Raw genomic sequence first — 144,179 nt, forward strand, 5'->3', positions numbered from 1 at the left:
CTAAAATCACACTAGTGCAATAGTCCTGTTCTGCTCATTCTAATTATATGTTTGTGCTGGTGAGGAACGTTCCGTGTTCAATTGTTGGTGTTCCAGGACGTTATTCTGACAGACAAAAGTAAAGTGTTATCAAGGCAGAGCAGGTGTTTCGTGACTAATTCCCGTCATGCCCTTCAGAAGTACTGATTTCCAGAGTCATTTTGTTCCCCTGTGGTGAAGATGGGGATATGGATGTTAGCACAGCAGCCATATCAAATATTTAATCACTCGCTCCTGTTACATAAAGCATGGTGAAACCTATTACAGTATTACTGGCCCGGTCTGAGATATATCTGTGCCCAGATTACTGATAACAATGGAGGAAAAAAAATAGCTGTAATATAATTAAAGTGATTATATAGCTACAACGTGCTTATCTGTTCAAATGAGCACGTGTAGTGGCTTGTAAACTTGTGATGTGCATAATTAGGACTATTTGTAATTCAACACACAATTGCCAAGAGCAGCCTGCCAAAATGTGTTAAAAGGGTTTATAATAATGGCAAGTTGTCTCACCTTGTTCTGGGACTGAAAAGAATACTAATGGATGTGGTGCGTTATGCTATATGGAGGAATGGGACAGCAACCAGACACTGTTCAAAATTGGAAGCTGTGAAGACGTACAATATCACAGCAACATGATGCACTGAGTTCTCTCAACAATTGTTCTCAGCTTTTTAGCTAACTTAATTGTGCTTGTGCACTAAATGTTAAAGGTCTCCTTCAGCCGTTTCTTGTTCAGCCAATTTCCAGTTAGCATTAAAGGAAACTTTTGAGGGTTTGTTATTTGTGTGAAAATCCCATTGTGCCTTGTTCGTAAATGAATCCACAGTAACATGAAGTGAACAAAGGACCAAGTTCCTACTGACACAGTCTGGAACTAATTAAAAAATTAAAAGTTCATCAAATAAAGTTTAGGTTTCTGCGTAGACCTGTGTTTGTCTCACTCATTATTTACCTACTCTATCTGTAGGGTGACCACCTGACAATAATGTCATGGGACATAGATGTGATTTTGCGGGACAATGTGGGACACGTGTGAGATTGATACATTTTCTACTGTTATGCTATGTAAAAAATAATTACATCTGTTGTCATATGCGCTGATTTATGTGTCTGAGCGTGCACATGCAAGCGAGAGAAAGCGTGTCTTTTTTATAAGAGTAAAGAGAATCCACCTGCGAGAAAAGAGATTTGTGCTTTCTCGCTCTAGACATTTGTCATTAAAAAACGCCACAGTAACCGCCTTAAATGAACTATTAAAATAACAAGAAAGTCACGTCTGAAAGCTGCATCAATTTTTTTTTTTTTAAAAGGGTTAAAATTAATAGAGAATATCATGTTTTTCCGTGTGCACTCGACCATTTTCGTTGGTGGTGCCAGATCACTTGATGGGGTCCGAAATTCCTTTGCGCGGAAACTACGGCGTAAAAAGAATACATCAAAAGCTTTCTTAAAAAGGCAAAAGAACGCATGGATGTTTTCTTACTACCTGGTCTCATGGCAAAAACGTGCCTGGCGGCCCTTTTCCATGAGACGCGAAATACATACCAATAAGTACATATCACTGCAGTTTCCAAAAGAAATGAACACTAGAGGTAGTAAAACTCCAACACCTTTTATTCCTTTTTGTTTCAGTTAACAAAGCGTAATTTTCGCACAATTACTTGACTTAATTAAAAGCCAACAGACTGAGGAAAGTGTGGAAAGTGTGGGACAAGGAGTGAAAATGCTGTGTCAGACAACACAAAGCGGGACGGGTGGTCACCCTATCTATCTGTGAACTGGTGGGCGGGGCTAAAGAGGCACTGATGTAGAAGTAGGTGTTGATCTTCCTCTGGAGAGGCAGTGTTAAGCCATACTGTTACATCGTAAAATAGCACATTCCACAACCTGTGGTTTGGCAGATTGGCTTTAAAGGGGTTCTATTATGCTCTTTTAAAATCTCTTGATTTTGTTTTGGGGGTGTACTAGAACATGCTCTCATGCTTGGTGGTTAGAAAAAACACATTACATTATTACAATACCTTTCTCCCCAGCCCCAAATGGCTTGATTAGTTTTGGGTTTGATGAAGGTCCGCCTTCTGAAAACGAAATGTGTTATGATTGGTTAGCTGTCCCAGTGCGTTGTGATTGGTGAACAGCTTAGACAGTGTTTCAATACTGCCATGCCCCTTGCCAAAGCAGTCTGCTCCGTTATAGTTAATAGTTGTAGTGGACAGCACATTCCAGGGCCCAGTTTATGGCAGACCCCTCTCTGACCACGATAGTGGACAAAAGTTTGCTACATTTTGACTGGATCTTGGTGGACTAACATAACTGTCCAGCGGCATCAGATAAAGATGCCAGGACAACAGCCAGACACCACTTAGAGGGCAAGAACAAGACCTTTGGTACAAAGCCCGGGAAGGACAGGTCTTCCTATTGGTCAAAATGCAATGTTTCTGCCCTCCACCCACCTGAAGACTGATTCCTAAGATTTTGGCCTGTGACCGACCATGAAAATTACTTAGGACCTCCAAATGCAGCAGCAGTGGGTGAAACAGACAGAGATCACAAAGATCCATCCAAATCCATTCATAACTATGTTTTCAAACCTTAAAACTAATGCACACTACAAAACACACATCTTATACTTATTCAGAGAAATAAGTATTCCTAGTGACAGCAACGTGTAGTGCAACATCTTGCACAAATGGACAAATGAATGCATGAATGACAGTTCAATCTTTTCCCATCATGTTTGGACTTAATGTGTTCGTAACATTGCCAAATGCATTCTGGTTGTGGTTTGGAAAGTAAGAAATGCACCGGTAAAACTTAAGTGACACTTTTCTAAATTTGTGTTTGGACAATGCAAATAAATTTGAAAGGAGGAATGAATTTCATTCAACAATTGAATAAAAACATTGTAAGTTAGTAATTATAATGCTTACATTTCCTTAGTTATTCAAAAAGCAGCTACAGAAAATGAGCAAAGAATATTAACATTATCAAAGAACATCATCACTGATTAGCCTAGCCTAGTCTAGTGCAAGTTTATGCATTTTAAAAAACACTTGTGTTTAAGTGAAGCTATGATAAATAAATCTCTTACCACACACTGCACATGTCTGTGGCGCCTTACAGCTCTGACGCGGCCACCGGAGCTGATTGCCCCTCTAGTCAATGCTTGTGTTTATACCAGTCGCACCTTGGCACGTGTTTTAACCCCCTACATGTCTGCAGTGCATTACAGCTCCAACATGGCCACCGGAGCTGATCGCGCACACTCTAGTCAATGCTTGTGTTTGTACCAGCCGTTGAAGCGTTACCACACACTGCACACGTCTGTGGTGTGTTACAGCTCCAACACGGCCACCGGAGCTGATCGCGGCCACTCTAGTCAATGGTTGTGTCTGTACCAGCCATTGAAGCGTCACAGAAGCTGTGTGCTCCATAGCTAAAGTTAGGCTAATCCCCCACTTTGTCCTTACTCACTCTCCAACCATTTGAATTTCTGTAGGCAGGACTTATTTTAATGATATTCTAATGGACCGTGTTGTGACATCACAATACCCAAAACAACGCTGTAGTCCAAAGGAGCTGTTCGTTTGAGTTCTTGAATAGGGATTTTTTTAACAACAAAATATCTCATTTTGGAGTGGACTTTGAGATTTGTAACTTTGTAGACCTTTTTTATGCCCAAATATGCACACCATACACTGACTAAAATTCAAAAAGTGAAAAAGCATAATAGGACCCCTTCAATATAAGCTGTTTTAGACTAACGAGAATGTTTTGAGATCTGAAACTTACAGAATGTTTTTATAGCACAATGACCTCTTATATGTCAAAAAATCAAGGGAATTTTGATTTCTCATGATCCCTTTAACAGTACAATGTGCCCTATTTTTTTCACAGACTTTTCTTAGAGTGTCTTTTTATGCCATAATTCATGCAATACCTCACAACCCAACCCACATCACAGAATTGACAATCTTACAGACATAATTATAACTGGCAATTTGCCGCCTTAAGAATAACACCCCGTTTGGGCCACGCTTCACTGGCACTCACTAGGTATAATGAGAGAGCTGGCCTTGTGTTTTAAGCTGTAGCTTGTCAAAAATAAAGTTCTTATAATCACTGTTGTTATATCCAAATTGAATTGTTGAATTATTTTCAGTGTTGATATAAATGAGAGCAAATGAGTTTTTGCAAATGGTACTAATGGTTTAGGGCACTCAGCCTTTCGATGCACAGGAGTTTGCTTCTTGGATACTTTTGCATATGGTCACATCACAGCCTACAGTCAGTCAAGTTTACATTATTTAGTAAACTGATTTCTACTTTAGACAACACAGCATATGCAATTTTCTGCCAATTACTGCAACAGATAAAAGTGTAACCCTCAAACTGTGCCATGGAAATGAAGGCAATGTCTGTAAAAAGCCTGGGAGTGTTTCCTCAAAAGAGAAGATAGTTTATTGAAAATTTAACAAACACAATAAATATAACCATTTTAAAGGGTTAGTTCACCCAAAGTTGAAAGTTCTGTTATTAATTACGTACCCTCATGTCGTTCCAAACCATAAGACCAGAGGCGTCATGCCCATTTAAACTGGGGGGCATCGCCCATTATAGATCAACTAACACCATAAAGGTGCAAAATGCATTTACTTACACATATTTGAGACATATTTTACACATATTAGATAGTGCTATCGTGGCTGCTGTGTGTCACATGACAAGTGTAAGTTTTTGTTGCAAATGTTATTCGCCGATTTTGACTCTGAAGGCGAATATTTGCCTTTTGGAAATGACGATCGGTCGTCTAATAATCACGCTTCTCTACATCTTTGCAGCGCAATGGTGCTGCCGTGCAATGCAAGAGTGTTCATGAAGCACAAACAAGCGATCATTTCGACCCTTTGCCCAACGGGGATGAGGGGTTGCAGGGGTGAACGTGGGATTGGAAGTAGCACTAGCTCTCTGGATCCAGTGACTCTGGGTCCAGCGCCCCAAAGAGGTGGGAGTGGCTGTGCTGTGCGTGGGAGAGCAGCAGGGGTGATCTGCATCATGCGTTTTACTACTATATAGTATAGTAATATAGTAATAATTTAGTACTTTCTCATGTTCAACTGTGGGTTTCCTTTTTTTCTGATCATCTGGAATGAGGATTTAAAAAAAAACATGCAAATAAGTTCAAACATCTATTCAATATCTATTATTTCCCAAATATTACTGATAAACTGATCAAAAAGTAGTCTACTGTTTACATTTGTTTTACTACTATGTAGTATAGTAATATAGTAATAATTTAGTATTTTCTCCTGTTCTATTGTTGGTTTCCGCTTTTCTGATCATTTGGAATGATGATAAATAGACAAAAAAAAAAAAAAAAACAAAACATGCAAATAAGTTCAAACATCAATTCAATATCTACTATTTTTAGAATATTGTGAAATGCAAGATGGCCGCCCCTGAACAGTTAACATGCTTTGCTCCAACTTTTGCCATGGCGTTAGATCTGGTACACCATTGTTGCTTGCGAAAACAAAATGGTTTGCAAAGAGTAAAGAGTTGAGTAAAGAATTGCAAGTGATTAATATGATATATGAGCACATGAGGGAAAAACCAATACAAATAGTCCGGTGGTGTGACAGTACTCCCCGCTCCCGGAAGACGTGACCTCGCGCCGTAAAGAAATAAAAAAAACACACAGGGATAGACGGAGGGGACTTAGGAGGTCGACAAAGGAGTGGACGTGGGATGGCAACAGGAAGTCAGTGTAGGAGGAGACTCCGGCAGAGGATGGACTCCCGGGAGGAGGACAACAAAGAAAGTCCAGGGTGGTGACAACGGAGGGAGGAGCCAAGGAGGAGACAGAATGGTCCAGAGTGGATCAGAAGGAGGGAGGAGCGAGGGTGGAGACAGTAGGAACCCAGAGCAGGAGGAGCCAAGGACCCAGGCCACAGCCATGATGGCAGCCCACGGCGGAGCAGACGGAGGGAGGAGCCATGGTGGAGGAAGGGCTGATGACTCTGGGGGGGGGCGACCGACGGCAGCGGAGCAAGTGGAGGTGGAGCCTGAGGCGGAGACAGAGAACCGACGAGTCAAGGCGACACCGAGGATCCGGAGGGCCGAGGCAGAGTCCAGGACTCGGAGGCTAGAGGTGGAAACGAGGGATCCTCCAGTCACGATGCCGATGGAAACCGGCAGACCCGCAGCGAGCCCACCGCACAGATGGTGGGCTGAGGGTGAGCAAAGGGGCTGTAAGGAGACAGACGTGGCGTGGCTGAGGCAGGGATGAGTGGATGAGGCAAGAGAGGGAGGGTGGGTGGGAAATCCAGGCAGACAGAGGGTTCAGGGTAAACTGATAGTTTGGACCATGGTGGGATTAAAGGGGGCATGTCTTTTACTGGGTTGTCTTTTTTCACATTTTTTGGCTTGGCAGATGCACTGGGGACCTGATTTTAGCACTTGAACATGGAAAAAATCTGATTTTCATGATATGTCACCATTAATGTTGGTGGTTATCAGTTTATTATACAGGTACAAAATAGATTCTATTACTTTAGATATAATATTAACATAGTATAACATTTACATTGTATCTTTTTTAACACCATAAGTTTAAGTTCAGTCCCGTAAAACACCAAATGTTGCTACCATATTTTCAACCTTGAAGTGCTGGCGGTGTTTTTCACTGGTTTATTTATTTTTTTTACTCTGAACGAGCAAGTATGTGTGTAACTAACTCAAAAATGTTAAAAAAACAACAATTATTTGTATTCCTCACACTGTAGCCTGTGGTGAGAGCAGCAGAAGAGAGTCTGATTTTTGCTGGAGAAACGAACATGATCCCGTCTAGCAGTCTAGAACAGATTTTCTTGAGCCTGTGGAGGAGAGATTAGCCATCTTCCTTTAGCCGTGAAACAGCTCATAATCCCGACACCTTAATCTCATACACCACACAGGACAGACCTTTATATATGCACCCCGTCAGGCAAAGCTCTCAGCGGCTGAGGATTCAAAACACGTCCTGCAAGGCGATGGATGCCGCACATATTAAAGCATAAGATTCAATTGCATGATATTAAATTTGCTACAGTCACAAATTAAGTCATAAATGTTTGATATAATGGCATATCTGCGAACGCACTGTTACGTTCAGAAGACGTACATCTGTAACCATGGTTACTTGTGATTGCTTTTGTATCCTTGGAATGAAAGCACAAAGAAAGGGTCGTTATCTGAAGAATGCTTAACATGCAGACATCTTCCTTAGAGAAGACATGCACACACACACTTAGTTAAATATTGCATTTGATGAACAGACTTTCAGGAAGATCTCAAGCTAAAATGCAAGATAAAAATGAACACACAAGCCACTGTGTACAGAAAGAGCCCATTTGGCCCTATATGTGGCCAATTTCATGGAATGAAAAAAAAAATGTTCTTCTCCTCTGGTGAGCGCTGGCCCTACACCAGGGAGGAGCTCGATAAGGGAAACCATAATTGCTATTTCTTTTTTCTTTGAGGGGGGGTAAGAAAACTACAGCCACAGCATATGCAATTTTCTGCCAATTACTGCAACAGATAAAAGTGTAACCCTCAAACTGTGCCATGGAAATGAAGGCAATGTCTGTAAAAAGCCTGGGAGTGTTTCCTCAAAAGAGAAGATAGTTTATTGAAAACATTTCAATGGCTTTGATTTTAATGATGTAGTCATAAAAAAAAGTAATTTCAATATACAGTGGGGGCACAGAAAGTCTGAGACCTCTAAAAATTCTTCTGTTCTTTAATAAAAAAATTTAAATCACAAATATATTATCAGCAGAGCCATTTGAGTGAAAAGCTGATGAGAAATAAAACATTTCTTATTTTGTTTTAGTGAAAGCAGCAGCTGAAATGAAAATCTATTTGTCTATACAAATTAATTCACATGTCACTACATGTATATTTTCTTTATTTATGGCCCCTCAGTTTTAAACAAGTGCTGTTGTAAACTTTTTTTCTTTTGGGGGAAATGAAATAAAGCATATATAAAACAAAATACAACAGAAATAAACTTAGAAAATAAAGTGAAAATAAGTACTAAAATTACTGAAACTGAAATAAAATTAGTTATACAGAAATATTAAATAAAAAAATATATATATATTATATTATACAGGCTTTCTGATAAACAACTCTCATCTTAAATTTTCAGATCTGAAGGTCCAATCTACACTGAACGGTTAAGGATAGACTAACTCAGCAAGATGTTCTCTGAGAACCGTTCAAATCTGTCCACTTGAGTCTTGTTGGAGAAGATGAACTGTCATCATCCACCCTATATATCAACCATATAATCTTATAAATAAGCTTTGAGGGATGACCAACTAGTGACAATAATCTTTTCATTTGTTCTCCCTTCAGTCATGTTGGCTGAGTTTGTTGAATTCTTAGTGAAAGCAATGAATCATCTGCTAATAATGAACTTTTGCTAGAGAGGCAAAATTAGAGATGGGTGAGTGAGCGAGAGAGTGACAAATTTAAAGAGATAGTTCACTCTAAAGTAAAAGTGCGTAAATTTATCATAAAAAGTGCTCCACATGGATGATGATTTTCTGAAGCTAATCGATAGGTTTTTGTTAGAAAAATATCCATATTTACCACTTTATAAACCTTAATCTTTAGTTTCCTCTAACTGTTATACATGCTTTCACGGGAGAGTTCCAGCGGATGACATAAGACACAGGTGTAGCATAAGTTCTGGTGAGAAGTGACGAACAAGAAAACACTGGTCATGACTTAGATGTACAAAAAAGGATTTGTAAAGAAAAATGTCAATGGATTTTAGGGATGCACAATATTGGATTTTTGCAGATATCCGATATGCCAATATTTTTCAACTCTTTTTGGCCGATAGCCGATGCCGATACCAGTATACTTCCTTTTGGTTTTAAACAATGTCTAAAACAAGTCTCTTCTGTGGAGAAATTATAAGCAAATTATTTTTAATTTTGGTTAATTATTTGTTAGAATTAAAATAAACAATAATGAAATTCTTTGATAATATAAGTACATTAAAGCTTTGAAAATAATTTAAAATAAACTATACATCAATCACTGCATTTTTTTTTTTCAGAAAAATGCAGTGGTAACCTTTACAATTTATTTTAACATTTAACGATGGCCTAAAACAAAAGAGTTGTGAAAATTCTGAAAATCTTTTAAAGCTCATAATTTGTTTAAAGGGGTCATCAGATGGCCATTTTCCACAAGCTGATATAGGGTCTTAATGCATCTATAACATACTTTGGTTAAAATTTCTCAGTGGTAGTGTAAAAAAACCTTTTTACCTTGTCAAAATCAGCTTTTTTTCAGAGCGAGCCGTTTTGTTGCATTTGCCTTTAAATTCTAATAAGCTCTGCTCATCCCACCCCTCTTTTCTGTGGGCTGACGAGCCATAATGTTTACTCTAGCCGTGAAACTTGCTAACTAGCACAGTATTAAGAAAGATGATCCTTGCAATGCATAAAACCCCCTTATACTTACTTCTGCTGTAGGTGAAGCTGGAACACGAATGATTTGCACAAACACAGATGCATTTATGTAGATCACCGGGCGCATTTCCTTCAAAAACAAAAGTAATGTTAATCCTCTGCATCTTCAGTGGCTCAGATGTCAGGAGTAAATGATGACTACTATGTTCATTATTACATCCAACAACGGAACAACTCAATTGCTTAATCAGAGACATTCTTGTCTTCCCCTGCACCAGAATCGACACAATGGCGGTTGGACTGTTTTTAGCTAACTCAGGGCTAAAGATTTAAAAAATACCACTTGGTGGATTTTTATCATTATGGGGTGGTTGTGCACACACACACTGCCAACACACATTCATGTTCAAACAACATGTAATAGTGAGACCCCTTTAAAAAAATAACATATTATGTAAGCTATAGCTTCTGACCCCTAAATTAAAACATAATCATGATTTTATGACATCAATTATTGCTTCATTTAATCAGAAGCACAGTCTACAGATTACAGTTTATAAAGTGTTAAATATGAATATTATTCTTACAAAAACACATCAGTTCATTTCAGAAGGCCTTTATTAACCCCCCAGAGCCATGTGGTGTACTTTTTATTGGACTTCATCCATCCAACTTTATCTTAAACCCCATTCACCGCTATTATAAAGCTTGGAAGAGCTAGGGCATTTTTTAATATAACTCTGATTGTATTCATCCGAAAGAAGAAAGTCATATACACCTAGGATGGCTTAAGGGGTGAACTATTCCTTTAAAGGCACTGAAAGCCATTTTTTTGCTGACTTCCAACAATCTCTCTTCATTATTGGGTACAGCAATTAGTCTGTTTTCCTCTCTTTTGTCCTTTCCAATGGCAATACGTTATATACAGTATCTTCTTATCGGTTACTCCACAAAACAAACACAGAGACTCACAAATACTGCCAAGCAACAGAAGAGAAAAAGACAGTCTTACTGTTACTCTCAAGCATGAATTTTTTCAGCTCTTCTCCTACTAACAGGGAACGTTCTCACAACTTTCACTAACGTTTTTTTTTAAACTTATATAAACGTTAGGACATTTTCTTAAAATAATGTTTATGGAACATTCTGATCTGATACACATTCTCATAATGTTGAGAGAAAACATTCAACAACATTATCTGAATGTGCTAATGATGTTATTTTAATATGTAACGTTGAATAGAACAACATTCTTAAAATGTCCTTATATTTGTACTTTATAATATTAAAAAATAAATGTAAATATAAATATTAGGTTTTATATGAAAATATTGTTGTGATAAACATTTTAGTAACCTTTATTTAATGTTCTAATTACATTAGAAAACTGGACATGTTTTTTGAGCGTTTTTTTTTTTAATATCATCATAAATATTTTGTTAAAGTTAGCAGAATGTTTTAAGAAACATTTTAGTAACCTTTAAATAATGTTCAAATTACTGGACAGTTTAATGTCTCAGTAACATTTTAAAACAATTTTCCCAACGTTTTTGTCACCTGGGTTTACTGAAAAGCTGTAAATACCATATACAGTATATGTACAGAATATGCATTTGGTAATCAATCAGTTTAATATGGTGTCCCTGTATTGCAGGGATTTCACACATAATGACGTTAACTCAGTATTTTGGACTTCATCACTTCTCGCTATTTGTCACCAAACACAAACATGTGTGGGTTTAAAAGAGGATGTGATTAATGCAGGTGAGACTCTTGTTTTTTTGTCTTTGATGCTTTGCTGTTTGCTTGTGTGGTTCAGCGGGATGAGTGTGCTCGTCTCAGGAGAGAGAAACACTACTCACCGTCAGATTATGCCAACACGCTCTGCATCCTGAGCAGCCCATGTGACACTAATACTTTGCAGGATTTCAACGTGTCGTCCAGGCGCTAGAGAACACGAGTGCATCCGCATCTGAGCATCCTGTGGGAAAGACAAAATGAAATGCACTGCCATGTAAAGGGATCTTTGAGAGTTTCTACAACTGAATGCTTAAGATTCAGAGAGTTTGAGCAAGAACTCCTCTATATAAGAGTTTAGAAAACGAAGAGCTCTGTTGACTTTAATAAGCTTTTTAAAGTGTGGGTCGTAGTGTTTTTGTCAAAATGAATTGCGGTTAGGGTTTCTGGGTTGATTGGAGGCAGTGTTTGGAATAATTTCTGCTTGAATATGTAGCTAATTAACTTCTTAGATCGTTGAACTTTTATATGAACCCTAGCGCATAAAACTGATTAATTTGATACTAATCAGTGTCTATCAGTTTGGCTGAGCCCACATTATTCTAGTCTTAGTTAAAGACATTCATCTACATACTAACGCTGAAAAGTTTGGGTTCAGTAAGATTTGTTTTGGAAGAAATTGATGCTTCTATTCAGCAAGGATGCATTAAACTGATCAAAAGTGACAGTAAAGACATTTATAATGTTATAAAAGATTTCTATTTCAAATAAATACTGCTCCTTTGAACTTTTGTATTCGTCAAAGAATCATAAAAAAGTATCAACTGTTTTGAACATTAATAAAATCAACATATTAGCGTGTCTACTGTGTGTTGCGATATTCAGTTTTATGTACGTTACCATCTTTGATATTACTTTGTTCACTGTTGCTATGGTTAATAGTATGGAATGGAAAGGCTCGATTCTCGTTGCACGTTCACACAGACAGTTTTCAACTGTAAGCTGCTGTGTGAACGGGACATTTCGAGACTCACCTGTAAGTAAATGTGGTTGTCAGTCCCAAAAATTGACAGTGTGAACGTGACCTTAGAATGATTTCTGAAGGATCATGTGACACTGAAAACTGGAGTAATAATGCTGAAAATTCAGCTATGCACCAAAGAAATAAATTACATTTGAAAATACATTCAAACAGAAAACACTTTAAATTATAATAATATTTTACAGAATTACCGTAAATGTAGCCATAGTACGCATAAGAATCTTCTTTCAAAAACACCTAAATTACTTTGAATGTATACTAGTGTACTCCTGAATGTTGACAAAATTAATTTTAAACAGGGAATTACATTTAAAATTAATAGACTTTATCAGGAAATAGAACAGAAATATTTATGACTCATCCTGCACTACACAGATTTTTCTCCAGTCAAATGCTCTCTAGAATAAGAATGCCCTGCCCCCTAACACCTGCTACCAACTAGCAAGTAGCAAAATTATGCTTTTGAAAATGTTTTGTTTCAAATTTGCTGTTTTAATAGGACATATGTCAATACATGATGAATCTGTAAAATTTTTGGCAACATAATTGATCTGTCTGGTAATATGAAAAACTTAAAGGTCCACTGAAATGCGTTAAAGGGATAGTTCACCCAAAAATGAAAATTTGATGTTTATCTGCTTACCCCCAGGGCACAAGATGTAGGTGACTTTGTTTCTTCAGTAGAACACAAACAAACATTTTTAACTCAAACCATTGCAGTCTGTCATATAATGGCAGTCAACGCAATCCACAGCTTTGAGAGTCAAAAAAAAAAAAACAAAAAAACTAAACAACAAATTAAACCCTGCGGCTGTTGACGATACATTGAGGTGTTAAGACACAAAACAGTCGGTCTGTCCAAGAAACTGAACAGTAATTATATAATTTTTTACCTCTGATCCACCATAATGTCCAACAGACAGCGAGTGACGCATCAACGTGCTCTGGCATATACAAGAGCAAGCAACCATACCTTCAGTCGATCAGGCTCAAAAGTTGGGAGTCGGTGAAAAGTCAACACTCCCAGATGAGTTGCACAAGCAAACATAATCTTTTAATTTTTAATCGGTTGCAACAATCAGGATAAGCACAAGTAATTACCATTTTTAGCAGCCGTCGTACCCATTGTGTATGCAATGAGTGACATACACGGGTGACAGATCGCTTCCGCGCATGCGTCTACTATGCCAGAGAATGTTGACGTGTCCCGCGCTGGCTGTTGTGAATGCGCTCAGGACAGTTGGACATTGCGGTGGATCAGAGGTAAACAATTATATAAATACTGTTCAGTTTTTTGCACAGACCGATTGTTTAGTGTCTTAACACTTCAATGTATCATCACAAGCCACAGGGTTTAATTTGGTTTTGTTTGTGTATGTATTATTTGGACTGGGAGCTGTGGATCCCTTTGACTGCCATTATATCAGACCGACAGCGGTTTGAGTTAAAAAAATTTCGTTTGTGTTCCACTGAAGATCAAATTCACCTACATCTTGGATGCCGTGGGGGTAAACAAATAAACATCAAATTTTCATTTTTAGGTGAACTATTTCTTTAAAAGACGCAACGTTATTCAATGTGTTGATGTAATCCAACTGAAACAGGAAGACAGGGTGGGACATATCAAATAGTCATGCCCTCTTTTTTAAATAGCCAATAGCATTTTGTTTATATCACAGCTTGGGACAGAGACATTGAGTTCGGTAAAGCCACATTTGACATTGTATGATAACCACAATCTCATCCATATCGCTATAAAATATTGCATTCTGTGTAGAATTCAAATGGGTCCGAGCATTTCATTGGATTGGACAGTGATGTCATCAAAATCGTTAAACCATACTGGTGGAAGTGAAAGACTGTAAGTTTTGAATGCTTATATCTTCTAAATGCTAATTTTGTCATTATTTTGTTAATGCTAACTTAATGCTAACATATTCATCCTAAAAGACAAAAAACTTACATTTTGATGGGGACTTGCAGTGCAGTGCATCATTACTGTGACTATCAATGGTGGTTAATACACTTTACCTCATCTTGTGATGGAGAAGTTACTGTGAGTGATTTTACTGTTCTAAATAATGCATAACCCACAGGGACATAATGACTGAAAATGATGCATGGAAAACAAATGAGTTTGATTAATGCACTGATAATCAATCATCTTGTTCCTGATAAATTATCTACTGGCTGCTGTAATATCTATACAAATGCCTTGCAGAAAATGCATATTTAATCGCTAGAGGTGCTGTACGTGTGATCGAGGCATTAGTCACATGGCATTGGCGTTGTCTCATTTGTTTGTTGTCTCTAAGTATTGACACAATGTAGATCAATAAATCATTTGAGCCCCAATTGCCCAAAAAATGATTAAAATTCTTCATGCTTACTTTATTTAAGAGATCATTAACCAATTACTGTGAGAGACTTCAAACTCCCAGGCGTCAGAAACAACAGATCTATACTGACTCTTTGCCCTTCAGCAAGACTTTTCCTTCAAAGCTTTGGTGCTTTAGCATAGCTAAACAGAGATTCTCTCTTCAAAACGCAGCGTGCCGTAAGCTATAAGACTAAGCTCCAGTTAATAACGGCAGTCAATGATGCTCATGACTAATGGAGTCCGTGTTTTGGCTAAACCCAAGAGCTCCACTAGAAACGTTCTGCGTCAGAAGTTGTAATCCAGAGTACATGAAACGGTTGCATGCCAAACCTAGAAACAATGTGGTCACCCAAATTTAGCTTATAAAGTAAGCCAGCCAGTTTCACTTACCTGTTACTGCTATGACAGCTGACAGGCACTGCTTCCAAACTCTCCAGTGTGAATAAAGTGTTTTCATAATGCATAATCAGTTTTGACAGCACTGAACCGAACGAAACTTGCATATTTTGCTGATTATTACTACTGAAAATTGTCATGTTATTGTCATGTTTTGGGCTGTACTAATCGGTCGGTCCAGGAAAAACAACTGGAATACTACAGACTGCCAAAAGTTATTACAAATCAAGGAGAAGAGTGCAAAAAACTGAGGAAACTTGTCTGAGGAACAAAAGGCATTTGTGGTTGGCCTGAACCTGAACTTCATTCATGTTTGTTCTTATCATTTCCTGTCAGGTAGGAGAAATATTAGGCTAGTATCTTAATTAATACTGCTCGTATGTATCTTTACCACCTATTAACTTTAGTTTGTCAAAATACTGTGCCCTTTCTGGCACAGAAGTCCTTCTCTATATGATTTAGCAACTTCTACACGTCTTTTCCCATGGTTTAGACAGCACAAATTAGCAGAACAACGTATTCAGTAGTACATTTACTGTACAATCCATGCTATTGTTTACATCTGAGTATCGCCAATATGGCCGTGCATCTGGGTAACTGACCAAACTGTGACGTAAGTGCAAACACTCTATTTGTGTGAACGTCTATGAAGAACATCAATAGTTTCTATGTACAGTGTGTTTAACAGCGATGAGCATAGTAGCCAATCACACACATGTCTGTTGAACACACTAGCCAATCAGAGGTGTTTAAGCTTGTCAGTGGAACATCCACTCAGTACCACCTAAAATGCTTACGTTTTTGTTTTCTACACACTCACAGATTTTTTTTACTGTAGCTAACAGCTTTTTGTAGGTAAACTGTACTTTGTGTATATTTTTTGTATATATATATTTATATTTCATGTTTTTAAATAGATAACTTTAAGTAGGCTAGATAATTTTACATTTTGTGTTCATTTAGTAAAAAGCAATAAGTGGTCAATAGATAATTTTTTATTATATATATATATATTATATATTTAGTGATGTGCAGTGGTGTTCTAAAATGAGGAGGAAAAAAATTAGGAAAAAAGTTTTTTTAATCAAATGTAAATTTATGTCCCAGTTGCATTTTCTTTGTTAAATAAACATTACTTACACTATCAGAAAAAGATAGAAAAAATAAAAAACAATTCAATTTTATATTTTTACATTAACAGTGTTACACTGTTATGAATGTAGTGTTTTTAAGCATTTTACATTTATTCCAAAATAATCATTTAAAGCAGTAACAATTTAAACAACACATTTTATTTGTGAACTATTATTTTTAATAGTTAAGTTTTAACTATTTTTGAATTTTTCGGATGACCATCAAAACTCTGTAAATATTGGTCACACACAGAGATTTACTTTAAATTTTACCAAGCTGATTACTCACTAAAACTTCCCACAGATCATGTTTTCATGCATTTCAAGTCTAATTTTGTCATAACAATGTGGTTATATCTAAGTGTGCGAGTTGTTTACTCACTTTTTTAAAATTAGTCTTCCTATTAAAGCCATTATATTGTTTATTCAGATTGATTTGTGAATGCAGAACATGCACAAACACAAGAGGTGGGATTTATCGCATGATCCAATCGCAGCCGACCCAATCACAGCCGTCATGTGCAATCATATCTTGATGGAGGCATTGCCTCTTCTAACCTGACTTTCTCCCATTCATTCTCAATTACCCCCCCACCAAACTTACTGCTTTAGGGAGTCTGTTAAAACTCAATGGGCTCAGGGGAGGTGAGAGAGACGTGGACTCCCTCTGTAACTTTACTTGCTGGTGTCGCTGTTGGACAGTGTTTTTTTTTTTTTTTTGTAGAAATACGAGTGATTTATACACTTCTTAATGTTATATTTTATAATATTTATAAAGATATTCATTTTTAGCTGTATCACTCAGCTCTAGTCTTCGTATAGCTTATGATGCATTATAAGCACTTGTAGCACAAGCTAAACACAATCAGACTCTTGAACAAGTTGGCAAAAGTATTAAAAATTCCCGGTTTCAAACTAAAAAGGTTTTTTTTTCTTAAAATGTTCTAGTGTGAGCCAGATCAAATCACTAATCACTAATCCAATGATTCTCCCTGGGAAACATTTAAAACTAAAAAGGTAAGCAGCTTATTTTGTGAAAAGGGAAACAACATGTGGTTTCATTCAATGTTCTGTAGCATTCATTCAAAAAAAGCTTCGGTCTCTCACCTGAGCCGCTTAGGGAATGTAATTTAAGTTGTTAGTCATATTTATGATTCAGCTCATGCGATCACAGAAGACAGGACGCCGGTGTCTAGAATTCCAGCAAACAAACAGAGATTTAAATATATACTATGATATTAAACAATATCACATGTTGCACTGAATATATATGGCTGTGGTTTAAGAAAAGGCACACTTGAATGTCTATATACAGTGTATTTACAATCGTTTGTCAGTTGGTCCAAAACAGATTTATGAGTTATTCACATAGGACTTGTTCTTGCTTTTTTTCTATCCGGGCTATTTTTATAATAGTTCGCCTATGTGCACACACACCAGATGGACTTCTTTGGTTGTTGCGTCACGCTTGGCTGTTTATTCAGCGTCTCGCATCATAAACGGCGTGTTTGTAAGATGCCATGTCAAGCTATAAGTTGTTCAACTTTGAAAAATGTACCTTGCATTCGGTTCCAGTCTGTTGCACTCTGTCCAGATTTTTTTTTTAATGCATGAACGCATCATGTGTGAACAGCTCCGTCTGCTCTGATCGATTTGATGAAACATGTTGCCATTAGCAGTAGGGGCTGGATTGACAGTAGAATTTACAAAACACACTCTGCATTTATGTGGTACCTTTTATATAAGCAAAATGCATTCTAAAAGATAATATATAATACAAATATATATTTTTAAATAATAAGAATAATAAGAAATGTTTCTTGAGCAGTGAATCAACATATTAGAATGATTTCTGAAGGATCATGTGACACTGAAGACTGGAGTAATGATGCTGAAAATTTGGCGTTGCATGAATAAATAACATTTTAAAATGTATTCAAATAAAAAATAATTATTTTGAAGTGTAATAATATTTTGCATATTACTGCAATATTAGAGACATTTGCATATACAGTTAAAGTTAAAAGTTTACATACCCCTTGCAGAAAAATTATTTTACCAAAATAAGAGGGATCATACAAAATTCATGCAATTTTTTATTTAGTACTGACCTGAATAAGATATTTTACATAACAGATGTTTACTTATAGTCCAGAGAAAATAATAGTTGAATTTATAAAAAAAAGACCATGTCCAAAAGTTTACATACACTTGATTCTTAATACTGTGTTGTTACCTGAATGATCCACAGCTGTGTTTTTTGTTTAGTGGTAGTTGTTCATGAGTCTCTTGTTGGTCCTTAACAGCCTGCTGTTCTTCAGAACAATCCTTCAGGTTTTTCAGCATTTTTGTGAATTTGAACCCTTTCCAACAATGACTGTATGATTTTGAGATCCATCTTTTCACACTGGGGACAACTGAGGGACTCATATGCAACTATTACAGAAGGTTCAGACGCTCACTGATGCTACAGGGGGAGAAACAATGCATTAAGAGCTGGGGGTAAAAACTTTTTGAATTTGAAGATCAGGGTAAATTTAGCTTATTTTGTCTTCTGGGAAACATAAGTGTCTTCTGCAGCTTCTGAAGGGTAGTACTAACTGAAATAAATATGATATTTAGTCAAAAAACAAAAAACAAAAACAAAAAAACATCTTCATTCTGTTCAAAAGTTTTTACCCCCCTGCTCTTAATGCATCATTTTTCCTTCTGGAGCATCAGTGAGCGTTTGAACCTTCTGTAATAGTCGCATATGAGTCCCTCAGTTGTCCCCAGTGTGAAAAGATGGATCTCAAAAAGATACAGTCATTGTTGGAAATGGTTCAAATGCACAAAAATGCTGAAAAGACAAAGAATTTGTGGGACCTGAAGGATTTTTCTGTAGAAAAGCAGGCAGATTAACTGTTCAGGACAAACAAGGGACTCATGAACAACTATCACTAAAAAAAAAAAAAAAAAAAAAAAAACACAGCTGTGAATCATTCACATAACAACACAGTATTAAGAATCAAGCATATGTAAACTTTTAAACAGGGTCAAATTCAACTATTATTTTCTATTGTGGACTATATGTAAACATCTTTTATGTGAAATATCTTATTCAGGTCAGTACTAAATAAAAAATAACATGCCTTTTTTATGATCACTTTTATTTTGGTAAAATACTTAACATTTTGCAGATTCTGCAAGGTGTATGTAAACTTTTGACTTCAACGGTATGTATCTACAAAGGGTGGGCTTATAAAAACTTGTTAATACAAATCAGTTGAAGACTGTAAAGGAAGGACTCACACACCTGTTTGTGTGCTTAGGTATGTTTCTGTATCTCTTCTGCAGGAGCGGGGAATGCGGTTTGAGGGTATACGTCGCTCTGTTAGACAACGATAGCAGTACAGTCATTACTCAAGACGCCACAGGCTCACACTGAGAAGAGAAGCCGAACGCTATAGCAGATGTTTGACTCTCGCTGTGTCTCTGGATGCCGTTCCACATGGTGGATGTCCCGCAGTTTGCAGGCGAGGGATTTTCTCAAGGCACAAGGCGTAAAGAAATAATGTAGACTGATACAAAACAGAGGAAGTGAAATGAGGAGGGAATATGAAGCTGTGTGTGGGGGTTTGTGTGCGCGTGTGCTTGAGGCAATAAGCGAAATGCATCTATCATGTCAAGCTGTTTTCAAACCTCTGCAGTGAATGGCCTGAAAATACTCTTGTCTCATGATTTATGATCTCTTCTATTAGTATCTTTGTCATGTTGTTTACCTGCAGTACTGATGGGCCTAATATCTTGTCATCTTTCTTCACTGAAGTAGTATTACATGCACGGTGTCATGGGTAATGCTGACGTGATATACCCAGTATGTTTATGCCCAAAATAAATACCAGCTTCACACAGATTATTTCCAAAAAACCAACAACAACAAAAAAAACCTTGATATTTTAAAGGAAAAGATAACTCATCCAATATTTGTCCAATAATATATCCAATATATGTATTACGGTAACGTGTTTCCACCCTGGAATAAAACAATTTACATTAAGGTTCACTTTATAAAGGGTTTCTAATGGTGTTTATATGTGATTAATAACTCATTTACAAATGCATTATAAAGCATTGATAAGCAGTTATAAATGAATATATACAAAAGGATGATTTTAGCACAATACCTGCCAATTTATGAACCATTTTAACTCACATGTTATAAATGCTTAATAAATACATTTATTCATACTTATTTCATGCAAAATGAGAATACTGAGTTATTTCACGATGCAGCAAAAATAGACTATTATACTGAGACTGAAGGGTGATGTGTTTATGGTTTTCTCATTTATATCTCATGACCCATGTTCACTTTACATTAAGGTTCACTTTCAGAAGTTATTAACATTTATAACTCATTAATAAATGGTTCACAGGTATTCACTGTACATTACAGTTCACTTTTACAGGTTATTAACATTTAAAACTCAGTAATAAATGGTTCACAGCTGTTCACTTTACATTAAGGTCCAGTTTCACAGGTTATTAACATTTATAACTCATAAAAAAATAGTTCACAGCTGTTCACTTTTTTTTTTAATTAAAGTTTACTTCGACAGGTTACTAATGTTTATAACTCATGAATAAATGGTTACAGCTGTTTACATTAAGGTTCACTTTCACAGGTTATTAACGTTTATAACTCATTAACCCTTAAAGACCTAGAACATTTTCGGGGCACCTGGCATGCCTGCATTTTCTTTGTTTTTTCAGACCTATTCTAGCAGTCAGCATCAAGTGCTATATATCATTGTAAACAGGAAAACTTGTTTCAGTCTAGCTAATTTAAAGTCCCAATTTTCCTTTTGTCTTTTCTAAGAATGAAAGAATTTCCAAAATTTTAAGAAAATCGCAAGCAACAGTTGGAGGTTTTTAACTGTGTACTCAAACAGAAACTCATGAAGTTTGGATTGTTTTCTTTAGAAAGATGTATTTGGGTGTTTTACACTTCATTTTTTATCTACATATAACATTCCCCAAGCAAGTTATAACCATTTATTACAATATTGTTTGGCACTTTTCACTGAAAAATAGGTCTATTTAGTTTATTGACAATATAGATGTTCAAAAATGTTTAAATGGAAATGGAAATGGTATTATGTAATAACAAAACACAGTAAAAAAAAGGTGAGTTTTCTTTTTCAGAGAAATATATTTTCAGAGTATGAACAACAAATGCAAACAGTGCAGAAAGTAGTGAAAACAACAGATATACAAACAGTGCAAATGATTCACAAACCACACAAAATGAGAGAAAAATATACAGAGTGCAACAGAAAAAAAATAGTGCAAATGATCTTTATAAACTATATAAAAAAGAATTACCATAATATAACAGCCAAAAGGATCGATCCGATGGCTGTATTCCGCGTTTTACCCGGACAGCGCATAGCCACATGACAACATAAATTCCAGTGCGTTATCCAATATGTACTGCTGTTTCATCCTTGTTTTTGTTTTGTTTTGTGTCAAGTGCAAATGTGTTATTTTGTGTTTGTTTTCATGCACGCACAATGTACTTTACATTCACTTTGAGTTGAGAGGAAATAAGCATAGAATCTCAGCTTTGTGGTACTTTTTAAAGCATTCAGATTGGATGAGCGGTTCAAAAGCTATTAAATATTTAAGAACAATAGTTATTTATAGCGGCTGTCTCTGTCTTTGAGGGTTAATAAATGGTTAACAGGCGTTCACTTTACATTTAGGTTCACTTTCACAGGTTACTAATGTTTATAACTCATTAATAAATGGTTCACAGCTGTTCACATTACAGTAAGGTGCACTTTGAGAGGTTATTAACATTTATAACTCATTAATAAATAGTTAACAGGCGTTTACTTTAATTTTCACTTTCAAAGGTTATTAACATTTATAACTCATTAATGCTGGTTAACAACACACTCACTTTACATTAAGGTTGACTTTGACAGGTTATTAATGTTTATAAGTAATCTTTAATGTGTATTTTACAGGTTAATAACAATTATAACTTATTAATAAATTGTTCACAGCTCTTCACTTTACATTAAAGTTAATTTTCACAGGTTATTAACATGTATAACTCATTAATAAATACAGTATTACAGAGTAGCTTCTGGTAAAAACATTGTAAGAAAAGTGACATTAGTGTCATGAGATAATAAATAAGAAAACCATAAATACATCACCCTTCAGTCTCACTATCTATCTTTGCTGCATAATAAAATAAATCAAGATTCTGGTTTTGAGTAGAATAAGTATGAATAAATATATTTATTAAGCATTCATAACATGTGAGTTAAAAATGGCTCACTATTTGCTAGGTATTGCATTAAAATCACCCTTTTTATTGATGCATTTACACTTGTATAAACCCTTTACAAAGAAAAACTTTAATTGTGACTTTTTTCTCATGCAGTTCTGACCTTTTACTTTGCAATTATTAATTTTTTCTCAGGATTGCAAGAAAATTGTGAGTTTATATATTACAATATGCAATTCTGAGATGTCCAAACTGTGAGATATAAATGCCCAATTCTCAGAAGAAAAGTAATAAGAAAAGAATAAGAAATAAATCAGAATTGCAAAAAGAGGTCTGAATTATGAGATTAAAGGTTGCAATTATCTGACTTTCAATTACCAAGTATTTTTATACGTTTCTGATTTATAAAAAAAAAATGATACATTTATTCAGCCAGGATGCATTAATTTGTTTAAAAAAGACAGTTAAAGATTTTAATAATGTTGTAAAAAAAACAAAAAAACAATTCAAATAAATGCTGTTCATTTCTATGTCAGAGTTTCCACGAAAAACTAAACAACACAACTGTTTTCAACATGAATAATAATCAGAAATGCTTCTTGAGCAGCAAATCAGCATATTAGAATGATTTCTGAAGAATCATGTGACACTGAAGACTGGAGTAATGATGCTGAAAATTCAGCCTTGGTGTCACAAGAAAAAATTACATGTTAAGACTGAAACAGGAAGTTTTAACATGAGGTCTGAAGCTGTGACGCTCATGGCCCTGCAGACGCAGTACATGTGAAACAGGCCCAACGAACCTCTCTGTCTTTTTCCGGCGGCAGAATGAATGCACATCAGTGTGGGAACACTGTGATAACCAAATGTTCACATTTGTAGGGGCGTATTTTCACACATCAGTTCAATGGTTGCAAAATGACACAATGACTCTTTTCACACCAACCCCACCATCAGCAGCACTAATCAAGTGAAGAGGATGCTGCAGTCCAGGTGTGGGCGCATCGCACATCTCTGCAACCATAACGCTCATGTTTCTGCTTCAAAAAGATGTAAATAGAAATTCATCGTGATATTACAGCCCATGATTTTATGAATATCAGGATGATTGCCCTTTAACAGGTCCTTCCTTGCGCAGGAGCGTGGTGAAATAATGGACTGTGGCTTTGAAGCAGCGTAGTGAATCTAATCAGCTGTCTCTTCATTTTCCCTAAACAATCAGCTGAAAGAAAAGGCCTTCCAGGGGAGCGACATCCAGGCAATAATTAGTTATGTAAGCATGATTACTGACTGGTTGAGTAAATGCTCCCGCTAAATATTGGCAAACACTTCAGCGCTCTGGGTACTGAGCTGATGATGGTTTCCAGCAGTGGACTTCATTTGCAATGTGTGATGTCATAATCGTCTGCCATGGAGGTTAGGCGTCTTGCAGAGTGCAAGAAACATTTGTGCAGTTTTTCTCCCTCCATCTCCCACTGGTTCTCTCTTTCACAAACAAACTGAAGCACTAACTAAATCACAGTTGCTTCACTAATGAAAAAGCCTTATGTACATATACCACTGAATGCTGAAAGCATATTGAAATTTAAATCAATTCACCCATTCACTGCAGAGGATCCACTGGTGAGTAAATGATTTAATGCTCAATTTCTCCAAATCTGTTCTTGTAGCTGCATAAAATGATGGTTGAACCACTGATGTCACATGGACTATTTTAACAATGTCCATACTACCTTTCTGGGCCTTGAAAGTTGCTGTCTATGCAGAGTCAGAAAGCTTTCAGATTTGATCAAAAATATCTTAATTTGTGTTCAGAAGATGAACGAAGGATTTGCGGGTTTGGAACAATATAAGTGAGTAATTAATGTTTTTTTAATTTTGGGTTAACTATCCCTTTAAATTTCACTCTTTATTTCACACAAGACTTGAAATATAGTGCACACTTCATCTAAACTACTTTTACACTCTTAAAAATAAAGGTGGTTTAAAAGGTTCTTCACAGTGATGCCATAGAACAGTGGTTTTCAAACTGGGGTACGCGTACCCCTGCGTACGTGAGGTGACCGAGGGGGTACGCAAACAAAATGCTGAGCTTTGCCATTCATTTAATTCTACCTCAATTTAAAGTAACATTAAAACAAAGCATGTCTTTCTGACAAGCAAAATAGTGTAAAACAGGAAAACTGGAGTGCCATAAACAGTCAAATGATATCAAATTACCTCATCTTTTGTGGTCAAAACTGACTGCATCCACACCAGCAGTGTGCGTATGATAAGCTTTCCATCGATGTATAGTTTGTTAGTATAGGACAATATTTGGCCGAGATACAACTATTTGAATATATGAAATCTGATGGTGCAAAAAAAACCTAAATATTGAGAAAATCACCTTTAAAGTTGTCCAAGTTCTTAATAATGCATATTACTAATCAAAAATTAAGTTTTGATATATTTACAGTAGGAATTTTACAAAATATCTTTATGAAACATGATCTTTACTTAATATCCTAATGATTTTTTGCATAAAAGACAAATCTATAATTTTGACCCATACAATGTATTTTTGGCTATTGCTACAAATATACCCCAGCAACTTAAGACTGGTTTTGTGTTCCAGGGTCACAAATACTGACACAGACTGTAAATAGAGATTGATTTAAGAAGCTCTCTTCGATACAGAAACATGCCATGTGTGAGTTATTGTTTTTCATGTTTAAAATACGAGCAAGAATGCAATTTTCTATGAATATCCAAAGGATTGCAAATGTTGATTATATATAACAGTTCAACAAAAAGGTATGATTAAGTAAACATTTTACATTTTAAATGTAGCCTACATTTTAAACACAACATTGTCAATATTGTTTGTTATATTTTACAACAAAACAATGAAATCCACAACAGAACTGGTGCACTGTAAAAAGTTTGAGAACCACTGCCATACACTGTAAAAAACAATTTGCTGAGTCAACTTAAAAAAATTTGTAACCTGGCTGCCTTAAAATTTTAGGTTCAGTCAACTCAAAAAAAGTTTATTCAACTTGAAATGTTAAATTATACTAAGTTACAACTTAGATATTTGATTTGAATCAACTTAAAATTTTAAGGCAGCTGGGTTACTTACCCATCTGTTAAGTTTAGCAAACACAAATATCTAAGTTGTTACTTAGTACAACTTAACATTTCAAGTTGACTAAACTTATTTTAGTTGACTGAACTTAAAATTTTAAGGCAGCAGGGTAACAAATTATTTTAAGCTGACTCAACAAATTGTGTTTTTTATTTTTTACAGTGTAGACGAACCATTTTTGGTTCCACAAAGAACCATTCAGTCAAAGGATTATTAAAGAACCATGTCTTTTTTTTTCTGAAGAACTTTCTTTCGCCACAAACAACCTTTTATGAAACAGAAAGGTTCTTCAGATGTTAAAGGTTCTTTATAGAACCATTTAGACAAAAAAGTTCTTCTATGGCATCATGAAGCACCTTTATTTTTAAGTGTATGATACTCTGTGTCCTTTTTTAAGCTTATTCAAATTTCAAAGTCATGCAGATACAGAACAGCATGAGGATGAGTAAATGATGAATGTTTAGGTGAACTATTTCCTTAAAAGTATGGCACACAGACAAGCAAGCTTCTCAGTTTGTCCCTCAGAGCTCAATTAAATATCCACACCAATTGCTGCAGAACTTTTGTATCCACATTCACAGCTGAACTTTGGGCTCTCTGCGTTGAACTCCTTCATATGTAGTAACTGTCTTTTTTCAGCAATGCAGTAGTATGGCCCCATTTACACCTGGTATTAACATCTGTCTCTAGTCATCGAACCACAAGTGGTCAGCTATAAATACTGTTAGAAATGGGGTCCTATGCTTCCTATCTTGTGATCCAATCACTCAAACCACTTTTGGAGCTGTTCAGGGACGCACATGGCCACTTCGCATTTGTAAGTGCTAATGTATCCTAGTGAGTCACAAGGCCGTCTATTCAGCTAACACTTATTCATTGCACCAAAACAAGAGGTTTAAGTTTTACCCACTATTGCTGCCTTCAAGTCCTCCTGGGAAGGTTGTACTTATGGGTTCAGAATTACAATGAGTTTTCAAGTGCTTTTTTGTTAAAATGGACTGATCTTTTTTTTCCTACTTCCTGACAAATACAAAAACAAAATGTTCAACAAAGGTCTTTTTTTCTGGAAGAGAAAGACTGTAAATCATACCAAAAAAGTTTGGAATGAGATTTTTAATGCTTTTGAAAGACATTTATTCACGGCTGCATTTACTTGATAAAAACAAAACAAAAAAAGACAGTAAAAACAGTAATACTATGAATTATTATTATAATTTAAAATACTGTTTTGTATATTAATATATTTCAAATATAATTGTGCCTTCAATGGGAAAGCTGACTTAACATTTCTTATTATTATCATTGTTAAATGCAATACACTACCATTCAAATGTTGTATGTATAATTAAATAATAATATTAATAATAATGATAATCAAATTGTAAAGATGTATAATGCTACAAAAGATTTCGGTCATACTTTATTTTAAGGTCCAATTCTTGCTATTAACAAACCATTAACTACATTTTGCCTTAATAAACTCCTAATTTACTGCTTATTAATAGTTGGTTAGTTGTTAGTAGGCAGAGTAAGACAAGACAAGCGTTTGGCATTAAACAGTATATAAACTGTATTATTTTTATGGAAATAACCGATCGTTACGCTAGGTAAGACCCTTCTTTCTCGGCTGGGATTATTTACAACCGCATTTGGGATCGTTTGAAGCCGCATTTAAACTGCATTTTGGAAGTTCAAACTCGGGGCACCATAGCAGTCCATTATATGGAGAAAAATCCTGAAATGTTTTCCTCAAAAAACATAACTTCTTTACGCCTGAAGAAAGAAAGACATGAACATCTTGGATGACAAGGGGGTGAGTACATTATATGTGAATCTTTGTTTTGGAAGTGGACGTCTCCTTTAAGTTTAGGTATTGGGTAGGATTAGGGACGTAGAATATGGTCATGCAGAATATGAGCTTTATACGCACTAATAAACAGTCAATATGTGCTAATAAACAACTAATTAATAGTGAGAATTGTTCCCTAACAAATGCTGTTCTTTTTTACTTTATGTTTATTAAAGAATCCTGGACAGTGTTGCCAGATTGAATGAATGATTTTAGCCCAAAAGCTCACCAAAACTCAAAAACTTTAACTGTCAAAATAATGTGATACAATGTTATTGCCACGTCAATCAAGGATAATAAGGACCATTTTAAGTCCTTGAAATGAAACAATGATGACAAAATATTATAAAAACCAGGAAAATTGATCAAATCAGGGCAAAAACATTATAGAGAGTTAACAAATATTACCAAATACTAAAATATGCAGGCAGACACTATGTCAGAACAGCAATCAAGAAATTAACTGATAAAAACACATGCATCAATTTTAGTGTCAAAAGGAAAAATCCAATTTAAATGCAAAAAGTGCCCAACATAAGTGATCAGAATATGCAAGGTAATTATGATATTAGAGTCTTCGTGTCATCTCCCTCCACAGCATTTTGAGAGTTGAGTCACTCTCCCACTCTTTATCCTGTAAGATATATTTAGGCCACTGTGGCATACATTCAAAATCAGATCCCTTATCGTGCTAAAAACCCATCAGTTATGAATCATCACGTCTGTCTGCCGATCCCTAGTGATTGGCTAAAAGTGCGGCAGGCGTCGTCAACATTTGTGCACTTGCACTCTTTCGGACTTTTTAAAAATATAATGTGTAAAAAATAATTACTGCAGCCTATTTAAAATTAATTAGAATGAATCATTAAACATTTTAATATATAATATATGTATTTAAAATATATTTAATACACCGATTTTTAATATTAAAATGATGAAAAAGTGGTTTGAACAAATGATTCATTGACTCACTCGTAAATACTTCACTTGTTTCATTACTGGATGAATCAGCATTTTTGAACGAATCTCTTGAAAGAATGATTCAATGACAAATACATTTTTTAACAGTCACTTGTTGCCACCTAGTGGTGAAACAATGCAGTCGTCACAAATGTTATTTGAAGCTCCAGTTACTTTCAAAAAATGACTTTCTCTGTTTTTATCGCTACGATAGACATCAATGTTTATATCGGAATTATAAACATTCATCCCAGTATTTTTGTGAAATACCCAAACATGGTAAGGCTGCCTGTTCACAAAAGCGTTTTAGAAAACGCCAAGCTGTGAGCACTTGAAAGTGCAACGTTTTTACCATTGAGATGCTGTGGTTGCTATGATATGAAATACGCTTTAGTAATATGACAGTTGTGTCAGGAATAAAATGTTTCTCCAAGCATTATTTTTCATAAAAATAATATAATATATTAGTCTGGCATTTCCATCTTGAAAAGACATAAATACTCGGAGACAAGCAATATTAACATCTCCAATGTTGTTCAGTCATAGTACAAGCATGGTGGTTGGTTTTAGTCACACCCCTCCTCCACTCTGATTGGTTAGCTGACTAGAAAGTGACAGTGATGAGTGCAGCATTTAACTCAAAGTTGAACATTCTTCAACTCTCAGCATGAAAAAGACTTCCTCTCCGGGCAACACCCCCTCTCGCAGCGCACCGAACCAGGGACAGAGAAACCGGATTTATTCGACAGCCTCAACCAATCACAGGGTAAGTGGTAATACATGAAACATCACTTACCCCTATGGCAGCTGGGAGGCCGTCACCGTTGTTTCTCCGTCCCGGTCCCGGCTTTCACCAACTTCTTTTGCTAGTGAGAGGGGATGACGTCATCAGGTGATGCCCCTGCCTTGCTCAACATTGCCCACATTCTCCACCAGTGTGACGGGAGGAGCAAATGGTTCAGACCAGGCAATCGAACCAAGTGTGAAAGCATCCTATAATTCAGATGTTTAAAACCAACCAAACTGACCCCGAACCAGTAGGGATGGGGTATCAATATAAATGATAATGATATCAATGACAATAATTCAGGGGATCCTGTTTCTTTAGAATTATCTTTCCTTTTTTTACCCAAAATAGAGCACAACTGAGTACACACAAACAAGGTTTTGTCTGTTTACTTCACTGAAAGCTGGAGGGCAACCTTGTGCAGAAACTCCACATTTGCTTCATAGCAGAAGTAATAGTACTGACGACACTCCAGGAAACTCTAATCCAGTTATCGCTGTAGCTGAATAGAACGCAGATAGAGGAAACTTGACAATAAACATACCATTGCTACAATATATGGTTTGTCTGTGTTCTTCAAGCAATCTTGGGTATTTTTATAAGGATAAAGTATATTTAAGATGCAATGCTAATCGACATAGCTTTTATAATACTATAAAAAAGTATGATTTCTGCCTCATTCTGTGATAATAAGGCATGTCTGATCACAAAAGGTTATTTCAAACACTCGACTTTGTCATGAAGTTAATTTAGAGAAAAAGCGTGTGTCACACGCACCGAGTCACATGAGGTCACGAGGACCCGGAAGTAACCTCACGCAGGTATTTAAGCAGGAAGTAGGTGTCTGTCCAGCACCAGACATTGAGTTTCGATGCAAGGCTCAACTTCAGGTCCCGACTCATCTTCTACTCACGTGAGTAATCTCTCTGCTCTTCGGAGCGTTTATCTACCTGTCTGTGTGCGTGTGAGAACGCGGATTTCTTGGTGGAAATCCCTACTCCGTGTTGGAGCGTTCTCAGATCAAGTTGCGTGGTTTACCTACTCACTCGTGTGTATCCGCGTTTGAGTTTTCCGCTACGCTACACGGGGACATATTTCGATCATTCATTTCTGGTCTCGCCTCCGTGACAGAGTGTCAATAAATGATATCTTAGTTGGACAACAGGTTTGTAAACATGCTCATTCACATGCAAAACTGTATCACACACATGCTACTGTAGACTGTATCATTATTATTGAGGGAAGACTAATTCTTATCGTAGAAATTTTTTTTTTAACGGTATATCGCAAACGATGAGCTAATTTTGTCCTCCTGCCCAAACAAATTTTTAAATGCACAATCAAATTGAAACAGCTCAGATGGGCAGGAATTCACTCAATCTGGCAACACTGACCTTGAAAAAAGTTTCATGGTTTACAAAAAAATATTAAGCTGCGAAACTGTTTTCAAGATTGATAATAAACTTTCCTGAGAAGCAAATCAGCATATTAGAAGGATTTCTAACGAATCAAAGCTGAAAATTCAGCTTTGCCATCACAGGAGTAAATTATGTTTAAAAATATATTAAAATTTAAATTGTAATAATATTTCAAAACATTACTGTTTTTAATGTATTTTTGATCAAATAAATGTAGCTTTGGTGAGCATAAGAAACTTATTTCAAAAACATTAAAAAAAAAAAAAAATCTTAATGATTTCGAACTTTTGACTGGTAGAATAAATGCAAGTACTTGTCTTCAAAGATATAAATATTGTGTCAACTTTTAGGAGTACACTGGAATATAAATGACCTCAAAGAGACAAGCCACAAATCTCTCATTTGGATTTCCATATAAACAGGCCCTATGAAACAAACATCATTCCAGAATAACAGCGCTGACTCTTGCACCTAAAAGCTCTTGATTAAAGTTTCGTTGAGCAGGAGGGTATCAATTCAGCACGACGCGTGTTTTTTTCCTCCCCGGCTTTTATTGCTTACTGATGCAGAATACTTAAAACTGCTGAGGTTGTTTTACTTCAAAACTCCCCCCTTACAAGATTTACAGTCTGTTAGAGGACACATTTACAGTGTTTTCACCTCCAGATCAAGTGATTCACAACTCGCAAGTTGCTCGGCTTTTTATAAATTCCAAAGTAAACACCCAACTGGAATAAACAGGCTGGAGTTTTCGTATTATTTAATCTTATATTCTGTCAGAACAGCAGCGGCTACAAACCGTTCTAAGCAATCCGGGATATTAGGCTGTAGGAGTACCGTTTTATCAGAGGCTAAATCGCTAAGAACGGGGACTTTAGATCTGAGATATCGTCATTCCCTCGAGAGCGAGTGTTTAAGCACGGTTATTCAGGATGGAGTGCTGCAAAATGGCATAAATTGTATTTCAACCGGCTTGACTAATAAAAAGGTGTGTTTGGTGAAGGATCTAGCAGTCAGAAGTGCAAAGCATATATGCTTCATTTGCACACATTACCATATGCAAATGTGGGAGAGAAATGCACCAATCAGCAAGTCCAATTGAAGGATTTACCTCCAGCAGGTGAGCACGTGTGCTTTTGAAGTGTTCGGCCGCAGCTGCAATCAAAGAAAGCCTTAAATCCCGCATTTACTTTGAGGGCAGATGTGTCTTCCCGTGGTCGCATCTCCGCACCGTTCCTAGAGAGAACGGCAGCCAGTCAGACGGCAAGGAAGCTATTGATGATTTTTCAGGATCTCTATTGTCATTCCAATCATAGCTCTATCAGTAACATCCCTTGCACCGAACGCAGCTGACAATCGCCGGCAAGCTATTGCCGTCCCATGCGACGAAGGCCCAAGACTGAGATGAATCCCAGACTGTGTGCGAGCGTGCTGCAAGCCTAAAATCTGCCAATTAATTTCTTGATTGAAAAGCTCTCATTAGAGCGCCGTATTCCCAGACTCCATGTTAAACAGCAGAAGAGTGACATCTCTGTCCTTGAGCATAATAAATACCGCAATTAAAAAACACGGCGCAGAACAATCATTTCTCACGGGGACACACACACAAACACTTGTCTTCATGATGTTTCTGTACATTGTTCAAACGTGGCAGGCGCTCAAGGTGGTTTGAATGATCCTTGACAAAATAGATAAAATATTCATGCAAATGAGAGATCGGTGTCTAGAAGAGAGATTGGTGTCGAGAAGAGAGTTCCTGAAAAGCATTCATTGACTTTTTCTATATAGAATACAGATGGGTCATGATGTTCGACCAGGTTTTTTTTTTTTTTTTCACAGTTTTGATATTTTTAGCAATGGTGTTTTAATTGGTAGGCTGACAGCAAGCTGTGCTTTAGCTGTTTTGCAGTAAATCCTCCTAGAAAAAAACTTGAGTGTTTAAATTCATCCCCAGTTAAAGCACCACAGCTACAGACAAACATCTTCGGCTGCAGCGATTTTAGAGCTTCCTGCCACAGCTGTTGTAGTCTGCTGTGTCAAGTTCAATAGCTACATAGTCAATAAATAGTCCAGAGTTTGAAAAAAGGTGTTGGAAAATTCTCTTTCTAATCTGTTGTGCTCTGTTTTTAAACACTAGAAAGAATTTCAAGAGCCTCTAAGTCCAGTTTTCCTAACACTGGTTGCACCAATAACTGTTATGAATTTCATTACAGCTCAAATGTTGTTTTATGCCATTCCTTGTTGACCTAAAATCAGTTTAAACATGCTAGAAAATGAACATTTCAGGGAAAGAAGGGTTTATAAGTTGCACCAGGGCAAGCATCATATCAAAGATTGCAAAATTCTGGGTTATTAGATTAAACATATACATTAAAATAATACACTGTTTTTTAAACATAAAAATAAAATACACATTATTAATAATAACATTATTAATCAAATATTGGTAATGCTTTACAATAAGGTTCATTAGTTTACATTAGTTAACTACTTTAGTTACCATGAACTAAGAATGAACAATACTTCTACAGCGTTTTAATCCTAGTTGTATAATATGTATAATATAATAATATAATATGCAACGCATAATCTCATACGTTACTTTTTAATATAAAATAGTTTATATTATCATGATTGTTTTAATCATTTAATACAGTACAATATATAATCATGTAAGAAATAATTGATAATACAATATAATACTATGCAACACTTGATCTCTGACATGTTGCTTTCTAATATAAACAAATTTATATTATCATGATTTTAATAATACAATAATATCCCGGATTGCTTAGAACAGTTTGTAGCCGCTGCTGTTCTGACAGAATATAAGATTAAATAATTTTAATAATAATTAATTATACAATACAATATAATAATAATTATACAATACAATATATAATCATGCAAAAAATTTTGTGCGGTATAATATAATATGCAACACTTGATTTCAGACATGTTACTTTTAAAAGTAAATAATTTATATTACCATGATTATTTTAATAATTTAACACAATATATAATCACGTAAGAATTGATAATAATATATAATATAATATAATATAATATAATATGCAACACTTGATCTCAGACATGTTGCTTTCTAATATAAAAAATAAAGTATATTTTCATGATTTTAATTATTTTATACAATATATAATCATGTAAAAAATTAAGTGATATATAATATGTAACATGATTATTACACCATGATTATTTTAATAATTTAACATAATATATAATCATGCAAGAATTGATATAAAATATAATATAATATAATATGCAACACTTGATCTCAGACATGTTGCTTTCTAATATTAAAATATTTAGATTTTCATCATTATTTGAATAATTTATTACAATACAATATATAATCATGTAAAAATAATTGCTAATAATATAATATAATATAATATAATATAATATAATATAATATAATATAATATAATATAATATAATATAATAATATGCAACACTTATTCATATAATTTAAACATAATTTACATTATCATGATTTTAATAATTTTATACAATATGTATGTATTTGGGCCTAATCCTGTAAAAATTACGTGACGTATAATAAGATATGATTTCAAACATGTTACTTTTTAATATAAAAATATATTAGCATAATTATTTTAACTATATAACCTTTATGTAAAAATTAGGCTGTGACATTTTACAACAAGGATCTTGCTAACACTCAGCCAGAGATTTTCTTACTATAGGGGGATGAGAGGGTCTGTATTACTTACTTTTGGAAAAAGCGTAAGGGCGTCATTGAATTTCAGTCAGAGTTATGCGACACTCAATCGGTGTTTATGGATACCATAGGAATAAATGGAAAGTGCCACCAGCTGAATTAAAAAAAAAAAAAAAAACTCTAAAAATAGTTCAATCCAAAAGTGTTCACTGTAAAACACGTTGAAGATTATCATTTAATGAGTGTCTATTCATTAAATGATAAGCCGTTTCCTCTAAAAAGCTGTTTATTCAGTGTAGTAAAGCCTCTCCTCCATTGATATCCATTAAAATAAATGGCCTCTGGTCTCCTTTCCCACGTACTACCAGACAGGAAGCGTTAGCTTTAGCCGTTATGCTTTTTCGGCTAATGGTTGCAGGCTTGCCTTCTAGTGGCTTTGGCTCATCCACAGTAGCTAAAGAAACTGACCATGTGAGCTCCATCGCTTCACTCTTTATCTGCATAAAGTTTAACTTTTCTCAACTTCTTCATGTCACTGGATACGGCCGCATGTCAAGTTGCCAGCTGTCACTGAAAATAAATCCAGATGCTATTTTAAAATATATACTTTTGCACATCCTTACTATAGAATTACATGTAATTCGCATAATGAATGCCACTTTTCATACATTATTACAGCATCAAGTGCAGCAGTCACGAGAGGTTGTTTCACAGGTAGTGAGCAGCGTAAAAGGCCATGTGACATTTTTCATGTGGAAATTTAGCAGGTTTTTTTTTCCGTTACGTGCTGTGATGGATTTCTGAGTGCCTCGTAATTGCGATTGTCATTTTCTCTCTATACCGTAGCCATGCGTGACAGGCATTAGCGCTGATACGAGCATTTTAACGTGAGACGTAATGTATGCATCCCCCTGAGATCGCTCGGACAACGGCTTTCTAAAACAGGTGAGGGAAGCCACTTACTCCCAAGTTGCCATGGAGATCTCTGAGGAGAAAATGGCGCTAATTCTTCATCTTTTGTTTTCCATTCAAATATATTTAAATCTTCCATGCTTTCAATGACGTGTCGTGCATTTGGAAATGTAAGTGCTTTCCTTTTGTGAGGAAAGAGGACGAGAGAGAGGGCTTAGCAGGCAAACTGTTACTTCTCCAGCCGTTTTTGTAGAACATATCACCATATTTGATCTGAGAGAGCTGAACGGCAGCATTTTAAACGCGTGTGTTTGCATTTAGATTGGTGTTGGTGCGCTCGTATACGCTGATATTGATGAAATGGAAAATACTGATGTGTGTCACGGCTTTAATTCACATACCGAGCATTTTATTCATTCTGTCAGTGGCTCGTACTTAATGGAAGCAGAAGTGCTCAGCCTTTCCAAGAATTGTTTCTCCATCCTTCACTTTAAAATGCCAGACACAATAATACTTCTCCGTCTTTTATATTTCCTTCTGAAACAACATTTAGATAAGACCTCTATCTCCATTAACACACTAATGTCAGACGGTTTTAGTTCTTCGAAAGCCGGTAATCAGTTTGTTGGTTTAATTTCTAAAGATTTAGAGATGTAGCCTATTTTTTCGAGGTTGTTTTAGTTAGAAATGGCTACTTTTGTATGGATGTCGGTGGAGAAAAGCGGGGCTAACCAGGTCAAGCTAGCCTGTACAAACCTTCACATGAACCATCTACAGATGAAATGGCAAAATAGCATATTTTTGTAGCTTTTTTTTTAAACTGGAACTGCAGAAACACTTCCAGGAACGAACTTCATGGACTGACAAGGACGATGACTCACTATAAATCACTGATTACGTACTGTATCCCAAATATAAGACAGACGTCATTTTGACAGGTATGAATAAACTACGTGAGATCTGCCTGACTGATTACATGACTAAAACTATCAGCGCCTTTATGACAAGCATCATTTCAGATGTCTGAAACGATTTGATGTAGCTGAGAAGAAAAGCCTCGGATGACAAAGTTAAGACTTGACAAAAATGAAGTCTCCACTCATATGAATAATAAAACTGGCTGCTTCTTCTCAGAATAATTATGCTCTTGAGGACTTACCAGCTATCTCATACAGCTGAAATGCCATGAAGTTTTTGTTGAAGAATCCCCACTGAAAAATACAGACAAAACCAGCCTCCAAGGTGTTTTGGAAGTTGGCAGCTGGTTTCTAGTTGGTCCAGACCACTTATTCTGTTCAGCATGTTTAGAGGTATTCTGAAATACAATATTTTGTTTACTTTAAGATATACTTGAGAAAACATCAACAACTATTTGATTACACTTTGGGCGACAAAGCTGACATACAGTTTGACAGAAAATATAAGCAAGCATGAATATTTAAAATTATTAAAAACAAAAAACAACAAAAGTCTAGAACTCACCAGAAGATGTGTGGCCTTGTTGGAGGTTAAATATGAAAAGAGGACCTTTGGGATCACGACTGCCCTTGATATTGCCTGATTTTATAAATGTTTTTAATAATATCTGACTATATTGAAATGTGAGGGCACAGCTTAAAACTTACAAAAGAGATGCAATTTAACACAGCATTGCCAAGAAAATGTCAAAATAAGTTACTTTCCTCATCTAAATATGTGAAAATATGTTTTTTAAAGAAGTCTCTTATGCTCATCAAAGTTCCATTTGTTTGACCAAAAATAGAGAAAATAACAGTTTTCTATTTTAGTGTACTTTAATATATGATTTATTTCTGTGATGCAAAGTTGAATTTACTCAAGTCTTCAGTGTCACATGTTCTGCTGATTTATTATCAATGTTGAAACCAGTTGTGCTGCTTAATATATTTTTTAAAACTTATACTTTGATAAATAGTTTATTCAAAATAGAAATCTTTTCTGACATTATAAGCCTTTACTATCATTTTTTATTAATTTAACACATCCTTGCTGAATAAAATGAATTTCTTTCAAAGACCCCAAACTTTGAACGGTAGTGTATATTCTTACAGAAGATTCTATTTTAAATAAATGCTGTTCTTTTTAACGTTTAATTCAGCAAAGTATCCTGAAAAAAGTATCACAGGTTCCAAAAAAATATATTCATGTGACACTGCAGACTGGAGAAATGATGCTGAAAATTCAGCTTTGCATCACAGGAATAAATTCTATTTTAAAGTATATTAAAATAGAAAACCACTATTTTAAATTGCAATAATATTTCACAATATTACTGTTTTTTCCTGTATTTTTAATCAAATAAAAGCAGTCTTGATGAGCGGAAAAGACTTCTTATTATAATACTGATCCCAAACTTTTAAACGGCAGTGTGTATATATATTTACAAAAAGAAATAAAATGTTAAATATACAAATCATTGACAACTGGCTATCTAAATCAATAAATAAATCCCTCTTAGGAATGTAAAAAGTATGCATTTATGCACCATTCAAGTGGGGATGCTCTGGAAAAGGCAGAAACATGGGATGAAATGAGAAACAAACTGTACATTATGTAGAAGGTGGAGGTTTGACATCTGCCAAGTGCTAGCAAGTTAAAATGTGTGACTATTCTGAAATAAAGGCCATTAAATACAACTGGTTTAATGAAAAACAACTCCAAAGTGACTTTTAAGAGGACATGGCAACACTGTTCTGTCAGGATGAATAGCAGGTACATGCTTTGTAGTCTCAAAAAACAAACAAAAAACAGATTTTTAATGTTTATATGCCTGAAAAGGGCTGTTATTGACCTTTTCTTGAGCGAAAAAAGAATAAAAGTGCTAGAAGGTGAATATTAATATTAAATGAAATAAGGAAAACTCACATTAAATCGCCCATCATAACATGACACTTTTATTACAGGACACTGAGGCAAATTAACAGATATAACAACTAATGTCTTCACAAATTTTGGAGCATTTCAGGTTTCACAGTAGACTAACACTAAGTCCTGATTTAAACCCATTGAGCATTATAATTCTAGGATAACAGAGTCAACTGTGCCTTGTGCTTTTCCAACCTGTGTCCTGGATTGAGACCATATCATGTCTCAAACCGGCATTTACAGAATTTTGTGCTTTAAACGTGCGCAGAACACCGTACACATCTAGAGGGCAATCATCTAATATCTCTCAAATACAAGTCTTTATGGAGATGGAAATGCACCGTGAATGCTCACTGACATTTGATACGCAGCCTACGGCAGATGGAAAGATCATTCCCCGAGTCTGGAATGACTCTCCACCATAAACAATATCTTGGAACCATTTTCAGCACGTGGATTAAGCTACTGGCTCAACGCCATGGCTATTTTTATTTAAAAATAAATCCCGCTAGGCTCAAACTTAGATGAATATATGTCAAGAGGATCAATTGAATAGATGATTTCACATTATTGTTTTAAAAAACGGTAAGGGAACCAACCGAGCAGGTCAGCTTCTGGTCTGCTCCATAATTCAGCACCGGAACCAACAATAGGCTTAATATAAATCATTTGTAGCAACACACTTCTTGTTTTTCTTCTTTTTTGTCATTCAAACATAAGACAGAAGCACACGCAAACAAACAAACACAAACATTTAGAAAACGAATGGCATAAACCTCATAGCAGGGCATCAGTCAGAGAAACCTCACATAGAGAAGAACCAGTGCGGAGATGATGTTCATAGTAATCCCTCGTATAAACCAATTTGGAGTAGACGTCACAGTTATGTCACCTGCAGCTGTGCGTGCATTGTGATAGCAGAAAAACATTGGTAACGAGTGGAGGGAAATGGGTAAAATTAATGGAATAAGAGAAACAATACATTGTTGTGCCTTTGCACGTCAGAATCAGAATGCAAATCATTTTAATAGAACACTGTCAACAAAGACGCCATTTAAAACTAAACGCAGATGTTTAAACGGACAGATTATGGATAAAACCTGCTGTGATTACTGAATTCTGAGCATTTTTCTCACGAATGCAAGTTTATATCTCCTAGTTTGGACTTTATAACTCGATTTAACTCAACAATTGCAAGTTTGTTAATTCTGAGGAAAAAAGCCAGAAGTAATATAAACTCATGATTATGAGGGTAAAAGAGAGAATACTTAGTTGAATTTTCTTATAAGAACTGTGAAATATAATCTCAGAATTGTGAGAATAAAGTCAGAATTTTAAAAAATAAACTCAATTTTACCTTTTTTTATTCTTTTATTCCATGGCTTCCATAGACTGCTACTTGAAAACTGTCATTTTCTGCCACCAGATAGGATCCGCTCAAAAAAACATCATCACTGTTCGGTGCAAACACCGAAATTGGTCTGTAAATGCAACAATTAGGTCAATTAAAGGGATGGAATGAGAAGATAATGAATCCATTATATTATATTTCTGTGCACATTATACATTGCTAATATAAAATTCCAATAACCTCTTAAAATCAATTTAGTATTTAAGATTGTGTATATTCTAGCTTGATGATTCTCTGCAAATATACAGCTATATTTTTATATTTGAATATATTTATATTGTATAGAATTATATTAATTTAAAGGGATAGTTCACGTAAAAAAGAAAAATCTGTCATTAATTACTCACCCTTATGTCGTTCCAAACCCGTAAGACCTTTGTTCATCTTTGCAACACAAATGGAGATATTTTTGATGAAATCCGAGAGCTTTCTGACCCTGGACGAGAATACTTTTTTTAAAGAAAACAAAATAACGACTTTATTATTTATTATTATCTATTATATTAAACTAGGTTTAAGTGAGTAGCGCTGTGTTGTATTTGTTAGAATGGTCACTGAACAGCGATCTCCACGTAAGACTGATCATGCAGACCAAACTGTAAGACGTAGAGATTTGAAACTTCGAGGGATGGTAGTGCTCACACCGCCTACAACGTGACCAAGGCTTGCCCCAATCGGCCTGACAGGGGAGCTACAGCGAACAAAAGTATGAAATCGCTCATAGCTCCTAAACCATCAGTCACAGGCTCAACTGTCTTATGTCGTTGGAATCATTGGCTAATGGCGGACAAAACACATGCATCAGATTCGATGGTAAGCCTTTCAAAATTTGGGGGGATTTCGCAGTTTTCGAAAAAACTACTTCTGTGAACTAGTCCTAGGTTTTTTCCCCGATTGGAACCAACCCAGTGCAGAAAGATTCTCTGGAGAGTGAATATCAATAATTATCAAAAAAAGTTTAACTTTAACTGTCGCAAAGGGATGCCAAAACATCTGAAAGGGGTGGGGCCGCTTTTAGTAAAATGCCTATAACTCCTGAATGGAATATCTCCGCCAAACTCAGAACACTTATGTAAGAGCTCAATCTAAGGTCACAGGGAAAAAAATAGCAGAGCTTGGCCACTTGGTGGCGCTATTAGAGGGGAAAGTCGATGCACACAGTCTTGGTCCAAAGTATCGAAAGTGTCTATAAGGACATTTGCGTATCTCAAAAAACATGGTCGCCACTGGCCAATGAATTTTAAGCACCTGTCAGACAAGGTTAACGGAGGCCAATTGGAACAAAACTCGGTGGGAAGAAATTGGCCACTGGGGGGCGGTATAAAATTTTTCAAGAGCGTAAACAATTGTACGTTGTGCAATATTCCTATCATATGATAGAATTCCTCATTCCAGACAACTTTGCCTCTAGAACCACTGCTGTCAATCAGATTGTTTGTTAAATGATTTAGATGTCAAAAACCTACTTTTCCGAACTAGTCCTAGATTTTTTGCTCAATCTGAAAAAAAAAAAACACTGCAGTGCAATTCTCTGGACTCTCTAGGTCAATAATCATAAAAAAGTGTTGAAGTTTACCCTTTGGAAGGCTATAACGGAGTCGTTTAGAAAAGGGACCTGTCCAAATTTACCACAAATCCTAAAGCCTAAAGGAAAACTTAACACTTCACAAACCTGGTGAGCACATGTGACAGGTGATTCTAAACATGCATGCAATGTTTTACGGAGACTGGACCACAGCTGGTGCTATAACAGTTAAAAAGGACTCAAAAACACTGTATTTCTATGGTAAATGACCTAGATTTGCCAAAATGATACACATTTTAATTGATTTAACTGATTTAGTTGGGTACAGCTATATTTATTTGTTTTCTTTAAAAAAAAGTATTCTCGTTCAGGGTCAGAAAGCTCAAGGATATCATCAAAAATATCTTCATGTGTGTTCTGAAGATGAACGAAAGTCTTACGTGTTTAGAACGACATGAGGGTGAGTAATTAATGACAGAATTTTCATATTTTTGGATAAACTATTCCCCAATTAACATAAAAAAGAACACATTTAATCACCACACTCACCCAAGAGCAAGCAGCATAGAACGACTAAAGAGTCTCTCACACAGGATGATTTTTTTGTGTTCAAGACAGAGTGCAACTGAATGAAAGTGCCTCAAGACACATAAAACAGTTCTGAATGTGACACATGATAAAAAAACAGATATGAGACAATAAGAAATGATGCAACATCCAATGACACCCGTCTGAAACTTGTGTGGATAAACCAAAAAATTAATAAATGGCACACGTGAAAGCCAAGTGTCCAATGTGAACAGCCTGATAGACTTGACTGCAAAATGGTGGCTTTTTTAACAAATGCTGATATATATGTGATTAATTGCAATTTGATGAATTAATCAGCATATGGTAACTGATTAACATTTTAAATAGTTTGGTAGCCCTAATATATGTATACAAAAGACAGACCATTTCATCTACAACTAAATTCATCTCCGAAACAAAGGTAGGTGGAGACTGCTTCATTCTTATAGAACCAAACTGAACAACTAGTTAATGCACAGTGACACCTCTCTTTTGGACACAACAAGGATTTACTACTTCTCCAGCTTTGGCTACATCACCAAAGATGCCCTCTGTCAGTTCAATAGTTTATATTGATATAACACGAGCCCTGTTTGCAGACCTTCTGGACAATGGAAAGGTTTATTTAGATGGAATGGCTTTTCATCGAAATGTGCTCCATCACCATTTTTGGTAGGTTTTAAAGTCTAGTTCAAAGATATGAGATGGTGCTGTCGATCTGAACAAAGATGGAGCAAAGTGGAACACATTTCGTTGCCTCAATTTCCATCTTTCTCATTTCCGATACTCAGTTGTTTGGTTTCTCAGTGTGAATCAAGGCCTTTGGAGGCCAATCTAGTCCATCTATTGAAGTCAATCTACTGTGCGAGATTGTGAATTGGTTGGATAGTTCAAACCAGTCGCCTATCCTGAGTTTCCTTTAAAGGCCGTATTTCTGAAGCAGTTCTGACTGCCACTGCCGTTTGCGCTCTGGGAATGCCGGAGGGATCTTGATCTTTCGGAAATCTCGGATACACTGTTTCATTTCCTCCTCCGCGCTGGGTCTCTCCAGAGTCTTCCTCCGGGTCAGACCGCTTCCCCCACCTTCCCGTGGACCAACCCCGCTGGTGAGGGACTGAAACAGCTCGCTGTTCCGCCTCTTATCCGGCAGCTCCATCCACTGCACCGAGGAACCTTTTTTGGGTGGTCGGCCCAGAGTAAGAGTGCTTGGAGGTCGAGAAACAGAGTGCAGGGCGCCGCATGGGGCCAGTGAGCCCCCCACAACCTCACCACGTGACACCAGGATGGGACCCCCGTCCTGGGGGGTCGTGGCCTCTGAGTGGGTCTCGGAGCTGGATGTGGAGAGCTCGTTCAATGAGGCTCCGCTCTCGCTGGCCTTATCCAGCAGTTTCTCAGACTTGGGCTCCTCACGCTCCAGTTTCGGGGATGCTGACTTGCAGGCAGGTCCTGGTGGATAGATAAAGAAAAATTAGCTGATAAAACAATAGAAACCCCTAGAGGCCAATGTCAAAGTCCCACAGACTAAATTGATGAAATGCTTAGCTCTTTTGTGTTAGCGTTCGCAATAAATCACCAAATATCCATTGCTTCTTCTCTTTTCATTAGTTTTGTTAAGCATACACTGCAAAAATATCCAAACATCCTTGAAAAAAAGATATGTTTACTCAATAAGCAAAAAACTGCATCAGGACTTGCTTTATTAAATCAAACAAAGCTTACAACAGGAAAAAAAAAAATGCCAACAGCATAAAACAAACTTGTATTTTTATTTATCTATCACTACTTTCCTTATGCAATTTTGCTTATTGAGTTAATGTTTTAAGAATTTTTACACTTTTGACCAACAAATCAATGAAAATGCGAATAATAATTTTATTATTCGCTTAGTCACAGAAAAAAAAAATCCACAGGAAGTGGCAAAGTCACGCACTCTGTGACGGACAGAACATTAACGGCTGGTCTATACTGTAATATAATACATCGGGCAGGACATCGACCTCAGATATGGCTTTTCTTATCTGAAATATGTATGTTAACCTAGAAAATGTGCAATATTGAGGTGTTTGTGCTGAGTGTGAACAGTGAACAGCTGAACAGTAGCATGCTCAATGCATGACAGATGGAGGCGTCAGTGCTTAAAATACTCATTTAGTCATTAGTCATATTTAGTCAAATAGTCATTTTTGGTCATACAGATAAAAGTAATACATCTTTTGAATCTGTAAAGTCTAATATTTATTTGTGTGCACTCGGAATAACAACGAAACATTGCGCTTTTATAAAATAATGTGAGTGTCGCCGACTTCATCTCTGAAACTGAAAACAAAGAAAGCACTATTAAAATGTTAATGCAGTCTCCTTGCTCTTATGAATCATTCATAATTTTTATATCTGCCGGTGCGCTGTGGCAAGCTTTCTTTGTGTGCGTTTAAGCACTTATTAGGCTATGTAGTCAATTAAAGTCTCATTATTATGATTTATATAGTTTATTAATAAACATGCGACTAATGGTCGACTAATGCTTAAAATGAACAACTACTAGTCGACCAGAAAAATCTTTAGTCAAGAGCAGCCCTAGCATTTGGTGACCAAAATTTTTCAAAATTACCTCTTTTGTGCTCAACAGAAGAAAGAAACTCAAGTTTTGGAACAACTTGACAAAAATATGTAGTAGAAAACCCATATTTACGTTATTTAAAAATCCACATTGTTTTATACATATTTTGGACTATGGGGGGCGCCATTATTTCGATGACATCAAATGGTTGCACTTGGTGACCTACTGGTGCTACTTGTTGCTATTTTTACTGCAACACAACTCAAAAAATAAAATACTGATACAATGCCACATTGTGCTTTTGGTTGTAATTTTTTAGTCAATGTGCAACAAGAGAAGCGATGTAAGTCTTCACTGCTTTCCTAGTGATAAGAAGAGGAGAAAAGAATGGGAAGATGTCTGTGAACAAATGAGACTTCCTAAAGACCCACGTCTTTGTTCTCTCCATTTCAGCCCTGATGCCTTTGAGGTGTTTGGTAGACCACAGCTACTGAAAGAGCTTACAAATGGCAGAGACAAGAAACGCAAGATAACGTCCTGGCAGGATGTAAACATGCCGACACTTGTCACGCCGCAGCTAGGAGTTTCTTAGCACAGATTTCACTCACTCCAGACTCCTTGTGGAATTTTTTTTTTGATGGTACGACATTTGGTTTAAGCCTATGCTTATATCAAACACCACCTGTAAGCTCTGTAATCAGTATTTTATTTTCTGAGTGTTTTGATAAAAATAGCTCACCGAAAGCAACCATTTTTATGTCATTGAATAATGGCGCCTAACGTTGTCCAAAGTTTGTATAAAATGATGTGGATTTTTTAAATAGCGTAAATCTTTCGTAGGTTTTCTACTACATATATCAGTAAGAGACATAATTTATGTTACATTAAGCCATACAAGTTTTAATACATCAACCCACAGTCATTCAGTACAGATATCTGTGTTTTAATTCACAACACAACCCTTACTGAATTCCCTCTTAACCACAGATTTAAGGATCTTGTGAGAGGATGTCATGCATGTATTTTGAGATAGACAGGTTCTCAAGTTATGCAATTCAGCCTCAAGTGAAACACCAAAGCGTTTGGGTCCGAGTCAAACATGAAAATGTGGTCCATAAATGCACTGACTGCATTTCAGTGCAATATCAAGGCCTCAGTGGTGATTATAGACATAAGAGATATATTTTGAGGAAATGAAAGCGGTTTACATTGTACAGATTAAGACAAGTCCTGAAGTGAATGTCTTAATTCCGCCATAAGACGTTCTTTGCTGTCTAGGCTTTAGAATTCTTTGAGACAGCTTTTATTTTCTCGGTCTTTAGCTTATTTTGAAATCAAAAATGAAGCTTTACTAACGGCCAACACAACTAACTCGAAAAGCTACATCTAATCTCTTGTCTATTATCTGTGTATTAGCTCATAATGATGAAATAATACATTTTTGCAGAGAATCAAGAGCCAGCTGTAACTGCACGCTTCAGCAAGTCTCTTAATGTGATGCAGAAGAGCTGCTAATTGGTGATTAAATGTGGATATGCAGGCGTAGCTGAAAACAGAGACTCCATCAGTTGCTTTTCTGGACAGATCAGTGAAGGAGGCTCTCTGGGAATAGGACACCTGACCACTGGCTGGACACAGATCCCACTAACTGTGACACTGAAATGTTTACACTATGTATTTCACACTAACAAAACTAAAAATAGTTCAAAATAGCTCTTCACCTCGTGAACGCACAGCGAAGACTGTCACTGAAGAGTAGGAATGGTTGAAAATAGTCATTATTTTTGTTTCCTTTGCACATAAAAAGTATTCTCATAGCTTCATAACATTATGGTTGAACCACTGATCTCACATATACACATATATGATGTTCTTACTACTGTACCTTTCTAGGCCATGAAATGTTTCAGTTGTGTTGCTGTCTCTGCAGGGTCAGAAAGCTCTCTGATTTCATAAAAAATATCTTGAAGACAAATAAAGGTCTTACGGGTTTGGAACGACATGAGGATGAGTAATTCATGACAGAAGTTTCATTTTTGGGTGAACTGTCCCTTTCAAGGAATATTCTGGGTTCAGTATAAGATAAGCTCAACCAGCAGCATTTGAGGCATAAAGTTTATTACCATAAAAATTAATTTTAACTTGTGGCTTCTTTCCTTAAAAAAAGTAAAAAAAAAAATCTGAGTTACAGTCAGATACTTCCAATGGACGAAAATCAGTCCATAACTGTTGCAATACACACTATTTCAATATTATAGCCACAAGACATTAACAATGTTATTAACCTTTCTTGCATAAAATTATATCCAATTTTAAAACATTGTTGCCATGCTAACTTAACACTTAAAAAACTCAAAAAATGATTATTTAGACAGATTTAAATTACAACTCAAATATTATAAACTTTTAACCAGAAGAGGGAGAGTAACTGGTTTTAAAAATTATTTAAAATTTATATCCTCAAAAAATTTGGCCCAATTTATTTATTTATTTATTTTGGAGTACCGTGTTATCTTTAAAAGTGTGTAAATTTTGTGACACTCATGCAACAGAATAGGAAAAAGAACTGAAATTTTGTTTATATTTCTCAAAATCAACATACAAATTGATTACTTATAGATGTCTCTACATATTCAGGTGAGGTGGGAAAAATATAATTGTAAAAATCTCAAACTTTTAAAAGTGCACTTGCGTTGCCAGATCTTACAAGAAAAGTAGTGAACTGGGGGAAAAAAAGAACACCCAAAATGAGTGACTCGGGCCATCAAAAGAAGGTAAGGATAGAAATGAGGGCAGAACGAGGGGAATGCCCATGTATATAAGCAATTTTATAAAAAAAAAAAAAGAATCATGGTCTCATTACATAAGCTTACATGATAATGTCAATGTGCTTTAAAGAGGACAGAAGGTTGGTATGATTCTTTAGGGTGTTCATGAAATATCTGCAACATACTTTGTTTAAAATTCTTCAATGGTCGTGTAAAACAACATCTTCTGACCTTGTCAAAAACAGCTCTGTTCAAAGCGACCCGTTTCAGTGCACGTCTCTTTAAATGATAATGAGCTACTACCCACCCCGCCCCTCTTCCATTTTTTGTGTATTTGATGGCACGGTACCATCAAAAACAAAACTAATCTACTGCGTCTTCAGGGAATTTGATGTCGGGAGAAAATGAAGACTCTTATGTTTACTTTTACATCCAATACAAAACACCTGCATTGCTTATGAGACATTATTGTTGCTACAGCTGCTCGAGTGTGGAGAAAATGGCGGACAACGTACAACTTGCTGAGGGATGAAATATGTTAATACGGGAGAGTCTGTCAGCAGTCGTGGGCGGGGCCTGAACAATATGACATCATACTGCTTAGAAAATCTAAACGGCTTGATAATTAAGACTGTCTAGATTTTTGGGGGATTAAAAAAAAGAGGTGATATAAAATATTTGTACACCAAAGTGTACTTTACTACACCACAGTAAGTAGAAAAACATCAATCTGATGACAAAATCCTTTAAAGGGACCCGAAACCTAAAGACTTTTGTCTTCAGACTATAAACAACCACCTAACAATCACTCAAAACTACCTAGCAACTAGGGATGTGCAACAGCGATCGAGTACTCATTAAAGTGATTCTTACGTTTTAAATATGGATATTTTTCTTACAAAAATGCATTGATTTGCTACAGGAGGCTTTTATTAACCCCCCTGAGGAATTTTAATATACATTTTAATATAACTCCGATTGCATTCGTCTGAAAGAAGGAAGTCATATACACCTACGATGCATGGAGGGTGAGTAAATAATACGCTACAGTAGTGTTGGGTCCTATCGTCAACCTGCGAGATCACCAATACATGATATTATCATGCTAATGTATTTAATTATTTACATACTTAGTATCATTGCCCGAAACCAGCTCCAGCATGGAGTGGACTTTGAGACTTGTAACTTTGTAGATCTTTTTTATGCCCAAAGATACACACCACACACTGACTAAAGTTCAAAAAGTGAAAAATCATAATAGCACCCCTTTAAAGTTCATTGGTATTTGCATTCTTTTGTGCAGATACAAGTTGTAATGTTACCAAGATATCTGATTAATATCATAGGATGTGTCATAGAATGGGCTTCAGTTTATTGGCATATAGTCACTCTTCACCTCAGAAGAGCCCCACCCCCAAATACTTGATTAATTGTTTTTGAAACCTATCGATGACAATGAAATGATAGTTAGGTTAAAAACATATGTTAAAAACCTGAGCTTGTTAAAGCTAAAGCAAAACCCCAATTACACCATAATCAACCGTCAGAGGACCACATGCAACCTTCATGCTGCAAATTGCATAGCTGCGTATCTGAAGCAGCGGCATATCCATTTGCTGAGGTCAAGGGGCCTCAGATGCAGCTGTAGAAAGCACAGCGTGACCTTATTAAACTCAACAGATGTTCCCTCCACACTCCCCTGCCATTCCGAATTAGCATGAGCGCTGTCTACAGGCCCGGAACGTTCCAGAACGTCCTCCGTTTTTGGCCATTTTAGGTTGAGCGGCCCATTGTGAAATCATTCTGTGTGATTGGGTGTTTTAAAACGAATATCCTGCTATTGAATAACATATGGTGAGCTGATCATTAAGGCACATGTGGTGAAATGGAGGCATTTTAACAGTCTGTTCATCCTACTTGCTCCTGTTGCTTCATAATCTCTACAACAGCAATAACCATCAGGGCCTGGAGCAAACAAGCTAGCCGGGCTAATGAATGGCTTCAAATCACACACGCAGACTTGCCATCTCACTTGAAAAACAATTACACATGTAGATCCACAGATTAGCTCTTACTGGTGTGTCTTCGCCGAAGGAAAACAGTAATAGCTTCTCTCCTTTGAGTAAATACAGTCTATATCAAACTGTCATTGGGTTAATGAAATGCATAACAACACATAAATAAGCAGAGGTAATAACTGTACTGGCTCCCGTCGTAAAACATCTCCAAACCAGGCCATGAGCTGTGACATATGGAGGTCAGACTGATAAATCATGGAAGAGGAGGAAAAAATACTAAAACTGCTGTCCCATAACACACAATTGTGTCATTCGAGGATGCAATGTTGTTGTCACTTTAAAAATTTCACATAAAACATTATATTTAATTTTTAGTATAAACAATGTTTCAAGACAGACTCTTACTTTTCCTTCCATATCAAAGTTAACACTTTCAAAAAGCCTATAACCTGTATTACATTATAAACGTACATTTTTAAATTACTAAAAGTAATATTAATACGGCTCAACACAGTAATTAACAAACTTACAGTGAAGAATAATCTTTTTACCTGAGAAATAACAGTAGAAATGTCCAATAGCCTTTTGTAGCCAAGATTTTAAAGGGACAGTTCACTCAAAAATAAAAATTCTGTCATTAATTACTCACCCTCGTGTTGTTCCAAACCTGTAAGACCTTTGTTCATCTTCAGGACACAAGTTAAGATATTTTTGATGAAATTCAAGAGCTTTCTGACCCTGCATAGACAGCAATGCAACAAAAAACATAGCTGCAAGCAGCAATTACCGGGGTTCAAGCGCTTTAAGGCATTTAAGCACATACGAAAAAAAGACATTATTTAGCAAGCTTGTAACCACCTAAAACAATGATTTAAAAAGAATTTTTGACAAATCCAGGTAATTTACCATAGAAATATGATTTTTTTTTAACATTTATGACTGTTATAGCACCTGCTGTGGTCCAGTCTCATAACTTTGCATGCTTGTTTAAAATCACGTAGCTTCCCAAAGGGTAAATTTTTAATATTTTTTGATAATTATTCACCTAGAGAGTCCAGAGAATTGTACAGCAATGTTTTTTTTCCAGTTCCAGCAAAAAACCTAGGACTAGTTCGCAAAAGCAGTTTTTTTTTTACATCTTCTCAATCATTTTACAAACGATTTTATTGACAGCAGTGGTTCTAGAGGCAAAGTTGTCTGGAATTAAGAGTTCTGTCATATGATATGAACATTGAGCATATGTGCGAAAAACCGTGCAACATACAATCGTTTGCAACCTTGAAAAATGCGACATCACCCTCCAGTGGCCGATTTCTTTCACATTTTTCTCAGACCTTTGGGGCCTGAGTCGAACAGGCCCACCGAATTTTATTTCGATCGGCCTCTGTTAAACTTGTCAAACAGATGCTCAAACTTCGCCAGCCAATGGCAGCCGTGAGATACGCAAATGTCTTTGTAGACACTTTTTTACTATATTTTTTATACCAGTAAGTCTCAAGCGGTATGTTAGTAAATATGTTAATAGAACTATACTTAGTATGAAATAAATGCATCTTAAATCTATTACGTTTTTATACTTATGTTTTTCCCCTATTAGAGCGCCACCAAGTGGCCAAGCTCTGCGTTTTTTTCTGTGACCTCAGATTGAGCTCTTACATAAGTGTTCTGAGTTACAATATCTCATTCCGTTCAGGAGTTATAGGCATTTACTAAAAGTGACCCTGCCCCTTTTGAACGTGTTGGCGCCCCTTTGCGATAGTGAGTCAAAAGTTCAATTTTTTTTTGTTAATTATTGATATTCACTCTTCAGAGAATCTTTCTGCACAGATTTGGTTTCGATTGAGCAAAAAAACTAGACTAGTTTGCAAAAGTAGTTTTTTCAAAAAATGCTAAATACCCAAAAAGGTCGCCAGGCTTGGATCAAGATGAGAGTGAGTAATTAATGACAGAATTTTCATTTTTGGGCAAACTATCCCTGTAAGGTTTGTGTCCATAAAGAAATTGCTTTTCAAAAATAAAAAAACTCCAAGGAACACACATTGGAAAAAAAAAGTGTGACAATTAAACTAGTATTGGTCCAAATTATATATAAATATATATCATAAAAATATTATTCATAAAAACTAAACAAATACGCCAAATGCTTCTTGTACTAATTTGAAACCACACACATGAAAGGAGAAGTCCACTTCTAAAACAAAGATTCACATATAATGTACTCACCCCTTGTCATTCAAGATGTTCATGTCTTTCTTTCTTCAGTCGTAAAGAAATTATGTTTTTTGAGGAAAACATTTCTGCATTTTTTCTGCATGTAATGGACTGATCTGGTGCCCCGTGTTTGAACTTCCAAAATGCAGTTTAAACACGGCTTCAAACGATCCCAAATGCGGTTGTAAACAATCCCAGCCGAGGAAGAAGGGTCTTATTTAGCGAAACAATCAGTTATTTTCATTAAAAAAATACAATTGAAATACTTTTTAATCACAAATGCTCATCTTGCCTTTCTCTCCATGAACTCTGTATTCTGGCTCAAGAAAGTTAGGGTATGTCAAAAAACTCCGGTCGTATTTTCTTGATCATTTCCAAATCATCCTACATCACTGCAGAAGTACTGACCCAGTCTTTGCAAAGCGAACATGCAAAAAAGGTCAAACACCCTTAACAAAAAAGGTAAAACAGTGATATAGGACGATTTCGAAGTTGAGGGAGAACATGAGATGGGTGTTTTTCGACATACCCTAACTGTCATGAACCGGAACAAAAACAGTCCAGGCAGAGTGAGACAAGATGAGTGTTTGGCATTAAAAAGTATATAAACTGTATTATTTTATGAAAATAACCAATTGTTATGCTAGATAAGACCCTTCTTTCTTGGCTGGGATCGTTTACAACCGCATTTGGGATCGTTTGAAGCCGCATTTAAACTGTATTTTGCAAGTTCAAAATCGGGGGGACCATATCCATTATATGGAGAAAAATGCTGAAATGTTTTCCTCAAAAACCACAATTTCTTTATGACTGAAGAAAGAAAGACATGAACATCTTGGATGCCAAGGGGGTGAATAAATTATTTGTAAACTGTTGTTCTGGAAGTGGACTTCTCCTTTAAGGTTGGATAATGACGGCTGAAAATGTTAATTATCCTCCCAGCTGTCAGAATGCTGTTGGCAGAGAGACACAGGTTTATCCCTCATTCTGCCCTCATGAAATAAAGACCAATTAGCTTTGGCAGAGACACGAGCCGCTTTAGAAGGATCCTTTCTTTTAAGAAGGATTCTAACGACTCATTCAGCTCTTATAATGGACAGTTATTCCAATATGTTGAGTAAAGTTGCTCTTTTTTTGAGTTACTGGGCTGGAACAGAACAGTCCCACCAGAATCTAACAATATTTATTTTATTATTGCAGCCCAAAATGAAAACTTGCATAATTCAATACTGTAGCAATAAAATGTGTGTGTAAATATCTGAATTGTATTACAAAGTACCAATAAGAATAAGTTTAAAATATATACTGTAATAATACATTTATACTATATAATTATATGTATTTTTAAGGCTATATGAATAACAATATGTTTAAATTACTAATAATGTATACAGGATTTTCTCCAAAATGTGCTTGCACATGTCACATGCACTAATGTCAAAGCATTCCAGGGATGCCACACAAACTTTTAGCAATTGCTGAAAGATTTCAGAGTCGAGGAATGAAATTCTGCCACTCCCTGTGTGCATCTGTTTAGCATTTCTCAGCGGTACCAGGCCGCCACAACTGAACGCACCCTGACCTTTGCCTGGGGAGAATGGATTATTGGAGAGAGAAAGAGACGAGGAGGGAAAAAAACAGACAAGCTGAACACAATGCTGATATATCATTGAGATGCACAGAGCATTTCTGCGGAAGGAATAAAAAAGGATTGAAAAGAAGCAAAAATCTGATAGGGATTTCAATAAGGCCGTAATCCCACAGGGGGAAACACAGGATTACACGAGTCTAGCCGTCAGCCGGGAGGCCAAACAGCAGGGCATGAGAACTACAGGAAGTGACCTTCAGGACTGACTTGCACTGATAGAAATATGTTTAGGCGGTGATAATGCAAAAGATTGGCATTGGTTATGATATAATCGTGATGACTGTGATAAAACCAGCCAATCAGATTGTGTTCCACTGAAAGCAGGAAACAGACTGCGCTTTATCTAGATGTCATTGCGAAGCTGATAATGCCAGAGGGAGTGTAACAAAATACATGGTAATTCAGATTCCATGCAGTAAAACATCCGCTCTTTTCACTATAATGACAAGGCAAATACATATCACTATTATTATATGAAATGGATAAGATATGAAGATTTAAACAACACTCTAAAACTAGATTTAGAAAGCATATGCAAGCTAGCTTTGAAAACATAAGATCCCACCCACTCCCCAAATCACTCTCCGAAGCCACTCTTCCAAAACACATGAACACGCCTACCTGATCTCATGACGAAAATGTAACTGTGGGACTTTTTCGCAAGACACTAAATACGCACCAGTAAGTATATGAAGTATATGAAGAGTTCAGATGCAAAACCCCCTAAAAGCAATCTCAGTCAAGAATGAGATAAATACTGAGTACTGATACTGTGTGAATGCTCTCAACACATATTGTACGTCCATCAAATACTTTTACTTCAAACTCGCTAAAATTCACAATGTCGTTAAAGTTTTAACGGTATTTGTGTATGTATGTTATCTAAATATTTTAACTGATCAGCGCCACGCTGGTGTGAGCTCTGTAACATAGTGTTTTTTCGTCCCATTTCCGGTGTGTTTGGCTTCCTGTTTGACATCTGAACACCAGTTCTCTCACTCATGTCATGTCTCCAAGTCATTTTGCTTTTACTGACTGTTTATTGCTGTAGGTATGCAAAGCAGAGATGTATATGCTACACCCTCTTCTGAAGACGGGAATATGCAGCTCATTTGCATTTAAAAGTGATACACACCAAAACAGGTTTTTTTAGACACCAAAAATTACATTTTCTAGATGTTATAATAAATTATCTGTGAGGCATTTTGAGCTTAAACTTCACAGACACATTCAGGACTTCACAGACACATTCAGGACACACCCAAGTCCAATATTACATCTTGTAAAAAGGGGCATTATAGCTGCCTTTTAAAAGGATACATTTTCTGCCTGGTGTTTTGCTTAATTTTTGCAATCTGGCAACCATGCGCACACGCTCACTGTAAGATGTGGTAAAATAAACCATGTGTATGAGTCAACATTCTATTAATTTGTGCATGGTGAAAGTGTAATACCTGAAATGAAAAAATAAATTTCTCAAATAAAAACTATCATTACAATTATAATTTTAAGCAAAAAAAAAAAAAAAAAAAAAAAAAGAAGTATCAGTTTAACCATTATACAGCATGATGAATATGTGACCCTGGATGACAAAACCAGTCTTAAGTCGCTGGGGTATATTTGTAGCAATAGCCAAAAATACATTGTTTAGGTCAAAATTATTGCTTTTTCTTTTATGCCGAAAATCATTAGGATATTAACTAAAGATCATGTTCCATTTTGTAAAATGCCTACTGTAAATATATCAAGACTGAATTTTTGATGAGTAATATGCATTGTTAAGAACTATATTTGGACAACTTTAAAGGTGATTTTCTCAATATTTTGATTTTTTTTTTTTTTTTGTTGTCTCAGATTACGGATTTTCAAATAATTGTATCTCGGCCAAATATTGTCCTATCCTAACAAACCATACATTGATACTGATGTATGGCCATACATGATGTAAAACCATACATGACTGGTTTTGTGGTCCAGGGTCACATATGTGACTGAGATTAGACTAGACTAAAATGGCTAGATATTTACTAACTAAAACCTCACCAAACAGGACAATGTTGACTAAATATAATAACTAAAATGTACATTTGACAGAGGACTATGACTAAATTAAAAATGGCTAAAAAAAAATTAACACTAGGACTGAGGGATATGATTGGACAAACATCTTTTGGTCCCAAGCCTTCCACGGAGGATATAAATACATAAATACATTTAGACCACTTAATTTTGTGATTGCTATCGGGATGAGAAAAGACTTTCAACCAGCATAACAAAAAATGTTTTTGAATAAAAGCACCTGTCTGAGAATAAAATCACCCTGCCATTAAGTATTAGAACTCAACTTTGTGCTATTATGTAACCACATTTACACAGCTACTTAAGCTTCTTAAGGAGAGAAGTGGTAATCAGTCTTACTTTTCAGATTGTAATTAAATCAGTGAATGCTTTATGTACACTAAAAAATGATGGCCAAGCTTGCATGAACAACCTCCACTGTAAGTTATTTTTCATGCATTTATAAGCTACAAAGTTACATGATACAAACACTGACAGCCAATCAGAATCCATCCATAATAAACAGAACATTAGCTTTTGTTGGTGTGGACTCTAATATACTGTAGTTAGCTTTATAGTTCTTGTTGTGAACGGGCCCTTAAACTTCACTACAATCAACTTCATAACCTGTACAGAGAAGCAGCAGATGTCCTCACATGCATAGATTTCTCATGGGGGCTGAACCGTGTCCTAGAAATAATTAGCATGAAAACACTGTAAACATATTGTGTATGCTCATGTTTCCACCACAACCACTGTCATAGAAATCTCTCCATCCTTGCTCTACTCTAACTCTCATTTTCTCTTGCAAACCTCAAAGGAGAGAAGCGTTTATTTCTGATGAGATATTTTGGTTGACACAGATGCCCATGATTTACGCCTTTCAGTTTCATCCGCCTCGCTAAGCACGATGGAACAAACTGTAAATAATACAACTACGGCGTCTTGTTTTCACTTTCTTTTTATAACAAGACTTTGCGATGGCTCTATTGCCTGAAATGAATATAATATGATGAAATTTGAGTTCACTCACGCGAAGACGGGTTCTGATCAAACAGAAGGGAAAAAACAATGCTAAATGCAAAGAGTAAAAAGCAACTAACCATTTGATTGCACATAGAGAGGATGCAAAAGAAAATAGGGTCATCTACTTTAACGGAGGGAAAATGTTCCTTATATCCTTTGATGATGTCAAAGGTTGCGCATCCAATCACAAAATATTTTTTGTGCAAACTGATGTCAGGCTATAGTCAAATAAGACAAAAATTGTCACCTAAACCAAGCAATGATTTTTTAAAAAACTTATTTTGCCATATTGAAATCTATTAAACAGCATACAGCTATTTCCTCGCATATTTCACCACAGTAGATTGTGCTATTTGAATAAATAAATAAATTTACAGTTACTGAACTAAATTTTGTACATTCATTTTAGCGAATGTTTGATACACATTCAAAAGTAACTGTTTTTCATCTCTCTAAACATAAATGAAAGTCGCTTTGGATAAACACACCTGTCAAATGCATAAAACAATGCATGTAAATACTACTACTACTACCACTACTAATTATTATTATTATTAAGCGTAGTTTCCACTATAACCACATATAAATAAGTCCTAAGTATTTTTTTTAGTGTAAGGCTTGCGGCCAACCCCATTTAATGCCAAGACTGAACACACAAGAAAGATGAAAAACAGGGAACACAACAGGAAACACAACTCTGCCATCATTTGATCCACCCCCATGGCTTTGCACAGAAATGAAGAGGGAATTTACAAGGACTCAAATCTAATTGACGACCATCTGGACAACATTACAGAGTCTGTAGAGCAAATTTACAATCAACAATTAATGAAAGTAAAGATATGAAACAGAAGGACTTTGAAATTGCTGTTGGGGACATAATAATATAGTAATAATTGTGCACAATAAGGCCAGGAACATGTATTGAACAGGCTGGTTAGAGATCAGCAATAAAGGTGTATTTAAAAAAAAAAAAAAAAGGTATTTTATTTACTATATATCGGGCATTCTACAGCATTGGTGCAAAGTCAGAGTTGGAAACGTCTTTTTCCAAAAAATTGGTATGCATGCAAATTGTATAATATCCAAGGTACACATTTCTAGTATTTGTGCAATGAATTCTCATATTGTATTTTCAGAACATTTTGGAATATTTGTCCTCATCTCAAATTTGTCACTGCTGAAAAACAGTAATATATAATTGACTTAATTAGAGTGGTTATATTGACCTGTTAAGATTTTGCTTACATCCACATTGCAGATATATACTGACCAAGATTATAAACGCAACACTTTTGTTTTTACTTTAAGTGGGCAAAGCTCACATTCGATGGTGTCTAGCACTTTGGAGAGGTGTTCTCTTCACGGATTAATCCCGTTTTTCACTGTACAGGGCAGATGGCAGACAGTGTGTATGGTGATGTGTGGGTGAGCGGTTTGCTGATGTCAATGTTGTGGATTGAGTGGCCCATGGTAGCGGTGGGGTGGACAGGCGTATGTTATGGACAATGAACACAGGTGCATTTTATTGATGGCATTTTGAATGCACACAGATTCCGTGATGAGATCCTGAGGCCCATTGTTGTGCCATTCATTCACGACCATCACCTCATGTTGCAGCATGATAATGCACAGCCCCATGTTGCAAGGATCTGTACACAATTGCTGGAAGCTGAAAACATCCCAGTTCTTGCATTGCCAGCATACTCAATAACAAATCAATAACATTTATGAGATTTGTTGTATTTTGAATCTTTGTAAAAGGCAAAAAGTTCATCATACTGATACTGATAATTCAGTATACTTTATTTTTGACAAAACATCCCATGTTTCAGTCATGACAGCACATTTTCGGTAGTGAAAGTAATATTTTGGTAGCAGCCACATCACATTATACCAAAACATACCAAAATACATTTTGAGTAAAATGCATTTTAAATGTGTTTTTTTTTTTTTTTTTTTTTTTTTTGGTTGTGGGACAGCAGTTTGGGCCAGCTCTGTAGACTAAATTAATTAGCTTTGAAATAGAATATCAGAATAGAATATGTCATTTTTGTATTATATCGTTTTTACAACATTAAAGGAGAATGAAAAAAAATTACAGTAAATACACTGTTACATTATTTGTCACCATTTTGACTTCTCCAATAACATTATCTTCAGGTTTAAACTAGATTTTAAATTCTAGATTTTCAATGCACTCTCAGACTTTTGGACCCCAACTTATCTATGAAACATTTCTTAAAATGCCACTGAACACAGTTTTAAATGGTCTCGAATAGAGCAAGCAAACCACAACCAGGTTAGTTTGAGGCCAGGGATTAGGGAGTGTTGAGCAATAGCAGAGATTTCTTTCATGTAAATCTGAGTTGTGGTTTCAGGCTGAGAAGTTGACACTAAAGCCAAGCACCCTCTACAAGACTGAAGCACATCACTCTCAGGCTCACAGCGTCTTGTTTTGAGCCGTATCGGAGCACACACTTATACAACACAACACCACCCTGACTGAAGCTACAATCCCAGAATCCATTCTCGTACAAACTCGTGCACACAGAAACAGGAAAGTTTATTCTTGACATGTCAACAAGGAGAAAGAGATTGTGGTTGTTTTATTCAGATTCGCACAGAACGGTGAGACAGATGAAAACAAGATGAAAACATAGATGAGATTGTGTTTCGAGAGATGTACAGAGCAGTGTGGTGTTTATTATTTACTGTTTCTTTTGCTTACTTTCGCTCTCTCTAGTGACATGACAGAACAGCATGCACATTTGAAAACTAGTCAGACAGATTTCAAACAGGTTTGAAACTTGTAGTAGACTAGTCTTGTAAGTGTACACTCAGTGTTGGGAAGGTTACTTTGGAAATGTAATAGGTTACAGATTACAAGTTACTCGATTTAAAATGTAATAGTAGTATAACTTTTCAATTACTTTATTAAAGTAATGTAACATTACTTTTGATTACTTTCTGATCACTTTTCAAAATTTCTAATATATTCAACTGTTAATCATTTTGAGACATTTAAACCAGGCAGAGTTCACCTTACAGTACCACTCAACACTGATCACTGTCAGACTTTCAAAATCCTTTATCACTTGACATTATCAGCACATAAATAATTAAGTACTAGTACTTACAGTACTAGCTTGATAGTTATCTTATAATCCATTAAATTGTACAGAACAAAATGGCAGGAGCTGCGTTTGTATGAAATAGAGTGAGTCCACGATACCAGGATGACAGAATTAAGAAACTGTACACATAATATTGAATTGAGATGTAATATTTTATTAGCGAATCAAACGCAAAGCTTCCACCAAGAAAAACTATCAAGCGTATAGCACTGACTTAAGTTGCCAGGATGAGTCTGAGTTATTAGCTTTTACCAGTTGTTATCAGGGAATAACACAAATGTGTGTGTGTGAAAATTCAGATGTAATCCTCTTTGTAATCATTAACATTTTTCAAATGTAATTGTAATTTAATTACACATTTTTTCTCAGTAACTGTAACTAATTACAATCACATTTATTTTGTAATTAAATTACGTAATTCCGTTACATGTAACTAGTTACTCCCCAACACTGTGTACACACATATGAGCACTGGCCATAGCACTACTTTAAACCTTCACTCTTCAAAATAAGGGTTCCAAACTGGAGTTTTTGCAACAATGCTATAGAAGAACTGTGTTTTATGAAAAGTTCTTAAAGGGTTAGTTCACCCAAAAAATGAAAATTCTGTCATTAATTACTCACCCTCATGTCGTTCCAAACCCGTAAGACCTTTGTTCATCTTCGGAACACAAATTAAGATATTTTTGATCAGGGCTGCATGATAAATCGGAATGAAATCATCACACATATCTTTCAGTAAAGCACGGTAGTCAACGTGACTAATAAGCACAATATAAGATTTATCTGAATTCTTATTATTATAATTTTCATAATAAAGTAGATTTATAATGAAATGCCTTTATCACTGCTTAGAATACTATGAATATTATGTGTGCCTTATTCTGTGTAAGAAGGATTCATCTCACAGGATTTATTTAACACTCGACTGACGTTATAAAGTGAGTTTCGAGTAAAAACGTTATTAAATGTGGTATTTTCACATGCTTTCAGATGTAAGCATGTTTCAGATGTTCACTGAGAAGCTACGCAAACAGCTGTCATTATCGTGAACATTTTCTTTCGTTTTCATAATCGCACAATAAGATCGTCTGCAATTTTTGTTGCGTAACCTATTAATGAACTACGTCTCTGTGTAGTAAATGCTGCTCCATCTGAAAGCAGATGATGGAGATTTACTGCTGATTACAGAACCGGCTTTACTGACAAAATACACATGGAAATTGCATTCGGTTAATCGTGCAGCCCTATTTTTGATGAAATGCGAGAGCTTTCTGACCCTGCATAGACAGCAATGCAACTGACACGTTCAAGGCCCAGAAAGGTAGTAAGGACATTGTTAAAATAGTCCATGTGACATCAGAAAACAAAAATAACGACTTTATTCAACTCTTTTGTTCTGATGTAGAACCCGGATGCACTCCACCTTGTTTGCAAGCAGAGGAAATTGCTGAACAAATCGTTATTTGAAAGCTGTCAGAAAGCTCTTGGGTTTCATCAAAAATATCTTACGAAGGTCTTATGGGTTTAGAAGGACATGAGAGTGAGTAATTACTGACAGAATTTTCTTTTATGGGTGAACTGTCCCTTTAAAGAACCAATTTTTCTTAGTGTGAAGAACATCTAAAAAACTTTGTTCTGCTGTAAAGAACCTTTTGTGCAATGGAAAGTTTCCATGGATTTTAGAGGTTCTTGGAACCAAAGATGCCAATAAAGAAACTTCTAATGTGTTTATGTGTTAATGTGTTTACAGCCAAACAGGATTGAACTGTCTATATTTTTGGTCAGTTTGAGGACATTCTCTCAATCAATTCTTGCAACCTCACATTTTACATGTACTTTTCTTGTAGCGGATGCTTTTATCCAAAGCCACTTACAATTGGGGAACATCACAAGCAATTTGTGATAAGAGCCAATACACAATGGCATGTTGTAAGTAGAGCAGCAGTGAAATGCAAAATAATAAGGAGAAATAACATTTTTAAATAAACAGTGCAGATGTTTATTTTTAGATAAACGTCTGTGCAAAACCCACAAACAACCCCTAGAAGTCAAGGTCTGGCTATGTCAGAAATACACAGCAGGAGCAACAGATTCTCTCCAACTCATTCTTCACCTTGGCAAGAACATACAACGATTCAGTATTTCCAGGGGAAAGATAGTGCGGCCCTATCTAGCAGCTCAGATAGGATACTGAAAGCATTACATATGTTTCAACAGCCTGGTTCTTCTTTACTTAGAGACGAGATAGAGGCCCGTGGTGTTCAGATAAATGAGCGATGGTCCTGCCATATCTTCTACCCTGAAAGAAAATGTTCCTTTGTGAGATTTGCAGCAGCAACTTTCCACTGGAATTCCATTCCATTATCGATTTGAGCAAGTTTTTTACGTCTTGACCACTGAAGTGATTGTGAATGTTTTATAAAGTGGACATACAAAACTGATTAGAACTAAATGGCAGGTGAAGACTGTCTTTTGCTCTCTGTGAGGTTCCTTTTCTTTCCCAAATGACTTCAATTGAGCAAATTTATTGCTGGCCAGAAGCTTTTTACAATTTAGCCAGTGGGCTGAAAGAGAGGCGGTGCCTCTTATCTCTGTTCTGTTAATTAGAACCAGCGGGAGGAGCTCAGCTGCCTTTGCTTTATTATAACACCTTTTTTTTTTCCATTGTCATTTATGGGCTTCTGCTTATAATTGAAAGAATAGCAGAGGTAGACAGGAAAGTGGAGGATGTGGGGAATGAGATCAGGACATGACACAAACCTGCATCCCTGAGAAGAGCTCTAATAGTCTGTCCTGAGTATGTAAAAGCACAAAAGGCCAAGCATTACAATGCAACTGTTAGGCATGATGCATAGAGATAAAATATTTTGTCTGAGCAATGATAGTGTATGAAAAACCTATGTGGAAACAGGTATTAGTTTTGTTGATTTGCATTGCTAGAATTGCATATCACTGTTTGCAAAGGGTTGCAGCTGTAATGGAGCATTCCTAATTACTTTCTAATTACATGATATTATACGCCTGTAAATCAAGATGGTTATTGTGACTGTTTTTTAAATGGCTGTTAAATGTGAAATAATTAGTAAATAAATCACAAAAGGCCATGCATTGAAATGCACTGAAATGTTAGGCATGATGCATAGTTTAAAATATTTTTAGTTACCAATTTTAAAGGTGACGTGTGTAGTTTTTTTCTATATTAAAAAACTTGAACCTATCTGACATCTCAAATTCTCAAACATAGGATTGAGTTTAAGGATGGACTACATGTAGCAATGATGGGGGAAGTGCAAATATAGCATAAATTCTGTTGTGCAGAAATAATATAAACAAGACATAAATATCAAGATTTGCATTGCCAAAATTAAATATCACTGCTTGCAAGGGAGCAAAAGAAAAGTTCAAGATGAGGCTTTGATTACTTTTAAATTAAACACTGCATCTGAGCCGCTTTGCCCTGTGCATGTATTCTTGTTTTTTTCTCCATGTAATATAGTTCATTAGTCTAATGTTATGTTTAGAAACATAGCAATGTGTCGCATTAATATAGAAATCACATATGTGAAATCACATACTGCATATCAGTGCAAATATTGGCTGTTTTACAAGCTTGAAATATGGCTTATAGAATCAGATTTTAAAGCAGGAGCTATAAAATTAAAGGAGCTATTACATTTTTTTAACACAAAGTAATGAAAACGTAAGGAATAAATTGAAAGAAACACAATATGTCAATACGTTCTCTTATTATAAATGTCTAGGGAGCACACAATGAGTTGTATTAGCAACACTTGAATGTTTAAAATTACAACTTCCAACAGATCTCCATTACTTTTTAACTAATTTGACAAAAAATAGCTTAAGGCTTGAATATATGTTCACAACCACTAGAATTTGGAAATAACCTTAACTTAATGTTAACTTAAGGTTAACTTAAGGTTAACCTTAACTTTTAATTCTGCTCCCCACCCCCTTTTCCAGAATAGTTTGTACCTCAGATACTCTGTGTTTTAAACTATATTAGTTTAAACTTCTGAAGCACGCACACAGAAAGCAGCTGTCACACGACATGTGAGTACTAAACTTAAACTGTCAAATACACACAAGTTTATGTTAAAAACACACGAGTTACAAAAACTGTCGGTTATGTCTGTAAAGGTAAACAACTGGGAAAGAAATTGCATGTTTATATTAGATCTGTATGACAGCAGCGTAATATACTGTAAATAAAACAATAAATCCACTGCAGTCTTGTCTCCTCTGAGGCTGGGACTCTACATAGTGTTCTGTGCTCGTCTGTGCAGCCAACGACAGAACAGTTATCATGCTTTGCTCAAACTTTCGCCATGGTGTTAGAACTGGTACACCATTGTCGCTTGCGAAAACAAAATCGGTGGAAATGTGCAGATTAAGGGGTGGTAATATTATAACAAGATCCCCTTTTCACATCACTTAGGGAGCAAAATCTAAACAGTTAATTTTACAAGCTTGAAGAGAAAGGCTTACCAAAAAAAATTACTGGGTTGGTAGAAGCACCACAGACCTGATTATAGCACTTAAACACAGAAAAAGTCAGATGTTCATGATATGTCACCTTTAAGACCAGTGGAAACCCTGCTAAGCATTAAAGTTCAGTATGTAACATCCCATAGTCTGTACTGTAAAAAACAGTACCTAAAATTGTGCAGAGAGGTACGTTATTTCTTTTCAAACTGATAAAACAAATAGGTTTCACATAGAAGTAAGAAACCACCTAGAACACCTACATTAGCAACACCATAAAAACCATTCAGAACATCCTGGTAACCAAGCCATGTGCTTAAAAGCACTCAGAAAACCTTGGGCATCGCATTGTGACTTTTAAATGGGGAAGCACCACTCACATACTTTCTTTAAACTCATACATAACTTAGGAAAATGCAAAAACATGGTTCTGTATTTTCTACAAAAAGGTGTTGATTTATGTGAAGAATGCATTCAGTCTGCGTACAGAATAAACACTCCTTACTTACACAGTGACAGTGGCTTTTTCATAGACGCAGTGCTCAGGGATCTTGCACATAATAGCATTATATTGCAGAAATATCATCATAACCCAGATTTAAAATAGAGCAGAAGAATTACTACAAAAGCACGCTGCATGTGAAAAAAAACTACTTTATATTAAGAGAACGCTGAATTTTAAGGCACAGTGTTCTTATTAGGCCATTTATGGCTCCTCCATAGTGTAGAAGAACACAGTTCCTCACCTGCGGGGCAGCAGGGCTTACCTTATCATCTGCTCTTTTGTCAGAGCGCTTTCTTTTTTCCATTTCTTTCATTCTGAATATTCTTATTCACCCTGAGGGTTAGAAATGGAGAGAGCTTTTATAAGTTCACCAGAGGATGGATGAAACTTGAGTGGGTTTTCTCAAACTGTTAGATAAAAGTGACGGTATCTGCTCTAGTCGGCTCAGAGGTTTGAACTGTAAAAACTGTACTGCAAGGCTGTTTTCTATGGATGCCTGTTTTCGAGTAAAAAATCATTTTAAAATCAGAATTAAATTGTGATATACTGATGAATAAAATACATAATGACGACATTTTTTTTATTTGTCACGGAAAATGGCTTTCACAAATTTTCATGCAAAAATAAAAAAAAAATTAAAATAAACCAAAAGAACAACAAAAGATGTGACTGCTCTCATCCTGTTAATGAACATGCAGTTTCTTCTCTTTTCTTTGTCATCCCTTCACAGTATCAATTTATGCTCAAGTAATTTAGTGACTGTAATCTCTCATCTCCAGCAGTAATTTGTTTACATGATGTGACAAAACCATTCAAACCATCCAAACATAATGACAGAACATCATCAGTGTTTACACACCACAACAACCCTGTGCTGTGACAAAGACAAACGAGCAGCCGTCATGGAGCTCTGGTGGGTTTTCTCAGCTTCTAATTACATTATCTTATACGCCCATAAATCAAGACGGACTTTGTGAGTGATATTTTTTAAATGGTTGTTAAACATCAAATTTTAGATTATAAATGATTATTTTATTAGGTAATTCTGTCTGACAAGTAAAACGGGTACATCTTAACATTTAAATGTATTAATTTGGCAGATTAATTTTAGCATTTATCCAAATCAACCAATAAGTGAACAATGACAATGACATATGCAATTAGTCATTTAAAGAAATAAAAAGTAAAGAAATTAAGGATATTGAGGAAAATATTCCAAGATTTTTCTCCATATAGTGGACTTCAATAGGGATCAGCTGGTTGAAAGCCCAAATTGCAGTTTGCAAATTGCCCCTTACCTGGACCCTTCCCTTCTAAACACTGCCCCTCCTTCACGGATTCCCTTCACGTCGAGGACACCAGATCCCCAATTTATTTTGGGCACTTTTTCCCCCTTTTTGGACACTTTCTGTTTGTTTAATAAAAGCCTATCTGAGGCCTGACATCACGCCCACTGTGTCTGTCGCTTCGCTCCGCACCCGTGACAATTGATAGTTTTTATTCCTCAGCTGGGATCGTGTAGATCCCTTTAAAGCTGCACTGAAACTGCAATTTGGACTTTCAAGCTGTTAATCCCCATTGAAGTCCATTATATGAAGAAAAATCCTGGAATGTTTTCTTCAAAAACCTTAATTCCTTTTGACTGAAGAAAGAAAGACATGAACATCTTGGATGAAATGGGAGTAAGTAAATCATCAAGAAATTTTAATTTTGGAGTGAACTAATCCTTTCATATTTTGAAAGAGGGTTGGGATTGAAAAAAAAATCCAAGATGTTTCTCCCAAAAATGTCTTTGGAGAAATAAAAAGACACAATTGGGACAATTGATATAGTAAGAGTACAACACATTAAATGTGGATAAGACAGGTCAGATCATTTGGTCAACTGGACAATAAACCTTTACTGTCTTTGCACATTTAGAGACATTTTTGAGATGTCCTCTAAAACTCCAGAGCAGAAACATTTCTGAGTTTTAGGAGAAAAACCTCAAGTAAAAGCCACCGTTTGCTTTCAGTTTAGTCTCATTGTTTTAGAAGAAAAAACTGCAAGATTTCCCTATGGATTTCCCAAAATGAAAATTCTGACATTTATCTCAAATGTCTTTTTTGTCCATACAATGCAAGTAAGTTGGGTCTATTGTTGTTTGAACACCACTTGGTATGTTAACATGCACAGATTTTCATCAGTCTGAATGAATCCAAACTGTTTTGGACTCTAAAAGAGTTCATTTATGTGACTTCAGTGCCCAATCACCACAATAAGAACTCGAAAAAGTCTGCAATAATGTCACTTGAGCTACCAAGAGTAAAATTGTGTTTTGATGACACATATAAAAAGAAATTTATGTCAGAAGAGCTCTTTGTGAGACATTAAAGGGGTCATATGATGCAATTATGTTTTCCTTTGTCTTTGGAGTGTTACAAGCTGTTCATGCATATATGAAATCTGTAAAGTTGCAAAGATTAAAGTCTCAAACCCAAAGGAATATTCTTTATAAAAGACTCAGTCATGCCTTCCTAAAACGCCTCATTTAAACACACCCCCACATGTCTACATCACTAAGTGGGAAGATCTGCATAACACCGCTCAAATGTATACGCAAAGAAAGAAGGTGTAACTTTTATTTTCACTGTAGTATTTTTGCACTCTGCGTACCTTAGTTCAAACTGTAGTATTTTTGTAGCCGCCATGTTCATGGAGATGCTGCAAAAGTACTTTTGTTTGGCCTTCCAAATGAGTACACAACTAGAAATCAGTGGTTAAGCTGAATTTACAACACTGTTCCAGAACAGTACAACACATATATTTGAGTGTGCACACTACAAAGTGGGGCAATTACAACTTTGCAAGGACAGTCTGGTGCTTCTGACTCACAGCCTGTAAGTACATTTTCATATTTATAGAATTTGCTACTGGCTATTCAAACACAAGTTTTGAGCAGTGTAGAGCAGTGCTTCTTGTTCGTCGTTTCCACAATCACAAATGCAGACATGGCTTTATGTTTACACGTAAAAGGACAGTATAAGTCATAATCAGTAATTATGTCCCCACTGGATGCAACACAAGCGTCATTTATAATTGGTTTTATTGTTTTTGTCTTGCCGTGCCTGAACACGGCATCACAACATGGTAAGGGTCTAACATTTTCGTCATACACTTAAGGTATTTGGCCAATCACAATGCACAGGACAGCTGGCTTATCAGAGCACACCACGCTTTTCAGAACAATAAGCTTTGTAAAAATCGATGCGTTTCAGGAAGGCAGGACAGAGAGGAGCAACAATAATGTACAGTATGTGGAAAATAATCTGTTTTTTTTTTTCAACCTTTAACCACGTAAACACATTGCATTACACCAAATACACAAAATAATGTTCTTTTTAGCAACATCATATGACTTCTTTAATTTAAAAAAAATATCATATGTAGGTTTGTATAGCATAAAATGTATGTAAACATACACATGGCACTATTTTTAGTAGGATTCAAGCATTAACATGCTTAATTTTTTTCCTATGGACCCTTTTCACAAGACTGTGATGACGCGGTTCAACGGTCATCAGCATCGTAAAACCTCAAAAGTTTTTTTTTTATATATATATATATATATATATTTTTTTTTTAAATTAATGTGCATTTATAACACTACACTGCAAAAAATGCTTTTCTTACTTAGATATTTTGTCTTGTTTACAGCCAAAATATCTAAAAATTCTTAAAGGGGTCATCGGATGCTAAGTTCACTTTTACATGTTGTTTGAACGTTAATGTGTGTTGGCAGTGTATGTACAAATCTACCTTATAATGATAAAAATCCATGCAGTGGTTTTTAATTAATCTGTAAAAATAATATTCCCTTTTTCAAATCGAGCTGTTCTCAGATGCCTGTCGTTGTGCCGTCACACCGACAGTGGCCGCTCCCACCACAGTTTATTGACATGAGTGTTTTACCTCAGATCAGCTGCAACAGACCAACCTCTTTGTTTCACTGCCGGAGGAGAGATGTAAATTAGACAAGAATATCTCCGATTGAGCGATTGAGGTGTTGTGTTGCTGGATGTAATAATGAACGTAATGGTTGTCATTTACTCCCGACATCTGATCCGCTGAAGATGCAGTGGTTTACGTTTGTTTGTGAAGGGAATGCACCTCCCGATCTACATATATCCGTCTATGTTCGCGCAAATCATTCATGATCCAGCTTCACTTACAACAGAAGTGAGTTTAAGGGTTTTTTAATGAATCTTTGCGATCGTCTTTCCTAATAATGTGCTAGGTAACAAGTTTAGCGGCTAAACGCATTTGCATTTAAAGCAGCCTCGACCAGAATGAGATGATTTCTGCCGAGCTTATTTTGGCAGGGTAAAAACTGTGTTGTTTTAACACAACCACTGAGAATTTTTAACCAAAGTATATTATAGAGTTTTCATTAAGACCCTGAAGAATCATATCAACTTGTGGAAAATGGGCATCCGATGACCCCTTTAAACCTTTGCATCAAATTGCAAATAAACTAGTTAACGCTAATGCGAGGGTGTTTCTAATACAGCGCCTATGGGAGGGACGGTAAATTTGACATCATTCTCTCTTCCGACTGCCGTTATCAGTCTCTCTTATTTTTTTTTTTCTTCCTTTTTTAAAAGTCGAGTTTCTCTTTTGCTATTTAAATATATTTGTGGTACTCTCCCATTCACTGCTCTCGAAGTCAACCCAACTAAGACGACTTCTGCTGCTGCTGCCCCTTCAATCATTTTCAACATCATCATCATTATACAGTTTCGGAATAACATGACATTTTTAATTTTGGGATGAACTATCCCTTTAAGAGTCAAATGTCTGTGGTTTGTCAGGACTATTAGTGTGTTGTGGAGCATCAGACTGTAAAGGCACATCCCTGGGTAATCCATCCCATCTCTGGATTCACTCTATATGTCTCTAACAATCTCTGTAACAGCTGTTTAAACTCTTGTTAATATCTGCTGAATGTGTGAATCAATTTGTATAAATATTCATGCGGGTCAAATGCATATACTCAACCTTGACCTGCTCATTCTCCCGTCTCTTTGCTTCCCTCACTAACACAGACAGGCATTGATCTTACAGTTACACTTTTCTGATTTTAAAAATATATATATATATATATATATACCCATGGAGGCCAGTTAACGCTGAGATGTAACTCAGCATTCACAACACTGTCAAAATTACAGTATTTTCCACCATTTCCTGTGCCGAGGCACCAAATTACATGAATCAGATGAAAATTTTACATTTCAGTTTGTTTTGTCAGCCTGGGGAGTTTGGACATAATGAAAAATCAAAGAGAAAGATGAAAACAGACAAAGCAATTTTCTTTCGAGCTTGTTTACTTTACTTGAAAGCAGCGGTTCATGAGATGACTGACTGGCTCCAGCTCCTTCATCCAGAGGTTTTGGAGGACACCAAGACATCAACGTCGGACAGATGACAGAGATTTATTTGTGTCCTCTGAACAAGTTAAGGCCATCGTGGCTTCACAATCAGAGGTTTGATTTGTCCTTGGGCAGAATGAATACCACCCGCACCCTCACGTCACAACAGCAGCGCCGCATGAGGATGTGTGGAGAAACACGCACATTCGCTACACACCCACACACAAACATACTGACAAGTGCAAACATGCATGATCAAATTCAGCCCGCAGCTAATCTGAACACTGGTCTATATTAAAACATAAATCGCCACAATTGTCGACAGACACAGTGAATGTCTTTCTCTTAAGTCAACTTGAAATCAAAGTAGACACTGTTTACTTTGTTGCATAGTCTTACTGTGAATGATTCATCTGTGTATGTTATTCCAAAGAAAAAATATTTGCCTACATAATCTTTCATTAAAATGCAATAACTTGCTCTTCTTCTGCAACAACTTTTCTGTCCTGCTGGTGTCCATGTGATTTATAGTATTACTGTTGTTAACCAACAGCCAAACAGCTATTTAGACATTACATTAGTAAACTCAAAAGTGCATTTCTTGATCACAATCCAATCAATTTACCCAAAAAATAGGCTAATACACCAAACGTTTGGAATCATTAAGATTTTTTCATGTTTTTTAAAAAAAGTGTCTTATGAACTCCAAGTCTGCATTAATTTGAATGAAAATGTAAAATCAGTAATATTGTTTAATATTATTCTAATTTAAAATTTTATTAAACTTCTATTTTAATATATTTTAAAATGTAATTTCTTCTAATGATGCAAATTTTTCAGCATCATTACTCCAGTCTTCAGTGTCACATGATCCTTCAGAAATCATTCTAATATGCTGATTCGGTGCTCAATTATTATTAATTACTATTGGAACTCAGTTATTAATAATGATTTTTAATTTTATCAATGTTGAGAATGTCAATGCTTTTGAATGACAGTGTATTATGTTTTCTACATAACTATTAAAGGGGTCATCGGATGCCCATTTTCCACAAGTTGATATGATTCTTTAGGGTCTTAATGAAAAGTCTATAATATACTTTGATTAAATATTCTCAATGGTAGTGTAAAACAACACCCTTTTACCTTGTCAAAATGCAAAAATCAACCCATTCTGATGGATTGTTCCTTTAAATGCAAATGAGGTCTGCTCGCCCCGCCCCTCTCTTCTCTCTGCTGCTCTGAGAGATTGTTTACTTTAGCTGCATTTAGCGCGTTTAGCCTCGAAACTTGCTAACTTGCACGTTATTAGGAAAGGTGATTGCAAAGATTCATTAAAAAGACTCGACAGGCATCTGAGAATGGCTCGATTTGAAAAAGGGAATATTATTTTTACAGATTAATTAAAAAACCACTGCATGGATTTTTATCATTATAGGGTAGATTTGTACATACACTGCCAACACACATTAATGTTCAAACAACATGTAAAAGTGAACTTTGCATCCGATGACCCCTTTAAGCAGCACAACTGCTTTCAACAATGATGATGATAAGAAATATTTCTTGAACAGCAAATCAGCACATTCAAGGATCATGTGACACTGAAGACTGGAGTAAAGATGCTGAAAGTTCAGCTTTGCATCACAGGAATAAATTACATATTAAAATACATTATAATAGAAAACAGTTACTTTAAATTGTAATCATATTTCAATATTCACAATATTACAATTGTAATCATATTTCAATATTCACTGTTTTATATTTTTACATTAACATTGCAATCAATATTCTATTTAATAAAGCCAAGTATGAATCTCAGCAAGTTATTGTTTTTAAGCATTTTGCATTCATTCCAAAATAATAACTCAAGGCAGTAACTATTTAAACAATACATTTTATTTGTGAACTTATGTTCAGCTATTATTTTTAATAGTTAACTTTGACCTATTTTTGAACATTTTTGGATCATCAGTCATCAAATTTTGGTAAAAATTGGTCACACACACAGATTTACTTTGAATTTCACCAACCTGATTATTCACTAAAAAACTCCCACAGATCATATTTTTGTGCCGTTTTAAAGGGGTCTTCAGATGCCCATTTTCCACAAGTTGATATGATTCTTCAGGGTCTTAATGAAAACTCTATAATATACTTTGGTTAAAAATTCTCAATGGTAGTGTAAAACAACACCCTTTTTACCTAACTTATATCCCTGCTCCGGCATTGAAACAAAGAGGGTTACAGCTGAACTGTTACAGCTGATCTGAGGTAAAACGCTCATGTCAATCAACTATCGTGGGAGTGGCCTCTGTGGGTGTGACGGCACACCGACAGGCATCTGAGAACGGCTCGATTTGAAAAAGGGAATATTATTTTTACAGATTAATTAAAAACCACTGCATGCATTTTTATCATTATAGGGTAGATTTGTACACACACTGCCAACACACATTAATGTTCAAACAACATGTAAAAGTGAACTTAGCATCTGATGACCCCTTTAAGACTTATTTATGTGTAACAAAGTGATTATATCTAAAATTTGTTTACTTACTTTTTTAGATTAGTCTTCCCATTAATGCTATTATATTGTTCATTCAGACTGATTCACGAACGCTGAACGCGAAAAAAAACAAGAGGCGGGATTTATCGCATGAACCAATCACAGCCGATTATAACCCGTCATATCCAATCATATCGTGATGGACGCATTGCCTCCTCTCATGTGACTTTCCCCCACTCATTCTGTTACCTCCTACCAAACTCACCGCAAGCTTTAGTAGACATGTTAAAACTCAATGGGCTCAGGAGAGGCGAGAGAGATGTGGACTCCCACTGCTGTTTGACTGTTTGTTTATATTTTAACATTAACAAGTGTATAAATCACGTGTTTTTCTATAGAAACACTGTATATTGTATTCTACAGAAACAAATATGACCCCTCATTCCTCATTCAGTTTAAGTCTAGATAGTTTCACAATCTTAAGTCTGATCACTTAGTAAAAGTAACAATACATTCATGTCTCTAGCACAAATTACACACCAAAGTTAATTACTAAAGGGTCAATAGGCTGTCCAATCTCTAACTAAGTATGAGCAATAGTAATGATGCTTCTTAGTAAACAACACTAATTATGGAGTGTGACTTTCTCTGGATGACAAGTGTTAGGCTCTTGTATATAAGTGGGGGTGGGAGGGGTCTTCTATTGCTAACTAGTAACTGTTGTACTGTAAGCCCCTCTGGCACGTTGAGGCATGTATGCATCTTTCCTCTGAGTCTCCAGAGCTGTGATTAGCATCCTGACAGAGATAAGGAGCCGGTGTTGATGCTCCTGTGGGGCGGACACACATCACGCTAAGCTTGAACGACAGCCCCGCTACAGTCGGGACCGCTGGTGACCGTTCCACCCCCTCAGCCCCAACACACACACTGCGTCCCTCATTCTCTCCCACTTATTACTTCTCGCCTTCTTTCTTCTGGCTCTCTGTCACTTCTGCCTCTGCAATCACATACGCAAATTGTTACAATATAAACTGACAGGTGTGTGACGGAGACACAGGGAAGGGACACTTTCGCCATCACTATAATAAATACATTTAAAATTCAAATAAAGTGAGAGAAACACTTCAAAAATACACTCAACCCTCAACGGTTTCCTAAATCATACGAAAAATGTAAAATGCAGGGTGCAGGTTAAGTTTTAAGTTTATAGGTGCATTTTTAAATTTTCCTATCCACCTTTTTCTTCCTGTAATAGCGGGCGTGGCCATTTGTAAATTTTATGGATCTGGCTTCCGGTCTCATCCACGTCCAGCGATTTTTAGCTGTACAAAACAGCTAATTTTGCTGCTTGATATTGCAAATTGGTGTGTCTTACCATATTATTTTAATGTATTGTCCTAATTAGGTTTTACCATTTACAGCATGTTGTTATTCTTCTGGTTATTTCCCTATAATGGATAATGAACTGGAAATCTTGACCATAGGGTTACTTTTCTTATTTTAAAAATACAAAAGAAAATAAATTACATAAATGTGTGTGTGTGTGTGTGTGTGTGTGTGTGTATAATATATATATATATATATATATATATATATGTATGTATAAAATGTGTATAAAAGTATGTTTTATACTTTTCTAAATATATATAGTATAATGTACATTGGTAAATCTAAATACATAGTACTTCTATACAAATAAACATTTAGTGTATATAAATGTTTAAGTGCAAAATATTTTGCATAAAAGTGTATATATAACATATACAATAAAAAAATAATAATTATTATTATTATTATTATTATTATTATTCATGTATTCTCTATATTTATTTATTATTTATATTTATTTAATTAGTATAAAATACTTCTATACAAATAAACATTTAGTATATATAAATGTAAGTGTAAGACATAGCATAAAAGCACAGTATATAAAATATAAAATAAAATATTTATTATTATAATTATTTATTTAATATAAAATACTTAGTATTATTAGAATTATTAGTAATAAATGAATTATTCTATTGACACACACAAATACGAGAATACAACTATAAAAGAGCACATGGAACAAAAACATCCCAATAATATACTAAGGTTTCAAATAAATACAAAAAAATGTGCATTTTGATTTCAAAATTCCAAACTACCTCTCATTTCTGTTTCAACTAATATTTTCTTCACCTATTGCCACCTATTGCCACCTCCTGGGTGCATGAGCAACATAATCTAAACAAAAAAAAACTTTTATTTGTCTCTACACAATAATGTAACCATGTTCCAGATTTGAGAAAAGCAAATGTAAAAATGTAAGAATTAAAAAATAAAATTTAATTAAATTAAAAAAAAACGTCTTTGGAAAACCCTTGGAATATGTCCGAAGATGGAATAGGATAAAGATTTAACATCAAAATAATTGCACACATCATCGTTAAACATCTATGTCAATAAAGCATTTGGCAGCTTCACAGAGCGGACATCTTATCTTCATCAAGTATCTTTTAAAACCTAGGAGGAAACACAGTGAAAGACAAATATAGACAGACAGTCATTCACTCACACTCTCTCTCTCACACACACACACATACACACACAGCCTCATTATCTGCGACATGCAGTGGTAGGATTAGCTCTTGAAGTTCCATTACCTCGCTTAAGTCTACCAAAGTGAGATTTTTCTTCCTCCTAGACGGTCCTTCTTTTCCTTATCAGCATGTTTTCACACTTCTCCACCTGTCCACGCAGCCATGCCTTATCTCAGCTTAAACGTGCACATGCACAAACCCCACTAAAACATGCGTAAATGTTTCAAGAGCTTCAAGAAGCATACGAACTCAATAAAACACAGCATTAACCAACTACCAATCAATCACAGATCAATCAATCCAGCTTGCGGTTCGGCCCACCGCAATCACATCAGCTCAGTCAGAGACCGCACGCTGCACCGCATTCTGGTTGACACCTCGTAAAAGTGAACTCACAGTCACTGCAGTGTGAAAGCATATAAGCCTGCAGTGGATTAGCGCTAGTCTGTACAACTTGAGAACGACAAACCCGAGGCAACCAGTAAGAATGGACTAATCGGCAATCGTTTAATCCAACTCTCATTTACATTGGCCGAGGAGGCTTTGATCTGTTCGACTTCTTTATGATTGGACACAAGTGGTACGTGGGTTTGCCTAGTGTGCCTTACTATCCTTTCTATTCAGTATATCAGGCCCAAGGCACTAGCTGTCCCAGTTATGACACACATTTACATGTACTGCATTGAATTACAGCATCAAAGTCAGAACATATTGAAGAGGAGCTCGCAGGAGAAAAAGCATGTGTGGGTAGTTAGGTGTTCAAAAGAGAAAAAAAAAGAGAGTGCGATTGGGAGACGAAATGGGATTGAGGATGAATAGTGAAAGAGAAGACTGGGAATGAAAAGAAAGAAAGATCAGAGTTGATTTTAGAGAAACCTATTAGCTGTTATAAAGCAGAGTGAAGTAAACCATGAGTGTTTTCTGTCTGCATGTAAAAATAATTTTTATCAACCGGAAGAAAAACCAAAAAGCAGGTTTGGTTAAAAAAAATAAATGTCCTTGTTTATTCCTTGTGAAATTTTGGTAATTAATCAAATGATCAAGTGTGCAATGCTTTAATGTCAATTATTCCTTCTTGAAGGAATGCAAAGTCTTCATTAAAGATTTAAAATAGTTTACTGTCAACAGATGTTGAGTACTTAAAAGTACTTCATATTAATCTTCAAGCATGCTTCAATTTAACTTGCACGCAGTAGCAGAAACGTGAAATCTACACAAGCCACAAAATAAAATGCATGCATGCACATATAAAAAATAAAGTGCATGTTTTTTTTTTTTTTTTTTTTTTTTGGTGGGGAAAGGCAGGAGGTTGGGTTGTGAAATATATGACATGTCCCTTGGGAACAAGGTTGGGAACACTCGGCTACATGAAAAGCAAATTAAAGTGCAGCACCGGCAGGCTTCCGAGAGCTGCTCTGTCACTTACTGAAGAAGATGTACTCCGTGTAGCTGCTCCAGATCTTGTCGTCTCTGTACTGGTTAACGAACGCAGCCGTCCCAGTTGAGTTGCAGGCCACCATCTGGAATCCAGCCTCGCTCAACCTGTCGAAGGCTTGCTCCAGGTAGGTGAACTTCAGGTAGAAGCGGGAGGTGTATTTCTCTGGTGGACGGTCGGGATCTCGACTTTCATTTAGAGTGTCTCCGAACACTTCCTTCGCCAGGGCGATACGCCCGCAGACCATGATCCGTGCAACACGGCGAAACTTGGCGTCGGCTTGGTTATCCCTCACCATGGTGTAGGATCCCCGATAACCTAACGTAATAAACCCCGACCTCTTGTCCAGGGCGGAAGAGGAAGTCGCATAGTTGGCGGCGCAGTTCCCAGTTCGAGTCACCAACTCGCTACTCTGCGAACTTTCCTCGATGTCGCTCTGGCAGCCTTCATCATTGAGCGAGCCTTGCTTGGCTACACGTGGGCCTAAAAGTCTAAGCAGTTCTCCCAATTGAAAGTGCTCGGCCTCTCGCTGAAGACGTTCCCGCTCCGGAAAGTGTTCTGGTAGAACGAGCTGCCGATCCCGTAGGAAGTCCAACACGTATCGGAATAAGAACCCGTCGCGGTCGATGAAGAAGCGCCCTCGGCTGTCCCGGGGCAGCTCGTGCGGGCTGCAGCGGGTGAACATGGTGTGGAGGGTGGTGTCAGGTACGCTGACCAGGGTGGAGCGCTTGGTGACGTACACCTGGCCTCCGACGTTGAGTTCCACGACCTCCGGGTACGGACTCGACACCTCGCTGATAGGGAGTATGGTTTCCTTCATGGCCATGGTCCAAACACACCGAAGTAAACAGAAGACAAACGAAGAGAGAGGCGACTCTGGAAAGATCTCAAAAAGAAGCAGGGAATGAATCCATAGAGGTCCAGGCGTGATGGATATCAGTGCCAAACAGCTGTTAAAGTTTGAGAGAGAACTACATCGCTGCTGGAGAATGAGAGAGGGATAGAGAGAAGAAGAGAGGGAGATTAAGAAAAAAAGGGAAAAGAGGAGAAGAGAAGGGGATGGAGTGCTATCAAGTTTCCTCAGCTGCTGTCCCTCTGTTGATGAAGAGAGCAGTGGAGTACGAGATGGAGACACTGAGGGAGAGAGAGAGGGGTGGGAAAGAGGAGGAACGCCAAAGAGAGACCCACATCATTTGTCCAAGGTCTAAGGGAAGCCACAGTGACATCATCTACAGAATGAGAGAGGGAGTGGAGGTGTAGCGCACAGTCCTGCCTCTTAAAGAGACAGCAGCGCACTAATTTACACACTTCAAAAGCATGCAGCCAATTAATTATCATCAGAGTTATAAACCCTTTTGAAAATGAGAAATGCATTTTTGCTTTGTTCTTTCAGTTACGTGCATATATATGCTGTTGTGTAGAATAATGATGTCTCTAAATGACTATCTGGTGTAATTGAGCTGGACTCAAATGTCTGCATGTTGTGGCACAGTGAATAATGAACAGGCACACAATGTGATTGTCTCATGGGAATAAACACAGATTAGCTGTAATTCTCACATTATCTCTGCCAAACCATTAAAACGGAGGAGAAAGGGAGAGAAAGAGAGAGACGGAGAGAGTGGGGCTTTATTACTCACCCAGTAGACTATATCGCCACCTAGGGGCCATATGTAAGTATATTTGCTCACGTTTGTCAATGAAAGTGAAAAAGATAATCAGTACAAAAACATCCAGTTCTGTTAAAATAAGTGAGATGATACTTTAAAAAAAAAAAAAACATTTTGGAGTAAAATATTGAAATAAATGCTTGATTTGTGACTGATTCATATTTGTTTTTGTTTTTTTTGGATTACACTGGTAACCAGATCAGTTAATTTAAACTTGACTACAAATGGTAAGCATTCCAAATGCATTCTGGCATTAACAGATGGGTTATGTATCAGGGTAGTATATGAATATTTTTAGCTGAATGCATTTACACCTTCATTCCTATGTGTGTCAAGTGCAATCGCATAGAGAACCGGCTGCACTTAACCCCCGCAAAATGCAAATCTCCATTTACATATTAATAGAGAGGTTCTGTTAACTGACACATTTCATTCATTTATGTAATTTGAAAAAAAAAAAAAAACACTGATGGATAATTAAACATGGTTTACGTCATTCCTTACATTTCCTCTATTCAAGAAACCCTCTGTAAAGAAATTAACAGGAATTGAAATTAAAGAAAAGGAACATTTTAAAGCACTTTCTTAAGAAAGAGAGAAATTGCATTAAATAATTAGTTCACTTCCAGAATAAAAAAATTCCTGATAATTAACTCACCCTATTTCATCCAAGATGTTCATGTCTTTCTTTCTTCAGTCAAAAAGAAATTAAGGTTTTTGAGGAAAACATTACAGAATGTTTCTCCATACACTCCTAAAAATAAAGGTTCCAAAAGGGTATTTTTGCAGTGATAGCATAGAAAAACCATTTTTGGCTCCCCAAAGAACCTTTCAGTGAACAGTTCTTAAAAGAACCATTTTTAAGAAAATTTTAAAAAATCGAAAGAACCTTTTTCGGTTTACATTTTTTGCTTTTGAAAAGTTCCATGAATGTTCACGGTTCTTCATGGAACCATCAATGCCAATAAAGAACCTTTATTTTTAATATTGTACTTCAATGGGCATCAGCAGGTTGAAGGTCCAAATCGTTATCGTTCATAGTTTCAGTGGAGCTTCATAGGGCTCTAAACGATCCCAGCTGAGGAATAAGTGTCTTATCTAGTGAAACAATTGGTCATTTTCTAAAAAAAAATAAATAAAATGTTTTAATTTTAATTTTTTAACCAAGAGCATGTGCATCTTCATGACGTTCTTCGTCAGTGTAATTTTGGTATAGGTAGGGTTGGGTGAAAAAACTCCATCTCATTTTCTCCTCCAACTTCAAAAACATCCGACATTGTTGTTTTACCTTTTTTTGTAAAGAGCTTTTGACACTCCTTGCATATTAGCTTTGTAAACATTGAGTCGGTACTTCGACTACGCCACGTGTCTGAATATGTAATACATGAGGTCAAGCTAGTGCAAGATGTGCATTTGTGGTTAAAAAGTATATACATTTTTATTTAATTTTTAGAAAATGCCAGATCGTTTCACTAGATAAGACCCTTATTCCTCAACTGGGATTGTGTAGAGCCCTTTGAAGCTGCACTGAAACTGCAGTTTGGACCTGCAACCCATTGGCATCAATGCAGACCACTATATGGAGAAAAATTCTGGAATGTTTTCCTCAAAAACACACTGATCATCAAAAAAGCAAGATAACGTAATGCAATGTGTAACCAATAAAACATTTTATTGGTTGGTTAGAGATTCAGATTCAAACTTCTAGGACAGTTTGGAAGAAAAGTGAATGTTTCAACCACAATATGGTCATTAAATGAGTTGCATGATGCTTTTAAGCTACAGGCAGAGTGCTGAAGTTTTAAAATATGTCAAATCTTTGGAAAGACAATAGATTCTAGACCAACTTCAACAAAAGGACCAAAACACATCCAGCTACGGGTGACATTTTCTTGAAGGACATCAGCCCACGTGGCTTTTCAGGAGATCTGGATGACGATAATGTCAATGCATTACTATTTATCTCTGTCATTCTAGGTACACCGTCCCTCCTGAGGAACAATAGGCTTCCTCAAGGGACAAACTGAAAAGCAGAGCCATTGTTTTTCGGTGCTAATCACCTGGCTGAGAGCTGACAATGAGTAATTACTGCGATCCCGAAGACTGCAGCCTCGGCAGCGTCTAAATACTACTCGCTGTTGATGAGTGGACCAATTGATCTGCAGTCATATTCAGCATTTGCATGAGATTACCATGTTAAGGCCTATTTCTGACAATGTATGGTGAGTGATTTACCCATACACAGACAAATATCCACTATCAAAGAGAGCAGAGGATGGTAATTGGAGCATGGCAGAGTAAATCATAATGCTGTAGCTGGCCTCTATCTGTGTAATTGTATGGTAAGCTGAAAATCATAGATCTTCCAACAAAAAAAAACGCTGGATGTGGGGATGACAGTGGTGGATATTACACACAGTTTTCCTTTTTTTTCTCATTCAGCCTTTTTATCTTTTTTTTTTCTTTGAAAAAGGCTCAGGAAAGCGTCATTATGACAATTACTTTTCTCAGCAGGCTTGGCAGATGATAAAAACCCCATAGACTTACATTGAAATAACTCTAGCCATCTATCTAGAGACCAGAACATCATAGAAACTTGGTCCAGTAAGCAACCATTCAAAACACCCTAGCAACCACATAGCAACACATTAAAAACCACTCAGAACAACTGCATATAATCACCCTAGAAACCACTCACAGCATCACCGCTCACCTTTTTTTCAGGAAAGGTCCCTCCTTGTGTGACTTCACCTTCTCACCCTCCTGTCAGGTGATTCAGTGGCACTCCCTGACACCGTTCATCCTCTTTTTTTAATTTCGACTCCATCACACTCTGTTGAGACTCCATGGCCACACTTCCCTCCATGATTACACTCCGATAGACACCAGTCAGACCTGCACACAGAGCTGTTCATCAGCCAGTTAAGACAGCATGCGTGGCTGATTTTATGGTGGAAAGCACAGAAATGACATTGACCTTCCCTCTGAAATAATCACTTATGAGGTAAACCACCTGTTAAGTATGCAGCACAATGCATGTGAATGACATACTGAATGTCATATTCAGCGTGTGCAGCTTTATCAACCAGAGAAAGAACACCACCGCCGAACATTTATATGTAGATATGCTTGAATAATGACATTTTACTGCTCTGTTTTCTGAAAGGACATTGAAATATAATGTTTTAAATCACAATTTTCTGATAGCATAACATATTTAATATGATACCGACTACAAATACATGCAGACATACATTTTAACAATTCTCATCAATCAAATGAAACCAAACACAAACCTATGAAATCACTCAGTGTTCGACATGACTACACAATATCAAACCTCTTACACTAAGTGCTTTGGCATGTAACTTGTTACGCATCATTAGTGCAATGGACATAATTAATGTCTCAAATCATGCAGCTTGTTTAATAGAGGTGTGCTATTAAGAAAACCATTTTTGCCTGATGGATGGTGGTGTTATTAACTCCAACAAACTAAAAATTATTAAAATGATTAAAAAATAATGTTGGGGTATTTCAAATAAAGCTTAAACATGAAAAACTATTTTTCAGTTAGTTGCAAAGGCAACATTTCTAATTTTCATTTAAGTACTAAATATACAGTGCTTTGCAAAAGTATTCATACCCCTTCATTTTCTTTCTTGTTTTGTTATGTTGCTGCCTTATGTTAAACTGCTTTAAATGACTTTTTTTCCCACATTAACCTACACTCCATAGTAGAAGGTCAAACACACTGTTTTAATTTCAGCTAAGTACTGAGTTAAGGGTATGAATACTTATGCAGTGTACTTATTTCAGGTTTTTTATTTTGAATGAATTTAGTTGAAGTTGTGACAATTCTGTTTTTGCTTTGTCATCATGGTGTATGGAGTAGATCGATTATAAAATGTGAAAAAAATGAAGGGGTATGAATACTTTCGCAAAACACTGTGACATGACAACGGTATTAAAATTGAAATTGCAAATTCAAAATACTATTAAATATTATAACAATATATCAGTAATACTAAAAAACACTTCTGCTGAATGAATTTAAAAAAAAAATCAAACATATGGGCACTTACAACGGGGTAAAAATAGAGTAAAAATCTAGTTGTCTTAAGCTGTTTACTATTTGTCCTTGCGGCTCTGTTCCTTAACACAATTATTCTGCACAGGATATTTTTTATGAAGCAGCTCAAACAATTTGTTACAATCACTTCCAATAAAACGTTAAGAAACACTCAAGAGCAGATGCTGGAAAATCTCTGGGAAGAGGTGCGTACACAAAACCCGAACAGTGACTGACAGCAGCAAATGACAGCTCTTTGCCGGAGCCTTGCTTTTCCCTCGGTGGTGTGAGGGGAATGAAGACAAGCCGATCAGAGGGGACGCTGCCTGCCGCTGGCCCCCCCGCCACCCACCCGTTTGCTGTTAAATTACAGGTTGGGGTGAGATGACTTCCTGCAGAGCAACACTGCTGTTTCTGTAGACCAGCAGTCAACACTTCACATTGAGATGAATGAAGAGGAAAGGTGTCGTCAGCATGACTTGTCAAGCTGTTTTAAAAGGATTGAGGCAGCACGAGAGGACACATCTGAAAAAGGGCAGGTACTTCAGCGTGAGCTTGCCTTACCTTAAGGCCTTTAACAGGTGTCAGTCATATCAAACTGTCTCAATGCACCATTCAAGAAAGGGCAAAAATTTAAAGTGCAGCCCAAAATAATTAGAAAAAAAGTTTCAGATCCACCTAAGGTATCGCAAAAATGTACCTTGGTTAAAGTAGGCCTATATGGTGTTTTCATGATACGTCATCAATTGGCCATATTGGTGCACTAAACGTAAACGTGTCACTGAACCGAAGGAAACTTGCATATTTTGCTGATAACTGCTGTTGAAAATGGTCAGTTATTGTCATGTTTTGGGCTGTACTAATCGGTCGGACCGGGAAAAACATTTGGAGTACTACAGACTGCCAAAAGTTATAACAAATCAAGAGAAGAGGGAAAAAAAAAAAATTGCGTTTGCTCTTATTATTTCTGGTCAGACAGGTGAAATATTAGGCTAATATTTTAATTAATACTGCTCATTAATAATGACAAATGTCTTTGAAACAAAACAGAGCCTAAATTTCAGAGCCTAAAAATGCAAGGCCTGAAAATACAAGGCATTAAAATTCAAGCACTGTTAATTCAATGCATTATTTTTTAAGTTTGTGTAATTCAACATGCTTTTTTGTTTTAAAGAAATTTGTAATTAAATAATTAATTAATTAATAGTTTAATTTTTAGTCCTATAAGATTTAGCAGCTTCCACACGTTTTTTTCCATGGTTTGGACAGCATAAATTAGCAGGAAAACATATTTAGTAGTACATTAACTGTGCAATCCATGCTGTTGTTTACAACCGAGTATCTCCAATATGGTCGCACATAAGTTCAAACCCTCTATTGTACTAAATATTTATGTATACGAATATTGACTGAATATGTAGAGGTATTGTGTTTACACAAGTTACATGCAATATGTACCAGTTTTGCTACATTTAAGATATTCAAGGTAATGTCAAGGTAATGTACCTGGTATTTTAAGAGATTTCGTACTGTCCTAATAGTCTTGATTGGAAACTGTGTTTAGGCTAAGTTAAGTTATCTGTAGCAAAATCGTTCACGAGCTTCTGATGCAGGCGTTGAATTTAATCTTCTTTATCGCTTACAGACAAAACGAAACATGGGCAAGTTTGGTAAGACTGAATGTAAATAATATCCACTTCATTCAGCGATATGTTTGTTTCTGTGTTCTAATGTTTCTCTTTATTCTTTTATCGGGAGTGAAACTCGGCCTCAAATGATTCAGCGAGTGTTATCTGACTCATTGACCTATTCATTGAAAAGAACCGACTCCCCTGGTGAAAAAACCAGCATATGCTGGTTAGGTAGGTTTTGATGCTGGTTTAAGCTGGTCCTTTGCTGGTTTATGTTGGTCCTTAGCTGGTTTAAGATGGTCATGTTGCTGGTGAAGGACCAGCATGAATCAGCAAAGGACCAGCATAAACCAGCAAAGGACCAGCTTAAACCAGCATCAAAACCTACCTAACCAGCATATGCTGATTTATTCACCAGGGTCAAAAGAGCGATTCATTCGCGAATTACAATGATTCTAAATTGTCAACAGTTTCAAGGAAAATGTTTCTGCTGATTAATCAATATAATCATTTTGTTTTCTGAAAACCTACATGTTTTAAGAACTAGCTTCGCTACTAAAATATTTATCTAAACTATTATGGTCATTATTTATGGTTAACAGTACATTACACAACCACTGAACAGCTAAATAACTCAAAATATGACTTGAGTTGAAACTGTTTATTTTATTATTATTTGCTTATATTAGTCAATTATACATTTTAGAAGTCATTATAAAAATATGCTAAGTTTTTCATGACCGTTGGAACCAGTAATAAACAAACAACCAGTATGGTCTCTAAATAGGCCTACTGAAGATATAAAATATTGATTCTGTCCTAATGTCTTTAATGCTCGACTTAATCTCTCTTTTTAATATCAATATCATGATGTCAAACCATGTTTGCTTTGAAGATCATTCGCTTCTATGCACTATGTGTTATTGACCAAGAGAGGACGCTGTTTCTTAGCTGTCAGATGACTTGAGTTGGAGGTGAGAATCGTTTACTACACAGGTGAGATGTGGAATTTCAAACCTTCAAAGATGCTGTCTAAAATTGTTGACCTTAAATTTATGCAAGAAGAAGTATGAAATGCATGTGAAATAGACAATCATTGAAAGGAGAGAGTGGAGAAATGCTTGATCATCCCTCCTCCTGCTTGCACACGTGCATGCGTTTACAGATTATGCAAAAACAGATCTGCCAGAAATGGAGAGGACATGACGTGACATTTCCATTCAGTGACTTTGAGAGAGACCTCTACTTAAGACCTGCCTCCTCATAAACCTATGAACCAGGCAGATACACAGCAGTCCCAGCTCAACCCCTGCATCCCACCAGCTCTCTCTCTCTCTCTCTCTCTCTCTCTTTGCAGACAGCAACAGCGTCCTGTGCTTTCTCCTGATGCTCTGGACTTACACTGACTGATCAAACTGATCAAATCTCAGCTGAACCCACAACCAACTGACCTATTAGAAAACCTGTGCAAGTTTTGGTCTCCTGGATTCAGGTAAGTAGAGCATGGAATGGAATAAGATTATTTTGTTTAAATGCATGCATGTACTTTTAATATCTATAGTGGATGCAGCATAAAAATTAAATAAATAATAAAATAAATTTTAACGTAAAAAGAGTACTAAGAATACTTGCATGCAATATTCTTATATGGGATATAATCAACATTAAACTTCACTTTATTGCAGACTTTTGGTTTAAAAATCAGTTAAATGAGTGTCATCCTAAACATTACTCTGTCAAGATGATATACAAAGACCTGAAGAATGTTTTGCTTCAGTACAGTGTAAGATCCAAGTTGTGGTCAGGAATTTGTGTAAATACCACAATCCAAATTCTGTCATTCTTGTACACTTGTGCACATGTCATTCTTGCTCATAAGTATATAAAAATAACATAAAAATACATTTAAACATGATACTATGAGTACAATTTAGAGATTTAATTTAATTTATATTTTGTCATTCCTATGGAAATACACAATTAATTATTGCACATTTTAAGTTTCTAAGTATATAAAAACAACAAAATTCATGAACTGTGAATAAAAATAAAAATATAAAAACAACAAAATACATGAACTATGAAAACAATTTAAAAATTTAAAAAACACAATATGTTTAGACAGTGATGATAATGTTCTAAATTTAATTTAATACTTTTTTAATATGAGCAGTGTTTGATATTATTTCAGCCCTGTTCTGTTTCATGGAAACAGAAAACATTGAGGATTTAAGCGAGATTTGCTTTATTTTAGTGTAATTAAATGCACATTTTACAACCTTGCAAATTAACGTATATACGCTCTCTCTCTTTCAGTTTATCTTGCTCTTTTCATCTCTCATACTTTCAAGCCATGCTGAGAGGAGGATTCTGGGATATGGTGGTTGCCATGGTGCTATGGGGCATTTGGCTGCCCTTCTGTCTTGGCCAGACCACCTCACCCTCTCAGGATGGAAAAATAAAGTTTCGTTTGGCTGGATACCCTCGCAAGCACAATGAAGGGAGAGTGGAAGTGTTTTACGACGGAGAGTGGGGCACTATCTGTGATGACGACTTCACCTTGGCCAACGCTCATGTCCTCTGTCACCATCTAGGGTTCGTGGAGGCACTAAGCTGGTCGCACAGTGCCAAGTATGGACCGGGCACTGGTGAGTTCACCTTTGTACCTTATTTACCCTTAAAGGTTGCATATTAGCACCTTAAAAGCAACCTAAAATGTACATATAAGTCCCTAAAAGGTACATATTAGTACCAGTTGGTACCAGTTTACTAAGAGTGTATGAAAGTCCTTTTGTAAGCTGGCTGGTCAAACATCCATGTTCCTGCAGGTAAAATCTGGCTGGACAATGTCATATGCGGAGGATCTGAAAACAGCATAGAGAAATGTGTGTCCCGTGGCTGGGGGAACAGTGACTGCACGCACCAGGAGGATGCAGGGGTGGTTTGCAAAGATGAAAGACTTCCAGGCTTTGCAGACTCCAACATCATTGAGGTAGACGATCGCTTTCATCCAGTGCAATACCACTGACTCTGGCAAACAAAGAAACAAAATATCACTGATACCATTTCATAGAGCGCTGCAGTCATGACATATTTTTATAGGCGTCATTTCGCGTCAAATCAACCAAATTTCAAAAACTTTAATAATCCACCATTAGTTTTCAAACACTGAAAATGGGTAATATTCAACAATCTGGATATTGTGACTCGTTGAGGTCCCCATATCTCAGGGACTGAACACTGTAGGGACTTGAAAATATAGATTCCAACAGAAAAGTTTATTAAGAACTACAAATCTAAAATCATACGGCCATATCTTTAATACTTCTTGAGTTATAGGCATGCAAACTTTGGAAAAAGGCTATTTGTGGCACTCAGACAGGTATGTTTAATACAGTTGTTTTGACAGAAGGAAACAAGATACATCTCTAGTTTCAAAATGATTTGTTCTTCAGACATTCCTCTTTCAAAGTGACCCACATCTGGTTTTTGACCACTGAAAATTTGTACATTTTAATGATTTACTCCTAGAGCCATACTGAAATTCCAATATCTCTGGAACTGAACCATACAGGGGCTTAAAAATGAAGATGTCAAAAGAAAAGTTTGTTAAGACCTGATATCTAAAAGGACATTAAGATATCTTTAATACCTCTTGAGTTACAGGCATGCAAACCTTAGAGAAAAAAAAAATAAATAAAAAGTGCTATTTCCCCATGTTTGAATGATCACCACTGGCACAAAAATGATTAAAGTCAACAGATTTTACTAACAGACCTACCAACCTCTGTGTAAAATTAACATTATGGTGCTGCCATCTTTCTGAAGTCATTTTTACCCCCCTGTAATTTTGCTCTGAATCTCAGGTGAAAATTGTCATTTTGACCCTCCTCTACAAATCAGTGGATTACTCAGTAAATATTCGTCCATGACATTTAATGTTTTGGCTTTTAATACTGTACATGTCTATCTTTCCGTAGAAAAAATAATAGCAAAATAAAAAATTTGAGCCGGGGGCCTGTGGTTGAGTTGACACGGCATGACCCAATAGGATTTTTCCAGTGGCTTTTGGATTATTGTGGAAAACAAGGTCTTGTTACCAACAAAAGTTCATGATTTTTACACACTTTGTTTAGCGTGAAAATCTTTACAAAAGAACACAGCTTTTATTATTTATTTAAGCTTACATTCACAAAAAAACTAAATGTAGGCTATAAATGAAACACTACAGTTATATGACATTACTAAACATCAACACCATTAACCCTCAGATAACTCTTTCTGTCTTGATTTAGAAAAAAACATTTTCCATTAAAGTTTGAGTTAAAAACCTCTGCAGTCCTATTTGGACACTTGTTAGCAACTGCCCTTTTTCAAGACAAGTAAAGGCTTTAAAAATCACAAGGGTGTATTACTGATGTATTTTATGTCAGATTGAAAAATGAAAATGTCTTTAGCTTGTGTTAACCACAGATCTTATTTCAGGCATTTAACCAAAAGAAATCCATTTAAAAAACCCACTGACTTCAGGATGAAGGAACCGGAAGGGCTAAAATATTCCTGAATTTTGTCCTACCAAAATAAGGCATCCTTGCATCACTCTATTACCCTGATAAACCATATTATCTTGATGTGCAGTGCTGTAATGCTGCATGACAAATAACAAACCTCTCTCAGCCTGCAAGTCATTTAAAATCAAAAGCATTTTTACTTGTTTTTATAGTTGATGTTATGTTTGCCTGTGGTTTTTCTGATGCATATTGTGATGGTGTTTTGGAGCAATGTTTAAAGATTCAACATACTTGATTAGTTGTCCATCATTTGGGAAAAAATCCAAAGCATAAGCTTTTTCATCCTGAGAAAAGTTGGGCTGTTACTTTTCAAAGCAAGAGTTTTTGTGTCCTACATCAGTAAACAACAACCTTGCACCACCCACAACTGTATGACACCTTGTTTAAAATGCATTTACCTTCTGTCACATCTACACTGCTTTTATCTCTTCACCTGTTTTATCCTACTTCATTTTTCATCTTTTCTCTCTCCATGTGACAGCATCTTTCCCCTCCCATGTTCTCTCTCTCTTCCTCATCCACATGCAAAGAATGAAAGTCCACAGCCAGTGTCACTCTGCTTCGACTGAAAGTCTTTGCTCTGTTGTAAATTAGTCTCTGATGAGCTGCTTGTGTGCTGGAACCACACCAGAGTAAGAGAGACAGATGTAGAGATACGAGAGCTTGGAGAATTAGAGACTGAACAGCAGGAGAGAAGAGAAGAGAAGGAAGAGCTGAGTACGTGCAGAAGTGCCGCTGCTCAGTTTACGTGCCAAGTTTCTCTGTGTTCTCGTCCTGAAGGCAGAGGGAACACAGAGAACACGAGTGGGTGTCAGACGAACCTCTGGCAACCTCAGCAGTGTGTGTTTCACTACAGATGTGTCAGAGTTTGCTGGAATGGTGCAAATGACTGATTTCACGTCCAAATTTACAAATGTTTTTCATAAGACAGATTGACAAGAAGAATGTTCCAAAGAATGTCCCAAAGTAATTATAATTTGCACACTATTGGTTTAAAGAAATGCAGTTCTGTTTTCTACTGTTTTTAGATGTCAGTTTTCTAACTCCTAGTGCAGACATGTGACATAACCACACACACACACACACACAGCCAGAAACACATGCAGATGAAATAAACAAATAAATAAAAAAATATCTGAGCACCAAACTCAATATTTGAGACGTTCAGTCTTTGGCGTCGATTCAGCTGTCTGAATGTTTGTATGATGAGTATTCACACGTGCAGACGTTTAAGATTTTCTGGAAAAAAATAGTAAGTGATGCTTGTGCATGCAAAACTCACTACCTGTTTTTTTTTTTTTTTTTTGCATATAGGAATGTGGTTGCTAAGGTTTTTTGGATGGTTGCTAGATTGTTGTTTACTGATAATCTTGTCTCTAGATTTGACTCAGTTCCCTACTTAAGCGTTAAAGTTTTTGTCCACTTAGTTTATCATCTGTGAGTCAAAAATCACGTTTAATCGTTTATGAGTACTAACACACCTCTTCATAAAAAGGCTGCATGATTTGAGGTATTATTCATGTTTCATAGCAAAGATTTAAAATTACACAAATGCCAATATGGACAAAACCAGCAGCTGGGTTGTTTTGATCCAGTAGTTGGGTACACAAGGTCTTAATGTTAGGAGCTTCCAGTACAGAAAGTACAAACAATTTAATTCATATTCCAGTCATTATATTACGTGTGTACTCAGTACTGCTCACAACACCCTATTTTGGGTAAAAATAGGACAGATAATACTTTTCTCTAAAGAAACGGGATTTCCCTGAATTATCGTCACTGATATCGTTATCACAATAAATACCAGAAATTATCGTGATAAATTTTTAAGCCCATATCGCCCATCCCTACTAGTTACTTGAAAAAAAGTAATCTAATTACATAACTTGTGTTGCTTGTAATGCCTTACCAACAACACCAGATCATTATACCAGTCTTTAGTGTCACATGATCCTTCAGAAATCATTCTAATATGCTGATTTGCTGCTCAAGAAACATTTCTTATTATCAATGTTAAAAACAGTTGCGCTGCTTAAAATTTTTGTGGAAAGTGTGATACATTTTTCCAGGATTCTTTGATAAATATTAAGTACAAAAGAAGGGTGATGGGTTGTTAACGCTGTGGGATAACAAATTTAAAAATCTGTTTAAAATATGCTGATCCTATGCTCTGACATAACATCACATGAAATACTAAGGTGAAGTACATTGTATTTAGCATTTAAGGTAAATATGATGACATTACATTTGTAGCAAAAAGTTCCTGCCAGTTCCTGTTCTCTTATTGTAAGTCAAATGAGCCAGATTAGCCAGAGAGAGATGTTCACCTTTTGATTGTAATGGCTCTTGGTGACTCTGCCCCAGTCTTTGAGTAGTTATGATGATTGGATTAGGTCTGGTGTAAATGGGGCAGGTTGCAATACCTGAATACTTCATTTGCATGCTTTGTTTGGGGTCGTCACCCAGGTGCTTTGTGTCCATTTCTAAGCACTGCCCCCCTAAATTTATATAAACTACAATGTATCACTGCCTTAATTAGACTTTTGATTACTGCAGCGCCATGCAGCACGTTCTCAATAAAGAACTCTGCTGAAGTTACCCAAGAGTCTCCTGGTCTTCGCTTTTGAGTTTCCTACAATGCAAACTGATGATATTCACTGTATTAAATTACTTGGCATAAGCTGATTTGCTCATGTTGCATATGTAGCCAATAAGCTTGCTACCTTGCATTTAAATGGCTGGTTAGCATCACTAGAGCATTTCGCAGCATGCTTTTAGACTTCCTCTGAAACCCTCCACCTCCCCAGCTCGACCTGTATAGGTCTGCTACGGGTTAATATGTATGCTACTTGTGCAGCCGCAGTATGTCATAAAAACTCACAGCGCTGTATTGGTGTATTGCCAGTGAAAGTTTCTGTACTTGCTTTGCAGCAGCAGCAATAATCTAAAACAACAGCAGATCTATTCTGCCAAGACCAAATATATTAACATTGTCATATCCATTTCCATGCTAAAATCTTCTGAGAGTTGTCATGATAGAACAGCATTGATTTGAAATAGAAATCTTTAGGACATTATAAATGTCTTCACTGTAACTTCTCTCTGACAAAATCATCTAAGAGGTCAAAGGTCCAAAAATAAAAGCAGAATCAAGAGCTTTCACAGTTTTGTAGAAACTCTGTTAAACTTGCAATGTAATGCACAAGAAGGTTGACTGGTACAGATGTGGTTTGCTACTTCTTTGCCTTGCAGTTCAGTCTTAGGTTGCGACTGAGGTTCCAAAATCAGATTTCAGTTGATGGTTTCATGGCACGGTGCTGAGCAGACTTTGTGGACTGTTCTGGCCAGACATTTGGAAGTGCTTGTGTAAATGGTGGAGACAGTTTGTGTTCTAGCCAATGCACAGTGACGGTGCGGTTTGGATGTTAGCATGAATATCCAAAACTCTCATGTGAGATGACTTGTGTCCAGCATGAGGCAAAGAGACAAGCTTGTTCATGAAAAACTCATTGAATACTGTATGAAATTTAATTAAGAGATTGGAGCTGATTAGTTAAACATATTTAAAGTTTATTATAACCATCAGAAAGACATACTGGATGACTTCTTCACCACAGACATACACGTACATACTGATCTTAAAGTCCTACATCCAATTCATCTGTTGAATATATGTTTTAGATGCAGGTGGATGAAAACCGAATGGAGAAGATTCGTCTGCGTCCGCTTCCAGGTAATGCCGGCCGTATGCCTGTGACGGAGGGAGTGGTAGAGGTGAGGTTTAAGGAAGGATGGGGTCACATCTGCAACACTGGCTGGACCATCAAGAACTCTCGTGTGGTGTGTGGCATGATGGGATTCCCTTCTCAGAGAACTATGGGGAAGAAGCCAAGCAGGTAAAGGAAATGTTTAGTTTAGGTTGTCCAAAAAACCTCTTGGACCATATTTATCAAATGTTTGATTGATAGCTTGAGAAGCTCAGTAGGATTGGTACAAAAGGTTGTCTTTAGTGAGTTAATTGCAATTACAGCATCTTTCTAATGACTAATTTACCTGAAATTATTTTGAGATATTTCCCTCACATGAGTGGCTCTGTGACATCTTACACAAGATGTGGAGGCAAAACGTTTTTGAAAACACTTAAGCTGCATTTAGAATGTTGTTGTTTTTCACGGTGATGCCATAGAAGAACCATTTTTGGTTCTTCTATGGCATCGTTGAACACTCTTTAAAAGAACTATTACTTTCATAGTGTGAAGAACTTCTTAATAATCTGAATAACCTTTTTCCACTTTGAAGAAACTTTTGTGCAATTGGAAAGTTTTATAGGTGGTAAAACTTTTTCACAGAACCCTTAATAGCTATTTAAAAAAAAAATACTATTTTTAAGAGTGTATATAAAAAATGGGTGGCTAGACCCAGAGAACCAAATTCTTATACTACAGTGGAGATCAAAAAATTGAGAAAAACCTATAAATACTTCATTTTCTGAAATATTGTTATTCTTCATCACTCAAAATTTGAAGGAATATTAGCTGCAAAAATTAGCTGTTTTGTGGAAAACACAGTAATCAATGAACAATAGCATGAAGAAAGATTACAACTGAAATTTTGCAGGGTTACAGCTGTCAGCACTTAGTAGGAAGTGCAAAGGCCCTTGTTTTAGCACATCTGTGGCCGCAGGACTGTACTGGTGTGATCTTGGTGCACTCTTCATCCACTCTCTTCCATAGCTCGGTAACTGTAGCCGGTTTCCAGAGATTTTCAGTCAAGTTTAGATCAGGACTCTGGCCTGGCCATGACATTATTTCAATGTTCTTAGCTTCAAGGAACTGCTTTACCTGTTTTGCAGTGTGACGGGGGCATTGTCCTGCATGAAAATTACATGAGATGCTTGCAGGGAAGGAACTGCATGTTGATGAAGGAGGTTCTGATAAACAATTGCATTCACTCAATTGCATGACACTTCCTCCTCTACCTTTCACCAACTTCTTTACGCACTTGGGCTTCAGTCTTTCCTCAGTTTGACCCTGAACAAAATGTTTCCCATCAGACTTAAATAAATTTAACTTGCTCTCATCACTAAAGTGAACTTTGGTGCAGTTCTCCACTTTCCACACAACACCTTTTGATTCTTTCTGCTGATGAGAGGTTTGGTCACTGCAGAGTGGGCTTTCAGTCCGACTTCTCTTAAACATGCCAAAACATCCTTACCCTGTTCAGCACTGAACTGGCAAGCAATTCCAGCTGCAGTGTTGAACCGATTCTTCATTGGGAGTCCCTGCATTATCCTGTCTTCTCGTGTATTTCTCTTATGTGGATGATCTGCCTTTTGGGGGGATTTGAATGAATTAGTGTCATTGAAAACCTGCAATATTTGGGAAATTACAGATTTAGAACAACCAGCTTCTCTTGCAGCGGCTGAAAGGTGGTCATGGTCATCCCTTTGGCCTTCATATGGACAACCTCCTGTCACAGGGTTTCAGTCAACTTAGAATGGCCCATCATCTTGCAATCTTTATGAAAATTGGAGGAATGATGCCAGTTAAATAGGGTTTGTCATACAATTATGGAAATTAGCACCAGGTGTCTGATTAACACCAATAACTTGTAGGTATCTATAAGTGTTCTCTAATTTTGATCAGAGTTCTTTTTCAAATATTTTATTAAAGTTGTTATACTGTGCTTCAGAATACAATTAAATTATGAAATGTACTTTAAAAAACTGTCCTTTTACTCCTGTAAGGATAACTTCAAATAGGACTAAGCAGTGACCCTAAAATTTAGGAAATTATAGGTTGTTCTCTAATTTTGATCTCCACTGTAACTGGTGATTTTTAGTGGATGTATGATATCAGTTCTCATCAAGCTCACACAGATGTCATAACAGAGTAATCATAGGTGTTATTCATTACATTAATGAACATGAGATCCACTACCATTTGACATCCACAAACTGGCACATGACTTCTTGTGTGTTTTTGAACAGAAAACCTTATCACTTCACAAATGACTATGGTATCTTTTTTCATATTAAATACCACTTGGCTTGATATTTTGTTATATAATGGAATGGTTTTTGGGGCAATTTCAGGTATTTTATAACTGTAAACCAAAATAAATATTGTATTTTACAACATTTGAAGCCACTTTGCGATCAAAACAGCCTTTTAAAAGCATCTTGGTCTGTTTGGAATTCTTCGAAGCTGACTGTCTAATTTGTGGCTGGCTGGCTTCCTCTAAATTATCATTTGTCTTTGTGATCTAGACTATTTTGGATTCTTAGGAGATGTTATTGTGCGTTTTCATGTATATGTTATTTGAAACCTATTTTTAGTGTTTGCATTTCAGCCAGAGCATCCAGAAATTCAAAAGATTGGATGTTTATTGTCTTTTTTACTGCAAAGCCACATAGATAGTTTTCCTTGGAGAGCTCATGCACCATTAAAAGAGAAGTCCACTTCCAAAACAAAGATTTACATATAATGTACTCAACCCCCTTGTCATCCAAGATGTTCATGTCTTTCTGTCTTCAGTTGTAAAGAAATTATGTTTTTTGAGGAAAACATTTCTGCATTTTTCTCCATATAATGGACTGATATGGTGCCTGATTTTGAACTTCCAAAATTCAGTTTAAATGCGGCTTCAAACGATCCCAAATGCGGTTGTAAGCGATCCCAGGCGAAAAAAGGGTCTTATCTAGTGTAATGATCGGTTATTTTAATAAAATTAATACAATTTAGATACTTTTTAATGTCAAACGCTTGTCTTGTCTTACTCTACCTATATTCTATTATATGGAGAAAAAAGCAGAAATGTTTTCCTCAAAAAAACACAATTTCTTTACGACTGGAGAAAGAAAGACATGAACATCTTGGATGACAAGGGGGTGAGTACATTATATGTGAATCTTTGTTTTGGAAGTGGACTTCTCCTTTAAGAAGATGCATAGTTACTGCATGTGTTCAGGCGCTCATAAAAAAGATGGAAAATGTCTCTGTTTCATGAACCTCAGCCAATGAATCATTATAGATCATCATACACTTCCCATGCTGCAGCCAAAAAGACTTTTGCAAGAATCCGCTTATGGAAGTCAGCATATGTAGTTATGAAACCTGGCAACGTATGTGAGCACACACACACACACAAATCCTGATGGATATATGAAATGTCAGAGAATGATCCATTATAGCAGACCCCAGTGTTTCGTGGGGTCATATGGGTGATGTTGTTCTGCTGGCCTTCCATACAGCAGTTTCTGTGCATTGTCACATTAAATAATGACAAATGTTTACAGAGTCCTGGAAAAAGTGAAATCAATCCCATGTGTTGATTTCCACTGGGCTGCTGGCCAATGTGTTTTCAACTGTGTGAGGGATATGGAAGTTTTATCATTGTGCCAGTGAAGAATGTACCATATGGATCAGTGAGGCCCAGATGGGAAGTTTGTTTTTGTCTCTCTGATTCGTACTGATTTAAAGGTCCACTGAAGTGCCTTGAAACACGCAGCGCTATTCTATGTAGCAATGTAATTTCAACTGAAACAGGAAGACAGGACGTAGACTGTGCGTGCTGCCGCGGTTCATGTGACACAACGCGAAACCAGACCTTGTTTGTCCCAATCGAAAGCATATTTACATATGCTTTTGATCTCAGCCACAGCTTCAACCTCTGTTTATAATGTAGGGGGCGGGACGCTACGGATTCTAGAGAGCATTTGATTGGACAGAAAGTTTGATGAGAAGCTGAAGTGCAGGGTGTTGTCATTAAAATCATTGATTCATATTGGCAGAAGTGAGAGACTGTAAGTTTTGATTGCTTATATCTTGTTTTGGAGCACACTAGCTTATAGATAACCTTAAGTCTAACGTAGTCATACTAAAAGCCAAAAAACTTTAATTTTGATTTCATGGGGACTTTTATATCATAGTGATATATACCAAATTGCTGGTCTGTTTGTTGTTAGTAGGCCATCCAAACAGACCATAATGAACTGTTGTAAAATACATGTTTATTTTTATTTACAGCTATAAAATACCTGAAATTGCCTTAAATCTGCTTAGACCACTGCATTATATAAGAAAATATCAAGCCATTGGTTTTTAATGGTGAAAGAGTATATGTAAGCAGCTAAATATTTAAAATGACAACTGTTTTATGATAAAAATATTAAACAACCAAACTTTGAATTGAAGATATAAGATGAATTGTTTACGTATTTCAACTAAAATACATAATTGGCAACTGAATCTGATGGAGTGAATCGTTTTTGCTGTTTTGCATTTTTGACATGCACAACTTCACTCTTATACACTGTAAAAATAAATAAATAAATAATAATAATAATAAAAAATAATTTGTTACCCTGCAATCTTAAAATTTTAAGTTCAGTCAACTCAAATAAGTTTAGTCAACTTGAAATATTAAGTTGTACCAAGTGAAAACTTTGATTTTTGAGTTGACTAAATAAACTTAAAAGCTGGGCTTGTTACCCAGTTTCCTTAAAATTTTAAGTTGAATGAACTCAAATATCTAAGTTGTCACTTAGTACAACTTAACGTTTTAAGTTGACTAAACTTTTTTGAGTTGACTGAACTTAAAAATTTTAAGGCAGCCGGGTAACAAATTATTTTAAGTTGACTTAAATGTTTTTTACAGTGTATGCTTGTTTTAAAATTAAAATATTATTTGCAAATAGTTCAAATAGATTACACAAAAATATTTTACTCTTTGTCTTTTTCTTTATTCTTTTAAATCCATTTAAATCCTTTAATCCTTTAACTGTTTAATTCCTTTAAACAAAAAGACCAAACACCTTAGTAACCACACAGCAATGCTCTGGCAACCACCCACAACACCCCAGCTTGTGGCGGCAGATCTTTGATGGTGCCGTAATAAGGCTGTATGTGATTGCATTGCTTTGTTCTGCCTTGCTTGTATGGCTTCTCTCCTCCATCTGCGTTGGAACAATCATCCACATCTGAACTCAGAGACACTTACTCCGATTCACAGCAGATGGTGAAATGTAATCAGCCTGTGACAGAAAAACAAGCCAGCATGTGAGAATTCACGTGTGCATCCTGATTGTTTGCGAGAATAGCTATGATTTCGACCAGTGAGCTCTCTGTGTGTGTATTAAACTGAATGAGTGACTCATACCTCCTTAGACATGAGCTCAAGTCCTCAGCATGCTGAAGTTAAGCTCCAAAAACACACTCCCCCTGGCTGTTCTTCATTATGACTGATGAAAAATCCTCTCTTGACAGAAAGCCATTTTATTTACACTTAACGTCGCTTAATGTTAAAGTCTACCAGCTGACTAAACACAAGTAATCTTCGGTGGATGAAAAAGCTGATATTTCTCTTTTTCATTGCTTTTAAATGATTGTGGGCTCAGACGATTTACTGAAAGGAAATGTGTGAAATACTGTACTTCTCTTCATCTTTGTAATTATGACATTCATATCAGGTTCGTGCTGTAAGTGCTTGGCTAGATACACTTCAGAAATAGCTCACTCTGCACATTTAAAAGACTGTGGATGATATCTTACACTTCTCAGATGTGAAATTCAATTTTAAAAAGCCTGATTTTCCAACTTACAGTGGCTACAAAACATTTTTGGAGATGAAATTCACACCTAAAAATCTCTAAATCAAAGTCATTGTGCAACAATGTATTATTTTGTATTCATTTGCATATGCCACTTGGCATTATATTTTGTTATGCAGTGGCATCCAGATGTTTTTAAGCATCTAAATACTTTTGAAGCCAATATTGTCCAATATTTTAGTTGTTTTTTCTATCATTTAATTGGACAGATAGCTATTGCTCTGGAAAGAATATGTAACACACACACAAAGATGCAAGAGCGGAAAGTATCCTGTCTCTCAGGAGTGTGTTAAAACCTCAGTGACTCAACCTCATACCGCCACTCACTACAGTAATATTACTCCATACCAGACTTCTCATGGTCATGTCATCGCCTGCGTGAGAGTCTAGAACATGTCATAAATCAGGCAAACCAATGTTACAGTCTAGTCTTTCATAAAGCAAATACTGCAGTGTGAGCTAGACATGATAGGCGAGTGAATCTCTGGAAAGCTGTCAAGAACATGTCTGGATCATATTTCACCAGTTAGCAGAAAGAAATAAAAGGTTATCTTTTGCAAGAAAGTTAACCTCTTCAGGACCATTCAAGCATTACATACTCATTACTGCAATACAAAAAACTGTATTGCTATCATGACAGCTCTCTGAGAGTTTTGCATGGTAGTATACTGTACATGGCAATGTTAATGTGTTTGGTCTTGGTGGAATAGATCTGCTAAAATGGTGCTGCTGCAAAGCAAGTATCGATATTTAATGCTGCTGCACATATAACATATGAAATAACCTCCATATATAACATAGATGAAATTATATTGTAGCAGAGCTATACAGGTGGAGCTGGGGAAGGTGGAGGATTTCTGAAGCGCACTGAAACTGCTGCAGCAAGCTCAACGGTTGCTGATGCAAAAGAAACCAATCAGCTGCGCCATGTGATGATGAGATTATATCAGATTAAGTTAGACATATTGGCCTGCACCACCTAGAGCAGGGGTCACCAGACCCGGTCCTGGAGGGCCGGTGTCCCTGCAGAGTTTAGCCCTAATTAAACACACCTGAACCAGCTAATCAAGGTCTTACTAGGTATACTTGAAACTTCCAGGCAGGTTTGTTGAGGAAAGTTGGAGGTAAACTCTGCAGGACACCGGCCCTCCAGGAACAAGTTTGGTGACCCCTGTCCTAGAGTTTCATGACAGAACTTTGTATGTATGTGTGGCAGGAGGAGTAAGTGGACAGACACAGTGGGTGTGACGTCAGGCCTTGGAGAGGCTTTTATTGAACATAAACAAAAGTGTCCAAAACAAACAGGGGATCTGGTATCCTCGACATGCAGGGGGGTTCCATAAAGGAGGGGCAGTGTTCAAAAGGGAAGGGTCCAGGTAAGGGGCGGAGTCCGGCGGTCTTGCTCCTTGCTGAGATCCGCAGCACGAGGGGCAGCGGCTTCTTCTTCTGGCGGCGTCCACTCTGCACCATGGCACTTCTGGTGATTAAGCGGCCCGGCATCCTGGCCCGCAGCCGTCTCATGGGTGTGGTTCATGTCCGGACCGTGGGACCGGCAGCTCGTTTTTTGGCAGCGCTCGTTCCCTCGACGCACCCTTCCTGGACCCACAAGGACACCAGCGTGCATGCACAGGGAAGAGACCGGTCTCCCGAGGAGAGGCGTGCTCGGCATTCGGTGATGAGGCTTCATTTGCATCAGGTGTGCCTCATCACACGCCACCAGACCTGGCTGTTTCAGTGCCCCTCCTCTCTCGCACGCCCACTCCCGTCGGGAGCCTGATAAAGGGCGGCGATTACCGGACGGGGTGACGATGCAGCAGCTGACTCATCACAGTATTTATGTGCTAAATGCTGTTTTTTGAACATCTTAGATTTCAAAAAAATATTAGGCAGCACAACTGTTTTCAACATTGATAATAATAAGAAATGTTTCTTAAGCAGCAAATCAGCATATTAGAATGATTTCTGAAGGATCATGCGCCACTGAAGACTGGAGCAATGATGCTGAAAATTCAGCATTGCATCACATGAATAAATGGCAAGGCCTTCAGTGAAAAAGCAATGTCAGCATGCACTATTTGCTCACACTGGACTGGACACTATTTCTCAGCAAGATAATAGAATGTGAAACATCCATCATGCTTTCTGTTCCAGTTTCATTTTCTGAGCCCTGCAGAAAAAGTTCAGAATTCATCTTCTGGTGTATTATACTAAGTGGGACATAATAAATTGCTGTTATTGTTACTTTACACATACAGCTGTAATTGTTCTTTCCACAGAATGTTATTGTTTCTTCCACAAGTTTCTTCCGCGTATGTTTTCGTTCATTTAATCAACTGTGTTTCTGTTTAGTCTCCAGAGTGTGTACAGGATCCACTCAGTGGCCTGCACAGGAAATGAGGTCCATCTTTCAGCATGCGCTATGGAGTTCAATAAGGCAAACTCTAGCGCCTCCTGTCCCGATGGAGGAGCTGCTGTAGTCAGCTGCGTGCCTGGGCCGCTGTTCACACAGGGCAGAGGTCGCAGAGTCAAGCTGAATCCAATGGTGATCAGATAAAGCTAATTTTAATCACTGATTTCTAATAATTAGGATTTATGAAGGTAATAATAACAGTATTCAAAGAACACCTGCATTATGGCTTCCTTCTCATTCTTCAGTCTCAGGTGCGTCTGAAGGGTGGGGCAAAGACAGGTGAAGGTCGTGTGGAGGTCCTGAAGGGGAGCGAGTGGGGTACGGTGTGTGACGACCACTGGAACCTGCAGTCCGCAAGCGTGGTGTGTCGAGAGCTGGGCTTCGGTACCGCTAAAGAGGCTCTGACTGGTGCACGAATGGGCCAAGGTGGGCTTCCATATAACTAACTAATAGATAGATAGATAGATGATACACTTAACTACATTTCTAGATAGATTGATTGACAGATACACTCCCCATTTAAATCCTGCTATGATCTCGTTTCCACAGGTATGGGTCCTATCTACATGAATGAAGTTCAGTGTCGTGGTGATGAGAAGAGCCTGTGGGACTGTCCTCATAAGAGCATCACTGCTAAAGACTGCAAACACCTGGAGGATGCTTCCGTTATCTGCAACATCCCCTACATGGGCTTTGAGAAATCGGTCAGACACATACATGATGATTCTAAAGTAAACTGTAATGTGTCTGGAGAAAAAACTGCCTCTAATCTGCTTTTATTTAACATTTTACAGTTAATACACTTAACCAGAATTGTCTCACACACAGAAAAACAGGATAGCTGACCCAAAATGAAAATTACCCCATGATTTACTCACCCTCAAGCCATCCTAGGTGTATATGACTTCTAATGAATAATATTGGAGTTAGGGACCTGGCTCTTCCAAGCTTTATAATGGCAGTGAATGGCTGGTGAGATTTTGAAGTCTAATAAAGTGCATTCGTCCATCATAAATTTTAAATATAGATATTTTCTACACACAAACACGTCGATTTACTTCAGAAGGCCTTTATTAACCAGCTGGAGCCATGTGGAGCACTTTTTATGATGAATGGATGCACGTTATTGGACTCAAAATCAAAATCTCAACACCCATTCACTGCCATTATAAAGCTCGGAAGAGCCAGGACATTTTTTAATATAACTCTGATTGTATTTATCTGAAAGAAGAAAGTCATGTACACTTAGGATGGCTTAAGAGGGGGAATCATGGGGTAATTTTCATTTTTTGGTGAACCATCCCTTTAGGGCCATTTTTGTGCATTGTGTAAACGTTTTTCCTAGCTCAGCTATGAAAACTAACAATGCTTTTCAAGGCTGATTCTAACTAAAGCATTACACCGTCAAAATCTGTAAAGTCACTTAAAACGAGCATGCATTTATTCAAATAGGTGATGCAATGCATGGTAAAATCAAGTTCTTACAGCCCTAGGTCTGCACTGCTTATCAAGTTAAATGATCAAAGTCAAGGTCCTTAAGTCTTTTAATTCCTTCTCATGCTTGCTCTGTAACCCATCACAGATTCGACTGACAGGGGGTCGAATGCGGTTGGAAGGGAGGGTTGAGCTGCTGCTCTCTACGGGCAGCGGGGTGAGGGACTGGGGTTTGGTCTGCGGGGACGGATGGACGTCTCGGGAGGCCATGGTAGTGTGCAGACAGCTGGGGTTGGGACATGCCAGCAGTGGCCTGAGAGTAAGAAAACCGCGGTATAACATATAACACATGCACACACACATGAAAGATGAGTACTTCAGGTGAATATAGCATAAATGTCAGGGGACTTTCTCAGAAACCACACCTCAAGCACTTTATGAACAACTGCATTTACAAAAATCAAAGTTAAAGAGACACAGAGCAATCAGATTGTTGAAATGTGTCATAAAGAGAAGCCAAACAGACAGACGGGTAGGCAGACAGACAGACAGTTTGTTGCAAGGGTTTTCAAAATCTGAAAATTAAGATTTTATACTGTTCCAATAGATCAAGTGGTGACGGCATTCTTAGGCGCAGTTTTTAATCTGCAGTGCATTAATAATAAGTAGACCCAGACAGAATGTGCACGCTTCTCACATTTTCTGTGTTGATTATGTAGGAAAATCTGGAAAAAATCTTTACGATTGATGGGTGCTTCTGCTGAACTTCATGTGGGCGCAAATTCTGTGCAGGCTTTGAATTCACAAGATTGCTGAATGAGCTTAACATCTGAACAGAAAAGGTTGCTTCCTGAGTAGTAAAGGAATGTAGGCTGATAGAAAAAAAAATTAAAACCATGAAAACAATTTAGTGTTATGTAATTAAGCATAAACGTTATTGCACATCTGTTGTGCGGCTGTTAGCAGTGATAAGGTTTGTTTCTTCATGCCTTTATGCACGTTTGTATGGAAGCCTATTTCTGCCACTGAATAAAAAATGAAAAAAGGTAATTGCGAGTTTTTATCTTACAATTCTGACTTTTTTTCACAGTTCCATAATACCAACTCACAGTTATGACTTTTCTCAGAAATGCAAGATGTAAACTTGCTATTCTGACTTTTTTTCTCAGAATTGCATGATATAAACTTGCAATTGTAAATTATAAAGTCAAAACTGCAAAATTTAAAGGGGTCATCGGATGCCCCAAGTTGATATGATTCTTTAGGGTCTTAATGAAACATGCTTTGGTTAAAGTTTCTTAATGGTAGTGTAAATAACACCTTTTTTACCTTGCCAAAATCAGCTCTGCAAAAATCATCCTGTTCTGGTCGAGGTTGCTTAAATGTTAATGAGCTCTGCTTGCCCCGCTCCTCTCTCCTCTTTGTGGAGTGATGAGCCTGTTTACTGTAGCCGAGTTTATATAATGAAATACTGACTTTATAACTCGCAAATACAAGTTTATATCTTGGAGTTTTAACTTTGTAACTCATAATATCGAGTTTATATGTCACAGAAACACATTTTTCTGAGTTCTCTGACTAAGAAAAAAAAGTCAGAATTGCGAGTTTGTTTTAAATTGCGAGAAAAAAGTCAGAATTGTGAGCTAAAAAGTGGGAATTACCTTTTACATTTTTTATTCAGCGGCGGAAACGGGCTTCCATAGGTTTGCCATCCCTGAAATACATTGCAAACAATTATTTTTGTTCATAAGTATTTTTGTCTTGTTTTTCTTAACAAATATCTAAAAAATTTAAATTCAATTATTTACTTATGAAGCAAAATGGTATTAATAAGATCAAGTATTGTTTCCTGAAAATGTATTAAAACTAAGTTAAAACAACAACAACAACAACAAAAACCTGCCAGTGTGAAAGGAAAAATAAACATAAGGAAACAAATTTATTTTTAATCTCGTTTTATTTTTTTCAGAAAACAAGATTTATATCCGTCATTTTGCGGATATAATGTTTAGATATTTGCACTGAATAACAAGATGAAAATCATTTATTTTGCAGTGTAACCATGACATCTGACATTAAGTTTCAAACTGATTATCATAACAATACATTTTCAAACAGTGTGGACGAAGGATAATGCTAACACCTCTTAGCCCTGCAATACTTTAACTTAAAATGCACTATATTCTCTAGCCTCTACCACAATAATCCACTAAAATCACTACTAGATAGTATGTTATAGTATGGAACTTAAATGCTTGTAATTCAAGCATTAGCATAGCTGGCTCATACCTGGTTAGCACTGTATTTAGCCTACTTTGCATGCTAAGCCCTTGCAGTGGGGGTCTGTCTGCAGATCCGTATAGTGGGGGGCAGGACGGATCACGAGGGTCGCGTGGAGGTTCAGGTCAAGTCCAGGTGGGGAACTGTATGCAGTGACAACTGGACCACAAGAGAGGCCAAGGTGGCGTGTAGACAATTAGGCCTCAGACACTGCCTGCATGCTATCACTGTGAGTAAGAAAGGCACTATGGGACTGGCTAATCAAGCATTGCAGATTGATTGGTTGTGAAATCCCATGTTAGCCTAAAATGTGAATTATTAATGTGTGAAGTGTACACTACCGTTCAAAAGTTTGGGGTTAGTACGATTTTATTAAATCTTAAAATCCTTTAGTTCCCATTTTTATCATTTTTGTGTATTTGAATCCTTTCCAACAATGACTGCATGATTTTGAGATCCATCTTTTCACCCCCGGCTCTTAATGCATCATGCTTTCTTCTGGAGCATCAGTGAGCGTTTGAACCTTCTGTAATAGAATCCATCAGATGTCCTCTGTGTAATGTCCTCAAAATCATACAGTCATTGTTGGAAAGGGTTCAAATACACAAAAATGCTTGGAAAACCAAAGAATTTGTGGGACCTTAAGGATTTTTCTGAAGAACAGCGGGCAGTTAAACTGTTCAGGACAAACAGGACTCGTAAACAACTATCACTAAACACAAAAACAAAAAAAACAGCTGTGGATCATTCAGGTAACAACACAGTATTAAGAATCAAGCGTATGTAAACTTTTGAAATGGGTCATTTTTATAAATTCAACTATTATTTTCTCTCGTGGACTATATGTAAATGTCTTCTATGTGAAATATCTTATTCAGGTCAGTACTAAATAAAAAATATAATGCATTTTGTATGATCCCTCTTATTTTGGTAAAATAATTAACATTTTAACAGTTTATTCATATACTTTAAACACTGTAAACAGCAACACTCAACAAATGGTGAGTTTGGGGCGGGACTATCTGTTTGTTTGACCAATTGAAGCATTTGCAGTACTTTTTTTTATTCTGTTTGATTCACACTTAGTTCAGCTTCACTGCTGAACTTGCTATACTTTGTATTGTGTTTTTTTGCTTTATCTGCATTCAGTATTTACTATATTCATTCATCTACTGATGAGCTCTCCCCTGTGTAAAGGAAACGTGGTACTGGGACAGCAGTAACGTGACGGAGATGGTTCTGAGCGGAGTGAAATGTAAAGGAGATGAGATGACTCTGAGCGACTGTCAGCATCATTCTGTTGTCAGCTGCAAAAGAGCAGGAGCGCAGTTCTCCGCTGGCGTCATTTGCTCAGACAGTAAGTGAAATGCAAGTCTGTAAACAAAAATTTGTCCCCAAGTGAAGGGGTAAAGCAATAGCTAATGCTATTCCGTCATATTTGGGTGTCATAGTGGTCCCTTTCTCCTACAATCCCTAGCGGCTTCGGACCTTGTCCTAAATGCTCCATTGGTGGAGCAGACTGTTTACATCGAGGACCGACCCCTGCACTTGCTGTACTGCGCAGCAGAAGAGAACTGCCTGTCCAAATCAGCTGCTCAAGCCAACTGGCCGTACGGCCAACGCCGCCTGCTGCGTTTCTCCTCTCAGATACACAACGTCGGCAAGGCTGACTTCCGGCCACGGCTCGGCCGCCACTCCTGGGTGTGGCATGAATGCCATAGGTAAACACAGAGGCTGTGGCTCATTTTCAGATCTTGTATACTTGACCGGCCATCTATGTGCCTTGACTTGCATGTAGTGCATGTCCCAAAAACATACACTAAACACTTATCTAACATGAGGTTAAAACTATAGTTCATCCAAAAATGAAAATTCTGTCATTAATTACTCACCCTCTCGTCGTTCCAAACCTATTAGACTTTTGTTCATCTTCGTTTGTAAAATTAGGCCTGAACCACTGATGTCACATGGACTATTTTAACGATGTCCTTACTAACTTTTTGGGCCTTGAACATGTCAGCTGCGTTGCTGTCTATGCAGAGTCAGAAAGCTTTTGAATTTCATCAAAAATAACCTAATTTGTGTTCCGAAGATAAGGTCTCATTGGTTTTGGTACGACTTGGCGGTGAGTACTTAAAGACAGAATTTTGATTTATGGGTGAACTATCTCTTTAAATATGCTTCAGTGCACTGGCCAAACATGCATGTCTGCATTTGCGTATTTGCAAAGACTTTATTTCAGGCCTAAGAGTGACAGCATCAAGACTTGAACTCAGAATTATGCATGAATAGATTCATGTTCATGTATGCTAATGTTGTTCACAGAGTGCACTTGGATTGGTTTGCTTGGTTTGAACAGGGATCTATCAACTATGTTTTTCTTTTGAGTGTCTGGCAGCTTCGTTGAATCTCTTTTTGCTCCATCCTGATCCAGCTGCAGCCCCAAGGACCCATATGGCTTTACTAACACTGGTCATGTCGGGTGAACATCTGATTCCAAAGGCCATAAACTGATATAAATTTCTTCCTACAAACCAGAGAAGAAGCTTTCAGACCCTGGACAACCTACAGGGTGAATGAAAGTTCATGCTAGCGGTCTCTGCTTTAAATGAACACAGGTGTGCCGACATGATCCAGGGTTGTTATATCAGTCTCGTGGTGGTTTCTGTTTGTCATGGTTCTAACATTTAACTAGACAGAGGTGAAGCATGGGCTAAGTGCTTAAATACTAATATTTTTATGTCTGCACGGTTACAGTCTTCTCCTTGTTTTTATTTCCTACTTAATGTTGAAGCATTTTGTTATTCTGCTTTCTGCATTGAAGTCTATGGCAGCCTTTAAAACTAAATTTTACATTATTAAAATGTTTACTCTTATTCAGAAACACTGGAGACCAAAAAAGCTTGGTGGCCAACAAGTTACAATTTCCACATATATCATAATTCTATTTTCTTCTGGTGGTGGATCCGCCACCTACTGGCCTCAAAAACATTACAATTGGCCTGATATCATGCTTGCCTGCTCCATTCCACCATTTGGAACAGGTTTCAAAATAACTTGTATTTGCTTTCCTTGCTGTTATATTTACTTTTGTTTGTTTTGTTGATGTTGTCCAACCACAAGGCAGTTCAAGTAAAGAAAATGATGGAAAATAAATTACAATAATTAGAATGCCAAATATACACTGGTCATACTAACTGCTCAATGTTTGCAATTATTGCAGAAACTGAAATTATTTTTCCAATTTATTTAGTGAATACTCTCCTTAGCATGCTTTTTCATTGATTTATGAATAAGTGCAACTCTGAATAGTCTCCTTTAACTCTTTGTGGTGGTCTGTGTTTACACTGCAAGCTTCCTGGCAGACGTCAGCTTTCCCAATGCATTTGCCCGACACACTGATGATGAGGAAACCTGTTACGTGCTCAGGCTAAAAGGACACACACAGCTGGGTTTGGGACTGAGGCCAGTGTCTGAGAGGCTGGTGTTTACTCTATGGCTTCAGTTCCCTCCCTCCTGTGGGCCTACAGCACTGAATCTGCTCTCCAAGGCCTTTTAAATCTCCTTTTTGTCTTTGAAAATGACAGATTTGTAGTTTGCTGTATCCAGGATTCAGGATGGCTTAAAGTCAGTTACTGTAGGCCTACACATACATATTGTTAAGCTGAAATTGGTTTAAAAATGATATTCCGTACAGATAATCATATTTCAATGATATCTGAAGGGTTTTGGATGTTTTAACCTTGTTGGATGTCAGCAGAGTGTTTTTATAACCTCCAGGCACTATCATAGTATGGATGTCTTCACCTATTATGACCTGCTAACTCTAAATGGGACCAAAGTGGCAGATGGACATAAAGCCAGCTTCTGCCTGGAGGACACAGAATGCCATGAAGGTAAGACAGAGGTCAAAGGTCATATGCTGGATATGTCTGTATAAGGAAGATCAAATAAATGTTTTAAATCACTTTTTCTTTTTTAACTTGAAGAGGTAGTTCACCTATAAATGAAAATACCCCATGATTTTCTCACCCTCAAGCCATCCTAGGTGTATATGACTTTCTTCTTTCAGAGAAATACAATCGTAGTTATATTAAAAAAATGTCCTAGCTCTTCCAAGCCTATAATGGCAGTGAATGGATGTTGAGATTTTGAGGTCCAATATAGTGCATCCATCCATCATTAAAAGTACTCCACATGGCTCTGGGGGGCTAATAAAGGCCTTCTGAAGTAAATCGTTTCTTACACAAATTGATTTTTAAAAGCAAAAAGCGTGCAAGGTCTCTCATTTTTTAAACTTGAACTTCAAACTTGAACATTTTTTGTTTTTGAACGCTTTTTTGAAAGCAGTGGCTATGTTTACATGCAACTAAATAATCCATTTGTAATCAGATTGAGAGCTCAATCGGACTGAAAAGCCTTCATGTAAACACCTTAATTGATCCGATTGAGCTTGATTGGAATGAAATGCCCTGTCATTATAAAACTCTCCTTTCACTCTGCAACTGTCAAGTGGAGCAGGACAACCTCCCACTAGTCCTTGTTTCGGATTGCAATCCACAGGCAACCCCGTTTTTGGCACGGGGAGGGGCATTTTTACTGTGTGATAAATATGAGCAGGGCACAGCTGTTTATATGTATATGTTTATATGTATATTTAACCAGAAATGTTTAATAGCCACATATAAAGAAACCATGTAGGGGAGTAGTTATTATGTGCAAACTGTAAGAAACTATATTTTTGCAGTGTGCGCATGTAAAAAAAATCTATTCTGATTTGAAGCTTGTGACATGCTTGTGACATATAAACGCGCACATCAACCCAATCACTTAATTTAGCGTTCATGTGAACACTACATTCAGATTCATCAATCGGAATCAATTCAGTCCGACTGAACCAAAAATTGTGCATGTAAACGTAGCCAGTGTCATCTGCAACACGCAACAAGTGACAAAGCACAGAGGAGGAAGCAAAAACAAAACTCTGGTCACAAATTAGAAGTAGAAAATGAGGATTTGTAAAGAAAAATATCGGAGGATTTCAGTATAAGCCAAGAAGAGATTGGCTTAAAGGACACCCTTGTGGAGCAATTTTTATGATGGATGGATGCACTTTGTTGGACTTCAGTCTTAACACCCATTCACTGCCATTATAAAGCTTGAAAGAGCCAGGACATGTTTAATATAACTCTGACTGTATTCCTCTGAAAGAAGAAAGTCATGCACCTATAGGGTTGAGGCTGAGAAAATCATGGGGTAATTTTCATTTTTGGCTAATCTATCCCTTAAATGATAGAATTTTATTTAGAACTGTTTTATTTCCAAATATCAAAGAAAAAAATCTGTCAGGTGCTATCAATGATATGAACCCTTTAACTGTTCAAGAGTAACATCATGACAAAGCAGTTGTTTATCCACTAGGGGTCCCTAAACTTCTATATAGAAATCTGTTTATTTATCGGTTGTAATAACGTCACTTCACAGTGACCAATACTTAAAACTGCTCTGTCAGCTTCTTACATCTGGTATGTTATTTAATGCTATAAGTTTAAAGACATAAATATTAAAGACATTAAACCAGCCAAAGGTAGTTAGCTGATCTAACATGGTTTAGTTGGTTTCCAAATATCTACTAGTAAAACAGTTCATCCTAACCACTTTGACTAAAAGCTAGACCATTGAAACAGAATGCTTTTGCTTTCAGAAAGTTTTCTTTTTTTGCTTTCCTTTCTCGCAGCGTCACAATGCTTTTATAACGTATAAAGTCCCCCTGTAGTGAAAAATCAAGATTTTTATGTTGTTTATTTGTCTGTGTTGTTTTTAATATGCTTTTAGACAAACCATGTGCCAGTCCATTAACCAACACCACTGCTGAGTGTTTTCTCCTTAAAACTGTAGTTTACCAAAGGCTGTCCTAGAAATGCGGATTGAAACAACCCCTTTTTGCTACGTCACAAACTTCTGAGTGGCAAAAGCCTTCTGTGTGAATGGATTTAATAGGGAAGATACGAAAACGCGAATAAAACAAATGATAATAAGTTTAAGCTAAAGCTTGCTGAACGTGATATAATGTTCCTGACAACTTAAATATCCAGTGGTCAATGCATATTGATGCAGCCAGAAATTGTGTTTTCTAGCACTTACATGTGTCTGATTTTAATAAATAAGGGAAAATAAATAAGGCAAATTTGTCTGTGAACTCATTTTGTAAATACAAAATAGGTTGGTCTAAACCCCGGTGATAACTTATATCAACGTTATATATATATATATATATATATATATTGTCATATAATCCAGCTGAAAAAAAAACGTATTTAGTTTTTGTCAGTGTTCATTTAAAAGCATCCAGTTAAGCAGAATTTAAGATGATAAATATTTAGCTGATGTCATTGGCATATAGTCGCAGGCGCGAACTGGAATCACAAACTAGGCTGCATTCGAGCCTTCAAGGCATTTAGAGGGCACAAGATCGTCAAGTCAATTTTAACAAATGTTACAGCATCCACTGTAGTTGTCCGCTAGTAAAACAGAACTTTTTATTTGAATATATTTTAAAATGTGTTCTTTTCTCATGCTAAGCTAAAGTATATTACTACAGCTTTCAGTGTCACATGATCTGTCAGAAATTATGCTGACTGTTGCTTAAGAAACATTTCTTCTTATTATTATAGCTGGCACAACACACTGACAAAAAAGCAAGATTTGAAATTTAATTGACTATAACAAATCCAGTGTTTTCACTGGCCAACTTAGTTTTATTTTGTTAATATAAACAAATTTTGAGCCATGATCCAGCTTTGCTTGCAAAGACTGAGAAGCTCCATTTATAGCCAAACATGATTCCCTCACCTATTACCAATTTACCTGCTTGTTGCGTTTCAAAGCAGTTTATTTGGTTATTCTATAACCTTTTCACTTTTATTTTGCCTCTGTCCCAACTTTTTTTGGAGTGGGATGCATACTTCAAATAAATAAATAAATAAATAAACATTTTATAAATAAATATGTTTATATTCACAAAATACATTTAAGTTGGTCAGTGAAAACTTTGGAAATCTTTTCTTTGTACTCTTGTCAATTAAATAGAATGATCAAATTACAGATTTTATCATTTTACAAAATGTCCCAACTTTTCTAGAATTAGGGTTGTACTTAGTTTTTTTAAAGTAAATTTGAAATATTCTCACAAAATCTATGAAATATAGTAAAGTAGTAAATATAAAGTAAAGTAAAGTAAAGCTTGAGTAAATGTGGTATTTACTCACCAAAATAACAAAGTCCACTGTGTCATTTTTATTTAGTCTTTTTAAATTTGGGGCAACAAGATATATCCACATCTCAACAACACTGAAGCTGTAGCAATGAAAACCACCAACATGCTTAAAAACTCTGTAAATGAATATTATTACACTTATTTTAAAATAATTTACTCTAAAAAAAGTACTTCACTGTCTTTTTTGATCAATTCAATGCATTCTTGAAATAAAGTAATTTCCTAAAAATCATAATGATCCCATACATTTGAATTACTGTAAATATAATAATGGTCCTTATAATAAACACAAAATAATAATAATCAACTTTAATATTCAGTGAGGACAGTTAGACTATGATTTATTTGATGGGGGGCGGTGAGGGACCTGGATAATGGGTAGGGGGGCGCTGGCCCAAAAAAGGTTGAGAACCACTGCTATATACTATAGTAGATAGTATACTAGATAGTATAGTAAATGAGGCAAGGGGAGTAGAGTTACATTTAAGCTGTATTAAGGCATGAGAAAATTATTTTCACAAGTAAAAACATTTAAATATGTCATTTCGATGATCAAAGATCAGTTTTGAGGGATAAAAAATTTGATTACAGGGGACTTTTAAGATTTTAATCCATAAATTGCATAAATAAATGCAAAAACCACAAAGTCTCGAGGCCCGTTTTTCAAACTTTAACTTGGAACTTTATTTCTCATTTTTGAACACTTTTTTTAAATCCACAAGACGCTGCAAAGGACATGAGGTGGGAGCCTAACGTTAAAATACGCATATTTAAATACAAAAACAATGAAAAAGAAGTGCAGAAACCATGGAAAAAACACGTTCTGTGTGAACGACACCTTAGAATAGTTCAAGGTGTTCTTGAGCAGGAATACTGGCTTGTGTCTCCACTGAGGCGTTCCTTACCTTGTTCCAGGTGTTTCGAAACACTACGAGTGTGCCAATTTTGGTGAGCAGGGCATCACAGTGGGCTGCTGGGATGTGTACAGACATGATATCGACTGCCAGTGGATTGACATCACGGATGTTAAGCCAGGAAACTACATTCTACAGGTATTCAGTTGTGGTGCTCCTTGTTTCAAAAAGAGTAAGCACTTTGGTGCTTTGTTAGACATGTGCTTTCATAAGATAGATAGCACATTAACAAGAGAGACTGCTACATGAGCAGACTGTGGTCCCGTAGGACCCCATTGTCTGGGCTTTTCAGCGGGTTGAATAGTTGTCAAAGAGCTGTTGCAGTTCTGCTCTCTAGTGGTGGAGATGCTTCACAGCGCTCACCAACATGTCCAGGAATGCAAGAGTTAGAGGAGTAATAGGATTTTGTTTGATTAATGATGTAATAAACCTTAAGTACACATAGCGGGGATAGAGGTTTTACTAAGGAAAGACCCTCTTAGATTTGGATTTACTAAGAAAAAGTCCACAGACTTTGCTGATTATGCTCTGTTAGCTAGATCAAGTTTGGTTACAATTTTGCAACCAGGTTTTCCGGCATCAGTCTTATCTTTTTCTCATTTTCAGGTCATAATAAACCCCAACTTTGAGGTAGCTGAGAGCGACTTCACCAACAACGCTATGCGGTGCAACTGCAAATACGACGGCAACCGTGTCTGGTTGCATAAATGTCATCTTGGTGAGACGGCCTGTTGTTCGCTGGGTCCTTCAGACCTGCCCGATTCTATTAAACATCTGATGGGATTGAAATGACATGCTTGCTTAATCAGATGAAACTCTTTCCTTACCTTCAGTTTTCTTGTCGGTTGACAATTGAAACTTAATTTGTGGTATTTGTGCTTCCAGGTGATTCATTCAGCGAGGAAGCTGAGAAAGAGTTTGAACATTATCCCGGGCAGCTCAACAACAAGATCTCTTAACATTTTTGCGAATTAACCCAGGGAACCCAGGAACTGCAATAACCACGTAACTCTGGACAAAGAGAAACTTTAATCACTTAACGTCACTATTTATTCTCATTTGAATCCAGTGCTACTGTGGTCCAATCAAATGTTGTCATGCTGAGTTTACTTTTAGATTAGGTAATCAGAAATGATTATGTAGCCACAGGCCTTAGAGACAGAACAGAGCTGTGATTGTGGCCTAGGCTTTTGTTCATGCAAATGTTAAGTGGTTGGTTTAGAGGAAGACAGTGGCTATATACACTTCCTCTTGTATGAATGCTGAACACCTCAGAGCAGACGTTCACGTGAAACACCCGTTTCATTTAACACGCATCAGGGAATTACAAAAGATGCTTTGTAAATGTTTGCAGACTCTGATTGCAAATGGAGTAGAAGGCATCTTACATCACAGAATGTGCATTTATGTGTATACCCAGGGCGGATTTGCGTGTGCTATGTATGTGTATATTTGTATATTTCTGGAATGTTCTATAATCATCTTTGTAAAATATACAAATCTGCACTTTTAAAAACCTCCTTGGTGCCACTTGAATCATCTTCTCTGCCTACATTCAGATCTAAACTAGGGGGAAAAAAAAAACTGTATAAAATGCAAAAAATCAAGTTTGAACGTGTTGCCGTTTTTGGGCATTTCTCAAAGCTGGAGTCAAATGAAAGCCAGATCTCTTTAGGAAATGCTACTGAAAACACTACACTGATACAGAACTGAGATTGAGATTGTTTTGGCTTTAATGCTAACAAAATCTTAGTTCACCTTTCCAGACATACATGATAAATGAAGTCAATAATTCAGAAACGGACAACGCATTTAACAGATTGAGAGGATTTTCCTCAACAACGTGAATCCAATTCACTTCATAAATGCACTTTTGAGTGTTTATAAGAAATCTGAACAGGGTTCCTACACATTTTCCATTTTAAAATTTCATACTTTTCCAGACTTAAATTTCCAAACCTCTCAGTAGATTTTAAGACCACATAAATGGTTCATACTGCATTATTTTCTGCTTTATGTTTGGTATACAGTACAGTCATATGTAAATAGTTGTATTTTTTCATTAATATTCTCAGTGTTAACATACAGAGCCCTTAAAATAAAATAATAGACATGCATGCTTACCAGGGTCGGAAATGAACGGGATTGTGGCAAAAAATGACACTAAATGAACAAAAATGCCTTTTAAATTCAAGACAAAGGAGCAAAAAATGCCCCTGCTCAATTAAACAACGTATTACGGATGAATGAAAAGTGTTCAATTCATTTAGGTTCACTTACACTGCATCACTTTTTAATGCGCTGTTTTGTGCATATTTGAGCGCTATAACCAATCAAATGTGTTTCTGTTGCACTTAGGAATGCATTGGCCAATCAGAGGCGCTTAGATTAGCCAGCGCTGAAAACGTCGGAGTGCACAAAGTGCAGATATGATGTAAATAGAAGATTAATTTTGTAGCTTAATTGATTATAATGGGAGTTTTTGCATAACTTCTGCTAGACTTGGCTAACGTCATGGACCGACATGTTTGTCTGTGAAGCCAGTGTGAAGTGGCCAAAACAAAAACATTTTAAATTGCTTTCTATATCGATATTATTAATCATTATTAAAATATATAGAGCAATAATCTACAATAATGATTTTTGTCATAATATTGCAGGCCTGTGTGCTCCTGTTTTTTTTACATGTATAATTTAGATACAATTTTAAACAGTCTAGTTACTGACAAAAGTTTAAAATAGTGTTTTTTAGAAGCGTCGGCCATATTGGCAGTACTGAATGTAAACAGTGCCACTTAACTGAATGAAACTTGCATAATTTGCTGATTATTGATACTGAAAATGGTCAATTATTGTCATGTATTGGGCTGTACTAATTGGTCAGACAGGAGTACTATAAACTGCCAAAAGTTATAACAAATCAAGGAGAAGAGTGGAAAAGACTGTCTGTGGAAAAAAGGCTTTTGTGGTTGACCAAACTGAGCCAGGATTTCCAGGGCAAGAATCCTAACAACAGTCGTGTTTGTTCTTCTCATTTCCGGTCTGGTAAGTGATATATTAGACTAATACCTTAATTAATACTGCTCCTGTGCATTTTTACCATCTATTAACTAATTCCTGCTTCTCTATATAATTTATCAGCTTCCATTCGGGAGTTCCTTCCATTGTTTAGACAGAATAAATTAGCAAAACAATATATTTAGTAGTACATTAACAGTGCAGTCCATATTGTTGTTTACATCTGAGTATCGCCAGTATGCCCACGCATCTGGATAACTGACCAAGTTGTGACATAAGTGCAAACCCTCTATATTGATTTAAGTAATTGGGTCAATTTAAGTGTTTGATATTAAAGACAACACAGTGTGTTTCTTACAATACTAAGGTAATTATAAAAATTGCATTCACTGTTTAACGAAAAAGTTAATTTTCCAGCAGAATGCTTATGCATTACAATTTCCAGTGTTATTTGACCCATTTCATTCGAGCATTACTGCCACCTTAAATAAAACTGAATAAAACAAGAGCATGGATGAACAACTAGAGATCTACTTGCTAAAAATTAGGCTTTTCTTATGGTAGTACTAATAATATCAAAGCCTTATGTTGCTTTAATGCATACTCTGTGGAGACCAAAATATTATAAACATATACCTTAGGTTTAATGGCTTCATGCACATATAAAAGTCTGTATTATTTTTTATTGTTGCAAAGATCCTTGAGGATACATGACATGGTACTAAAAATGTAAGAAAACTTAAATGCTTAACCTACATCGTACTTTGAATTCATTGTCATGTTTGACAATGATTACAGAATTAGCTGCCATGAAAACACTTCTTGAATGATAAATTAATTAAAATCTTAATGGGCAAAAGCCTGCAAATGTAAATAATTCTCCATACTCTGCTTTCCTCTCATATTTTTTTAAATTTTTTTTCCAAACCTGAAAGTTACTTAAACTCCATACTACAAGTTAGACTGCAAAAATAGTTCATACCAGACCATTTCAGTGTTCATTAGACAACCCTTTTTATTTTTAACATTCCAATATACTTTTGGACTCAAGATTCAAGACTTCCTCTGAAGAATATAGAAACGCGTAAACCAGTTAGGTTCTCATTTGTTTTATTAACATTAACATGAAAAGGTACAACTGAAGGTTAAGTGACAGAAAAATGCAGTAAGAAAACAAAAAAAAAAAAAAAAAAAAAAAAAAACAAAACATGAAGTGACAAGTTTTGAAAAAGGAAAAGGACATGGAAAACACAACAGAATGGTTAACTTAAGCAAGCTCCTCTTCACCCTCCTCCTCAAACTCTCCTTCCTCCTCAGCAGTGGCATCCTGGTACTGCTGGTACTCGGACACCAGGTCGTTCATGTTGCTCTCGGCCTCGGTGAACTCCATCTCATCCATGCCCTCTCCTGTGTACCAATGCAGGAAAGCCTTGCGCCTGAACATGGCTGTGAACTGCTCCGAGATTCTCTTGAACAGCTCCTGGATGGCAGTGCTGTTGCCGATGAAGGTGGCGGCCATTTTGAGCCCACGGGGTGGAATGTCGCAGACGGCGGTCTTGACGTTGTTGGGGATCCATTCGACGAAGTAGCTGCTGTTCTTGTTCTGAACATTGAGCATCTGCTCGTCCACCTCCTTCATGGACATGCGGCCACGGAAGACAGCGGCGACGGTCAGGTAGCGGCCGTGACGTGGATCGCAAGCGGCCATCATGTTCTTGGCGTCGAACATCTGCTGGGTGAGTTCGGGAACGGTCAAGGCGCGGTATTGCTGGCTTCCCCTGCTGGTCAGAGGAGCGAATCCGGGCATGAAGAAGTGCAGACGAGGGAAGGGGACCATGTTCACAGCCAGTTTGCGGAGATCTGCGTTCAACTGGCCGGGGAACCTCAAGCAGGTGGTGACACCGCTCATGGTGGCGGAGACGAGGTGGTTGAGGTCACCGTATGTGGGGGTTGTGAGTTTGAGAGTGCGGAAGCAGATGTCATAAAGAGCTTCATTGTCAATGCAGTAGGTTTCATCTGTGTTCTCCACCAGCTGATGGACAGACAGTGTGGCGTTGTAGGGCTCGACCACGGTGTCTGAGACTTTAGGAGAGGGCACCACGCTGAAGGTGTTCATGATACGGTCAGGATACTCCTCACGGATTTTGCTAATGAGGAGGGTGCCCATACCGGACCCTGTGCCTCCACCCAAGGAGTGAGTGAGCTGGAAGCCCTGGAGACAGTCGCAGCTCTCCGCTTCTTTCCGAACCACATCCAGAACAGAGTCAACCAGCTCAGCTCCCTCGGTGTAGTGGCCTTTAGCCCAGTTGTTTCCAGCACCACTCTGGCCTAATAAAGAACAAAAAAGGTCAAGAGTTTGGTTACATCTATGCAAAAGGGAACTAGATCCATATCTGCCATTCAAATTTTGTTCCGAGCCAGTGCGGGATCAATTTTTTCCAAACCAGATGTCCCAATGTGCCCCACCTAATGTGTCGCCTATTTTAAAGCTTACCGAAAACAAAGTTATCTGGTCTGAAGATCTGACCAAATGGACCGGACCTCACGGAGTCCATTGTACCAGGCTCCAAATCCACCAGCACGGCACGTGGAACATACTTTCCACCTTAAAACAAAGCAGAATTAAGACAAATCTAAGGCTAGAATGCATATGTGCAAAATCATAAAGTGAACAAACATTACCAAAATGCATCAGATTTCCACTCACCTGTGGCTTCGTTATAATAAACATTAATTCTGTCCAGCTGAAGGTCACTGTCGCCATGGTAACTGCCTGTTGGGTCAATTCCATGCTCGTCACTAATGACTTCCCAGAACTGAAACAAGAAAGTTCAGATTTAAAACTCATTTGGACCTTTAATTAAAGTATTAAAACGGAAATGGATAATAAAAGGTCAATAGATGCGATTTTAAAAAGGGCTAATCAAATATTGAACGGCCAGTGATTCCCGTTACATGCGCACCAGACTTGTAAAATGGAGTTTGCCAAGTCACCGGGGCCATTTTGCACCACCGGGAGCTTAAAGAAACAGAGCGAGTCATAGTACAACTAACGTCGCCAATATTAATTTAGGTTCCTACGACATAGTACAGAATGATTCAAAACATGTCTCTGCATGGGGCCAGAACGGTATTTGGGTCATATTAGCGTTCCCGCACTTTTCCATGAGCTGAACCAGATACAGCCGGCCACATTACGACATGTGATTCTTTCAAGCGAGTCGACTCGTTTGAACGGTTCACGATTCGCTTGCGTCATCACTACCCTACTGTGGACGACATATGAAAGTTCGAGCAAATCGGCTCAACCAAATCATCAAAAAGAACCGATTCGCTTGCGAATCGGATATTACGCCGGTCCGGCGCGGCCAACACCCTAAAACTAACGCATTGTTTCACCATTACTTCATTCAAATCGTTCTGATTTTGCCTAAAATAAACGTCCTTATACAAAAATCAAATCAATATTTGTCGTTTCTTGGATGAGGACACAAATATAAGATTTTATTTTAAAACTTGTTGCGTGGGAGATTAGTCCAGGACTGTATTTAGAGCAGAATAGCTTTTAATTGTAACGTTACATTTTAAAAATGATAACCAAAACACAAATCTGCATATTACAAATAGCATGTTTAAGAGAAATCGTTTAAACTAGAACAGATTGCTGTTCTAAACGCCACGGATTAGCTTTTTTAACCCCCTAAAGCCCAAATGGTATTTCACAGACTATGATTTAAAAATGTACATTTGTTCAATTCTTACCTTGGCGCCAATCTGGTTGCCGCACTGTCCAGCCTGTAAATGCACAATCTCCCTCATTGTTGTTTATTTGCTTGCTTAGGAACACAAAATGTAACTGAAAGGAACACCTTCTAACTCAAACCCTCGACAATGAGGTCGTAATATGAGATGTGCTCCTACTTATTCAGTCTGGAGAAATCACCTAGATTTCCATCATTCTCATTGGTTGCTATACGCCCTCTCCAGCATTCTCATTGGCTCGTTTGTGTGCTCATTGTTATGATTGGTTCGCCCAGGCGCTGGCATCACTAGACAGGCTTTATGGTCATTGGCTGGAAGCGCGGTTATAACGGCTCTCGACATTCAAAACGCCATCGTATCTAAAAAATCAGAAGTTTTTGTGATATGGGAGGGGCTGCAGGGCTATTTTTCAGATGTTTTGAAACAGGAATGAAAGTATTTTGACAGTTTAACCTCTTAATTTATCTCTCTCATGATTATTACAAGGTGATAAGTCAGGTATATGGCCGCAATAAAGAAATAAAAGCCTTTAATAGGTTTATGTTAGTGTAAATGTGTAAACTAAGCTGAGCGTAGACAGTACAGTCAGTTAGTTTTACTGTTGTTTATCTGGGTGTCCATCATTTATCTGAAAATAAATGTTCAAGAAGTGTTTTAAAGATTAGACAAACTACACTACCAGTCAGAAGTTTTTGAACAGTAAGATTTTTAATGTTTTTTTTTTTTAATAAGTCTCTTCTGCTCACCAAGCCTGCATTTATTTGATCCAAAGTACAGCAAAAACAATACAATTTTGAAATATTTTTACTAATTAAAATAACTGCATTCTATGGTACTGATTTGCTGCTCAAAAATTATTATTAATATTATGTTGAAAACAGCTGAGTAGAATGTTTTCAGGTTTTGATGAATAAAGTTCAGCATTTATCTGAAATAGAAATCTTTTGTAACATTATAAATGTTTTTATAATCACATTTGATCAATTTAAACCATCCTTGCTAAACAAATGTATTAATTTCTATAATTGTAAAGAATCCTGAAAAAAAAAAGATACTAAGCCGTTTTAAATATTGCTAATAATAAAAAAAAATCTTAAAAAGCAAATCAGCATATTACATTTATTTCGGAAGGGCCATGTGACACTGAAGACTGGAGTAATGATGTTGAAAATGTAGCTTTGATCACAGAAATAAATTACATTTCAAAAAATATTCAAGCAGTTATTTTAAATAGTAAAAATATTTCACAATATTACAGCTTTTGCTCTATTTTGGATCAAATAAATGCAGGCTTGGTGAGCAGAAGAGACTTCTTTAAAAACATTACTGTTCAAAAACTTTTGACTGGTTGTGTATACGTCTATTTAAAGAACATCCATCTACAACCACAGTTACATTGAAAAAATAAATATGCACCAATAACAGAGATAAATGGCAGATGATATATTAAAAACACAATGAGAGTAGTCTTTGCATTTCTATATGATTTTTAATGTCTTTAAAAGCTGATATTGCATCAACATGTATCCTTGACAACATAATGAACCTCAAGTTGTGTTTTAGCTCACATCATATGTTTCCGATCCCCTATTCTCTACCCAAGGACCTTATAAAAATAATATGAAGTGTGCCAAGGTCACTGGGTCTTAATACAAATTGTTTACCAAAATAATTGTTTTCTGTTGCAGAGAGAAATAATAAAAAGACATGCATGATTGCCATGCAAGAAGATTTACAAAGAAACAAAAACAAGAAAGGAAAAAATCCAGTCTTCTCTCGGCATGTTTGGTGAACACAAATGTTGTTTCATTCTGGGTCAACTCTATAATTTCTTCTTTGTCTATGTGGGTTTTGTGTGAAGCAGCTGTCTTTCCTAAACAATTCCTCAGGTGTGTCTTTGTCCACGGTCATAGATCGTCCTGTTTGTTCAGTCCATGTTTTTCAATGTATCGTCTGCGGGTGGGGTGAATAGAAAATAAAGAATCAGGTTATTCAACTCAACAAATAAAAATGAAGTGCAACATACCTTTACTATACAACAAACTTAGTGGATACTGGGATACAATGGATTTCAGGCACAAAGCATTACAATTTTAGAAACGCTATTGTAAATCTTATTTTAAAGTTTTAAAACAATTACCTTCTTGCATATTCATATAAGGCTTCTTTTCTGTCCTGTAGAGACATGTGTCTGTCTGTGGGTGTTCTCCCAAAAGATTTGGCAGCTGGCTGTGGAATGAATACATAGACATATTTAGATAAATATCCTGTTAGACAAAAGGCTTTGATGGTACTATTTATAGGTAAATTCACTAATATAGGCCATGCGAGAAGGAGGCCATTGTGCTATTCGTACACAGAATAAGGTTTTTTTGTTTTTTGTTTTTTTGTCTTGTGCAAAGAAGAATATTGCAAATTCGATTCATACATTTTGTGTAATAAATGGTTTGTTAATATGGGACAAGACAGCCGCTGACTAAAGAACTGATTCATTTGCTCCTGCATTTTTTTCAAAGGGTGATGAGAGGGTCAGCTGTACCTTTAAATTGGGTGTGGATGCTGTTACAGCTGGGGTGGAGGAAGCTGCTTGTTTGGCTGGAGCTGAAGGTGTGCCCACGGCTGCCTCCGAGCTGAACTGGTCAGTGCTCTCCAGCAGGTTGGTTATGGTTGTGTCCACACAGTTGGTGTGCACTGTACAGAGACAATATCAAGGGGTTACTTAACCAAATCCACACTGGCTGAAACTGCACTGCTTAAACCCAAGGAATCAGCTTTGCATTAGTACACATACGTGAGAGCCACAGAAGTGTATAATGGCAGTGTATACAGCTGAGGTCAATTATTATTGTAATATTTAATTATTTCACCAAAATAAGAGGCATCATACAAAATGCATGTAATGTTTATGTAGTACTGACCTGATCTTTTATATTTCACATAAAAGACGTTTACATATAGTCCACAAGAGAAAATAATAGTTGAATTTATAAAAGCGTTTGACATTAAAAAGTATATAAATTGTATTATTTTTAAGAAAATAACCGATCGTTACGCTAGATAAGACCCCTCTTCCTTGGCTGGGATCATTTACAACCGCATTTGGGATCGTTTGAAGCCGCATTTAAACTGCATTTTGGAAGTTCAAAATCGGGGCACCATATCAGTCCATTATATGGAGAAAAATGCTAAAATGTTTTCCTCAAAAAACTATTTCTTTATGACTGAAGAAAGAAAGACATGAACATCTTGGATGACAAGGGGGTGAATACATTATATGTAAATCTTTGTTTTGGAAGCTGACTTCTTTAATAAATGTCGCTAGGAACATTGGGTGGACTATATTTGTGTCATTTTGTTAGGTTAATGCTTCAGCTAGAGATGATGTATGTCGTGCAGCTGTGGTAACTTGCTGAATTCTGTTAATTGGGTTTTTTGCTTTAGTAATAACATTCATTCTCGCTACTTGAGATACCTGTCCGTGACGCAATGCCCTGTTATACTGCTAGGTCTTATTCTTAATACTGTGTTGTTACCTGAATGATTCACAGCTGTGTTTTTTTGTTTGTTTAGTGATAGTTGTTCATGAGTCCTTTGCTTGCCTGCCTGCTGTTCTTTGGAAAAATCCTTCAGGTCCCACAAAATCTTTGGTTTTTCTGCATTTGTGTGCAGCTGAACTCTTTCCAACAAAGACTGTATGATCTTGAGATCCATCTTTTCATACTGAGGACAACTGAGGGACTCATTTGCAACTATTACAGAAGGTTCAAACGCTCACTGATGCTTCAGAAAGAAACACAATGCATTAAGAGCCAGGGGTGTAATATGTGGGTATATTTTTCTTATTTTGGCTAAATATAATTTTTTCTTATTTAGTACTGTCCTTCAGAAGCTACAGAAGACACTTTCATGTTTCCCAGAAGACAAAATAAGTTTAATTTACTCTGATCTTCAAATTCAAGAAAGTTTTAACCCCCCGGCTCTTAATGCATTGTTTCTCCTTCTGGATAATCAATAAGTGTTTGAATTTTTTGTAGTTCATATGAGTCCCTCAGTTGTCCTCAATGTGAAAAGATGGATCTCAAAATCATACAGACATTGTTTGAAAGGGTTTAAATACACAAAAATGTTGGAAAGCCAACGAATTTGTGGGACCTGAAGGATTTTTCTGAAGAACAGCAGGCAGTTTAACTGTTCAGGACCAACAAGAGACTCATGAAAAACTATCACTAAACAACAGCAACAACAAAAATCTGTGGATCATTTAATAACAACACAGTATTAAGAATCAAGTGTATGTAAACTTTTGAACGGAGTCGTTTTTATAAATTCAACTATTATTTTTTGTCTTGTTGACTATATGTAAACATATTTTGTGTGACATCTTAGGTCAGTACTAAATAAAAAATAACATGCATTTTGTATGATCCCTCTTATTTTGGTAATTATTCTGCGAGATATATATATATATAAAATTTGAACTTAAATGTAAACTTTTTCCATCAAATGAAACTCGTCTGAATTGAAGAAATAGTTCACCAAAAAAAAATGTCAATTTGCTGAATATTTACTCAAGATTTAGATTTAGAACAGATTAGGAAAAACTGATTATCACATCACTTGCTCATCTATGGATCCTCTGCAGTAAATGGGTGCCGTCAGAGTCCAAACAGCTGATAAAAACACCACAATAATCCACAAGTAAACCACACCACTACAATCCATCATTTAACATCTTCTGAAGCAAAAAGCTCCATGTTTGTAAGAAACAAATGCATCAAGACATTTTCAGCTTCAAACTGTTGCTTTCAGCATACAAGTCCTTGATACATAATATTGCTTTATCCAGTAAAACAACTGTCTTGTCTGAATCAGGAGCAAAATATGAACAGATCAAGCACCTTAACAGTCAAAAAAACACCACCACAATCAGTTCAAAACAGTACTAAACAAATATGCTGGTGCATTTTGACGTAAGAGGACAACAGGGGATGAACGTTTTTATTGGAAGAAGCAATATTATGAATTACGGATTTTTATTTTGCCCAGAAGCAAGAGTTTAAAGTTAAAATAAAATAATGATAAATGTATTTCTTACAAATGCACAGCTTTTCACAAGACGTTAAATGACGGAATGGAGTGTTGTGGATTAATTGTGGATTACTGTGATGTTTTTATCAGATGCTTGGACTCTCATTCTGACGGCACCCGTTTACTGCAAAGGAGCCATTGGTGTTAAATGCTAAATTTCTTCAAATCTGTTTTGTTTCTGATGAAGAAGCAAACTCTTTAACATCGTTGATGGCCTGAGGGTGACTACATTTACAGCTAATATTTATTATTGGGTCAATAACTTTTTATAATAATAATCCATGTTAATGCAAGGCATTATGGGAGGATGACGTACTCAAATCTCTGGTGATGACCGATAATGGGACATCAGGCAGCACCTCTTTCACTTGCTGCGCCATACACGCTATTCGTGAATCTTCAGCTCCTGCACTTGTGCCCAGGAAACCCTGTGCCACTGTGCGAGGTCTGGCACCCAAATCTGAAGACAAAAATATAGTTTCATGTTACACTAAGACTAAACACATCCACTATGCAGATCCAGTGATCTAACTTTATGGATATATACATCATAATCTCTTTCTCACCATTGAATCCGTTCTTACTTGAATGTGCAGTCTGAGCGGCAGTGTGTCTTTTCCTTTTGATGTGCTCGGCTTTGTCTGCTTTAGTGATCTGCGTGGAGATCACACCCAGCTCGGTGGCCAGCAGCTGACAGAGGGACACAATGGACATTACATCAAACGACACAGCAGAACAAGTCAAAGCTTTGAACTGGACAAGAAACAGATCTAAAGGTTAGGTAGATGAAAAGCCGTGTCAGCGGACAATAAGATAATGGTTTGTTTGAACATGTTTTTAATGGTAATTTAACTAAGTATGACATTACTGGAAAATGGTTTCAAATCCATTCAATTTCAAGGCATTTCAGAAAGCATTTATTGCTACAGAAGCATGACTCACAGACTTTGAACAAGCTATAAGCAGAGGTTCGGGAAATGCATTTACACACACTTCAAATGTTTCAGTAGGAATGATGCAATAATTCGTCTAGGAATGCTTTAACAAAACAGTAGTATTATGAAATATTATTACAATATTAAAAAACTGTTTTTAATTTGGATGTTTTTTTAAACGTAATTTATTCCTGTGATGCAAAGCTCAATTTTCAGCATCATTACTCCAGTCTTCAGTGTCACATCACATTCAGTGTTCTAATATACTGATTTTCTGCTCAAGAATCTTTCTTATTATCATCATGTAATAGGCAATGAGCATATTTCTGTATCTTACTTTAGTGATTTGTTTTGTGAAACAAATCTTTTGTAACATTATAGAAGTAATTAATAAGACTTTTGATCATTTTAATGCATTCTTGATCGAGGTTTAATTAAAACTTTCTGAATGGAAGTGCAGATAATATGATGGTAGCTTGGCTTCGTCCAGCATTTACACATGTTAATCAGACTAAAATTGGCCTTGACTCTATTTGATGCACATTGCAACATACTTCTTTGTTTAAACAACAAACACAATTAAGGCAAAGTGCCACCATACAACATCTCATGGAGAAACAATACACAGAATGCAACATAAAAAGGACAGAGCTTTACCTCTTGTACTTTGCTGGCAAATTCTTGATGGGATTCACCATCTTCTTTGGACAATGGTGGAAGCCATCTGGTTTGAGAGCATTTCAAAACAATTACACCTTACATTATTGTACGGAGATACTTAACAAGAGTGAGCATAAACATATATCTGTTTAGAAAGACACAATGCCTGCATTTCTTTATTCACTCAACATTTACATTTAACATTAGTATCTATTTCTACATGTTAGCATTATATAAAACTAAATATTTTCTATGGTGTGAAAGTATGTACTAACCAAATATTCAAAAGTGACACCAATGAAACTAAAGGATTAGTTCATTTCCAGAATAAACATTTCCTCAAAATGTACTCACCCCCATGTCATTCAATATGTTCATGTCTTTCTTTCTTCAGTCGAAAGGAAATTAAAGGAGAAGTCCACTTTCAGAACAAAAATGTACAGATAATGTACTCACCCCCTTGTCATCCAAGATGTTCATGTCTTTCACGTTTTTCTTCAGTCGTAAAGAAATTGTTTTTGAGGAAAGGATTTCAGGATTTTCTCCATATAATGGACTAATATGGTGTCCCGAGTTTGAACTTCCAAAATGCAGTTTAAATGCGGCTTCAAACGATCCCAAATGTGGTTGTAAACGATCCCAGCCGAGAAAGAAGGGTCTTATCTAGCGAAACAATCTGTTATTTTCATTTTTAAAAATACAATTTAAATACATTTTAACCTCAAATGCTCATATTGTCTTACTCTACCTGAACTCTGTGTATTCTGGTTCAAGAAAGTTAGGGTATGTCAAAAAACTTCCATCGTATTTTCTCCCTCAACTTCAAAAATCATTTCAAAATCATCCTACATCACTGCAGAAGTACCGACCCAGTCTTTGCAAAGTGAACATGCAAAGAAGATCAAACACCCTTAACAAAAAAGGTAAAACAGCAACGTAGGGCAATTTTAAAGTTGAACAAGATGGGAACCGGAACTTCCCTTCGTCCTCGGCTTGGATCATTTACAACCGTATTTGGGATCGTTTGAAGATGCATTTGAATGGCATTTTGGAAGTTCAAACTCCGTGAAGTCCAATATATGAAGAAAAATCCTGAAACGTCTTCCTCAAAAAACAATTTCTTTAAAAAAAAAAAACATTAATATCTTGGATGACAAGGGGGTGAGTACATTATCTGTAATTTTTTGTTCTAGAAGTGAACTTCTCCATTAAGGTTTTTGAGAAAAACATTGATTTTTCTCCATATAATGGACTTTAACAGGGATCTATGAGTTAAAGGTCAAAATTGCAGTTTCAGTGCAGCTTTAAAGGGCTCAACATAATTCAAATGAGGAATAAGGGTTTTATTTAGTGAAACAATGTTATTTTTTTTGTTTTTAAATTAAAATGTATATACTTTTTAACCACAAATGCTCGTCTTGCACTAGCTCTGCAATGCGCATCAATGACTTCACGTATTACCTAATCATGTTGGAAAGGTCATGTGTGGCTAGTTCTTCGTCTGTGTACTTCAAAATCTCATTTTCTCCTCCATCGTTTTACCTTTTTTTTAAGAGTGTTTTACTTTCTTTGCATGTTCACTTTGTAAACACTGGGTCGATACTTCCATCTACGGCACACGTGACCTTTTCAGCGTGATTACATAATGCGTGAAATTGAGCTAGTGCAAGATGATCATTTGTGGTTAAAATACATAAAATTACTTTTTTTTACGAAAATGACTGTTTGTTTTGCTAAATAAGACCCCTATTCCTCAGCTGGGATTGTGTAGAGCCCTTTTTAAGCTGCACTGAAACTGCAATTTGGACCTTCAACCCGCTGATCCCCACTGAAATCCACTATATGGAGAAAAATCCTGGAATGTTTTCCTCAAAAACCTTAATTTGTTTTCAACTGAAGAATGAAAGACATGAACATATTGAATGACATGGGGGTAAGTACATAATGAACTAATCCTTTAACATATTTAGCAACAGACCAGTATACACAAAAATTCAGGACTAAAACAGAAACTGTTGCTCTTGTAAGCTGCATGCCATAGACTCCTGAGGCTATTAAATACTAAAAAGCTTCATTATTGACGTATTACCAGCGCTGGTCTGTCGAGATCAGCAATAGAGGATTGTAAATTTAAAATACTGCCACTGGACAAAGGAGAGACTGTAATATGTAGTACCTTACATGGTACACTGTGAACGGTACAAAAAAGGTCCATAGCAGCTCTGTCAGCCATGAGGATTCTGGTGTGTTCTGAAATAAAGAAACCAAGAAAGACCTTTTTATATCATCCCAGATGTTAATGTTTAATAGAAGACAGTTATGTGCATGTTGATGGCTTGACACTCATTATATTCACATACTTTCACATTCACAATGCAAATCTCTCTCTAGTTGACCGAGGTCATTTACAGAGCAGCAAAAGCGCGTCATTCAGAAGTTTTCAGAGAATTACCATCACAACCATAAACATTAACATACGACCTCCCATATTTACATAAAACACCTTCACAGTACTGAACAAAATGACCTGTCCCATCCTGAACAACAGCACCAGCTGTATTCACATGCAAACAGGTATGCAAATGGTAACATGTCCTGTTTGCATCGTAACATGTAAGACTTAAGGTTACAGAAGCATGTTTAAAGAGGACATTGGATGCCTATTTTGGTTGGTATGATTCAAATCAAATCAAATCAAATCAAATCAAATCACTTCGTTAGGGTCTTCATGAAATGTCTGCAAAATACTTTGATTAAAATTCCTCAATGGTTGTGTAAATAACACTTTTTTTACCTTGTCAAAAACAGCTGTTCACAGCGTGCCGTTTCAGTGCATGACTCTTTAAATGATAATGAGCTACCTGCTTCTGTTTTTTTTGCGTATTTGGTGGTGTGTTACCATCAAAAACAAAACTAATCCACTGCATCCTCAGTGGCTCTAAAGTCGGGAGAAAATGAACTCCTATGTCCACTTTTACATCCAACTACAAAACACCAGCATTGCTTACGAGACATTGTTGTCGCTGCTTGAGTGCGGAGAAAATGGCGAACAGTGTAAAACTGGCCGAGGGCGGAAATATGCTAATAGAAGACAGTCCGTCATCGGTTGTGGGCGGGGCCTACGCAGTATGACATCACACTGTTCAGAAAATCAAAACGGCTTGATAATTGAGACTGTTTAGGTTTTTTGAGGATTAAAAAAAAAAGAGTGAATGGCTTTTAATCGTTGTAAGGTGGTTGTGTCCACACGCTGCTGAGACATTTATATGCAAACACTATGGAAAAGTGAATTTTGCATCTGATGTTCCCTTTAACCTCTAGAGTCAAAGAGGTCAAAAAAACAGAATATTTTTAATGCTAGAAAGCCATTCAAATTTGAAAATGATCATATCTGTATCATCTAGAAGACTGAAAATACATCTGATACAATACAGCAACTAAGGGAATGGAATGTATGCAAACTCCAGTGTTCACCAAAAAATAAATAAACCCACTTTTTAACGCTGTAACGGGAGCAAGAGGTCACTATGTGCCGATCTGTAGACCTTTGACGGTTCGTCTTTCTATTGCACTGTGAATCACTTATTATCAGTGCTGCTATAAATATCCTCTTGATGAGCCACACTCTCACAAAGACCCTCTTGTGTGTGTTAACTGGAACTTGAGGATGAAAAAAAGATATGGAAACTCTAGACGCGATTATTCAGTCATATTTAAATGCCTGTGTGGATGGTTTTACAACGAAGCGATTTACAGAAATGACAAGTGCAGCACTGATATAAAAACGACAGGTAGGATTACATAAACATTCAGGACAAGCAGATTTTTTTTGTTGTAATGTTTGTGAATTTAAAAGGGTTACATGAAAAATATATCTGGCAACCGCAAGGGTCGCAGCCATTATGACTAATCATTTGACAACAGAGGATTTGAATGTAATTACCACAGCTATGAAAGGCCTCTTCACCAGCAATGCCACAGGCTGGATGGTTTCAGACACAGAGAAAGGCCAAGAGCTGAGGAGAGAATAGATGTTGGTCTTTTAAAAATGGCGTCTTTTTTAAAGAGAAAAGGAAATGTTGTCATCTAAAAGCTAATGGCAAAGTGGGTGTCAGCTGATTTACAGGCAGTAAAGGCTAAAGCTGAGGATCAGTAAAGCTTGATCACATCTTAGACCCTTCAAGGAAGCTTAAAGAGGACCTGGCAACCCTCCCAGAACAAATCCACATTTAATCACCAGAGACTCAGCATTAATGCAGCCCTTACTTACCAAACATTATTTATATCAGGCACCTGACTGTCTATGTAAAGTGTGGTCACATTTAAAACCAGATCAGATATGACATAAACAGTATTCAGGGTATTTTTACTCTAAAAATAAATGACTTCTTTTATATCTTTCAATGATATTATTATTACATACAGTAAGAGAAGCATTTAAAAGGACTGTTCATATAGTTTATTACACATTCTCTATCTCTCTGTATTTTTATAACACAAATATATTATATACGGATAGTCAGTGTTTGGCAACAAACTTCATCACATAACGTGATATATACACTACACAGCAAATCTCAACTGTGTGACTGTTTATATTATGTTTTGTATCATTCACAAAATTATTTTCAAATTAGCTACTTGACTGCCTTGTAATCTGCTAAAGCATGAAGATATAAACATTATGATTTTTTTAAAGCTGCTTTGAAAGCTGAAAAAAGCACTTGACAAATACATGTGATTTGTCTACAGTCAAAAGTAATGAAAGAGTATTGTTTTGACGGCGGATGCATGATGCTGAAGTACCTGAACTTGAGGAGGCCGGTTCGGCCATTGGTGGTGTCCTCCTCTGGAAAGAGCAGGAGGGGTAAAGCGGCAGGAGATGAGCAATACCTGCGGAGGGTCTCCGTTAGCTCCGTCCTGCTCTGTACACCCTGACCCAGCTCCATAAAACCCCTCGCCCAGCACAGAAACCCCACAGGGCCCTCCAGCAGTGGCTAAACACAGAGACAGACAGGACATACATGTAGCTGATTAGCTATAGCATGATGTTAATTCTCTAATTCCACAGCAATGAACTGCATAACATAAATAGGACGGGATGTACACAACAAGTCAAAAGTTTTTGAACAGTAAGATTTTTAACGCTTTTTAAAGTATTCTCTTCAGCTCACTAAGCCTGTATTTATTTGACCTAAAATACAGCAAAAGCAATAATATTTTTACCATTGCTTTACTAACTGCTTTCTATTTGAATATATTTTAAAATGTAATTTATTTCTGTGATCAAAGCAAAATTTTCAGTACCAGTACTCTAGTCTTCAGGGTCACATGACCCTTCAGAAATCATTTTAATATGGTGATTTGTATCTTTATTATTATTATCATTATAATCAATTTGTACAACAGTTGAGTACATTTTTACAAGATTCTTTGATGAACAGAAAGATCCAAAGACCTAAAATTTATCCTAAAAAAGCCTTTGTAACATTATACACTATACCAGTCAAAAGCCTGGAGTCAGTATAATTTCTTTTTATTTTGGGGGGAAAAAATATAGAAATTAATACTTTTATTTTGCAAGGATGGTTTAAATTGATCTAAAGTGATCTTATGTTTTCAACATAAGAATAATAATAAATGTTTTATAAGCAGCAAATCAGAAAATTAGAATGATTTCTGAAGGATCATGTGTCTGGAGTAAATGATGCTAAAAATTCAGCTTTGAAATCACAGGAATAAATTTTAAAATATACATACCAAAATACATTTTAAAATAGAAAACGGTTATTTTAAATAGCAAAAATATTTTGATTTTTTACCGCTTTTGCTGTACTTTGAATTAAATAAATGCAGGCTTGGTGAGAAGAAAAGACTTCTTTAAAAAAAAACAAAAAAAGTAAATAAATAAAAATCTGACTGTTCAAAAAAATGTTGACTGGTAGGTATATTCATTAAAAGTATCTTATTAAGTTATTACTGAAGCTGAATCAAGTGAGAACATTGTGTAAAGGTAAAAGTACATTTTAAAATACATCTGAGCAATGCATACACTACCGTCTAAAAGTTAGCGTTTTGGTAAGAATACTTTAAGATGATGAGGTTTTGAAGTCTCTTTTGCTTACTAAGGATGTATTTACTTATCAAAACTAATAAGTATTATTAAAATAGCTGTTTTCTATTTCATTTTATTTTAAAATGTAACTTGGATTCTGTGATGCAAAGCTGAATTTTCAGCATTACTCCTCCAATCTCCAGAGTCACATGATCCTTATTATCAATGCTGAAAACAGTTGTGCTGCTTAATATTTTTCCGAAATCTGTGATACAATGTTTCAGGATTCATAGATGAATAGAAAGTAAAAAAACAGCATTTATTTTAAATGGAAATATTTTGTAGCATTATAAATTGTCCATTTTTATTAATTTAATGCGTCCTTGTAGAATTAAAATGTTATAAATAAATATAAATTTTCTGACCCCAAACTTGACAGCTAGTAATAAGCTAAATTTATATTATTTATACCAAGCATATAATGTAAATTGAATAGTTGCATCATGGTGCTCTTGTGTATGCACCCAAAATATTATTTCTGTTTTCTTTGCACACTAAAAGTATTCTCATAGCTTAAAAAAATTACATTTGAACCACTGATGACACATGGACTATTTTAACAATGTACTTACTACCTTTCTGGGCCTTGAACGTGTCAGTTGCGTTGTAGGGTCAGAAAGCTCTCGGATTTCATCAAAAATACCTTAATTTGTGTTCCAAAGAGGTTACTGATTTGGAACGACATAATAATGTATGACAAAATTGTCATTTTTGTGCGAACTATGCCTTTAATCACCTAATAGACTAACTGTGAATCTTCAATTTTGTTTATTGCAATATACAGTTACAGTAATATTTTTATAACAAATACATTTATTTTTTAACTAAAATCTAGGTCAACTCATAGAGACATGAATTCAAGCAGAGCAGCATGACCTAACGTTTTAAATGGAATTTAAGTTACTCCTGCTGCCTTGCAACCAAACAAAGTGAATCATTTGAAATAAGCAGAAAGAACTGAACCTCACTCACTGGCCTCTGGCCCAACATTAAGTCAGCACAGCTGCCAAAGAAGAAATAGACCTCATTGTGTGGGTAAACCAATGAAAGAACCGAAAGACAAGAGGTCAAGGGCAGAGCAGTGGAGGAGGAGGAGAAAGAGATTACATCATGCTGGGAAACCACGGAGAAACACATAAACACTCACCGTGTTACAGGAGGTCAGAAGGTTGATAATATTGTGGTCGAAATGTGTTACATGATTGCAGATGTAAAGTCGGGCGGTTTTGTCCCGTAAGCGTGGGCTGTTCTGCCGGACATGCAGACCCAACACTGAACACATTATTCTCACTATAAACCTATAACAACAAAGACAAATGTGTAACCAGCAATACTGAAAACACATCCATTTCTGATCCTAGTCTTTTATTGTTCTGAATTCTGCTATCTATTAATGCTCGAATGTCTTACCTTCTGACAATACTGTCAGGAAGTGCACAACTCACTAGAAACACATGGACACCAATAAATATTCGAAGTAGCATCAAACACACGCCGACAGGGGAGTACAGCAACAACAACAGCAGGATGAAGCGATCATTTGGTAACCTGTGGAAAGAGATGACAGGAATAGCAACCAGCTTCAGAGACTATTTCTGACAAGAGCCATTTGCCAGTAACCATCATCCATCTCTTCATGTCAGAGACCTGAGCAGTGCACATATTTCAACTAATGATTACTAACTAGTAGTTCATTATTAATGTCATATCTAAGCTACTCTAAAAAAAACCTCCTGGCTTTTGTGGGAAAATCAGCTAATATACGATCATGCATTATTTATTTAATCAGTTTTTTTTAATGCAACAGGCCTTACTGTTGACATAAATAACCACAAATATTAAGACTATGTGTTATTATGCAAAATATTTGTATTAATCCACAAACACAGCCAGGCTTTTTTCATACTGTAATATTCTCATAAACCATATAGTAACAGTTACTATACTAAACCGTTTGATTAACCTTCATGACAAATATGGTTTATTAAATTATATAAGTGCAAAAACAACCACAAAACATTCGTGTTTACAATCCATTCTCATATGCTTGTATCTTAAGACCATTCAACAGTCTCTAACAGACTTTATACGCTTGTGTATTGTGAGTTTGATGTTGAACATGCTACGGCTAATTACATTAGCTCTGCAACTGTTATCATTTCAAGCTTGAAATGTGAATAAGTTACCGCTGGAAGTCGAACATCTGCTCAATCCCCCGCGTTTCCATTATTTAAACTCTTTCTGGGATATTTTCAAAGGCTGCTGCATACTATTCTTCAGACTTTAGCGGCAAGTGAGCAGGGGAAAACGCTAGCTCGTTATTAGCCTGTGCTGTTATTCGCCATGTTGAGACGCTGCTGATGTTTCTAGATGGGGAACAAAGAACCTCACGAGAGAAAATAGATCTAGTTGAGACACTCCAGAGCTGTTTCCGTGTTGGGTCACGTGTTGCGCAGTAGCTCGCTTTTACATAAAATTGTAATACTCTAAATTTAATGATGCACATCGCCAAATAGTAAAATATCGGAGACGTGTAATTATCCATAAATACAGTTTTAAATAGCTATTGTTAGATAGAGACAAAAGTGTTTAATTAATACAACGAGGCCGATATTTAAATAAACATTATAATTATATTTATCTATATGTGTTATTTTGTAAAATAAATGTGTTCATAATTATGTATTAGCCATTAGTTTATAAGCCCTGAGGTAAAAGTCCAGCATCCTTATGCTAACCCGCTAGTAAATAGTCAAGAGTGGAGCAGCTGGTAAGTAAAGCATCTATGTTACTCTTGAGTTTTCAAAGGACAGCTCACCTTTCATCATCATCTTATTCATTTGCTTTTCTAGGCGCATTTTTTTAGTTGAAGGCTGACATCTTGCGTTATGGAATATGAACTACGATACAGTCCGACAAACTCTAGTAGCCTTCATTAAACTAACACACACATACACAAAATAAAAAAACAACCCCCCTCCCAAAAAAAAAAAAAAAAAAAAAAAAAAAAAAAAAAAAAACAAAAAAAAAAACAGTGGGGTAACATTACACATAACGCGAGTTACGCAATCATATTAGTTTTTCAAGTACTAGTAATAAAAATAAAATAAAAATAGTGAAATGCAAACGCAAAATAACTCAATAATTAAATATGTTAAATAACAAAAATATCCTTATAAATTTTGTATTTTGAATAAAGTTAAAGAGGTGCATTTCAAAATACTTCACAAAATTTACCCATGTAAATTAGCTCTTTCTAAATTCATGGACATTGACAATACTTGTAGTTTCTGTAATGCACATGAGGAAGATTTGTGTCATTTGTTTTATGATTGTGATTTGTCTCTTAGATTTTGGTCTGATGTTAGTGCCTTTTTATTTCTGCAAAGAAATGTCAACTATATGCTTTCTTTAAAAGATGTGATTTGTACTTATTCACACAAAAGTAAAATGATTATGTTGTTAACTTTTACATTTTACAAGGTAAGTATTATATTCATAAACAGAAATTTGCGAAATGCATACCAAAGTGTGATTTATTTTTATCAGAAATGGAGATTTTGAAAAAGTCTCTAATGCAAATTAATAATAAAAAGAAAGACATATTGTTAGATTTCATGGAGAAATTCTTTTCTGATATAGCTCCCTCGCTGCAACTGTTGAATATGTCCTAAGGAAAAAGGAAGAAAATGTTAACTATTGTTTAGTTGTTTCAATGGTTTTTCTTTTATTTTATGTTTATATATATATATATATATATATATATATATATATATATAGTTTGTTTGTTTGTTTATTTTATTTTATCTTTTATTTATTTATTTTTTAATCTATTTGTTTCTCTCCCTTTAGAACTCTGTTTTACTGTATAAGATTGCTTTAATATTTTGTGTATCTGGATTTACTTGTTAATATTTTTGTAATGTTCAATCTTTTTTCTTGAATAAAAAAAATATATATATATATATCCTCTATGTATCCCATTTTATTCATGATCCAATTCAACCATGATAAGCAAAAATTACGTTTGCCCATATTTAAAAAGTAACGCAAAAGTGACATTACTTTCCATAAAAAGTACCTAACATAATTTGTTGCTTTTTAGGGAGTAACGCGATATTGTAATGCATTACTTTTAAAAGTAACTTTACCCAACAATGAAAATAAATAAATGGAAAATAAAGAAAATTAAGGAAAATAGTTGAACTTCATACTTTTTATTTACGTTTTATTTACATTTTTAATTACAGATTGGAAGTTTGTTTCCTCCACAGGACAATAAATAAATAAATAAATGTAAGGTACGACTTAATACCTCACTGTTCTGGGTTTATATTTTAAACAGTTAGATTTTTTTTATTTATTTATTTTTTTCTTGCAATCCTGTTAGAAAAAAGGCAGAACTGAGATATCTAGATAACTTTACCCAACAATGAAAATAAATAAAAAGAAAAATAAAGAAAATTAAGGAAAATAGTTGAACTTCATACTTTTTATTTACGTTTAATTTACATTTTTAATTACAGATTGGAAGTTTGTTTCCTCCACATGACAATAAATAAATAAATAAATAAAAGGTACGACTTATTACTTCACTGTTCTGGGTTTATATTTTTAAACAGTTAGATTTTTTATTTAATTTTTTTCTTGCAATTCTGTTAGAAAAAAAGGCAGAACTGAGATATCTAGACCTGCAATTTTGCAATAAAAAATAATTGTGAGAAAGTCCGGCTTATTGCGATAGAAATTAATTTTGTGCAGGAAACATTTTTGTATTTCAAACACTAGAGGGCACTACAATCTTTCTTATACCCCAATGTCATCTTTCCAACTCGACCTCTCAAAACAGAACTTCGTCTGTCATGTCCTGTCAATGACTTTTTGTTAGCCCCTCCATATGATTTAAAGAATTAACCATTAAATTAATTAATTAAACAATAAAATCCTTTATTTTTCCTACTTTTTCTCCTTCTAGGTAATAAGTCACTGTCTAGCTGGGTACATTAACTGTTGCAAACCACATCTCTCTCATGAACAGTTTGACAGTGTATTGACAAAGCAAATAACGCAGTTTGTCATATATTGATCCAAGTAAACTGGAAAGGTAATATACTACGCAATCCTAAAAACTGAAACGTCTGATCTATGCGGCTGCCATCTATAATAAAACTCACAATACAAATGAATGTAATCCACACACACACACACACACACATAAACAGAGTCAGATAACAGTGGTGCCCCTTGAATGCAGTGCATTCGCCCCCAGCTGCAGTTCCCAAATACGTCTCTTCAGTAAGAGATTGAATCTGCCCCATTCATTAGCCTAAGTGGATGAGCTTCCCTAATAGATGCTCCCCTTCCCCTCAATAATTGCTGTTGATTGGCGTAAATTAGACCCTAGTTGCCAGACGAGTGATTCTCGACGACGATAATCTGATTCCCAGCTGAAACTAATAGGATTTTAACTCCGGTTTGGCCTAATGTCCGTCTGTAAGGCCTGGCCCGGCTCTGTTAGGCCAGACCTGCCCTTCAGCCCCGCGGCCTCGTGCGCAACTCACGCTTACTGCAGGGCTGCAGATGAGAGCGGACGAATAAATGAATTTGTAGCCTCAGGTGAACACGCACGCACGCGCGCTGTCGGACCAGACCTATTAACAGATGGTGTGCTTAACAGTGTGTTAAGAGGACTTGACTTTAAGGCCTAAAACCAGTCAGGAAAAAGCTGAGGTTTGAAGATGTTAACCAGAAGGAAAAACAAACTGTAAACTAGTTGTTGGAAGCCTCTCTCTAGTACTATTACAAATAGTTGTTTGTAATAGTTGCTTTAATTAAACATTTTTATATATAGATAATAAAAAGTAGCTTTTTTTGAACAAGCTACATGATCTAAAGTTATCACTAACACAAATCATACATACTAAAGCATAAAATATGAAAAAAGTGAGGTGTTTCAGTATATTAACATTTATATTCCGTTTATACACTAATAGTAATAGTAATCATTATACACTTTTGAAACTTCCATGTTGGTCATGTCCCACCACCACGATGTCCCGATCAGTATATCAACATATTTTGTTTTAACCCCTCACAAATCTAAGCTTTTTGAGACACATGTCGCTAATGAAGATCACCCTTATTTGATATTATTTGTCATCAGGCTGATAAGAGCGAGCAGCACGCCTCGAGTCTAATGAAACTCCACTCCATTAGCGCTGAATCGGACAGATTGGCCTCCCAGAGAAATGAATTGAGTTTTTTGTATTTGTGAGATCATTCTCCCTGCATTAACTGATCTTTATCCCATCTCTTCATCACAGCCAAATCAGGTTAGGCGGCCATGATTAGCTGGGGTGGCCTCCCTTTTTAAGCAGTAATTGGGTTTAGCGGCTTAGCTGATAGCGCCATTAGGACCAATAACGGCCTTGCTTGGCTCGGGGAGTGAAACAGATTCTCCTGGAACAGATGGCAGATGCTGGTAAAGGGGTTTGATTTAGAGGGGGCGAAAGCAAAGTTTGTGTAACCGTAGAAGTTCTGCTGTTGTGCTGCGTCAGTACGTCCTCTGTGTCTGTTCTGTCTTCAATGGCTTGTGTTCGTTTCAGTGCCTATGCATTTATAGATAGTTAGATAGATATAAATATGTATACCAGGGGCAGTTCCCAGAGGAGGCAATGAGGCAGTGCCTCCTCAAGACATTAGACGAGAAAAAAATTATAGCACAAAAACAAACAAAGCCAATATTACAAAATATAACATTAAAAAGTGTGAAAATCACTAGTTTTTCTAAAGAAACATTGTCCGACAGCGACACCAGCAGGTAAAGTTACAGCGGGAGTCGGCGTCTCTCTCGCCTCCCCTGAGCCCACTGAGTTTTAAAGGAGTCTTAAAGTCCACTTACAAAACAACAATTTACAGATAATGTACTCACCCCTTTGTCATCCAAGATGTTGTAAGAAATTATGTTTTTTTGAGGAAAACATTTCAACATTTTTGTCCGTATAATGGACTCTTATGGTGCCCAGAGTTTGAACTTCTAAAATGCAGCTTCAAACAATCCCAAATGCAGTTGTAAATGATCCCAGCCAAGGAAGATGGTGTTTGATCTTCTTTGCATGTTCACTTTGCAAAGACTGGGTCACAACTTCTGCAGCGATGTAGGATCATTTTGAAATTATTTTTGAAGTTGAGGGAGTTGTTCAACATACCCTAACTGTCATGAACCAAAACAAAAACAGTCCAGGCAGAGTAAGACGAGCGTTTGAGATTAAAAAATATTTAAATTGTATTTTTTTAAAATGAAAATAACAGATTGTTTCGCTAGATATGACCCTTCTTCCTCAGCTGGGATCGTTTACAACCGCATTTGGGATTGTTTGAAGCCGCATTTAAACTGCATTTTGTAAGTTCAAACTCGGGCACCATAGCAGTCCATTATATGGAGAAAAATACTTAAATGTTTTCCTCAAGAAACACAATTTCTTTATGACTGAAGAAAGAAAGACATCTTGGATGACAAGGGGGTGAGTACATTATCTGTAAATTGTTGTTCTGGAAGTGGACTTCTCCTTTAACAGACCCCCTAAAGTGTGCCGAAATGACTCGATATGATTGGATATGACTGGTTATGATCGGCTGTGATTGGTTCATGTGATAAATCCCGCCTCTTGTGTTCGTGTGTTCAGTATTCGTGAATCATTCTGAATGAACAATAATGGGAAGACTTTAAAAAGTAAGTAAACAACTCACACACTTAGATATAACAAAGTCCTTTTCAAGGAAAGTCTGTTCACTAGTGATGGAGAAACAAACCTTCTCGAAGCTTCGAATCATCTAAACCAATTGCTTCGCAAAATGATTCACTGTTTCGAAGCGCGGTGACACTTGCTGGTCAAAACTGTGTAAATGCAACAAAATAAACAGCTTTTACAACGCCAATGTGAATACTTCCTTGAAATTATAACATTAAAATGCAATTAAAATAATAAAATACCATTAAATATAAAGTGTCTATATATATGTGATTTTTAAAAAAAGATTATTATTAATGTGCAGGGCTTGTTTTGTTTGTTTTGTCTAAACAGGCCAGTAAGAGACTTATCTACTACGCGTCCTTTTAATTACACGTCTCGTTAAAACTGATCAAACTGATTCGAGATCAGGTAAAAACCATAGAAACCGGTTCAATGGTTTGCCGCTGGGGGGGGCGATCTCAATGAACTCATATGATTCACGGTAAACAGTATTCAACGGTAAATGAATGGGGGAATCCTGAAATCTCAAAAAGTGCTTGCTGTTTACATATTGCTGTTGAAATATTACATGCCTCATGAATGTTGTTTCTTATGCTCAAATACCGTTTAAAACCCTTATTTTTCAGGCTAGACCAGCCAGTGCACATGCGCAGCCACAACACACTTATGACATTGGTCGGTCCAGCCTCAGGTTTCTATGAGAACCGGTGCTTCTAACGGCCGCTGCAGTGACGCAATGACTTTCGATTGGCTCTTTCATTTAGAACGTGGGACTGTTTCGTCACGCGTTGCAGTTTCTCCCATTCATAAGTACAGGAGTAAACCACTTTGTTACATTAAAATAAGACTTAAAATGGCATGAAAACATGATCTGTGTGAGTTTTTAGTGAGTAATCATCTTGGTGAAATTTAAAGTAAATCTCTGTCTGTGACCAGTATTTACGGAGCTTTGATGACTGATGATCCGAGAAATTCAAAAATAGTCAAAAGTTAACTATTAAAAAAAATAGCTGAACGTAAGTTAACTAATAAAATATATTGTTTAAATTTTTACTGCTTTGAGTAAAAGTTTAAAAACACTAAACTGATTCATACTTGGCTTTATTAAATAGAATATTAATCGTATATAAAATTAAATCTTTTTTTCCCATTTTTCTGATAGTGTAAGTAATGTTTATTTTACTTTTAATAAGTAAATAAGTAGTTTTTTTTAAGTAATGTTAAAAGTGAGGACTTTACCTACACTTATTTAAGAACACCACCACACACCACTGTTCACAAGTGATATTTATCTTGATTTCTATCAATTTTCTTCACACATCATATTCACTATTTCATCTTAAAATCTTAAAATCATTACTGAAACTGGTAGACCATGTTGAAAAAACCAGCATATGCTGGTTAAGTATGTTTTGAAGCATGGCTGCTGGTTTGAGCTGGTTTAAGATGGTCCTTAGCTGTTCTTGAGCTGGTTTAAGCTGGTCCTAAGCAACTAGCTCCTGCTCAGTACCATCTTAGGACCATCTTAAACCAGCAGCCATGCTTCAAAACATACCTAATCAGCACATACTGTTTTTTTTTTTTTCCAACAGAGAACCTTGGTAAACAACTTCAATAGACCAAAGTTCCTAATTTTGTGTAAGGGTTTCATTAGATCTTCTCTTTATATGAAGGCCTTAATATGAAGCCATGTTTTCCTGACTATATAAAACATCCATTTATGAGTATGGTGCCAATATTAGGTCTTTTTAGAAACGTAAGTATCTGTAAGCATCTGAGATGTGTTATTTTCATTGTCATATGAGGAGTGAGAAAGTTCATTTGCATTTTGATAAATGATAAATGTTCAGATTTCTCTGAAATAAATCCAAAAACATGTTTGAATATCAAAATGTGTATACTGACAAGCATTTATGATCACAATGTGTACACACACACACGTATGTCAGTTGTGATTGATGTTATAAATGGCTGTAAAAACTGTGTAATGTTGGGTCGTATAGCCATTCTTCACAGAGTCCAGTTGGGATGCAGCAAAGAGCTTCTCATTAATGTAGGAAGAGTGCCGCCTTTTCCCGCTCAAATCCGTCTCTGGAGAAAAACTTATGAGAGAGCACTTCAGATGAATGAGTGCACACAAAACCACTTCAATTATTCAAGTCCAGCTTGGCACAGGGTGTGACTTTTGGGAAACACAGCACACGCTGCCCAGATCTGTGTACCTGTTGAGCATTAAAACTATTAAAATGATGGAATTATGCTGCTTAAATGGTCCGTCTCAGCAATTCATGCCGACTGGAAGATTGCAAAGAGACCGAATCAACCACCCTGACCAATATTACATGCTCTGATTGACCATTTCGATGTCCTAGCGTGCCAAGTCCTCAAGTCGTGGCGAACGCTGTGAGGCTAATGTCTGTCGGAGGAAAATAAAGGCACTTTAAAACAATTTAAAAAGAAATCAAGGGGTGCACTTTGCAGGAAAAGCATCCTGTGGTGAGTCTACGGCAGTTGGATCATGTTAATAACGCTGAAGTTAAGTACCTGCCTGGTGAGATAAAAGACTTGACAGGTTATAAGGTGTTTTATAATATGGGAAATAATGGATAATGAAAGTGCAATAAACGTGGATTGGTGTATTTTGCAAAGATGGGCTGGAGAAAATGATTGCACTCATGTATTTGACTTGTTTTGTTTAATATTCTTGTTTCCTCCGCTAACAGGCTACACGATGCAAGTGAATTAAGATACTATTCAAAAATGTCAACAGAAATATTTTGCAAAATCCATTACGCTAAACTCAATACCTTCAACACAGCATGCGTACCCAGCCTGACAAAACATTGTACTGTGATTTCACAGCAGGTAATGTGCTGAATGGGATTTATATTGCTTTCTCAAGGAAACGCATCTTTATATGGGAGAACAAAACAAAAGGGTGTTATGAATATGTACTTTAGCAAGAGCACCATGACAAAAACAACTACCTTACAGTACAATAGAATAATACCTGGTATATGAATGCACACTGTAAATCATAAAAAAAGTCTTCTTCAGTCAGCTTCACATTGTAATATTTTGACAGTGATAAAAAAAATTAGCAGAATCAGTACTTAATTGAGGCTCAACTATGGAGACAGTTCAGATTCTAAAGCAGCTCTGAAAGATAAATTAAACAAATATTATTGGAATATGTTTTACAATATGTCAACTAAAAAAGTGTTTCTAGTTCAAAATGTCATGTTTAATTCAGTGTGTTGCTGTCTCTGTGTCTAGCAATTTCTCAGGTTTTTTCTCTGATTACATGTGTAATTCTCTTTTTTTGAACTTTAAGCATTTTTTAAATTCTATTTCAATCAAATCTTAATTGGAATTCTCATTTACTAAATCCAGTAAAATTCTGAAATTGAATTAGTTTTAAAAGGCATTCTGAACTCAACTCTAAGTTGAGGCTCAAAACCCTGATTCATCAATAAATAAATAAATAAATTTGAGCTGTCAAACAATTAATCGCGATTAATCGCATACAAAATAAAAGTTTGCCTAATATATGTGTGTGTCTGTGTGTAATTATTATGTATATATAAATACAAACACATTCATGTATATATTTAAGAAATATTTACAAGTATATGTATTTATTATAATTTTTATATCATTTATATTATATATAAATACAATTATTTTGTACATAACATTTCTCTTAAATATAAACATTAATTTGTGTGTATTTATATACACATAATAATTACACACAGTGCACACACATATATTAGGCAAACTCAAAGCTTTATTTTGTATCCGATTATTCATCTGACAGATCTAAAATAAATAAATTAATTAATTTAAATGTGTGTATGTTTACACCGTAAAAAAATAGTGTAATTTTAACTGTAAAATACTGTAAAAAAGCTACAGTTGTACAGCTTTTAGAAGTAAAAAAGAACAAATCAACGTATAATTTAGTAAAAAAAAAAAAAAAAAAAATTAAACTGATATTCCCAGAATTCCCTGCATGATGCTCCACATTTGAAAGTATTTTGTTTAAATAATCATGTTTCCTAATAGTTTTTGTTATCAGTTATGCACATTAGGGTTTTATGTTGCATCTTCAGCTGTTTAATGAATGTTTATTGCATTATTTAAGTCTTGTGTGTTACAATGATTGTGTTTTGTGTTTGCGTTAATGACTCTATATCTTCTGTATATTAGTATATACTTCAGCATGTGGAAAAGCTATTTTTTTCTGCATTTTTCTGTATTTTTTACAAAATTCTTCTGGCAGTCACAGCTGGCAAAATTACTTTCTATCTTCATACATATATATATATATATATATACAGTGGGTACGGAAAGTATTCAGACCCCCTTAAATGTTTCACTCTTTGTTATATTGCAGCCATTTGCTAAAATCATTTAAATTCATTTTTTTTTCCTCATGAATGTACACACAGCACCCCATATTGACAGAAAAACACAGAATTGTTGACATTTTTGCAGATTTTTTAAAAAAGAAAAACTGAAATATCGCATGGTCCTAAGTATTCAGACCCTTTGCTCAATATTTAGTAGAGGCACCCTTTTGATCTAATACAGCCATGAGTCTTTTTGGGAAAGATGCAACAAGTTTTTCACACCTGGATTTGGGGATCCTCTGCCATTCCTCCTTGCAGATCCTCTCCAGTTCTGTCAGGTTGGATGGTAAACGTTGGTGGACAGCCATTTTTAGGTCTCTCCAGAGATGCTCAATTGGGTTTAAGTCAGGGCTCTGGCTGGGCCATTCAAGAACAGTCACAGAGTTGTTGTGAAGCCACTCCTTCGTTATTTTAGCTGTGTGCTTAGGTTCATTGTCTTGTTGGAAGGTAAACCGTCGGCCCAGTCTGAGGTCCTGAGCACTCTGGAGAAGGTTTTAGTCCAGGATATCCCTGTACTTGGCCGCATTCATCTTTCCCTCGATTGCAA

At 36.3% G+C, this 144,179-nt stretch overlaps 4 protein-coding genes across 6 annotated transcripts; 1 reads left to right on the plus strand and 3 right to left on the minus strand.

Annotated features, from left to right (window-relative positions):
* Positions 1-38,144: 38,144 nt before the first annotated feature.
* Positions 38,145-77,642, minus strand: kctd8 (potassium channel tetramerization domain containing 8). The gene is made up of 2 exons (XM_051127425.1): positions 76,009-77,642; positions 38,145-43,083 (listed from the first exon to the last, which is right to left on the minus strand). Exons 1-2 carry the CDS (start codon positions 76,841-76,843, stop codon positions 42,557-42,559), a joined length of 1,362 nt encoding a protein of 453 aa, XP_050983382.1. The 5' UTR covers positions 76,844-77,642; the 3' UTR covers positions 38,145-42,556.
* A 6,981-nt stretch (positions 77,643-84,623) lies between these two features.
* Positions 84,624-113,405, plus strand: loxl3a (lysyl oxidase-like 3a). 2 transcript variants are annotated; one of them, XM_051127419.1, is made up of 15 exons: positions 84,624-84,882; positions 85,707-86,038; positions 86,219-86,382; positions 91,643-91,857; positions 99,921-100,113; positions 100,227-100,407; positions 100,531-100,685; positions 101,564-101,734; positions 103,769-103,924; positions 104,893-105,052; positions 105,173-105,416; positions 107,476-107,591; positions 111,887-112,023; positions 112,492-112,603; positions 112,771-113,405. In XM_051127419.1, exons 2-15 carry the CDS (start codon positions 85,744-85,746, stop codon positions 112,842-112,844), a joined length of 2,373 nt encoding a protein of 790 aa, XP_050983376.1. In that variant the 5' UTR covers positions 84,624-84,882; positions 85,707-85,743; the 3' UTR covers positions 112,845-113,405. The 2 variants fall into 2 exon arrangements, with proteins under 2 accessions (XP_050983376.1, XP_050983375.1); XM_051127418.1 differs by lacking the exon at positions 103,769-103,924.
* A 2,591-nt stretch (positions 113,406-115,996) lies between these two features.
* On the minus strand, positions 115,997-118,833 carry tubb4b (tubulin, beta 4B class IVb). Its single transcript, XM_051127426.1, has 4 exons — positions 118,666-118,833; positions 117,611-117,719; positions 117,398-117,508; positions 115,997-117,231 (listed from the first exon to the last, which is right to left on the minus strand). The coding sequence occupies exons 1-4, from the start codon at positions 118,720-118,722 to the stop codon at positions 116,171-116,173; spliced, it is 1,338 nt and encodes a 445-aa protein (XP_050983383.1). The 5' UTR covers positions 118,723-118,833; the 3' UTR covers positions 115,997-116,170.
* A 1,260-nt stretch (positions 118,834-120,093) lies between these two features.
* On the minus strand, positions 120,094-133,843 carry aup1 (AUP1 lipid droplet regulating VLDL assembly factor). Of its 2 annotated transcripts, none has more exons than XM_051127430.1 (12): positions 133,650-133,843; positions 132,874-133,011; positions 132,611-132,761; positions 130,155-130,345; positions 129,292-129,364; positions 127,525-127,598; positions 125,346-125,412; positions 124,338-124,443; positions 124,070-124,213; positions 121,205-121,356; positions 120,806-120,894; positions 120,094-120,618 (listed from the first exon to the last, which is right to left on the minus strand). In XM_051127430.1, exons 1-12 carry the CDS (start codon positions 133,688-133,690, stop codon positions 120,573-120,575), a joined length of 1,272 nt encoding a protein of 423 aa, XP_050983387.1. In that variant the 5' UTR covers positions 133,691-133,843; the 3' UTR covers positions 120,094-120,572. The 2 variants fall into 2 exon arrangements, with proteins under 2 accessions (XP_050983387.1, XP_050983385.1); XM_051127428.1 differs by having other exon boundaries at positions 124,320-124,443.
* Positions 133,844-144,179: the final 10,336 nt, after the last annotated feature.

Source organism: Labeo rohita, chromosome 14, assembly GCF_022985175.1.
Source record: "Labeo rohita strain BAU-BD-2019 chromosome 14, IGBB_LRoh.1.0, whole genome shotgun sequence".
NCBI classification, from domain to species: Eukaryota; Metazoa; Chordata; class Actinopteri; order Cypriniformes; family Cyprinidae; genus Labeo; species Labeo rohita.

What these genes read in the sequence shown, in the direction of transcription:
- loxl3a (XM_051127419.1), top strand. Translation starts at nt 85,744, where the DNA reads ATGCTGAGAGGAGGATTCTGGGATATGGTGGTTGCCATGGTGCTATGG. An exon ending in ACATGGGCTTTGAGAAATCG is followed by an intron (nt 100,686 to 101,563) that starts GTCAGACACATA and finishes AACCCATCACAG; the next exon opens with ATTCGACTGACAGGGGGTCG. An exon ending in GGACACAGAATGCCATGAAG is followed by an intron (nt 107,592 to 111,886) that starts GTAAGACAGAGG and finishes ACCTTGTTCCAG; the next exon opens with GTGTTTCGAAACACTACGAG.
- kctd8 (XM_051127425.1), bottom strand. Translation starts at nt 76,843, where the DNA reads ATGGCCATGAAGGAAACCATACTCCCTATCAGCGAGGTGTCGAGTCCG. An exon ending in CACGGAGTACATCTTCTTCA is followed by an intron (nt 43,084 to 76,008) that starts GTAAGTGACAGA and finishes TCTATCCACCAG; the next exon opens with GACCTGCCTGCAAGTCAGCA.
- aup1 (XM_051127428.1), bottom strand. Translation starts at nt 133,690, where the DNA reads ATGGAAACGCGGGGGATTGAGCAGATGTTCGACTTCCAGCG. An exon ending in CAGATGTTCGACTTCCAGCG is followed by an intron (nt 133,012 to 133,649) that starts GTAACTTATTCA and finishes CTCTTTCCACAG; the next exon opens with GTTACCAAATGATCGCTTCA. An exon ending in CATCCACACCCAATTTAAAG is followed by an intron (nt 120,895 to 121,204) that starts GTACAGCTGACC and finishes TTCATTCCACAG; the next exon opens with CCAGCTGCCAAATCTTTTGG.
- tubb4b (XM_051127426.1), bottom strand. Translation starts at nt 118,722, where the DNA reads ATGAGGGAGATTGTGCATTTACAGGCTGGACAGTGCGGCAACCAGATT. An exon ending in GCAACCAGATTGGCGCCAAG is followed by an intron (nt 117,720 to 118,665) that starts GTAAGAATTGAA and finishes TTCTTGTTTCAG; the next exon opens with TTCTGGGAAGTCATTAGTGA. An exon ending in TTATTATAACGAAGCCACAG is followed by an intron (nt 117,509 to 117,610) that starts GTGAGTGGAAAT and finishes CTTTGTTTTAAG; the next exon opens with GTGGAAAGTATGTTCCACGT.